The following is a 144,179-nucleotide window of genomic DNA, read 5'->3' on the forward strand; positions in this document are numbered from 1 at the left end:
GATAATTTTAATGATATAAACATTTTTGAGATATTTATTTATATGAACGTGCATTATTCTAAAACTGAATAACAGATATGGGTACTAATATATAACAATTTTCTATAAAATTGTTTAATAATGAAATTTCAACAGTTTTGGTCTAATAATCAGTTTTAAAACTAGTACAATATTGCAAAATCGATTTAAAATGTTTGTAACCTTGTCATTACATGTTATGAAAGTAGTAACATCTGGTGGTATGTAACATAACTTTATACTGTATGTATGATTTCTAATCATGCAATGTTGATATTGTGGTATTGGTTCTAACCTCAGCACTGAGTTGATACGCACATAATTAAGTTTCTTTTTATCTTTCACTGATAGATGTGCCAATTTGTGTCCCCGCTGTGACTCGTGTCATTTTATTACAAAGTAATAGATGTTTTCTCACAGAAGTACACGTTGAGTCCAAGCTGTCAGGAAAGTTATGTAAGAAAGATAATATTTCTTTATTAGTCACACGTACATCAAAACACAGTGAAAAACATCTTTTGCGTAGAGTGTTCTGAGGGCAGCCCGCAAGTGTCGCCACACTTCCGGCGCCAACATAGCATGCCCACAACTTCCTAACCTGTACGCCTTTGGAATGTGGGAGGAAACCGGAGCACCCGGAGGAAACCCATGCAGATGGGGAGAACGTACAAACTCCTTACAGACAGTGGCCGGAATTGAACCCAGGTCGCTGGCGCTGTAATAGCGTCACGCTAACCCCTATGCTACCGTGTGTCGTGTGCTTATTCCTGAACTGGGTTACTTTGCATGTTTCCACAATGACTGGCATTTATATAGCAGACTTAAACCTGTAAAATGTCCCATATGCTTCCCTGGAGCATTATCAAATAACATTTGACAAAGATCCACAGAAGAAGATTAAAGGAAAAGTTACAAAACACTAGCATTTGATAAACTTTTCTTTAATGAAGTGGGAGGTTTAGGGTGGGAATTCCAGAGGTAGAATCAAGCAGCTGGGGACACTCAGGCAGGGGTTAATAGGTGACAAATGACAGTCTCCAACAAGAAATATCCAGTCATCTTCCCTTGACATTCAAAGGCATTACCATTACTGAACCCCCACAACCAACAACTTAGTTGTTACCACTGGTCAGAAACCTAACTGGATCACCCATGCAAATACAATGGTAACGAGAGCAAAGGAAAGGTGGGCTTCACTGAAGTGTGGTTGAATACTGTCCGCTTGCCTGGATGTTGCTCTACCTCATCCAGGACAATGTGACCCACTTGAGTGACATCCTATCCACCACCGTGAATATTCACAGCCCCCCCCCATAGGTGCATATGGGTGCAGCATTCACCATCAACAAAAGGCAGTGCAATAGCTCACCAAGGCATCATTGACCTCCCTAACCCGCAACCTGTAGAAGGAGAAGGCATTAAAGGAACGAGACACCTGCAAGGGCATGAGGAGACCACAGCTGCAGGTTGTACTCCAAGCCATGCACCATCCTGACTAGTCAGCACGGCTTTTACATCTTAGGACTGCCTACCTGACACCATTGTGGGAGTACCTTCACCAATAGTACTGAAATAGCTTATTACCACCTTCTCGAGGACAATTTGGGACATGATGGTCAACAAATACTAGCCTTGCCATCAACCCTAACATCCTAGGGAGGAAACAAAAGACTTACTAGGTGTTCCAAATGATTACCCCACCCCAAAATTCCACTCTACAATGTCACCATGGCAGAAAACTATATAAAGGCAAAATATCACTTCAAATTTCAGTCAAATAATACAAAATAGGAATACAAAAATGAATACTCTATAAGCAGAATGCCTAATAAATTACTTCTGATTGAGGACGTGCTCTTATTTAGTAAAATGTGGTGTCCAGCTTGGGTCCTCATGAGCACTGAGGATGCAGACAAGTTAATTCATTTATAGCAGTGTTGACTAATGCTTGGCTTGTGGTGAGAGGTGCCCTCCCAGTCAGAGCTTTCCTCTACAGATGACATATCATCCCCAATGTACACTGTCCTCGAGACAGCTGCGGTGGGGAAGAAACGGTCACCCACCTCTTTGCAGACTGTGGACTTGCTAAGAGGGCGTGGAGACGAAGGCAAGGGTCCGTGTCCCGGTTCATCCCCAGCAGCTGCGTAACAGAGGACTCTCTGATCTACAGGCTATTCGCAGAGACATACACAGAGACAGACATCGTGTTGTTGGAAGGTCATCAACTCGGTGAACGACACCCTTTGGTCTGCCCGAAACTTGTTGGTCTCCCAGCACAGTGAGATGTCCGTAGGGGAATGCTGCCGACTGGCACTGTTAGGGTTGATGTTAGGGTTGATGGCAAGGCTAGTATTTGTTGACCATCATGTCCCAAATTGTCCTCGAGAAGGTGGTAATAAGCTATTTCAGTACTATTGGTGAAGGTACTCCCACAATGCTGTCAGGTAGGCAGTCCCGAGATGTAGAAGCAGGAGTACATGCTGAGGGACGCACTGAAGCTTGGTGCAGCCAATGCTAAGGCTCTGTGGGGAAGGACCAAAGTCTGGGCTCCTTCCACTACTGCACATGGAAGGGCTGAGTAGGGTGGGGAAGCCCCTTGAACAATGAAAGGAGTATCACCTCAGGGAGCCACATAAGTGGCAATGGTGCAATGTTTGTGTGTTTTTTATCTCTCCTTACATTTTACACTGAATGTAACAACCATGAATGTTAAGCTTTCGTATTTTGCACTATTTCTTCCTTTGTATATATATTTTTATTATGAATAAAGTTTATTTTTGAAATTAAAAAAGGACTATAAACAGACTTTTAGATCTGAAGAATGAACTCTTTTTCTCTCTCCACAGATGCTATCTGACTTGCTGAGTATTTATACCACTTTCAGTTTTTAGTTTGGATTTCCAGTATCTGCAGTAATTTTTTGATTTTCAGGTGGATGTTCTTGTTTCTCTTTGGGTTTATTTGATCTTTCAAGAGTGCTTGAACAGATAAATGGGCTTTGGTTTAATATCTTTGTACAAGGATGCAACCTCCAACAAACATCTCTCCCTTAGTACTGTACTGGTGGTGGTAAGTATGTATGCATTATGTGTTCCTTCGGAATAGACCTTGAACAATATGACTGTGTTGGGAGTAAACCACGCTGGTACCAGTGAACACGTTGTGTAGAATGTTCTGAGGCTGTATTTCAGAAATCACATGTCCTGTGAGTTTCAGAGGATAGAAAATGTTAGCCAATGCTGGCATTTTTTCAACATGCATTGGCTCTAATGAGAGGTGCCACTAGTGAAACCCCATCTTACTTAAATTAAAATTTGCAAATTTATTGAGAAGATGCCTCATCCTGACTTTTGTTGGTTGTATCTAGAGGAAGCAGAGGATGAAATTTGGGTTTTATCTATCAGAATTTGTCTTTATAAATCACATTTGCATGTTCTAATTTAACCAATTGACCAACAGATTGCTGATGGTGCCCTCCAGTGGTACAGCTCAACAACGTTGACACCTGCAAACTGTATTACAGAAACACTCCAGGGTGACAACAAATTGCATTTACATCGCACCTTTGTAGCAAAACTGTCCTAGACCACTTCAGGAATTGTCGTCAAAAGAAGCTAGTGTTGAGGCACATAGCGAGATATTCAGGCGCGTGACCAAAGTCTTGGTCAAAGGTAGGTTTTAAGCGGCATCTTAAAGAGAAGTGGGGAGGTAGAAAGGCTTTGCAAGGCAATTGCAGAATTTAGGATTTTAGCAGCTGAAGGTATGGCCACCAATGTCATGGCAATGAGCAAGACTCCAGTACTGGAGTAGTACAGATATCTCCTGGGGCTATGGGGCTGGGGAAAGTAAGAAATTATACAGTGAATATAAAATAGGGGCAGGAACCTGTTGATGGTTGTTACATCCAGTAGTGTAAAACATAAGGAGAGAAAAACAAACAGCACCATTGCCACTGACGTGGCTCCATGAGGTGATACACCTTTCATTGTTCACTCAGCCCCTCAAGCCTACCCAACCATTCAATATGATCATGGCTTATGTGCCTCAGGCCTTAACTCCTCTTCTGTGCCAGCTCCTCATAGTTACTACCATCGGCGGGGGAGGTACAGGAGCCTGAAAACCCACACTCAACGTTTCAGGAGCAGCTTCTTCCCCGCCGCCATCAAATTTCTGAATGATCCATGAACACTACCTCATCATTCTTCTTTAGCAGTATTTATTTATTTTTGCAACTTACAGTAATTTTATGTCTTGCACTGTACTGCTACCACAAAACAACAAGTTTCATGACATATGTCAGTGATAATAAATCTGATTCTGATCCTTCAAAAATGTATCTCCTATCTCTTATTGCCAGTGATCCAGCCTCTTGAACCCTCCATAGCAGAGACATCAAAAAGGCAGATGAGAGAAAGAAAATATCATTATATAGGGGTGATACAGTAGAGCTGCTGCCTCCCAACTCCAGTGACACGGGTTCAATCCTGACCCCCAGCGCTGACTGCATGGAGTTTGCACGTTCTTCCTGTAACCCTGTGGGTTTCCCTGGTGCACCAGCTTCCTCCTGCATCCCAGATATGTGGGTTGGTAGGTTAACTGCCCACTCCAGCGTGTAGTTAAGTGATATAATCGGGGGGGGGGGGGTGTTGATGGGAATGTAGGGAGAATAAAATGGGATTAATGTAAATGGGGGTTTAATGGTCAGTGCTGTGATATGACCTCTGAGGACTTCATCTCCTCTGAACTACACGAAAAGCTTGACAACTGGAAAAGCAGCAATTGTTACAGAACAGGAATTTGGCAACAGCACGAATACTGTTCATGAGATTGTTCTGGTCAATGTGTCTAGACTAAGGTAAATGTATTTGAAATGAAGTGTTCACTGCAGAGACGTTCCAGGATGTTGCCTGGATTGGAGAGCGTTAGCTACAAGGAGAGGTTGGATAAACTTGGATTGTTTTCTCCAGAGCTTCAGAGGCTGAGGGGGGTGACCTGATAGAAGTTTATAAAATTATGAGAGACATAGATAGGTAGATGGTCGCCCAGGGTGGAAATGTCAAATACTACAGGACAGAGGTTCAAGGTGGGAGGGGGAAAGTTTAAAGGAGATGTGCAGGGCAACATTTTTACACAGAGAGTGGTGGGTACCGGGAAAGCGCTGCCAGGGGAAGTGGCGGAAGCAGATAAGATAGTAACATGAAAGAAGCATTTAGACAGACACGGACGCGAACAGGCAGGGAATGAAGGGGTATCGTGGTCGGCACGGACGTGGTGGGCCGAAGGGCCTGTTCCTGTGCTGTACTGTGTTCCCATGCTGGGGGCCGCTCCCTTTCAGACACACACACACTGCTCCGGGGCTGACAGAAGCCGCTGACTCCGCCTCGGGTGGTTCAGCCACACGGAGCCCTCCGCCCTTCTGTTCCCGCTTCAGTTCTTCCGGAGGCCGCACGCTGCACAGGTCTGGATCCGGCCGGAGGTGAGGAGGTCCCGCAGCGGGGAGGGCGGCCCAGGACACCCCGTCCCACCGAGCGGTGCCGGGACCCGGGTGGACTGGGGAAGGCTCGACTGTCCTGGGACTTGTGTTCAGCGAGGCGGACCCGGTCCCTACACTAGCGTTTGGACCCTTCCCAACCTGCAGAGAGAGGGGCGGCTGCTCCCCACCCTGGGTCACTGAACGGTCAGCACCACAGTGCAACCCACTGCCCCGTCCCACGGGATGGGGAGCAGGCGCCGATACAGGGGTATTGCCCCGCCCCTGCATTCACCGCCCCGTGTTAATTGGCCGCTCACACCCCGCCCTGGCCTTGGAGCGACCGCCAAGGTCACCGAGCCTTGTGCAAACGGACGGGGAAGCGAGGACAGACCCGCACCCAGGAGTCCAACTGCGTGAGTGACTTCCATGGATACCGCCCGAGGGGTGCAGAGTGCTGCGCTACATTGTCCCGGACACCCGTGAGCTGCAGGCGGGGATCTCACCAAGGGAAGTGAATTGAGGATTCTGTCCTGAAAATGGGGCTGAAAAGAACTGGGATGAACCAAATGTTTTGTGTGTGTCTTCCTAAAGGAAGACACACACAAAAACTCCCAGAGATGCAGGTGACCCAGGGTCCAGTGCTAATGAGAAATTGGTACTGATGAATGCGTAGAGAGCAGTTGGGCATGCAAATGCTGTGTTGGGTTTGATTGAGATATGATTTGAGTACAAGAGAAAATAAGTTCTTTTTTTGGACTTTGGTGAGATCATAATTTTGATCTCCCTAAATCTCAAGAAACTTATTTTAAGGGAATGCAGCACAGATTCACCAAACTGGCTGTTGTATTGGTGGGTTTGTTCAAAGAGCAGGGATTGGGTAGGTTAGTCTTTTGTTCTCTAAACTTTGTAAGAAGTACCATTCACAACTTCATGGCATTGCAAAGCACTTCACTGGCTCTGAACTACTTCAGAATATATTCCAGGGAAGATGTTACCCTTGTCTAAAGATTGTAGAACTTGGAGCCACAGCCTCAAAATAGGCTATTTAAGACTGAAATAAGGAGAAACCTTCACTTGCAGGTTGGTGAATCTGGCATTCTCTAACCCAGAATGCTGTGAAGGTTCAGTCATTGATTGCATTAAAAAAAGTTTGTTTCTGATGTTAAAGGAATCTGGGAATGTGGTCATATGATAGAAAACTGATGTTGAGGTCAAAGATAAGCAATGATCTTGTTGAATGGCAGAGAAAGCCCGATAGGCCTCTAATAGCACACTCCTGCACTTTTTTCATGTGCCGTTATAACACAAGGATTTATGTTCATGTGGAAGGTATTTGCCAACTTGGGCTGCTTGGCGGAATGACCCTTCCTGTGTTGTAAGAACTGCAAAGTTGTGCCAATCAGGAAGTATTGAAAGAGTTGCTTTTCCCTCTTTTGGAGATGACTGGGTGCTGATCTATTAGTAGTTAGCGAAAGAACCAAAAGTGGCATGAGGAATTTTTTGTTAACCAAGCAAATGGTTGGCATCTGGAATGCATTGCCTAACAGTTGGTGGATGCTAACTCAGTCATGGCTTTCAAAAAGCAATTGAAGGAATGGGATCAATACTTAAAAGAACCTAAGTAACAGGGCAATGAAGAAAGGGTGAAGGAGTAGAACCAGCTGTGTTGGTTATGTAGGGGCTGAGTGGCCATTTCATGTACTGTTACCATTTTATTCTGTGTCAGTGGCTGACAAGGCCAGTGTAAAGAAGAGAAAGATTCAGAGTCAGGTTTATTATCACTGGCTTATATGACATGAAATTTGTGCAAAGACATAAAAATTACTACAAATTACAAAAATAAATAAATTGTGCAAAAAGAAAGGAATAACGAAGTAGTGTTCATGGGACGTTCAGAAATCTGACAGCGGAGGGGAAGAACCTATTCCTAAACCATTGAGTATGGGTCTTCAGGCTCCTGAACCTCCTCCCTGATGGTAGTAATGAGAAGAGGGCATGTCCCAGATGGTGAGGATTTTTAGTAATGGATGCTGTCTTCTTGAGGCAACACCTCTTGAAGATGGCCTCGATGGTGGGGAAGGTTGTGCCCGTGATGGAGCAACTTTCTCAAACTGAGGTTGAAAATATAAGAGAGTCAATAAATCCAGAAGGGACATTAGCCAATATGGTTACAATGTAAAATGTGTTATTGTCAGGAGTGTTTGGGAGAACCACACATATGTTTTGAAGAAGAAATAAAACAAGAACATGCGGGAGAAGGGATTAACAGGATGTATGGTTATAGTAAATTCAATTTTAACAGCAAGTATAATTTTTAAGATTTAAGGACCGGATTATATAGTTCACAAAGGAATTTTACTGTTACTAGAGCAAAGTAAAGCCACAGCTGAAAACTAATTCACTGTAGGTGGAAGGAAGTTGGAACTTGGAATACTCCAGTGGCTATTCAAAAGCTGGAGCTTCCAAATATCAACTTCCTTCCACCCACAGTGAGTTACTTTTCAACTGTGGTAGTTGAGCTGAGCTTTACTTTGCTGTGGTAACAGTTTAATTATAGCATATTAATTTCATTGTCCAGTTAGCTGTAAGCTTGGGTCAGTGACACTTCTTCCTCTGAGTCATAAGGTCATGTGGAAGAATGTTGGAAGTATTTTTTTGGATGAGATATTAAATCCAACCCTTTCTGCTATCAGGTAGGTGCTGAATACCTTGTGGTTTGGATACCTGGGTTAGTGTTTATCCTTCAGCTATCATGAAGCAATATTACTTGATCATTATTTCAGTCTCTTTGTCAGTGCTTGCTATCCAAAATTGGTTGGCACACTTTCCTACAAACATGCTTTGCACTTGCCATATAAATGCAAGATAATCTTTAACTTCAACTTTTTCCTTAGCAAAGTTTGAGAAAAGTATGCTTTCACTCTTTTCATTTGCTGACTCCCTTGAACTGGTGTAACATGGGTGTTAGTGTAACTTGACAATAATTTGAAATGCAGCACTGGAATGGACTACTTTATTTACTGACTTGGGAAACTGAAAATGTGCTGTTTTTGGTGACTTTGCAGAGCATGGCACCTGTCTGGGCTCAGATTGCTGGATTTGCCACATTTCCTCATGTTGGAGGATTTTTTGGATGGTACTTGACAAGATCACAAGTCTCTACGTGGTATGAGAGCCTGAAGAACCATCATGGCGCCCACCTAATAAGATGTTCCCTGTAGTATGGACTGCATTGTAACAGGAATGGGGTGAGTACAGTTCTTAATAAATTCATTGTAAAAATGAGAGCAATGTAAAATATTGTACACTATACTGGTAAATGGATTTGGTTGCTGCTTTGAAATCTCTGTGAGCCCAGAATCCTCCTAATTTGTGGGTTAACATTGGTAATGGTACTACCTAGTCTAGCAGAGTGGGGCAAGTTTAACCTCACCAGTTCAGAGTCTAGGAAGGGAGCATAAGAAAAGGCAAGTGATGTAAATAGGATGAACATGATTAGATTTAGCTTTCCTGTACCTGATGCTGGAGTTGTATGTTATGTGTGCTAATGGAAAATCGATTAACTCATCTCCAGACTTAACTGAAATTATAACGTGTTGGTTGATCTAAAATCTGGGTAAGGGTAAGAAAATAGGAAAAATGGAGAGAAAGAGAAAATGTGGAGTGAATTAAGGAGAATATACAAATAAGGCAGAAGAAATAGGATAAATTGGTCACATTAAGGTAAATTTATGAGGAAAGGATTTAGTGTGGGATTGTGCTTGATGTATGCCAGTTGAGGATTGTGAAGCTTTTTCCTTGTCTGTCGCAAGAAGTGTGGAGTTGCTGGTAAGATAGGCTTTGTGGTTTATTTGCAAGGTACTATCTCAAGCTGATGCTTTCTATATTCAAAGTTGCAGCCTATGTGCAAGACATGGTACAGAGAAAGCAAGCATCAATGAATTAAGTAAATTCAACACTCACCAGCATTAAAGCAAGGAGATGTGTCAGGGATGTAGTCTTGCATGTATAAATGTTTATAGTTTTAAATAAAATCCTAGCTGCAGGTATGAGTGCTGATGGATGGTTTAATCTACACATTGATTACTGGAATGCCCCTTTTCTTCTCACGGAAGTGTTTTTGGCACGAGGCTACTAAATTGTGCTCTTTGTTTTTCACAGTTATGCATCCTACCTGGTGTGGAAAGACCAAGGAGGTTTCACACGTGAAGCACTTGTCCACTTGGCCTTATGGGACTCAGCTGGCTTTAAACTGGACCTTGACTCCAATATTTTTTGGTGCACACAAACTAAAACTGTATGCATTAGTGTCTTGTCTTGTAAACACACTTTATTTCACTTTTAGATATCTTTTGTTACAGTGTCTACTTACATCCAACATGTTCACATTCTGTTATCATTGCCACAGTGCAACCAATTCCTAGCCCAGTACTACTGCTAGGTGATCCAAATGTCACTTTTGGTCAATATTGCATCAGCCATAGCCTTCAGCAGATGTGCTGCCCATGGTTTTTCTGTGACCTAATTTTGCTTTACTCAGAATTTGGAGAAAGGGTATGTTAGGATTGGTCATAAAGAGAAATAGTGAGGTTATGAGTTAGGGTTAGACAGCAGGTGATGAGCCATAGAGCCTGATACCCTTTGTGTTTTTTGACATCTTCCCCAATCACGTCCCAGAACATCCTGGGCACTAGATCTAATTTTAAGATTATACTTTGCTCTAGACACTATCACTGGGGGGAAATAGTTTCTAGTCTCGTACCAGATCCTTCAGTTATCTTAAATACCTCAATTAGATCATCCCTCCATCTTCTATGTTCAAGGGAATGCAAGCCTGGGTTATACAACCTGCCTGCATAATTTTTTAGCCCTGGCATCATTCTACCCAGCATTCACTTCAAAAGTAAGCTTCAGTAGCAAGTTCAATGTGTTGCGTCAGCAGAAGCAGCAAACTATTGCAAATGATATTAGTTAAAGGCATAATGTTGGCCAAGATATTGGGAAATTTTCTTTAGTTTCATCAATGTTACTGGAACCACAAAGGCAGGGTATACTTCCCGTTAATGGAACACTCTCTCAGTTCTGCATCAGAAAATTAGCCTGAAGTGGAGCTTAGAGCCATAATGTTCCTAAGAAAAAAATGCAAGTAGCAGTTTAAAATCGGCTGGTGCAAGTTTGGGATCTTGTCTGGAGCACTATCACTTCTACTTTATTGAATGTTTAGGCAAGATATTTCTCAAAAGACTGGGTGTGTAGTGTTAATTGATTGCTACAAAGTGTGTGGGGAAACGATATCAAACATTACTTAATTTGTATCTTAACCAACTATCACTGGGTTAGAGAGAGAGTCATAGAATTGTACAGCACAGAAACAGCCCATCAGGCCACCATGCCCATGCTGAATTTTATAGGAAAAAGCATTGTCCCCTGAAAGACTTGTGGCATCTGTCAACCACATCAATTCAGTTTAATGTAATGTGAATATCATTTTATGAAATATCTGTTTTGGAGATGTATAAAACTTATAAACATTAGCTTTAACTATACTCAGTTGATTTCCATTCCCTCAACTACCCTCGTGTTACTTTCTTCAATGTTAATGATTAACATTTCATTTTTCTTCTGCTTCTATTGGCATAGAAAATTGCTCAGGTATGCCCTGTTCACAAACAGTGGGACAAACCCAGTCTCTGGCTAGTTATTGCCCAATCAGTCTACTCTCAATCATCAGCAGAGTGATTGAACGTGTCATTGACAATGCTGTCAAATGGCACTTATGTATTACTCCTGGTACAGTTGACCAGCTGGTGTTTCACCAAGGCCCTTAATATCGAGGTTGCATTTGACTGTGTGTGGCATCAAGGAGTCCTGATAAATTGGACCTCAATAGGCATCAAGGGATAATACTCCAGTGGTTGCAGTCAGGACTCGCACAAAGGAAAATGGTTGCGGTTAGTGGAGTTGATGATCCCAGCCCCTGGATATCATTGCAGAAGTTCCTCAGGGCATTGTCCTGAGCTCAACCATCTCCAGATGCTCTATCAATCACCTTCCTTCCATCATGAGGACAGAAGTGGAAGTGTTCACTGATAATTACTTAATGTTCAATTCCATTAACAATTCCTCAACAGAAGAAATAGTCTGTGCTTGCCTGCAGCAAGACCCAGAAAGTACTCGGACATGGGCTGATAAATGGCTAGTAACGTTGTTGTCACAGAAGTACCGGGCAGTGACCATCTCCAACAAGATAGAGTCTAACTACCTACCTTGACATTCAAGTAAGGTTGTCATGATATCACAGTGAGGCATGTTTGATGTTGCATTGCTGAGTTGCCCATCACTAACATCCTGTGGGTCAGCATTGACCAGAAATTCAACTGGATTAGCCATATATATAACGTGACCGCAAAAGCAGCTCAGGCTGGGTACACTGCTGTGAGTAACTCACCTCCCCTGACACTTTAAGGCCTTTCCGCCATCTACAAGGCACAAATCACGAATGTGATGGAATATTCCTCAGTACCCTACGTTCTAGGTCAGTGTAGTTCCAATAACTGTCAAAGGTTGACACCATCCAGAATAAAGTAGAATTCTGGCACCCCATCAACTACTCTAAACACGCATTCCCTTCACCACTGGCGCACATTGTCTGCAGTGTGTAACATCTTTAATAAGCACTGCAGTTATTCGCCTTGGCTATTCCAAAAGCACCTCTCACACTTGCAAGCTCTACTGCCAAGAAGGACAAAGGCAGCAGGCACATGGGAACCTCACATTCCCATTTTCCCTGCAAGTTGGACACCAGACTGATTTCGAAGTATAGCACTGTTCCTTCATTTTAACTGGGTGTAAATCCTGGAACTCCCTGCCCAAACAGCACTGTGGGAGTACCCTAACCAGAGGGACTGCACAAGTTCAAGAAGGCAGCTTACCACCACCTTCTCAAGAGCAATTAGGATGGACAATAAATGCTGACCATGCCAGCAATGCCCAGATCCTGAGGAATGAATAAATAAAAATAGAACATGTATGTATCCTTGCATGTAGGAACTGGGACTTATATCGTGTAAAATTGGTCTTTAATTCCAAGAGCCATTATTTAACTCCCAGGGACAAAGGAATCATATTTGACCATATCTCATTGATTTGGTTACTTTTTAAATCTTTTTAATATGTTTATTTTACTTTGGTTGCTTCCTTGAACCCAATAGGATATGCTGATGGCAAAAACCATAGCAGGAGTAGCTCTTGATGGCCTTCAAAGGCTTTAGTTGACAACTTGAACTAAATAATGTCTCATTGACCTCTCAGTTCTCTTTAAAATTGGAAGCACTGATGGGTAGCTGGACAGCAGTGTAATCACCTTGGTTATATAAACTTTCCTGAGAGTAATTTCTACACCATTGAAAGGGAACTGAATCTTGGTCCAACTCTAGATTTGTTTCTTTTTAGAAGATAAAATTCTTTTAATGTTCGGAGTACACTGTCTTCCACTTCTAGTATCTTAGGGATGTATTTAAAGTTTCTGAATCTGTGACAAATGCTGCCTCTTGTTATCCAAAGCTTTGTCTAAATGCATATTCACAGTTTTCTGTTGGCTCATCTCGCGATTTGGGAGTAGTAGCAATGAGTCTCATTAAGGAACCAGATTGTGTCAGAGGTTTTAATATCCCCCAAATGTTCAATGGATGCAGTAGCTGCATCATTGTTGACATCTCAAGTCAATGGTCAAAGACTTGAGAAGCAGTGCTTCCATTGTTCCTGTAAAGTTATTGGGCTACATGCACCGTCATCAAACACTGTAGAAGATATTAGATTGGAGGATATTAATTTCAATCTCTGTATTAGTGTCCAAGGTTCTCTGCTGTAAGTGCTGGACAAGCCCAGTATATGTTATGTTTTCTCTGAGTACTTTTGGTAAATGCTGAGTAATTCTGAGTCTTCCTCATTCATTTTGTTTTCCTTTGATTTCTTAGGCCTTGGTCAATATTATTTGTCTCTACGGAACTGTGGTAGCAACAATGGTTTCCTGGTACCCTATCAACAGGACGGCCACATTACTGATGGCACCGTATCTTGCTTGGCTTACTCTAGCCACATCTCTTACCTATTATGTCTGGAGGGACAACCCAGATAAGAAGGTGGAGTGAGAGGTCGTTACGGTGGGTGGAATACCTGCCTTTGGTTGTCCTTCCAACCTAGTCTGCCATCCACAAAGGACAAATCGCAGGGGAAATATGATTGCTGTGCTTTTTTTTCTTGCTTGTAATACTAACAGAATACAGACTTGAAATTGATGAATGTTTTTACCAGGTTAATGTGTGAATGTACAAAATGTAGACTTAATAACTAGAAAAAGCCACTTGGAACATTTGAAGCTTGCACCTTTAATCCTTCTCGTACATTATTGGAGAGAGAGAGATTCGGAGGGACAAACTTGAAATTGGCTAAATGGCTTTTTGGGTCAGTAATTTAAATGGGCCATTTTCCTCACTGCAGTAGTCAACTCAATGACACAAGTGCCTCTGTCTGAATTTAAATAATGTTGCTGTTAGTATCATCTTGCATCAATTGAACTGTAAATTCTGCTGAACCTACTACAAGAACACCATAATTATTTGAACAAGTAAGGTTGTCATGATATCACAGTGAGGCATGTTTGATATCAATGCCCATGTGCGTAATGTTAGAGGAGCTTAAAGATCAGACTTCCCACCAATTGTCAGAGCAAGTTATAGATATTGCACTCATAACTCAACCATTCATTTGCTGTTATCAGTGCAGTACAGCCTTCAATCCAGTGACCTTTGTATTCCATTTCTCACCATGAAAGTGAAACAATCTGGGAATTCAGAAGATCCTGCCAGATTAATTCTTTAGCATAACTTTGAATATTATTGGCATAGACTTGTGTTTTGGGTGTAGCAACCCACTGGAATGTTGCTACTCAAGCAAACTTAATGAATATCTGGTATATTCTTCCCAGAAAAAGTCAATATTCCACTGCTACCTATATCTAATAAACATTTTCTCGTATTAGCACTGAATAGCATTCAACATCAACATGGATAAATTAATCACATAAAGATGCTACTGTTGATATATGGTCACTGTTCAATCCTCCACCTCCCATCAACTCAATTTTTAAATCTTCTTCCACCATTCTGATTGAATCCCACATGCCTATAACCTCTGACCTTTCTGATCTTCATTGGCTTTGATTTCCTGCAATATCTTAAACATGAGGATGAAAGTATTAAATTTAAATACCTCCACGATGTCACTCTCTCGAGCTCTTTAGCTCCTTAACTTGAACTCTCTTTCTTTATCTCTAACTTCTTGCACAAGTCCCATTTCTCCAGCTGTGCCTGCAGCTATTGACCTCATGGTGTGGAATTCTTTTTCTAACCATCCTTTCTCCAACCCCCTCTCCTTCCGAGACCTTCCATGAAGCTCTGTCTTTTTGCCACTCAACCAACATCCTCTGTGGTTTGTTGCCCATGTTGTTCTGGCTCTGACACTGCATGGGTCATTTTGCTTTGTTGAAGATGCTACTTTGGTTGACAAAAGCACTTGACCTTGTAGCAAAAAGTTTGAAGTTTGGAAATAGGGAGGTTTTGATACAATTGCAAAAGGTGTTGGTGAGGCCACACCTGGAGTACTGTGCAGAGTTTGGGTCAACTTGCATAAAAAAGGATATCATAACCTTGGAGGAAGTCCAAAGGAGATTGACCAGGCTAATTCCTGGGACAAGATTGTCCTATCAAGTGAGGCTAACAGTTCAGGTTTGAATTCTTTGGAGTTTAGAAAAATGAGGGGTGATTTTATCCTAGGGGGCATGACAGGGTAGATGTTGAGATGTTTCCACTAACGGGGAGTCTCAAACAGGGAGACATAGGTTCAAACTAAAAGGCGTGTTATTTAAAACCAAAGTACATAGAAATTTCCTCTTGCAGCGGATCATGAATTCTGGAATTCTTTACCCTACAGAATTATGGAGGATAGATCATTAGAGGTATTTAAAGTGCAGGTAAATTCATTTTTGAAAGATCAGAAAGTTGAGGACTGTGAGGATCTGCAACAGAGGGGGAGTTGAGACCTGGGGTAGATCAGTCATGACCATATAGAATGGCAGGTAGAGATGAGGGGCCAGGTGTACTCCTGCTCCTATTTCCATGTGCTCTTCTAGTAGTCTAGTGCTTCACACAACAACTGAAGATTTCAGATCCCTTTACAGCCAATGAAGTAATGCTGTAATGATTGCTGATATTTAGGAAATGATACGGTCACTTTACACACACCAAGCTGCACAATGAGCATTGGGATAACAACCAGGGATCGTGTTTTTAGAGTAGGTTGAAAGACCAGATGTGGTTCTGATTCATGGAATATAATTGCTTGCTCCTCTATTTGAGGAGACAGCATTGTCCCACCTCCTGGATCTGGACCCATGAACCTGACCTTCAGCTGGTGCATGAGCCTGACCTGAGGCACATTGTCCCAAGTTTAGCTGTTTTCTGTCAGCATGTTGCTTGTTTGGAGGATGTCAGGGAATCAGTTTGGAGAAAAACAGGAGATCAGGAAGGAAAGACGAAAATATGATCTGGAAAGGAGAACCAATTACCTCCACTTTGACATTACAAAGTGAGAAGTGACAGTGACTTTTGTATTATTCTAGCTCAATGTTGTCACTTGCTGCATGAGAGCAAAAGTGAGTTGATATGTCGGAAATGCTGGGTCATGTGCGATTAAAACAATGATTTTGCTCTTTCTTGCCACAGATACAAGTTGATCTGCTGAGCATTTTGAACATCTTAATGTTGTTTTACTCATCTGATGATCGGGAGGTGGGTGGATTGTCCACAGTCATGCATGAGGGATCCACCATGTGAGCAGGGTGCATGGCACTGCTGTGCTTGCAATGGAGCAGGTTGGTTTGGGAGCAGTGGGCTCTGATGAGTTGATACCATGTTGGTTATTGCTGTCTCCAGAGCAATGGACCACTTCCTTGATGCATGTGGATGGAATCAGTGGAACTAATGCTTCACACTTTTTCCTTAGAAAAAAGAGCAGTAAACCCAAGAATTAAAGACCAGAGAGTTCAGTACTTGAGGGGAAGCCTTTGGAGCCAATTATCTTGAACTGCCAATTGGAAAAGTGTCAAGAGTAAGAAACAGCACAGAAACAGGCCCTTCAGCCCATCAGGTCTATGCCAACTATCAACCATCCATTTACATTAATCCCACTTCTTATTCTCCCCACTTTCTTGTGGGGCGATAATTGAAAATTAGAGCAGATGTGTAAAAGGTACATCATACGTAAGTAACTTGATTGAGTCCTTTGAAGTAACAGAGTTGATGAAATATGTGTATATGGACTTTCAAAAGGTGTTAAAATACATTTGGATGGCTGCTAACTGGTTCTGGGACAGAAACAGATGAATAGTTATTTTTCAGACTAAGTGTGGAGTGTTGCCCCCTGGGGTTCATAGTTAGAACTACTGACTTATTTCTATTAATGGCCTGATCTTGGTATCAAAGACATAATTTCAAAGTCTCCCACTAATGTGAAAACTGGGAAAAGTAGCAAAAATAATGGAAGGAAAACGGGCGAGGGAATTAAGGAAACCCATAACAGATGAAATTTAATTTGGTTTGGAACTTGTTATGTGTTCATTCAACCTTGACTGATATCTGGAATTCCAATAAAGGCTGGCATATCATTGGTCTTCCAAATTGTGTGATATATTTATATGTTGTCTTTCTGTGATTCATGTACCCGATATCAGATTCTGCTAAGTATCAAAATGTACTAGTTTCTCACATATATTCTGTTTTCTTCTATTCCCACTGAAATGAAATCCTATTCTCTGTGTGGGCATCTCTGTCCTATTTTGAACAGTACATCCCTTATTTCAATGAGAAATGCAAGATCATTGCAGGATGTGTTATTTCCCCACATGATTTTCTTGACCTGAGCACCCGAGTTACAAAGGACAAGAGTCAGACCATGAAAGACCCAAATATCAAGGTTTTGTGAACAGCAGAGAGAACTGTCAGATCTCCCTCGTGTACAAAAGTGAACAGAAGCTGAACTTGCGGGCACCCTGTGATCCTACCATCTTCCACTGGGCAAATCCTTCATGGTGAGATATTTGCTCCATCCTCTACAAGCACTGACCATGACAACTTTGCAACCACAGCACCAGCCAGCAAGTAAGTAAGGGAGGGAGAAGAGGAGGAGCTGAGGTTGAGTTATGGCGGGGAGGAAAGTAGGATGAAGAACAAGATTGACTATAGTTGTATATTGAACTGGGTGCTTTATATAGAACTAGAACAGGGCAGCACAGGAAGAGGCCCCTTGGCCCATGAAGTCTGCACTGAACACGATGCCAATCTAACTAATCCCATCTGCCTGTACATGGTCTCTATCTCTCCATTCCCTGCCTGTTCATGTGTCTACTGAAATGCCTCTTAAATGTTGCAGCACTTTCCAAGCACCTACCAATCAAAAAAAACTTGCCTCGCACATCTCCTTTAAACTTTCCCCCTCTCACCTTAAACCTATGAACTCTAGTATTTGACGTTTCCACCCTGGGAAAAGACTCTTCCCAACTACCCTCTCATAATTTTATATACCTCTATCAGGTTGCCCTTCAGCCTCTGGTGCTCCAGAGAAAATGATCCAAGTTTGTCCAACCTCCTTACAGCTACTGCACTAATGCAGGCAACATCCTGGTGAACCTTTTCTGCACCCTTTGCCAAAGCCTCGACATCCTTCCTGTGATGCAGTGACTAGAACTGCACACAAAACTCCAAAGTTTTATACAGCTGTGACATGACTTCCTGACTTTTATACTCAACATCCCCACCGATGAAGACAAGTACGCTGTACGCCTTTACCACCCTATCATAATTCTAATGCCCACCCTTCTGGAAAGCTGCTATATTTTTTCCACATGTTTTAAAAAAAAATCAGCTGTGGACTACTACTTTCTGTGTTCTGTCCCTTGTTTCATCTATGCTGCCATTGTTCATTAATCCCTTAGCTTTATGTGTTTATCAAGTGCCTTTTGGAAGCTGATACAAATGATATCACTGGAATTGCCCTCACCAATCATTTATGTAAAAAAAAGGGTTAGCTTGTTTATGTTTACAAGACCTTTGTATTCCCAGTTACTTTAATTGCTAATTTGTTCTCACATTCTCGAGTGGGAATCCGAGTGACAGGTCAGAGGTTGGTGCATTTAGTGTACAAGTAGATGCAGCGTGTAGAAAGACTGTAAGGAAGGATAGGCAGTTGAAAGAGCAAAATTGTAGTTAGTTGGATGGACTGAAAAGTGTCTAATGCAAGAAGTATCAGGAACAAGGGTGATGAACTTTGAGCATGGGTAAGTACATGAAACTACGATGTTGTGGCCATTCCAGAGACTTAGCTGTCACAAGGGCAGGAATGGCCGTTGGATATTCCGGGGTTTAGATGTTTCAAAAGGGACAGGGACAGAGGTAAAAGAGGTGGGGGAGAGGTTTTGCTGATCAGGGACAGCGTCACAGCTGTAGAAAGGGAGGACGTCCTGGAGGGATCGTCTACTGAGTCAGTGTGGGTGGAAGTCAGAAACAGGAGGGGAGTGGTCACTCTATTGGGAGTATTCTACAGACCCCCCAGTTGCAGCAGAGACGCTGAGGAACAGATCAGGAGGCAGATTTTGGGGAGGTGCAAAAATAACAGGGTTGTTGTCATGGGTGATTTCAACTTCACAAGGGAGCAGAAGCAGGCCATTCGGCCCATCGAGTCTGCTCCAAGGAAAAGGGAAAAAAGAAATGGGGAATGGGGGAGGAAAAAAACCTATTCTAATCCCAATTTCCGGCCTTATCCCCATATCCCTTGATATCCTGACTATTTAGATATGTATCTATCTCCTCCTTGAACGCCTCCACTGATCTGGCCTCCACTGCTGTACATGGCAAGGAGTCCCACAAATTCACCACCCTCTGGCTAAAGAAATTTCTCCTCATCTCTGTTTTGAAACTGTACCCTCTAATTCTAAGATTGTGCCCTCTGGTCCTCGACTCACCCACCAAGGGAAACAGCCTAGCCACATCTACTCTGTCCTTTCCTATCAACATTTTAAATGTCGCTATGAGGTCCCCTCTCATTCTTCTGTACTCCAGTGAGTACAGTCCAAGAGCCAACAAACGCTCATCATACGTAAGCCCTTTCATTCCTGGAATCATCCTCGTAAATCTCCTCTGAACCCTCTCCAATGTCAGCACATCCTTCCTAAGATGTGGGGCCCAAAGCTGCGCACCATATTCCAAATGAGGCCTCACTAGTGCCCCATAGAGCCTCATCAACACTTCCTTATTTTTATACACTATACCTCTCGAAATGAATGCCAACATAGCATTCGCTTTCTTTACCACCGATCCGACCTGGTGGTTAACCTTGAAGGTATCCTGCACGATTACCCCCAAGTCCCTTTGTACTTCTGTACTTTGAATTTTCTCTTCCCTAATATTCCCTAATATTGATTGGCACCGATCAGGGATAAAAGAGAAAATGTGCCTAGTGTGTCCAGGAAGGATTCCTGACACAGTATGTGGACAAGCCAACTAGAGGAGAGGCCATACTGGACCTGGTACTAGGCAATCAGGCTGATCAGGTTCCAGATCTCTCGGTGGGAGAGCATTTTGGAGACAGTGACCATAACTCCTTGATCTTTACCATAGCCTTGGAGAGGGATAGGAGCAGATGAGATATATATATTTAGATATTTATTTATTAGTCACATGTACATCGAAACACACATTGAAATGCATCTTCTTGTGTTACTGAGAGTGTTCTGGGGGCAGCCGCAAGTGTCGCCACGCTTCTAGCGCCAACATAGCATGCTCACAACTTCCTAACCCGTACGTCTTTGGAATGTGGGAGGAAACCGGAGCACCCGGAGGAAACCCACACAGACATGGGGAGAATGTACAAACTCCTTACAGACAGCGATAGGAATTGAACCCGGGTCGATGGCACTGTAACAGCATTACGCTAACCGCTACACTACCGTGCTGCGGTAAGTATGTAATTGGGGGAGTGGGAATTATGATGCAAAAACTTGGGAGTGTAAATTGGGAACAGATGTTCTTGGGGAAGTGCACAATGGAAATGTGGAGGTTTTTTAGGGAATACTTGCATGGGGTTCTGGATAGGTTTGTCCCATTGAGGCAGGGTAAGGACGGTAGAGTAAAGGAACCGTGGTTGACAAGAGATGTAGAATATCTTGTCAAGAGAAAGAAAGAAGCTTACCTAAGTTTAGAAAGCAAGGATCAGACAGGGTCCTGGAGAGTTAGAAGGTTGCCAGGAGAGAGCTTAAGAATGGACTTAGGAGAGCTAGACGGGGACATGAGAAGGCCTTGGCGAGTAGGATTAAGGAAAACACTAAGATGTTCTACATGTATGTGAGAATAAGAGGATGACTAGAGTGAGGGTGGGACCGATCAGGGATAAAAGAGGAAACACGTGCCTGGAGTTGGAAGAGGTAGGGGAAGTCCTTAATGAATACTTTGCTTCAGTATTCACCAGTGAGAGAGATCTTGACATTTGCGAGAATGGCGTACGACAGGCTGATACACTAGGGCATGGCAACATGAGGAAAGGGGATGTGCTGGAACTTTTGAAAATCATTATGATAGATAATTCACCGGGGCCAGACAGGATATATCCAAGGTTATTACAGGAAGCAAGGGAAGAGATTGCTGTGCCTTTGGCGATGATCTTTGCGGCCTCACTGACCATAGGAGTAGTGCCAGATGATTGGAGGGTGACAAATATTGTTCTTTTGTTCAAGAAAGCGAGTAGGGATAACCCTGGGAACTATAGACCAGTGAGTCCTACTTCAGTGGTGGGTAAATTACCGGAGAAGATTCTTAGAGACAGGATTTATGAGCATTTGGAGAAACATAGGCTGATTAGGTACAGTCAGCATGGCTTTGTGAGGGGCAGGTCGTGCCTCACCAGCCTGATTGAATTCTTTGAGAATGTGACAAAGCACATTGATGAAGGTAGAGCAGTGGAGGTGGTGTACATGGATTTTAGTAAGGCGTTTGATGAGGTTCCTCATGGAAGGCTCATTCAGAAAGTCAGGAGGCATGGGATCCAGGGAAACTTGGCTGTGTGAATTCAGAATTGGCTCACTACCCTTAGAAGACAGAGGGTGGTGGTAGATGGAGAGTATCCTGACTGGAGGTCAGTGACCAGTGGTGTTCCACAGGGATCTGTTCTGGGACCCCTGCTCTTTGTGATTTTTATAAGTGACTTAGATGAGGATGTGGAAGGGTGGGTTGGTAAGTTTGAAGATGACACAAAGGTTGGTGGTGTTGTGGATAGTGTAGAAGGTTGCTGTAGGTTACAACAGGACATTGATAGGATGCAGAGCTGGGCTGAGAAGTGGCAGATGGAGTTCAACCCGGATAAGTGTGAAGTGATGCACTTTGGAAGATTGAATTTGAAGGCAGAATACAAGGTTAATGTCAGGATTTGTAGCAGTGTGGAGGAACAGAGAGATCTTGGGGTCCACGTCCATAGATCCTTCAAGGTTGCCGTGCAGGTTGATAGGGTTGTTAAGAAGGTGTATGGTGTGTTGGCCTTCATTAGTTGGGGTATTGAGTTTAAGAGCCACGAGGCGATGTTGCAGCTCTATAAAACTCTGGTTAGACCACACTTGGAGTATTGTGTTCAGTTCTGGTCGCCTCATTATAGGAAGAATGTGGAAGCTTTAAAGAGCGTGCAGAGCAGATTTACCAGGATACTGCCTGGATTGGAGAGCATGCCTTATGAGGATGGGTTGAATGAGCTAGGGCTTTTCTTTTTGGAGAGAAGGAGGATGAGAGGTGACCTGATCATCCTATACACCTCTATAAGAGGCATAGATCGAGTGGACAGTCAGAGACTTTTTCCCAGGGCAAAAATGGCTAACACGAGGGGCCATAATTTTAAGGTGATTAGAAGAAGGTATAGGAGGGATGTCAGAGGTAAGTTTTTTTACACAGAGAGAGGTGGGTGCATGGAACACACTGCCGGCAGAGGTTGTGGGGGCAGATACATTAGGGACATTTAAAAGACTCTTAGATAGGCACATGAATGATAGAAAAATGAAGGGCTCCATGGGAAGGAAAGGTTAGATAGATCTTAGAGCAGGATAAAATGTTGGCACAACATCGTGGGCCAAAGGGCCTGTACTGTGCTGTAGTGTTCTATGTTCATTCTCCTTTTGTCTCTTATTCTTTATTTAGATTCTATGTCTATTTATTATATAATGTGCATGTTAGTGACCTTTTCTTCACAAAGAGGATGGCAGAATCCAGAACCCAATGCCTGAAAGAGTGGTAGAATTAGAAACTCTCACTTTGAATACTTGGATGACCTCTCAGTGGGTTCTAACCCATTAGGCCATGGACCAAAAGTGGGATTTGGCTGAACAGGAAAAATTCAATGGGCTAAAAGTCCTCCTGTTGCTTCACTAACTTCTAGTATTCTGTAGGTTGGCCAAAAATGATTTGACTTCAAGCAATCGATGCTCACTTATTAGGCCATACATTTCTAAAGATAAATTAATTCTTTTCCAGATTGCGGTTGCTGAAAGTTTCCCTGATATCAAGCAGGATGACCTCGAGTCACTAAGATTCGTTCCTCACTTTTCTTAAACACTGTTATAGGCAGAGGATTATAATCAGATCCAAGGAAGTTTGGAAGGTTTAGTGTTGCCACCTTCCCTACTTCCCTCGGTAGCGCTGGGGGTGACCCATCCAGACTACTGTACGTAACTGAATTATGAAGAAAATTAAAGAACAAGTACAAAATCAAAGATTAAATACAAAATACTCTCTTCAACTTTGAGAACTGTCAATGCCTCAAATGCCGCATCTTTATTTATTTTTACTAAAGCACTAGCATTATGCTCTTCATGAGTAAGGACAAATATAAAGGTACATGTTTTTAATACTGCCTTCACAATGTTTCCTTTTTGGTCCCTAATTGCCCCACCGTTCCTGGAACTGTGTTTACTGTTTGCAGATTTAGAAAATACTTTTAAATTCCCTTTTATGTTACATGTACTCTTTCTGTGTCCCCCTCACTCCCACTTTTAGTTTTCCTCTGCATTTTCTCAAGTGAATTATGAACCTCAACCATTGCCATAAATCTTTTTTGGGTATTTTTTAAACCTATTTATCTTTAGTCATCCAGGAAGTTCCAGCTTTGGACGATCCCCTTTAGCCCTGTGTCTAATCCATTCTTGAAGCATCTCCTCTTTAGAGGCCTTCCCTTGCTCAATTACTTCAATTTTTGAGTACAATCAACCTTGCCCGGATCCTTTTTCAATTCACCAAAGCTGGCCTTCTTCCTGTTAAATATCTTCACTTCTGCTTGCGCCTGATGTCAAACATGAACGGTTGCAAAGGTGCTGGCTATCGCCTGGGAAGTCCTGTGTCCTCAGAAGTGGTGCTGGTTCGCTGTTGCAAGAGAAGATCCCAGGTTTGTGCTGAGTTGGCAGATTTCAGTTCACGTAAGGAAATGCATGCACTGTAACACTGAACGAGAACATAAATTTCTCTGTGATTCCAAGTGTTGCCAGAAAATATGGAACAGGTTACTGGGCAGAGTGCTAGCTTTGCTTTGCCAGGAAGGATTCCAGCAGTTCCTGGAGGTTTCACTATAAATTTTGATTTATTGCCGAGGTGAGCTTCTGCAGAATCCTGTGCACCATGTCCATTGGTTACTCCCAAATAGATGATGTCTCAGCTTCCAGGACACACTCGTTGTAGATCAGGTACCCAGGTCAAGAAAGTTATAAGGCAATGAGGACATCCTGTACTGATATCATACAGAGCAACTCAGGAAGGAGTGGAGGCTTTGGAGAGGGTGCAGAAAAGGTTCACCAAGATGGTGCCCGGCTTGGCGAGTATTGCCCATAAGGAGAAGTTGGACAAATTTGAATTGTATTTTCTGGAATGTTGGAGGCTGAGTGGTGACATGATAGAAATTTATAAAATTATAAGAGGCATAAATAGGGTATATAGTCAGAGTTCTTAACTGCACTGGATTTTTAGCACATCCTAATGACTCACCCTTGGACATACAGAATTTCAATGTTGGCAGATGAATGGAAAATCTGAACTCAGGAATAACGAGGCAGATAGTATCAGACTTCAGGAGGGCAGGAAGAATGCTAAAATGGGCAGACACTGGGCAAATGAAATTTAATGTTAAGAACTGTGAAGTGATACTTTGGGGGAGGAAGAATTGGGGGAGGCAATGTAAACTCAATGTTGCAGTTATAAAATGAGTGGAAGAAGGGGCTGGGTGTGTGGGGACTAAAACTGGTGGGACTAATTGAAAAACTGTTTAAAAAAAAATATCTTTATTCCCCATTGGCACTATTAGAAACATGAAGTCCAACAACCATCCATGTCTAACTGAACACAATATTAGATGCACCTCAGCTAGACTATTGTGTTCAGTTGTGGACACTATACCTCAGGAAGGGGGTAAAGTCCCTGCAGAGCTGACATAAAGGAACAGAAGCAGGGATGAAATGGCTGGGAAGGAAGGCTGGGATTGTTCTCATAAAGATAGTGAATATTTAATGAAAAAATTCAAAAACGTGAAGGGTTTTGTAGAGTAAATGAAGACAAACAGGTTCCAGTGCCAGAAGAAGAGACAGATAAAAGGTGATTAGTAAAAGAATGAGAGATGTCATGAGGGGAGTTTTTTTAAGCTTATATTGATTGAGAATTCACTGGTAGAAAGGGTGGTTGAAGCAGTTTCGTTATTATCCTTTGACAGAGAATTGAATAACTACTTGAGAATAAGTAAGTTTAAGAGATATGGGGAAAGATTGGGGGACTGGGTCTTGCCCTTAGACTTCTGTTTGTATCCAATTTTAAAATAAGAGTAGGATTCCTCAGTTACAGTCTCTTAAGTACCAAAGAAGCTCAGGTCTATCACTTGCAGGGAATGGTAGGCAGCAGTTTTGAGATGGTGGCAGTAGGGTCAGGGTCCAACATTATTCTTGGAAGAGGGAGAGAAAGTAAAGGAGTCAATACTTGTGCATGGAAAAGATGACAGCAGCATAGTTTAGACTGAAAACGGAGAGTGAGATAGATTGTAAGAAACTTTTCTCCGCAACAGAGATGTCTAAGACCAGAGGGCGTGGGTTTACGATAAACAGTAGGAGGTTTAGAGGGGATCTGAGAAAGAATTCTTTTCACCCAGAGGGTGATTGAAATCTGGAACTCACTTCCTGAGGGGTTGGTGAAGGCAGAGACTCTTAACAGATTTAAGAAATATCTAGACAAGCTTTTGAATTGCCAAAACACAGAAGGATACAGACCAAGTGCTAGAAAGTGGGATTAGTGTAGATGAGTAGTTGATGGTCAGCATGGATATGATGGACCAAAGGGCCTGTTCCTGTCCCGTATGATGCTATGACTCTATGAGAAATCGGAAGCTGGAATCTGAGGGGAAGGCAAGGTTGGAGCATTGTTTTAAGGGGTTGGGAAGGATTGAGCAAGACTGGAAGCAATGTTTTAGTGAATGGGTGGAAGAGAGACCGAGTGCCTTGATTTGGAGGTGGGGAGTTGAAAACACAAATTCCGGTAATCCGCTATCTTTCTGTTCAGAAATCCTGACGGTTCAGCACCAGGCTCACCACGTGCTGATTCCCACACTCCCTTCAAACACATGGAACCCATTCCTATGTTCCCTTTAAATTCACCAGGGCCCTGTTCCCATGCTCCCTTTAAACTGTGTTGGGATATCAATAGGAGTAATATCCAATGGTCTGCGATATCTGCCGACAGATTTAAAATTTTGATCAAATGATACAAGGGGGATATGAGGAAAGTCCCAAGAATGCTGGATTTTCAGAGTATTACTGCATCAACCTTTCAAGATTACACTCATACTAATGTGTGTCCTGAAAGTATTCAGCAGCCTGCACACTACTTGTTAAAATTCATATGTTTTCCAAGAAACATCCCTTCATATCCCATCCCCTTGACAGTTGTGCCACCATAGAGATAAAGATGGAATCACTCAAGAAGTGTATTTAAGCAGACAGGCCACTGACAGCCACTGCCTTGTTTCAGGATAATGAAATGGACCTGTAAGTATTGATAACACAATCACTTTGACTGCAGGGACAAGTTGAGTCACAGCTTCAAGGTGGGGCAGACTCATCGTCCGCCTAAAGTCCACTGAATCGTCACAAGCTGCCTGCTGAGAAGGAGGAGGGACATAATCAGAATATGACAGCAGTTGGACCCATTTGGGTCAGAGACTGGAGGGTGTCTGCAATTCCAGGAGCTGCGTCACAGTGAAAGGAATAGAGGGCACAAAGAATAAGGAAATGGGCTGAGTTCTGTAAAAGGGAAAGTAAAACACAGATTGTGCCAGGAGTGTGCTTAGTTTACAAGCAGTTTCAGTCAACTGTTCCAGGCTGTACAAGTTTCTGCATGTTTTAGCAACAACATTCTTTCAATTATACATAAACTTCAGAACATACCAGGCTGTGCCAGGCAGGTAACTGATTTTTTGTTTGTGTGGAGAGGAGCTGTAATTTGCACAGAGGACTGCTGTTTGATGCATTGATTGTTTATAACTGCTCAGCATTCACTGTCAGACCAGGCCCTATGACTGTGACTAAGTCACTGGAGACACTGGTGGATGTGAATGTCTTTATTCATTACAACAGGCAGATATTCTCTCGGAGACCCTCGCAATAGAGTCCCCCAAACTCAAAATCCACCAAGTTTTTAAACTATTAAGGACAATGCTAACAGCAGATGATTCAATACAATTTCAACAACTACATGACATCATTTACTTCAATATTTTGAGTCTGACAAATGGTTCCATTGAAGTACGTATTTACAATGGGAGCGCATTGTAACTGATAAGACACCTTTGAAGGTTCAGACATCTTTGTTGGGACAAACTAATTCACATGGAAGGTCTAAAAGCTTTTGAGGACAGAGAACCAGACACCCAAGATTAGTGCTGTGAGGGCTGACTGAGTACACCAATATCCCAGTTATCGATAGAGCAAATATGCCTATGACCGTGTTTGATTATGCTAAGTGACAAAACTTAGTCTGGTCTCCCTGCCCTCCTTGATCTCTGGAAGAAGGATGCAAACTAACTTAGTTGGAGGAGCCTTGTTTGATGTCGGGCAATTAACATAGCCCATTGTATTACGTTTGGCTGATGCAGACGAGAACGTCTCATGGCCATATCACTTTACAAGCCATATCTTGAGCAGCCAGCCCCCTGCTGTGGGCCAACAGCCTGTGCTCTGTAGACATGTTAATTTCAAAACTGATTATTGGTATTTGTTTATTATTGTCACTTGTGCCAAGGTACAGTGAAAAACTCGTCTTGCATACTGATCGTACAGGTCAATTCATTACACAGTGCAGTTACATTGAGTTAGTACAAAATGCATTGACGTAGTACAGGTATAAACAATAACAGTACAGAGTAAAGTGTCACAGCTACAGAGAAAGTGCAGTGCAATAAGGTGCAAGGTCATGACAAGGTAGATCATGAGGTCAGAGTTTTATTTGAAGATTTGTTGGTTCTTGTTTGTATTAATGCCTGCTATCCCTATTCCGTAACCCCTAAAAGATGTCCCATGTCTGACAAATCCCTAACACCCTGTACTCCCGAGAGGTTACTGTGTGTGTAAAATGTTTTAATTAATTATAAAGGTGCTGCATAAATGTCAATCTCTCCTTTGTTTCAGTTTTACAGTACAGTGATTGTCTGTAGTCAACAAGAACGGTACCGTAGCGGTTAGCGCAACACTATTACAGCGCCAGCAATCGGGGTTCGATTCCCGTCGCTGTCTGTAAGGAGTTTGTATGTTCTCCCGTGTCTGTGTGGGTTTCCTCCACACATTCTAAAGACGTACGGGTAGGTTAATTTGGGGGTTTAAAATGGGTGCTGCGGACTCATTGTGCCGGAAGGGCCTGTTACTACGCTGTAAATAAAATTTAATTTAAAAGAGAATATTGACTAAATGACACAGTTTTGAAGGGTGTGCTTGTTCAGAGCGAGCCTGGGCGGACATGTTCTTAAATCTTTGACAGTGGAAAGGTTTCTTGAGATAGTAAATAGCAAAGCACATGAGAAGTACAAAAGGCAGGGAAGCTTTGTTGAATCAGTACAAAACACTGGTTAGGCCACAATTGGAGTATTGCTTCTAGTTCTGGTCACCGAACTTTGGGAAGGATGTGAAGGTGCAGAGGGTTCAAAAAAATCTGCTAAAGTGGTTTGAACATCAAGGGATTTCAGCTGTAAGGTTAAACTGAGAAGCTGGAGTTGTTCTCTTTGGAACAAAGAAGGTAGAGAGGAGATTTGATAGACGTGTACAAAACCGTGGCCAATTTAGATTGGTTACATAGAGGGAAGCTGTTCCCATGCATGGATGATCCAAGGACTAATGGACACAAAATTAAAATTGTCAGCAAATGATACAAGGGGGAGATATGAGGGGAAGAAACACATTCCACAGAGGATCTGGAATTCACTGCTGAAAAGGCAGTAGATACATAAGATAAGATAAATATTTATTTATTAGTGTAGTGGTTGGCGTAACGCTCTTACAGCGCCAGTGACCCAGGTTCAGTTCCGGCTGCTGTCTGTAAGGAGTTTGTACGTTCTCCCCGTGTCTGCGTGGCTTTCCTCCGGGTGCTCCGGTTTCCTCCCACATTCCAAAGACGTACGGGTTAGGAGCTGTGGGCATGCTATGTTGGTGGCAGAAGAGTGGCGACACTTGTGGGCTGCCCCCAGCACATTCTCAGTAATGCAAAAAGACACATTTCACTGTGTGTTTCGATGTACATGTGACTAATAAATAAATATCTTATCTACCTAAAGAGGCATGAACGGCATAGATGAGAGAAGGAGGCCACCATGTTGATTTCTAGTTTGTTACTGGATGACACCTTGAGATGGGTGTCACTGCAAAAGACATTTTAAATATAACTCAACGTGTCTCTCCAACAATTCATTCTTCTGCTGTCGTACCGAGAGGGGAAAGTTCCACCTTCATGTGGTCTTTTTCCTCAACCTGCTCCAGCCTTCCTTGGACTCTGTCTTCAAGTCAAGAAAGAGGTTAGCAGCAAACAGTCACCACAGGCCCACTTCTTCCTTCCTATCCACATAACACTGTTCTTCCTGTTTATTGCAAAGAAGTTATTCCATTCTCCTACTTTCTTCTCTCGTCTCACATCAGTGCTGATGATACCAGTGTTGTTGTGCCTTCCTTTGCTCTTTCCAAAGGTTCCTCTTCACCAGAGTTGACAGCACCCTCGACCGTGTCCACTCCACCTTCCGCATTCCTGTTCTCATCACTTCTCCCTCCCAGAATCAGCCTCCACCTTCGGTGCCCATTTACAGCACTTCCAACCTAATGCCATGACCAGACACAACTTCCCTCTTCTTTCAGGGTTCTGATGGCTCCATTCAATCCAGTGAACTTCACTCCTGCATCTCCATCAACATCTACCCCCCTTCCCATGGTAGCTTTCTGTGCAACTGCCAGACATGTGACCTCTTGGCCCTTTACCTCTTCCCTTACCATTATACATGATGTCAAATCTTCTTTGCGGGTGAGGTAGTGATCTACTAGTACATCTTCCAATTTACTATACAGTACTCCCTGTTCACAATGTGGCCTCCTGTCTGTTGGGCCGACCAAACGATGATTGGGTGACCACTTTTAGAAGCAGCTGTGGCTGCTCTTTAGGTGTAACCCTGAGCTTCTGGCTCCCTATCACCAATTCTCTGACTCTGACCTCTCTTTTCTACACTCTTGCAACAAAGCTCAACATCTCTTCTTCTGACTAGACACATTACACCCTTCCAGACTCAACATGCAGTTCAACAGTTTCAGATAATGAGTATCTTTCGGCATGCTTTTGGGATTTCAGGAATAAGCCATGCACATCCCATCATCCCTGGAGAGCGGGACTGGGATTGCTATTTACCACTATCTTCATTAATGCTACTAAGCGTTGTATTTTGTTACTGGACAGAAGTGCTGCAACTCCCCATGATAATGCACTAATAGAATTTAACGAACATTTACATTAGGTGTCACAAGGACAGGTAACGTTACATTCACCAGCACGTATCAAACTTTCATATTCTGATTCCACTGACCTGTTCCCTCTCATTTGCTTGCAGTTTCTTGAAAGAGACCTTTATTTCGCTCGTCATCATTTTAAACCTGGGCATCAGTCTGTAGACTGCAAGTGCATGTATGATTGATTATGCAGACACTGCTGAGCACAGTGTAAAGCAATTTCTGGTTTGTTTAATGCCACCATAAGATACTGGGCATGTTCAGAACTGTACAGAGTCTTACAGAGGAAATATGCAGAGTATTCTTTAAAAAAACCACGCCATTTACCTCCCCATGTTAGTTAAAAGAAACATTTTAATTTTCTTCATCTTTGTATTACTTGGTTGCAAAGCTACATTGTAGGTTTCCGCTTGTGCAATGGATAACTAATTTCCGGATGTGAGAACATTGGTGGTAGAGTGAAATGGGTTTGCTCAGTTTCTGAAATGAAAACAAAGTTCTGAGTTCTTCAGTGCTGAGTTTATTGAGTTTTTGATTCACTGACAGTAGATGGTATCTTGAGTGCTTTGATGACACATTCAGCGAGATCCTTGGTGAACCAATCCATGCTATGATCATGCCACTTGTGGTGGTGGTGACTTCAGGTGGCTGCAGCTCACATCGAGATGCTTGCTTTCCTATGTGGTTATCATATTCTGCAGAACCGTATCCCCAGGCTGCATTGCTACAAATCTGCATTTCATGTTTCTCTGCATTTGGATTTGTGCTGCTTCTTTGGCTTGTAGGTGTTGGTAATCTATCTTGCAAGGTACCTCTGTACACATGGGTTGTACAATAATGAGTGGAGCTGGTGGTATTCCTTAAGTATGGAGTCTCTCTGTCACTGAGTATGGAGTTGAGGAAGTAAAGGGTTAAAAACTGTAACCATACCTATAGCTGATAGAAAAAAATACTTCGCAAGCAAGAGAACGCAAGCCGCTGACTCAATGGATAAGGTGTTAATTGCTGTGTCCGGGACCTTGGTGCTAGGCCAATATACTTGACGATAAGGGTGGTGGGTGTAATAAACAGACTGGAGGAAGCTTGTTTTAAACAATGAGGGTGATACCTGTCTTTGATTCTCTAGATCATAACTCAATTATGTTGGACAATAGGTGCAATGTCTGTCTTTGGTTCTCTGAGGTCTGAACGAAACTCGTGGAGCCGAATTCATTAAGTGTGTGTGACAATATCTGTATAAATCACTGTCTGCTGCTTTGGACTGCGGAGAGCTCCAATAAAGACTCTGCATGAGAGTTTGAGGAGAATTCTCCTGCAGTATACTGCTAATAAACGTGCTTTATTGAATCAACCTTGTGGCACTGTGTTACTTTGCAGCGGACAGAAGTGGGAACTCAAAATCGGGACAACAGAGTCACTCCGTCATTCTGTAAGAAGCATTAAAGTTCTTGGTTCCATGATTTTCTTTGACATGAGTTCTTTAACTTTCATGTAAATCTCCACTTCACCATTGGCAGGTAGCCATTGATGTGGATTTTGTGATGTGTGAAACCTAAACATGTTGCAGACTGTTGAAGAACTCACTGTTTTCTGTCCCCAATGTTTGCAAATCACCTAACAGTGCAATGGCATAGAGCTTTGGGATTGTACCTTTTGTAGATGGAGAACTGACATTTGCTACAATGGGGAATCTGATATAGTCATCATCAATGACAAGCAAATGGTCACTATATCAACACTAATGTTACCCCATGCACCTTTGGGTAATTCCAATATCTTGAAATTTGACATTGTGGTTGCTTGGCATATCAAACATTTGTTGTTCCATTCCTGGGTCCATAACTTTTCCCTTACAGTTGTTTCTCGATGTCCTTTTTGAACAATGTCCATCTTGCATTCCTGTAGTGACTCTGGAATGACAATGCAATTATCTAGGAACGAAAGGTCTATGGTAGGTTCAATCTGGAATTTGTCGTGAACTATGTGTTCATCTTGCAGTGTATGTGTTGAATCACAAGAGGGTGCTGTTCCCATGAAGTGTTTCCATTTTTGTGACTGATTTGCTGTTATCCACAGTGAAGAGCAATATTTTGCTTCATGGCAACTTTGATTTCACTCGGTATCATTGGTTTGGGCATGGTGTTAATGCTTACATGACTTTTCTACAACCTTTCCTTTGTATCTAGTGGGTTAGTTGTAGGCCAATGGAGACACGAGACTGCTGATGCAATCTGCTAGAAGAACTCAGTGGATCAAAGCATCTGTGGGAGGAAAGGAATTGTCGAAGCTGAAGGTCATGCATTAGTAGTCAGTACAATGTGAAGAACTGATACGGCAGTGAAAGAGTTTCACAGTCACCTGAGGTTACATGTCACTTCTGCATTGATGCTCATGGAGTTATAGAGAGATACAGCTCAGAAACAGGCCCTTCAGCCCACTGAATTCGTGCTGATCATCACCACCTATTTACACTAATCTAACATCAATTCCATTTTTTATTCTTCCCACATTCTCTTCAACCCGCCCCCCCTTCCCTCCAGATTACACCCATCACCTCCACACTAGGGGCAATTTAGAGCAGCCAATTAATCTATCACACCTGCATGTCTTTGTGATTGGGCGGGGGGGAGGGGAGGGGAGGGGTAAACCAGAGCACCCAGAGGAAACCTACACAGTCACAGAACCTGCAAACTCCACACAGACAGCACCTAAGGTCAGGATTGAACCCGGGTCACTGAAACTGTGAAGCAGCTGTACCACTGCTCTTGGATTTGAAAGTCATTTGCAATGAAAAGTTCCCAGAACTGTCAGAGGTGTAGTACCATTATAAGAAAATATCTTGCCTTGGCTTTACTGAGTTAGAGTTGGGCAGAATTGTTGCATCAGTCACTATTGAATGTTGTCCCCCTTTCAATAGAGAATGCTTGGCGAGAATCTCCATTCTTGTTACTTGCCTTGCTGCTAGTGACATAGTAGACCCTACACTGATGATGAACTCTGAGGCAGTAATAAGGCGATGAACCTTAAGGTTGATGACCTGATAGATGTATATAAGATTATGAGAAGTATAGATAGAGGAGATAGTCAAAATCTTTTTCCCATGGTAGGGGTATCAAAAACAAGAGGGCATAGGTTTTAAGGTGAGAGGAAACAGGTTTAAAAGGGATTTGTACACAGAATGGTTGGTTTCTAGGACACACTGCCAGAGGAGGAGGTGGACTCGGATACTATCACCATGTTTAAGGGGCATTTATACAGACACTTAAGGAGGCAAGGCATGGAAGGAGCAACAAACAATCTGCAGGAGGAACTCAGCGAGTCTCCAAGGCATGGAAGGGTTTGGTCCTAATGTGGGGAAATGGGCTGTGTAGATGGGCAAAAGGGTTAGGATGGACATGGTGGGCCAAAGGGTCATTTCTGTGCTGTATAACTATTACTCTATGACTTTAGGGTGGGAATCAAGTACAAGGGAAAAGAGAACAGGATAAAGCAGTAACGCTGGCAGATGGTGGATATGTCAATCTTGTTGGTGAACTGGAAAAGATGAGAGTTGCTGCCAGTTCTTGTGTACTTGGCATAGGTCAAGATGTTCCTGACAGCAAACGATATTATTGAGGGTCTCAGAGAGGACAGAGTGGAGAAGAACGGTCATGTGTAAAAAGGAGAAGTGATACTGCTGCTGGCAGTAAGGCTGAGAGAAATTAAATGCTTGTGAGTTTATTAGGGCCACGAACCAGGGATGAGGACTCTTGTGGGTATGTTGTAAAAACTTTGAAGAATCATTTAATCTGGCACCTTCAGAGATGTTCACAGTTAAATATTTAGCATGTGCAGCCAGGTACCAGAAGAAATGCTTGGTGACAGTTAAAGACAGCAGCAAAAAGCTGCAGCTTTCAGACCTTCTTAAATTGGGATGGTTTGGTGTGTTGGCCAGCAAGCAAGAGACTTCAAGGCAAACTGCTTGGCATATCCAAGGGAGAGAGCAGAATAGCCATGGTATGGGAAAGCTATTGAAGAACGTTAAACGGTTTTTCTCTGGATACAACCATCAGCTGCAGGCAGAGAGCAAGTCCACAGTACTGGCAATGGCTACACAGTTTTCTTTGCAGCTGAGTCCAATGGGTGCTCCAAGTGCTTTCTGTCACACAAGAAGCAGAGGTGGGAAGTTTGTGAGTCATGTGGGAACAAAAGGTGGGAGGCCTTGCTATGGCTATTGTGTCCTGAATGCCTGTTCAGAATGCCTCTGTGTTTTAATTGTTACTGAACAGGGCACATTGCACATATGTGCAGGTCCCCAAAGAAGGCAGCTGTAGGTACAGAAGGTGGTCTCCACCTGTCTTAGATACAGGGGAGAAGGGGTGTAGAACAGATTGTCCCCTTTGACTCTCACCAACTTTTACCAATGCATCATTGAAAGCATCCTATCTGGATGTATCACGGCTTGGTATGGCAACTGCTCTGCCCAGGACCGCAAGAAACTGCAGAGTTGTGGACACAGCCCAGCGCATCATGGACACCAGCCTCCCCTCCTTGGACTCTGTCTTTACCTCTTGTTGACTTGGTGAAGCAGCCAGCATAATCAAAGACCCCACCCACCCGGGTCATTCTCTCTTCTCTCCTCTACCATCAGGTGGAAGGTACAGGAGCCTGAGGGCACGTACCACCAGACTTAAGGACAGCTTCTACCCCACTCTAATAAGACTATTGAACGGTTCCCTTATATAATGAGATGGACTATGACCTCATGATCTACCTTGTTGTGACCTTGCACCTTATTGCACTGCACTTTCTCTGTAGCTGTGACACTTTACTCTGTACTGTTATTGTTTTTACCTGTACTACCTCAATGCACTCTGTACTAACTCAATGTAACTGCACTGTGTAATGAATTGACCTGTACGATCGGTATGCAAGACAAGTTTTTCACTGTACCTCAGTACAAGTGACAATAATAAACCAATACCACTACCCTTTAGTGCACCATCCGTACACTGAAACTGAAAAGCAAAGAAATGGAGCCGGGTGTGTTAAGTGGAATTTACCGCACTCCTGCAGAGGAAGTTATCAGCAATATAGTGATAGCCTTCTTATCAACTGAAGGCACCATGATCAGTGGTTGTATTGTTACTGCTGCAAACCAGTCATAGGTCAAGATGTGTACCATAGATACCTCATTTTTATTAAGAGAGTGTAAGGTAACTCTGCTGGGAAGGTCTCCCCAGGTTATGGGGGAGATAAATTGTTGGTAACAGATGGGTCCAGTTACTCGTTATGGTGATGAGCCAGATCCGTGTACGTGCAATCATGAGCATCGATTGAATTGAATCACCTGAGTTGGCGGGCTCCTTCTCTCAGCCTGGTTCCACTCAAGCTGTGGTGTGTACAGGCCATGCCCAAGAAAAGCACTGTCAGCTGTGCTCAATAAATGGCAAGAAATTTAGAGCTCACACATATAGCCACCTGCCATAACTCCAACCAGGTGATCTGAAAGAAGGAAAAATTGTTAACCTATCTTGCAGTATTTGCGAAGGTATGCCTGGGGAAGAATATGTGGTGACGGAAGGCATGTGAAGAGGAGAGCATGCACAAAGGTCGTGTGCACACAGTAGGACAAAGATCCCATTGTGTGGAACCAAGGCTGTTGTGAAATTGTACAACTGTACACAGGAAGGTGATTCACCCAACTGGGAAGTTGTGATGTGAGTTGGAAACATCAAGGAGGAAGATACCATCCGAGAGAGGAAAGTTAAGAATGTTTTTCAAAATCCAGGGATCTGTAGTGCGAACTGTCCAATAGCAAGATGTGTGTGTGTGTGTGTGTGTGTGTGTTTACCTGCTGCAGGCCTGGACTGACTGGCAGTGGTTCAGACATTTCGAAGCCAAGGTGGAGGAAGACAGGCTGGGATCCACGGTGGTGAGTGACAGGCACTGGAAACACTTCCAAGAGAACAGAGAAAGGCCAGTTCAGATCTTGGGTTTAAATCCAGTTTGTTGCCCCATACATCTAGCTCCCTCTTCCTTTATTTTCTCGTGTCCCTTTTTATCCATGAAACCTCCTAGTCTGGACTTAAAGGCCTCAAACAGTAACTGATTTCTGTTTTTCCAGAAAATCTGGTAAGTGTTCCCGGCTTACTTTCGGCTTTGTTGTCAGATTTCCAGCTGTGTTCGTTTCTGGCCCAATGTGCTGGCCCTGCTAGTAAAGTCAGGTTTGCCTAGACTCTGTACCCTTTGAGATCCCTGCTGCTGCATTCTCAGCTGTTGCATGAAAATTCTTAGACACAGAGCAACTGTAGGCCAATAAAACCACAATATATCCCGGCGTCTAGCAACCAGCTAAAAAGAAACATGGAAGTGACAGAGGAGATGGATATTTATAGGAGGGGAGATTGATGATAAATAGTTTAACATAGTGCATCCCTGCTGTTCTCCATTTCAATGTAAAGAGATAACCTGTTCTGTTCTATTGATCCCTGAGCCAAACACGGAGTATGGAACAACTTGTAGGATCTGATACTTGGCAACAGGATGATTCACCACACTGAGACTTAGCAAAAGGTCAGAGTAAGGATATGTGGAAAGGAGTCATGGAACATCTTGTCTGCCGGTATAAGCAAATGCCACAGTGTTGATGCAGGTATCTCAAAAGTAGAGAGAACCAGCTGCTTTGTCGGTTGGAAGTTATTTGTAACCACAAACAAAGTGGATTGTCTGTGCATGGGGTGTGGGAAATTGTTAGACTTAGTCCAATTGAAGGTGTAGAGAATCTAATAAACACAATTCATTTGCATCTGGTGGTTGTTTCAGCAGAAATAAGGGAGTCTGATGTCATTAGGAGTCGCTTTGGAGTTGAGGAGAAGAGATGGTTGCCAATGGCCAGAATTGTCTTGCTGCACAATATGGCCATTTGTAGCTCATTCTGCCAGTTGTGTACATGTATCTGTTGGAAGTCCATTTGCTTGCTCAGCGAGTTTTGCTTTGGGCCATCGGAAGCAATTGCAATGCCCAGCTAAAGAAGGGATTGAACCTGGGATGGGCCTGGTCTGGGTTGTTCATTTAAATATTAGACTAGCAGGGAAGTATTAAGCATTGGACTAACTGTGCTGTCCTGCTTCCATGTTGGTGAGTCCACACAGTTATTGGGAGACAATAGTCCTTCTACCTCCTGCATGCTGGCAGCCATCTCTCAGTGAAGGCCTACCTTGATGATGAAATCCTCCACTGCTTTCTATGTGCCGACCCTGCCTTTGGTCAACTGAGTTATTTGAAGATCAAGACCACAGACCTGGCATATGCTCCATGGGGCAGCAGTGATCCCTGCCTTGCTATGTGCTTCTTAGCCCTGAACTACATGGCTGGTACCTCAAGGCACTGGAAAGATACCAGCAACTGTCTGCAAAATCCTCCAAATTCATTGGAAGGATAAATGAACCGATGTCAGTGACCTCTCTCAGACCAACATCCACAGGCCAGCCTCTCTCGCTATTTCCACTCCTCCCTCCCCCATCTGCCTATCAGCTCTCCTCACCTGGATCCACCTATCGCTTGGCACCTCTCGCCCCACCTCTTCCCCTCATCTCTTTACCATGGCTATCCTCCCTTCTATCTTTCAGTCTAGATGAAGGGTCTCGAACTGAAACATCGACTGTCCACCCCCCTCCACAGATGCTGCCTGACCCACCGAGTTCCTCCAGCAGTTGGTTTTTTGCTCCAGATCCCAGAATCTGTGGTCTCTTGTGTTGCCCAGTTACATCAGGTGGCTACGTTTTGCAGGCCATGTCGCTCGCATGTCCAACACCAGATTTTCAAAACAGACACCCCATATCAGGCTCTGCTATAGGAAGAAATTCTCAGGGAGACAGAGGAAGAGGTTCAAGGATATACTTAAAATCTCCCTGAAGAAATGTAAACATCTTCACTGATTCCTGGGAATGCAAAGTGGAAAAGGTGCATTCGGGATGGTGTTGAGAACCTTGAGGCCATGCACTGGGAGCACCCAGAAGCCCTGTGTTAGCAGCTGAAGGGGTGCACCAATCTCACTAACTACCCACCCACCTGTCCCCTCAGTCGCTTCCTGCCCCATCTGTGGAAGTGTCTCCAGTTCCACAGCTTCCTCAGAACCAGAGTGGAAGCAAGTCACCCTCAATCCTGAGTGACTGCCTGAGAAGATTGTCCTTCCATGCTCTCTTCGCCCAGCCAGACTTTGGGTTACATTTTCAACCACTAAAATGTTCTTTCTTCTCCATCTGACCTGCAATAAAATGATCCATGACCTTGTAAAATAACTTCTAAGGCAAACTACAATGACCATCCTTTATAAACAATAATAATGGTTGACTTTTAACTAATGCACACAATGTTATCTCACAGTTCTCATGCCAACTTAATGTCATCGAAACAGATGTCCAGGAAGAATCCAAGGTTTTGTAGAGACGTGAATCTTGTTTTGGAGGTAATTTTATTTAAGGAACGTTGATAGCATGTATTTGTAGAGCTTGAAGAGAGCTATGGATCATTTGGAAACTGGCTGAGGTTTAGTTGACATTTAGCATACTTGGGACAGGTATGGTGCCTGCATCTATGTCACTGCCTCATGGGCTGTTGACATTTTTGTTAAATAGTTCACCCTTGCGCTTCAAGAGAGTGTGCCCAGCCTAGTAAACTCTGCAGTGTACTATCAGTAACCAGTGGGTTAATGCACCTATGTGAAATTCCTCTTTCCATTAAAATTAAGCCACTGTCCCTGAGATTCCTGAGGCCAGAGTGGTTCATAGGTAAGACTTCCACTCTGAGAGCCAGGTTTTCATGTTGGTACCTGAGGGGCTTCCTTGCCTTTTCACTCAAGGAAAGGGCTTCTTCTGCAAACTCTGCCCTTTAAACTCTTTGTGGGCTTCAATGGAATGCACAGCAATGGAAGGACTTGAAGCTCGGGGACTCAATCCAGGCAGTGGTGCAAGCCTCTCCAGCTTCATTCCCATCTCTGCTGACAGGGAAGAATCCTGGGGAGATGATAATCCACAACTGCCTCACACAAGCAAGCACTGGAGGGTTATTTGACCATGATGGCGGAGATGAGGTTAGGGGGATGTAGGCACCAGGATAAAGATTTACCTTATTCTATATAAAGAATTGTGTAGATTTTCACAGACCATTCCAGCCCACCAGTCCAATGCTATTTTTATGCCCCAAGCAACTTTCCTCCTACTCTACTTCACCTGACTGTAAAGTATTCCTCTCTCCCTTTTGTATGTAAGTGGCCTCCCCTTAAATTTCTACTATTTCCACCAGTTACTCAATGTGGTGGAGAGTTCCAAAATCTAACCCTGTTGAGGAAAGTATCTCCTGAATTATATTTTGGTTTCGGTAGTCATTCCCCAAGAAATGCTGTTGCATAATCCAACATTATGGTAGTGTAGCGGTTAGCATAACACTATTACAGCACCAGTGACCCGGGTTCAATTCTGGGCGCTGTCTGTAAGGAGCTTGTGCGTTCTCCCTGTGTCTGCGTAGGTTTTCTCTGGGTGCTCCGGTTTCCTCCCACATTCCAAAGGCGTACGGGTTAGGAAGTTGTGGGCATGCTATGTTGGTGCCGGAAGCGTGGCGACACTTGCGGGCTGCCCCCAGAACACTCTAAGCAAAAAGATGCATTTCACTGTGTGTTTCGATGTACATGTGACATTTAACAAAAATATACATGTAAGATAGCTTAACACTTACGTGTGATACGTAATAAAGGTTAATTGGGAAACTGATCTTACTGCGAGCACTCGGGACTGTTGTTTGGCAGATGGTGAGGGCCCTATCCCTACTGTGAAGTTAAAGCTTGCCTCAGGATCCTTCCTGTGGCGCCTCGGCTATTGAAACTGGCTGCATTTAAGTTCAAAGTTTATGTCTCGGCGGGTCTTTCTGACAGGACCCCACTCTGCATATTGTGACCTCCAACTCCATTCCCCCATCCTATCGTGATCATGGTGCCACCACCCCTCCGGCACCTGATCAAGATTCCCCTACCCATTCTACCCTTTCTCCCGGCTTTCATAAGCAACCACTCTACAAAAGAGGTTAAAGGATTAGAAGTTGGATTGCTGGTTAGCTTTTCTCCTTCCTAATTCAGGAGACTCTCAGGACCATTGTGCTAATTGGATGCTTCATCAGCACAGAGCCAGTGTTAAAACTGAGACCTTGTGTTACCAAATAGATGAGGTTCAATGGTTATTACATGGGGTTAGTCCAAATCTTTGCCCTAGATGGAATCCTGGGTTAGACTTGCCAAAGTGAACTCGCATTTCAGTGATGAAGCAGATCAGAGACGATCCTTGATAGAGTTTCACTGGCAATGAACATTTACAGCACTTGTCTGTCACTGCTGCGATGGCTGTGGACAGGGTTTCTAAAATTGGAATTGGGTCATTAGCCTAAAATAGGAAAGGAGAGCATAATTTGGTATTTAGTGCAGAAAAATGCTCGCTGACAGGTCAGGTCAGGTCACCATTATCAAAGTTAATGTGCGGTGTTGCGATATCTCCTTTACATTTTAAAAACTCAGTGAACCAATGTAGAAGCTTTTATTTCACCCCTGCAATCTCTGCGACCCCCCCCCCCCCCCCCCCCCCACATATTAATCTGATCTGGATGCGGACAGCCCATCTCATTGGCCCTTCACACTCTGAAGTCCAGCAACATGGTCTGGATGGAGACTGGACCCACTAGTACAATGAGAAGACCCCCATCACTGAAACACCCTCACAGCCCCCTGACCAAAGGCAGGGCTGGGGGTGGGGGAGCTTTGCTGACTGTGAAATTTAATGGCCTGGATCTTCTGCTTGGATAGCTTTCCAGTTGTTTGACCACATTGCTTGTTCCCACCTGGCCCAGGTGCCACCTTATTCCAGGAGGACTGCTCCTAGTGGATTGGAGAGGCACTGCCAGGACCTTTCTGAACTCGAGGCTGGCTGCACTCCCAAACAGCCAACAATGCCCTGCGCCACCAGCTACAAATCCCCCCTCCCACCCCCACCCCACAGCTCATTGGCTGTCAAAGCTGTCACTTATATTGAATGTTTGCAATGTCTGACACATTCGCAAACTTCGCAAACTTTCAAAAATGCCCAGGAAAGCATTAAAACACTTGATATAGATATATATATCTATATAGATATATAGATATATATATACATTATATATTATATATACATTATATATTATATGTATGTATATATATATATACATACATATATAATATATAATGTATATAATATATATATACATACACACACACACATCGAATTAACTGTATAAAATCAAACAAAGAGGTCTATTCACCATTATCCTAAGAGCACAATTTCTTCTCATTCATTTCAATGGATCCAGAGTATTTTTCCTAGGATGACCTGGTGCAGGGTCAGCTGAGGAAGTCTGTGGCACTGCAAGTATCCCGGGAGCAGCACTTAACTGGAACAGAAGGTCATATGTCAGCCTGCTCTGAGGAATCCCAAGCTTTTGCTCAGTAAATAGATTACAAGCTGGCAAATTCAGCTGGATCTGGCATATGTATTATATAGAAATATATCACAGTCTGATATTAAAGACCTGCTAAAGTATATGAACACAGTACAACAAGATGAGAATAAGGCCTTGGGCAAAAAGATTTGCTTGTACAACTTCCGTAAACAGTGCTGTGTGGTTGAAAATTGGGTTAACCCAGTGCAGAACAATTTTGTGCCTTAGCTCCTGTTGGGAAATTCACTTCATCAATTTTTGGCTGCAATTTTTTTCTGTTCAGTACTATTTTCCTGGCATCAAGGTCTCCTAAGTGATAACCAATTGTAGTACAACATGGAAAATTCACCAGTAGTGAGATTGCCAATCTTGCTTATCTGAAAAACAAGAGTTCTTGTTTGGTCACAGAATAACCAGTTCCATTTCCCCAGCTGCTTAATGATCAACACTCAAACTGCATTCTTTATCCTCCCTGAGATCGGTGACCCCAGTGATCTCAAATACAACCTGATATGTGTGTCTGGACCACTTTGTTTGTGGTGATCAGGCACATGTTCACAATTCCTTCCAACACCCTCACCTCAGGACCATTCCAGGCTGTTGCTGCTCACCTACACCACGGCGCACTGTTTGCTGCTCACTGCTGCACTGAGGGGTAGAGTCACCCACCGTCCATAATCAAGGAGAAGAGATTTTATCCACTTTCCCTTCAGACTACTGGAGTGGAGAATCAACCAGAATTGCCCAAAGTTCATGCTTTCAGAGCTTATGTTCTTTCAGAGATCTCTCTCCTGACTGTAGCCCTGCTGGGTCTGAATGGTCCCCATTGTAGAAAGAGTATGTCTCCTCTGGGCACTGTTCTACACCAGCATGTCCAAGTCCTTCTGATCCCCTAGAAGCACTCTTCCCTCCCTCCCTCCCTCCTTCCTTCCCTCCTTCCCTCCTTCCCTCCCTCCTCATTGCGGTTTGCATTGCATCATGGCATATGCCTTTATGAGCTTCCTGTAGAGATCGCACCTGCTGGGCCCCATGCTGACCACCGCAAGAAACTGCCGCACGTCAATAGGGAATGGCAGGCTGGAATTGACAGTGTTGTTCTGTGAACCTCACAACTGTAGCTCCATTTTGTTAACTACTTTCACTAACAGCATCAGAATGAGCCATGTGGCATGGAACATCTCGATGGCTGGGATGCAGTACTGGATGTACTGCTGTGAAGTTAAACTGAAAGCCAGGTTTAATTAATCATTGCCTGAAATGCCCATCTTGATGTACCATTTGGGTTTTGTACACAGTTTGCAGCTGTTGGTGGATTAAAAATGCAATGAGTAAGTGTTTGTTCAGCTGTAACTAAGGAGACATGGGAGCATGGAGATAACAGAGGGGGAAAAGAGCAGAACTATGGATGGTATCTACAGAGTATAGATACAAAGGCTTCCAGAATAATTCAGGGACTAATATAGCAGTCAAATTACTTGACTCACACCCAGAGTTCTGGACCATTCATACAGGGTCATGAGTTCATGGCAGCTGGGGAATTTAAACTCAAGTCATTAAATAAATCTGGATTCATTTTTTAAAGCAATGCCAAACCATGAAGTTATCATTTTGTCGATAAGACCCATTCGGTTCACTAATGTCCTTCAGGGAAGGAAATCTGGCGTTCTTCTCTGGTCAGGGTTATGGGTGACTCCAGACCCACCCCATCTGGCTGACTCTTAGTTCTTCAGTTCAGGGGCATTAGCGATGGGCAATAAATGTTGGTGTTGCCACTGATGTCCACATCATGTGGATGAATAAGCAAACAATGTTGCTCAATGTGGCAGTGAACCAGTGAGGCCACATTCAGGGCCAATCCACAGCCCACACTGGTTTACAAGTAAGGCAGAAACAGTCCACATTTGTCATTGTCATTGGAACCTTTTGGCTAGGGAGGGGGAATCAGGTGTCTAGGGAAGCAAGGAGTCAGGGAGTCAGTTTGTGATTGCTGAGTGGCCCCTGTTGGAACATGAGAACATTGACAAGGTGATGAATTTTGGTTCAACTGCCTGATGATGGAGTAATCTCATTGTCAGAGTGTTCTGCTGGAAGGCCGCATCTGAAACACTGGGGCTGAGTTTCAAGGAGAAAGTCTGGTAGGTCTGTACAAAACAGTCAGTTTTTCCTGGTAAGTGAACCACTATGTTCAGGGTTCCCGGGATAAATCAGTGGTCCCGAACTCCCTGGCTGCTCTTCACCAGCAATTTCCCAATGGTTCTCTGATGCTGGAGTCCATGTGGAGTTCAACAACAGTTGCAATTCTCAGTGTTTTTTAAGGCTCTTTGAACCTGCACCAGGTTAGAGCAACTCCATTCATTTACATGAGGAACAACAACGTGAGAGAACAAGGTAAGGATCGGGTATTTTCTAAACTATTTGTATCTAGTTAATTAGTTTTAATTGTTTTACAATGATTTAAATGTTTTAGTTCCTGTTCATTTTTTAAAATGAATGTTTTTTAAAATCATTTTAAGAGTCTTTTAATGTTTCTGAATGACAGAAATATTTATAAACATTTTGAAGTTTTTAACAGGGTCAACAGCCGCCTAAGTTGGGGGATTGCCTTCATTTTTGTCAGCTGTTTAGTGGGCAGGAGCTTGTTCTGGCTATTCCAGATGACAGGGTTAACACACACCACATCTTGCCAGTGCACTGGGCCTCATCATTAAGGATAGGGGTTGTCACTTATCAACAATGGCTACACAAGATAGCTTTCCCGTATATCAGCAGTGAATGTGGATGGCTTGCTGACGGCAGGAATTTCTGCCACAACCTTGAGATGCTGCCTGTTGAATGTTTACAGACTTTCCTGTCAGGTTTGCTCCCTTTCACGGTGGATCCCAAGAATGAAACTCCCTCTTTAACACAGCTGCAGGAGAATAAGCTTTCCTTTAACAGTGAGTCCTGTTACTTTTTATAAGGGATTTCCACAGATTGGAAACACAGAAAGGGAAGGGCCGAGAAACTAGATCAAGTTTTTGTGCACAAGTCAGCTAAATTTTGAAGAAAAATAATGCAGAAAGGAAAACAGCGGACTGTAAGTTCCACAAGGTCTTTGATTGGCTTTCTGTGAACCTGTGAGTCTGATGGTCTAATAAACAGAGGGGTGTGCGATGCACACTTGGATGTCACTTCAGGGATTTTCACTGTGACCCACCGTAGGTTTCCACCACATTCCAAAGATGTGTGGGTTGGTAGGTTAATTTTCCACTGTAAATTTGCCCCCGGTGTGTAGGTGAGTGGTAGTATCGGGGGTGGGGGGGAAATTAATGTGCATGTGGGGAGAGTAAATAAACATGTAGGATTGGTGTAAATGGGTGGTTGATGTCTGGCATGGGCCCAGTGGATCTAAAAAACTTTACTTCAGTATTACACAGTTGAATATGGAGCAAAATGTGATAATGTTCATTTCTGGGTTGCTTTGACTCCCTCCAGAACTTCAGCCAAGTACTTTTTAGTGACGGTCACAATTGCATGTCAGATACAACTTCCTCATCACATGTGCCATTTCCTGTTTTACACTACCTTGAGAGCATTGCTGAAGAAATTGGAGAAAACTGACAGGAGTGACCATTATTGGGACCTCCTGAGACAATTGGTTTTTGTCGTAGAAACAGGAGGCCCTAATTATGGTTGTCCCTAATTATGGTTATCCCTATCAATTTTGTTCAAATTCCTCAGATATGATGACTGCAAATTGCCCCTAGTGTGAGTGGTAGAATCTGGGGGGCGTTGATGGGAATGTGGAGAGGATAAAATGGGCTGGGGTAGGTTTAGTGTAAAAATGAGTGCTTGATGGTTGGCATGGACTTGGTGGGCTGAAGGTCCTGTTTCTGTGCTGTCTTTCTCTCTGACTCTATAACACCTGAAGATGGCTGTTGATAAACCAGCTAAGAGGAAGAGTTTATCAGTGCAAGGTGATTAGCATGTGCAGTCTGCCTCAGAATCTGAAGAAAAGAATGGATAAAATCACCAGGTCTCCTGCTCCTGATACTCCTCTGAGTAAGTGCAAGACCTGGTGCAGGGATGTGGTTCCTTTTGTGAGGCAAGGATCGTATTCTGCCTGTTGGCCCTCATCATCAGAACTTGGTGAGCTACCAGCTATGTCTCACACCTCAAACACACAATCAATAGCTTTAGGAAAGCAGGTGGGGGGGGGGGGGGGGGGGGGAGAAATTAAAGCAAAGATTCATTGTGAAGAAAGTAGTTTGTTTAAGAAACAAATCTTATATTAGCCCCTTTTTCCAAAAGTTTTCTTTCTTTTTTTCTATTTAAATGAAGAGATATATGTGTGGGGAAGAAGGATAATGTGAGGGTTAAGGAGAGCCATCTATGATTGGTGGGACTAATGGGGATGACCTAGCTACAGTTTATTTTGAGCTGGAAGTCCTCTCCTCCCTTGCTCCCTTATTTGGTGTGCGAGGCATTTTACTGTGGCAGGGACTTCTCCCTTGCTCAGTGCAGAGCTGCCGTCAGACTGTGCACATCACGCTGACCTTGTCAAACAATGGCTGAAAAGACTGAAGGAGCAAACAAGGAAGTTGACAGTGAGGACAAAGTAGAGGGCACAGAAAATGCTGACATCACGGACCTGGGGCCTTTTGAAATAGTCGTCGGGTGAGTGTCAAACTGCTTTCCACAAAGTGATGGCATGTTGGGAAGAAGGAAAACGTAGCTATAAATTTGACAAAAATAGTTATTTATTTTTATTATTATTTTTTCTCATTATTACTGATAAAAGGAAATTATTAATATTTATTACAGTCATAGATCCACACAGGACAACGAAAAGCCCTATGGTCCACTGAATCCATGCTAATCATCAACACCCATTTATACAAATCCCATTTTATCCTCTCCACATTCCCATCGACTCCCCCTAGATTCGATCACTCATCTACATGCTAGGAGCAATCTACAGCGGCAAGTTAATCTGCTGACCTGCATGTATTAGGGCTGTAGGAGGAAACCAAAGCACTCTCAGGAAACCCACAGAGCCATAGGGAGAACATGCAAGCTCCATATAGACAGCACCAGAAGTCAGGATTGAACCTGTGTCACTGGAGCTGTGAGACAGCAACTTTACCAGCTGGGCTACTGTGTCATTCCATCTATGTTCTATAGTACACAAAAAAAACCCACTGATCTAAGATGAAGAAGCTGCAGGGAAAGTTAATCAGTCATAAGCAGAAAAAATACTTATTACAGAGAGCGAGTGATACATGTACTTAAATTGGAGTATTATAAGCCCAAGTTATAAACATTGACAGTTACTGTTTTTAAGTGATCCCGGTGAGTAAATTTTAGCCACAGTCCAATTTGCCTTCTATTTCAGTATGGATAGTAACTGAATTAAAACAACCACAACACATACATTCACTAATGGTAGCGACCTCAAAGTATCTTCATATGTCTGTGTGTTCGAACTGCTGAACATATTATTTATTGTCAAAGTAAGGCGTAGGTTGGTTTGTTGAACATGCACAGCTAGCACACAGCTTTGCCTGCCAAAAGCTCTTATAAGGAAATTTCAGATATGCTACCTCAGAATTCAGCAGTCCGTGATGGACATCACATCTGCAGTGCTCTGATAGATGCTGCCAATTAGAAAATCTCATGGCAGGAGCACATATTTAGGAAAAAATGGCCTCATAGAATATATCAAATAACTATGTAGTGCTGCATAAGTGCTGGGTGTATACAAACATAAGCATACTTGAGGATATATACAGTGTGCAATATGTTTTCTATGAAGTAATTAATCCTATCTTAAGTACTTTAAGGTATTTCTGAGAAATGTGATCATTAAAATATAAACATGAAAAGGCTATCTATGTGCAATGCAATACATGTTTGACTAGGTATAAATATGTGTAGCAAGGGGGAGTTTCAGTCCCAGCCTTTGATAAACTTGATAATGCTCGATAATCAGCAATACACTCTTTAACCCTTTCACTGACTAGCAGATTCTGAGCAAGGTTCTTCATTGTGTGTTTAAGAGTTCGTATGGATGTGTGTGTGTGTAAGAGAGTGTGTGTGTGCCCGTGTGCATGTGTGTGTGCGCGTGTGTGGGGAGGGGGAGCAGGTGGGGTTCAGATGTTCAAATAAACTGTGCACACTAAACAGGCCTGTTTTTGACTTGTTCCTAAGGCAAAATAAAATGCAGATGCTGGGAATTTGAAATGAAAGGTCTTTTATAGCTCACAGTGTCAGCAACGTGTTTTTCCCTCCTTCATCTGTTGTCATTCGCCTCCTTCTATTCACACTCCTCCAGACAGACCAACTACATCAGCGAGCCTTTACCACCCTCGCTCAGCCTGCACCATCACCGGCTGTGCATTCATTCTCGCTTCTTCTCTGCCCTATCACAGACATTCCCTTTTCTTGTTCTCCCCTCCCCTTTCCAACCCTTTAAAACATTTCCAACTTTTCCAAGCTTTGATGAAAGGTTCATTGCCTGAAACATTAACTTTATTTCTCTCTCCACAAAGGCTGCCTAACCTGTTGTGCACTTTTCAAAAATTTCTCCTTTAATTAGCCTTTTTCCCTGTTATTTAGCAGGATTATTGTTTCCTTTATCTTACCCCAACAGGGATAGAGACAAAGTGTCTACAGTCTGTAGATAGATGCATAGATTCAGCTGCTAGGGGTTGGGATGAAAGTGCTGGGAGTTCTATGAATTTGCTGAATGCACTGGAAGTTTAAAAGGCATTTAGTGAAATCATGATTGAATCATGACTGAGTTAAAGGATTGTTTCCATGTGTTTATAATAAGGTGGGATGTTTAATGAGTACTGTGGAAATTTTGGTTATCTGATGAGTTAAGAAGGCTGAGTTACTTATGTTAAGTGAACTGATTTATGTCACATGGGTCTTATTGTTAATGAACTAAACACAGAATATTACTCCAGAAAGAATAATCTTTAGATGCATTAGTGGGTATTAGCTTTTTCTTTTATAACAATGAACATATTTTGTCAAGAGAGATCTTACAAAACAGATTTCATAGAGTCAACTACAGATCAGTGAAAATTGACTCTTCAGGTTTGGACCCTCAACTAGTCCAGAGTGTGATTTTTCTGCAGATTTTGATGTTGTTATTTCAACTGTTTAACTCTTGTCATTCAGCACTGGCCCCAGTTCCACCATGAGCTGTGTGAGTGAATGCCAGTATTGCCGGACTGAAAAGGCAAACCAAGAGCACTTTACCCGTTCCATATGAATGCGTTAAAGATAAATGGAAATATAAAATAAAACTGCTGTTGCTGGAAATCTGAAACAAAACAGAAAATGCTGGAAACAATCAGCGGGTCAGGCAGCATCTGTGGAAATTGGTTTTGTTTATGTTAAAGACAAATCTTATTGGTTAAATTGATTGAATTCTTTGACAAGGAGGTAAAGAATGTTAATTAAGGTAGTGAGATTGATGTTTATTACTATTGGAAGGCACTTGATAAAATGTCACACAGGAGGCTAAAGAAGGTGGAAGCCTGCAGATTTAAGGGGAAGGTGACAGAATGGATTCAGAATTGGTCTAGATGGTCAAAAGTAGAATGGGAAGCCTGGTAGTGGCACAGCAGTCAAAATACTAGCCAAGTAATCCAGAGGCTTGGACTAACCATTCAGAGATCACCATGGCAGCTGTGGATTTACTTCAGTTAATAATCTTGAATTTGCAACAATAAATTTGTCTTAATAATGATGATCACAAAATAAAGCCCTATTGGACTTTGTAAAACCCATCTGGGTCACTAATGCCACTTTATGACTCTAAGCACAGCCTATGTAGTTGACTCTTTTAAAAGGCCCAGTAAGCCACTTATTTCAAGGACAATTAGGATGGACAATAAATGTTGAGCTTAGTTATGAATTTCAGAACGACATTGGCAGGATGGTGAAATGGACAGAACACGCAAAGGGATTCAGCGGTGTAAAGTGATGAAGTTTGGACACACTGGTACAAGATGTCTGTATACTCTACATGGCACTACTTTGGAAAGGGCAGATGAACAGAGATCTTGGTGCCTACATACATAAGGGTGGCAGAGCATGTGAATAAGGTGGTTTATAAAACATATTGATTATTTGGATTTATCAGGTGATGCATAGAATGTAAAAACTGAAATCATGCTCAATCTTTACAAATCTTTGCACGGGCCAAAGTATAGGCTTGAGTATTGTGGACAATTCTAAGCCTCACAATTCAGGAAATATGTCAAGGCCTTAGAAAAAATATAGACAAACTTAACCAGATTTTACCAGGGTTGAGGGGCCACACTGGTGAGGAATGAATGGAACTGTCAAGACTATTCCCATTGACACAGAACCAGCAAAATGGTGACGCAACAGAGGTTTTCAGGATAATGAGAAGTTTGGTAGAGGAAATAAAGAAAACCATCCCCTCTGGGGGTTGAGGCCATAGATTTTAAAACCTCAAGTAGGAGAATGAGGAATTTTACTTTTTATCTCAGTGCAGCACAGTGGTACAGCTGGTAGAACGGCTGCCTCAGAGCTCCAGAGACCGCCATTTGGTCCTAACCTTGGGTACTGTCTGTGTGGAGTTTGCAGGTTCTGCCTGTGACCACGCGGGTTTCTCCCAGGTGCTCTGGATTCCCCCTATGTCCAAAAGACTTGCGGGTTGGTAGGTTAATTGGCCACTGTAAATTGTCCCTAGTGTGTAGGTGAATGGCGAGGGAACTCATGGGAATACATGGAGAATACAATGGGACTAGTGTAGGATGGGTGTAAATCAATGGTTGGCATGGATCTGTTGGGCTGAAGGGCCTGTTTCCATGCTGCGTAGCTCCGTAACTCTATCTGTAAAGGGACTGGAAGGCAACTTCATTAATTGTTCTAAAGGTGCAATGAAAACGCTGTTGAGAATGAGGAGCTTACAGGTCAAAGGGATAAAGTGGAGATGCTGGACTAAACATGACTGCTTTTTAAAGAGCCAACATGGGCATTATGGGCTGAAAAATCTCCTCCTGTGGGATTCTTGGGGTTTGTGTCTTCCAGTGTTGCTCGATGTAAATGCTATGAAAGCATGAGTGTACAGATATTAGATTGTGAAGTGCTATGTTTCTATGTGCTCTTCAATTCAACAAATGAAGAACAAAACATAATTGAAAGTTGGGGATTTACCAAGTGATTTGCAACACAGTGATTTCCATGCATCTGATGCACTAATGCAAGGAGGAATGTGGATATGCGTAGTGGCATTCAGTGAGATGCACCCTATCCTTGCATATCATTCCCATAATTTCCTTTGGAGTATGCATGGCCTGCACCATCCATGGTCACTCCTGAAATAGCAAGACTTCACCCGGGCTGTGACGTTTCTCTAGAGCTGTGAGGTTGCTCGGGTCTATTACTCTGCTCCAGGTCTGTGAGGTTATCCAATGCACATCCCAGGTTCCTGCTGGAAAGTGGCTCTTCTAAACAATTTACTTTCCTGGATGTCCCTCAGACCTCCACCCATTGCCCACAGCTCCATAATGTACCCTACTCACTCCCAGCTTCCCCACCCATGAATCTGATAACCTGGCCAAACCCGACACACCTTCAATCCCAACTCTTACCCCCCACCCCATCAATTTGCCCACTATTGACCCTTCCACTTACCAATCTCCAGCTAAGCCCTTCTTACTTATGGATTCGGGCCCCTACCTTCCAATCCATGATCCTTTCCCTTACCCCAGGTTCCTCTCCTCCTTGACTGCCTGGGCCCAGAGCTGACCTCAGATTTTCTTGGTCCACTGCAGTGTGTGCAAGGGGAAGTTCTTTATCATGCAAGATTCATTCAGATGTGTGCAATTTCTTTGGCCGTCAGTGAGGTATGGGTGAGGGCAGAGGCGGGCCTTTGAACAAAATATCTGCTGGCCCACCAGAACCCAATTGATGTGTCTTTGCAGGTGCCGACCAATATCTATGCAGGGATCAACTGGGCCAAGTGACTTCCTTGCCCTGAACCTGTGTTGTGTGTGGGAGAACAGGCCACGCAGATTTTACCTTTAAATCTGCCTTTCTTCCCCCTGTGGGCCAGATATTGAAGGTCGGTATCAGTCCCAGTTTACTGGTGGCTCCTCCTGCTGAGATAAGGAGAGTTAAAAATATGTCTGGAATTCCACTTCTTTCAGCTGCTGCTGTGAGCACAGAAGAACTGGTCACAAACTTCACTGGAAAATGATGTGGGGGTGTAGAGAGATCTGAAAAAGTACATCACTCTCATGCTGTCAGTGACACCAGAATTGTTGGGCACGTCTCGCGCTGATCTCATCTGAGCTGTGATATTGGAATAAAGCTTCAACCCCACAGCTGCTGCTTATTGTTGATAATTTAATTCCTGCCACAGTACACAGTGTGTCCTCTGACCACACATAAGGGGACGCATTGATGCCTTAAAAAAATCATTTATATCGAATTACTTATCTGTATATCTCAAAATGTGCCATTTATAAATGACATTAAAGTGTACTCACTATTATGTAACCAGATACTTTTGTCATCAGGCATCTATTTTGCAGCTCCACCTCATAATCAACATTTAGATAGACGGCTAATCAGTCTGTGGTGATGCTGGCTGTTGCAGCAATGTTTTCCAGAGCTTGAGCATTATTTAGAACATTTATCCTTGCTGATGTTAGGGACACTTTTTCCTCAGAAGATTTTTAAAGTGAAAATATCACTAAAGAGAAATTACTGGAGAAATCAGGAGGACTTATGGTGGGGACTCAATAGCTGAAGGGCCTGCTTCTGCGTAGTATGACTCTACCTATGACTCCAGAAAAATCCCCTAGGCCTGATAGGACTATATCTCAGAATTCTTAACAGAAGTGGCTGCAGAGTTAACAGATACATCAATAACGATCTTTGAAAAGTCCACAGGTTCTGAAGCAATCCCAGCAGATTGAAGGGTGGCAAACATAACCACTACTTAAAGGAGGAAGGGAAATAAATATAGAACTATGGACAAGTTAGCCTTACACCTGTTCTTGGCAAAATGCTTGAACATATCATTTTGGTCATGTTCAAAGACCATTTAGAAACTCTAAGTGTGATTAGGTAGAATCAGCATGTTTTTGAGAAGGGTAAATCAAGTTTGAAAAATCTAATAGGGATTTTTTTAGGATTTATCTAGCAGGGTAGAGAAGGGAAATCAATGGTACGTCTGGATTTTAGAAAGACATTTGATAAGGTACTGCACATTTGATAAGCTTATTACATAAAATGGGCTCAGGGTTCGGTAGAGATAAGGGTTTGGTTAAAAGATAGAAACTAAAATGTGTCCTTGTGGGCAAGCACTTACTTTCTAAAATGGTTGTATGGTTGAGACAAAAATCCTTTCGTTTTCTTGCCAATAACATTTGCTCCTTTTAAATTCCAGACAGCAAATGCCTTCCATTTTCTTCAAGTTCCAGTTCAAAAATGTAGAATATTCTTCCGGAAGGAATAAAACATTTTTATGCTATTCAGTGGAACAGCAAGGTGCAGAGTGTCAGAAGATGGAAGGATACATGGAGGATGAGCACTCAAGTACGCATGCAGAAGAGGCCTTCTTTACAGAGGTTTTCAAGGAGTGCAATGGCAGTCTGAAGTACTCCATCATTTGGCACGTCTCCTCCAGCCCTTGTGCGGCCTGCGCTTCCAAAATCGCGGAGTACCTGAAGAAGTGTCCCAACGTCCACCTTACCATCTTCATGGCCCGCTTATTCATGTGGGAAGAGCCTGAGATCCAACAAGGTCTGCGGCTACTGAAAGCTGCTGGTTGCCGATTGAGGGTCATGAAGGCACCTGAGTATAACTACTGCTGGAGCACCTATGTCGAAAATGAGGGGGAATCTTTCGTACCTTGGGAAGACCTACAAACCAGCAGCTTGGCTTATGAAGGGATTCTAAATGAAATTCTACAGCGTGCCTAGAAGGGTGAGGCATTCTGACATGTACCCAAATGTGGGGGTCCCCACAGTCTGATGCTTTTTTCCCCCCAGTGTATGTTTGCTGTGAGCATTCTTGTTTGTTTTTATTGATTTACACATGGGAAGGAAAGGTAAGAGCAATGTTGTCAGTATTGGAATCAATATTTATTGATTTATGCCAATAAAGTTAGGGGTTAGAGGGAATGAGCCTTGTGATTACAGTTCTGCCTCTGAATCAGACAGTGAAGGGATTGAAAGCTATTCTAAGCAGTTTCTATGAGTGGAGACCAGAGCTCCAACTGATCGACATCAAGTGCGTGTGGATGATCATCCCATCTCTGTTTACAGTTGGGAGTCCATGACATTCCCTCATCTGGAAGAGTGAAAGCTGGTGCAAAGTTAGTCATAGCTATGGGGTGGTGTTCACTTTGTGGTCTGTCAGACTAGAAGTTGGTCTGCAAATCCTTTCACTGTTCTCTGAAAGACCAATGCAAAGTTACAAAGAGGGAACAACAGAGAGAAAAAAGAATCTTCTTTTGGTTCATGGCAAAAATCAATAAATATTTCACCAAACAGCCAATGTTAAATGGCTAGTGTTAAAAGCAGGTATGACAGAAAACATCCTGCAGTGCTTTTGTTAAATGGTTGGAATAATGTGGCGACGTGCATGTCAAGTTTCACAACCCATGGTCCCAATCATGGTTTGTATCAACACACAGGCAGACCAGGACAACTTTCAGAACCGTACCACAAGGATGATAGACACGTGATCAAACGATAACAACAGGAAATAATGAAAGACAGGAAAGCTTACAGCTGAGTATCTCATATAATTAATTTCCCTAGTGTACAATCTAGTGTACAATTGACAGGTGAGGAATAATTGGAGCAGAGTGAAACAAAATAATCACTATTTTAAGATTATACTCATATTTATTTTCAAATGCAATAATTTTACGTTATTATTCATTATTTAGTTGTAAATTGAGACACTTGAAATAAAAATAGAAACTGGAAATACTCGAGTCAGGCAGCATCTGTGGAAAGAGAAACAGTTAACATCTCATATCAAAGAACATTCTTTTATTTTATTTACTGTTGAGATATTTGAAAAAGTACTGACTGAGATGTAAAACTGAGGTGCTATAGCACTGCCACTGGCGGGAGGGTATAAAATATGTCACGACAAGTTTATGCATGTTGTAACGTGCATGTAAATGGAGAACAGTCAATGCTGAAAGTGTGACAAAAACAGGAAGTGTTACGACTGAAAGTTTGGTGTTTTGGAAAGCAAGTGTGTACGGACTTAAGATTGTTAGCTTACTTTGCGGAGATTTATATATTTATATTGTGAAAATACAGTGGTACAATTACTGTTTTGTCCTGCTCAAATTCAAAGCAGTTTTGAGTTGCATATGCCAGGTTGTAATAATGATGCATGCATTTTTATCACAGGTGCAAATGTGACGGATTAAAGGCATCATTTGCAAGCATACTGAAGAACATTAAAGTGCATTGACTTAAGTGTGATTTTTTTTCTAACAGGCTGAAAATCCCCAGTGTGCATATTTTTGCAGGGGATAATATAATTTTGTAACAGCATCAGAGATGTTCATAACTATATTGAGAACAGCTTCCTGATACTCCGCCATGTGCTCCAGCTCAGTGAGGCAGATGCTGAGTACTTATATGGGCGGGAACTGGGAGAAAGCAGTCCCTCTGCTGAGGTAAATATCCTCTATAAAAAGTTACAGAATATTACAAAGTGGCCATATTTTGCAAACATTTTGCCCTAACCAATTAGGCAGCTGCGACAGTTCTTGAAATTCTGACAAAAAATGTCTTTGGTACAATATTGTCACGTTGGGTTCTTCACGAATAAAAGTTGTTAAACAGAACAAAATGGCACGGTGAGTTTACAATCCAGACATCTTTCTCCACATGCACAATGCTGTTCAAACAGAATTGTACCTTCTAATAACTCAAACTGTATGGATACCATTTTATATTATTACCTCAGCCTAACTAGGGAGAGTCCATGTAAAACTCTCCCTCCATGTTCAACTGCACTTTGAATATTCCATACGTTTTCCTCAAATAATCAGTGTGCTAATTATTTTATATATTTTTTCCTCCTTGGAATATGGAAGTTCTTTTTGATATTTCATTACGTTTTACTCATAAAAATTTACGTTGTCCACTTTACTGGTTTACTAAAGCAATGACCTGAATTTACTTTCAACACCATTTAGTGTTTGACATTTCTCAAAAGACCTCCCATTTTCCTACTGCATATTTTGAATGTATCCAAATATTTTTGCATCTCCTAAACACTTCAGTGTTCACAATAATTTTGGTAAAAATTGAACAATGTGAAAGCTGGTCTGATCCTACCCTCTCCCAATATCTGCAACATCAAACTTCCAGCAAGGACTCTATTTGACTGAGATCACCTACTTGTCCATTCCTAATCATCTGTATTTTTTTCTGTTTTGTTTTGTTGGACTTTATTTAAAGCAAGATTGACCAAAGAAAGGTTATGTAGTTTTATAAAGGGTTGGTCATGAGAGGTGAACCTAATTTTTGTTTTGAAGGTGTGACTAAACTACATAGGAGCATCTACAGTTGTTACTTGTATGGATTTCAGGAAAAGATCACTTGATAAAATCCCTCATTAGCAACCATTATAACAAAACGACAGAATTGAAGGTGAATTATTGACCTAGAGAGACTGCAGATTATGAGCAAAAAAAATTATTTGGGAGAATGCAACCAGTGGTGTCTTTGAGAAGTCTTTATCGTGGTCTCAACTATTAACATATTAACTACAGATAGTAGATTAAATAGCACAAGTGCAAGTTTGCTGATGACATAGATTCTTGCCGTGTAGCTGGAAGCATAAAGTTAAGAAGTGATATTTATAGATAAAATAAATAGGCAAACTGTGGTAAATGGATCTCAATGTAAGTAAATTCAAAGTTATTCACATTAAACATAAAAAATAGAACAAAGTGTGCTCTGAACATTGATTGAGATGCCACTATCTCTACCCTAAGAACCTTTAAATTACAAGTAGATTTTACACCAAGTTTGTATTCCATTGAATTTAAAAGATTCAGGAATGATTTGATTGTACTGTTCATGATATTAAGGGAGACTGACAGGACAGAGACAAATTATTTTTTAATGGTTGTGGTGTCTCAGACCAGGGGCACAGACTGAGTTAAGACCTGGTCTTTCAGACTTCAAAAATGCTGATTTATCTTGGACTTCTCACGGAATTGGTATTTTGCTGCTTTTTCTGCTACTAATTTTAAATCCAGAACTGAGATTTTTAAAATATATAAAGGTATGAAGTAACATGGGTCAATGGAGTTTGTATGAAGTTGGTTTGAAGGTGTCACTAAATAGTGGAACTACCTTGAGAAGGGAAAGAGCTCACTTCTGTTTCTCTGTCCCTAGGACTGAGGAGTTCATTGAAAGCATATTCATTTTTCAATTCTATGGATTGAAGCTTTGTACTCAGGACACTCATCAAACAGAGCAAGGGAAAAGCTTTTAATACTCATGGGTAAAAATACAGAAAATGTTGGAAATACACAAGAGTTATCATTATTTGCAAACAAAAATAAAATGGATAATATTTAGAAGGAAGACAAATTGTGGCCCTGGTGAGTGAGAATTGTGGTGTGTCCTGCAGTATCACAGTCAGATGTGCTGGAACTTGATACAAGTAGCATCAGCTGTTCCTCTCAAGTACAGTTTTCATTCGATCAAACTGTGTCTGGCAACAGCAGCTATTTTTGTTTCATTTTAACTTTGGAAGATTTGCAGTTCTGTTGGATCAAGGTTAGGGCTGTCTGTGTCTGGTGGTTTGAAATTATGTCTGTATATTTCATGAGCCATCTTTTAAGAATTTAAGAAGATTTTAAGAAGCTCAATTCTTTAAGATTTGTTCTGGTAATGCACAGTTAATTTGAGCAGTTGGTAGAACATACATAGACCAGAATTTGGAATCAAATCCAGGCAAAGAGAAATAGCCTGTGATTAGTTACTATATCAAGACCTCCAGTTTGGAAAGCCAGCAATAAAATAAAAATTTCATTCCAAAAAAATAGATTAAGGTAGTTTAATTTTCTACTGTAAATATCAGTTTTTCTTGCTCAGCAATTTTTGCTGAAAATAAAAAAATTGAACCATTGTTAAATTTAATATTTGTACTAACAATGATATTGCATGATAGAGTTTCATAAAATAGATAGGCCTAATATTGGATTTCACCTATTGTTAGTGTACTAAAATATTTTGTATTTAGTGTTAGTACCAAATAAGGTCTCCTTCAAAATTGGTCAAAGTGTTAAGTTGGTTTACACCTAGGATGAAATCCTGGACCAGGACCTGTGTGGTTGCTAATGAGACCAGGCTCAATCTAACATGGATACAAGAGCACCAAAACACAGATGGAAGCAACAAACAATTACAGCTGCCATCAAGAAGAGACACTGCAAGGGGTATAGAGAGAGCTGCTAAATGGAGAATGCTGGACATAGTGAATCAGATGGCTTCCTGTGATTGAGTTATTTGATAATTCCTTAAGTCATAAAACAATGTTATTTGATAATAAGAGTCCTGTATTTCTTAAAAAAAATTCAGCTGTCTCAGTATTTATAGGGTAGACAGTCCAGGAATGATATACCACTCACCGGAGTAATCCAGGCATCACTGCAATGAGGATGGAAACTTTTCTAATTATGCAGTAGGAAAGAGCTGGCTGCAATCGGCACCAATTGTAATCTTTCTAATCCACATGTGGCTGTCTGGCCAGGAATGTTTAGCAAGTGAGTGTGTGGTTCTGCACCTAGAAGTTAATCTGCTAGCAAACAAATGACCAATTTAGCCCTGCAATCCACCATGGGTAATGTTGTACTAAGGCATTACCACACTTGTCTAAGCCTGGAGGTCAAACCTTATTTCAGAAACTTCAGTGCACAATTCCACATTTTTTTTCTTCAGTGTAGCCCTGAGGAAGTTTCTGCACTGTCAAAATTGCTGCCTTTCCAGAGATTTTTAAGGCTATTTGTTCTCTCAGGTGGCCATAAGATAACTTGTGGCAAGTTCAGCAGTGGACTTGAAGTCCTGACCAACATTTGCGACTACACCAATAATCACTAAAACAGACTTAGTCTAAAGGACACATTTAAGCCAAATAAAACCCTGCTAAGCTTTACCAATATTGTTCATTAGCTGTTATATGTAAATAATAATTGTATACTTCTCTTTATTATAGAATATTGGGTGCTGCTAAAGCCAAATACTTCAATAACTCTGCACGGCGCAGTGGGACATCGGGGAAGAAGCTAAACTCATTTATTTTATTATGTCACTTGGACTGAACCAAAAGGATTTTGCTTTCACTTCATCATGCATCCCAAGTTTATTGAACATGTTCTTATTGCCTTCAACTTCAATTCTTGGATAGCAGTGACATGTTCCAATGGAAAAAAAGTTCCAAGCTACTTAATAATGCACTCTAATTATAAATATACTGTAGGACTACCTTAAGCCTGTAAAAAAAAGTTTAGAGTATGGTAATAAAATGCTGTGTGTATAGAATGCCAGTGTCATGTAGCAAGCATCATTGTGCTATATTCAGTATCTAAAATACATCACTGATACTTTGTGCTTTACAATAAAACATTGTGTACCTTTGTGCTGCTCAGTTCTTTCATTTGAAGCAAGTCTGTCAGCATCTCATCTCCAAAATTACACCATTTATAACTGAAATTTTAGGATCCCAACTTCAGGATTCCTGGTAGGATTTTCATTTCTATCCCAAGATTCATCTTTTACAAGTTGTTTAAGCGAGAGATAACTTACTCATCAGAAACAAATCTATTAACTCTAAACTGCTCTTGATATAATTGGAATATTACACAAAGCAATTTACTGAAAGCAATTTATTTTGATAAGTGGCACATACAACATCCATATCCTGATTTATATTGCTTACCACTGTTTACCTCATTATAAAAGGGTCACTCCCACTAAGCATATCGCAATGTAGATTTACTATGGAAAGGTGGCTGTGCAAGTCATTCTCACTTTAGCATGTTTAGAGACAGAGTCATACAATACAGACTTTTCACTCCAAGTGCATGACTACTATCAAGAACCCGTTTATGCTAAGCACATTTTATTCTCTACATCCCCATCAACTCTGCCAAGATTCTACTACTCCCCGACACACTAAGGGTAATTTACAGTGGCCAATTAACCTACTGATCTGCAAGTCTTTGGGATTTGGGAGGAAACCCTGGGGGTCGTAGCAAGAATATGCAAACTCCAGAGACAGCACTGGTTGCTGGAGCTGCGAGGCAGCAGCTTTACCAGCTGTGCTACTCACAGTATTTTCTGAAGGATTGCACAGCACTAACTAATGTAGTGCAGTGCATCCAGTCCTGGAGATTTGTGTACTGTGTATTAATTTTTAGCTGATCTCTGCTGAAGCAGATGTTACATTTGACATCCAGACAACTGGGCTAGCAGGAGGGCCCTGGTGATTTTGGGCAGGGGGAAAAGGGGAAAAACAAATCACCTAGATATTCTGTTGTATAAACAACTACTTCTGTACACAAACCAGTGTTTCTTGCAGCACTGTTGGACAAAGAATTAGTTAGAATGCACATGGATCAAAAAAAAGCTAGTGTTCAAACTGTAAAAATACTTGACCCAAAACAAAATATACATTATACCAGATGTTCAAGTAATCAGCTGTGTGACTATTATCCAAGTGATGAAAGGTCATAAATAAAACCACCTTTGGCATATTCTTGGAAACCAACTGATTCCCAATATATTCAAGTCAAAAATGAATTTCATCAGGTTTTACCACCCCCCCCCCCCCCCCCAGGACTGATATCTCAAAGCAAGGACAATATTATTTCAAAGATATCCAAGAATACAGTAACTAAGTGCTATTTGCACATTTGTTACTCAACATTATAGCCCTGTAGATTTGGAATGGGCAGTTTTGGTTCTGTTAGCTCATTGTTGAGCAAGTTACAAATTTAAAAAGATCTGATTGTATCCTATGGCCTGTTATGTATCCCAGCAACTAGATAAGACAGAAACAACAGCTGCTGCTTGGGAGGTTCACTAGAGTACACACGACTGTCAAAAAGATTTCAATCAACTGAGAGCAAGAAATATTTACATTCAGGACATGCTCATAGTCTGTTTCTTGACCTAGAGAGCAAAGATACAGGATATGTTCTTTGCACAACAAAAGAACAAATCAAGAGATGAATGAGCAAATGTATTAATAACAAGAAACCCGTCAACTCATAAGTACAATGAAGACTAACTTTAGGAAACAAGCTATTAAAAAAGGAAATTTAAACCCGAATTTAAATAGTGATCATTAGTAAAAGTGGGATTTATTTTAAACGGACAATGCACAAATCAGTTATTTTCTGTAAAAATGATTAAAAGATAAATATTACAAAGCTGAGACTGTTATATAATTCAATTTTATTGATGATCAGATTTTGTGGTATACAAGATTATTAATATCAATAGCATTCTTATTGTTGAGAAATTCTGTCATGGCCCCAACAACAAGACAACTCTGAAGATGAAAAGTAAATGTACAGAACTAGATACAATTACTCATACAAAGAAACCTAAATGCTTGGAATCCACTGCCTTGAGAAGCAATCAAAACCAGTCACAAGGACAACAGACTGCAAGTGCTGGAATCTGGAGCAAAGAAACCCCCCAAACTTCTGAAGGAACTGAGTCAGGCAGCACTTGAGGGAAATGGACAGTGGACATTTTGGATCAAGACCCTTCATCTGGACTGAAAGAGGGGAGATAGCCAGTACAAAAGAGGAGAGGGGGAGGGGTGGGGGAAGAGCTGACAAGCAATAGGTGAATTGGCAGATGGGGGAGGGAAGGGTGGAGATAGTGACAGAGTCTAGGAGGTGATAGGTGGAGGCAAAGGACTGCGGATTATGGAATCTGATAATGAAGGGCAGTTGGGAATAGTTGCGGGGAGGGGCCAATGGAGTAGTTGGGAAGGGGAAAGAAACAGATGGGGGACTGGGATGGGTAGCTTGAAAGGAAGGGTATGAATGAGAGGTCCTGGGTAGATCGGAAGAGAGAGAAAAAGAGACAGAAGGGGAGCATGTTACCCAGATTGGAGAATTCAGTGCTCATGCCATTGGGTTGTGAACTACCCAGGCAGAACGTGAAGTGCTGTTCTTCCAGTTTGTTTGACCTTACTTGGCAGTGAAGGTGTCAGACTGGTGTGGGAATGGGGAAGGCATGAAAATGGCAAGCAAGTGGGAGCTCTAGATGGCCACGGCAGATAGAATATAGGTGTGCAGCAAATGATTGCATAGTTTGTACCTGGCCTCACCAATATAAAGGAGGTTACCTAAGAGCAGAGAAGGACAGGCTGCCACAGAGAGTGATCCCTGGTGGATAGCTCTTCCATCAAATCTGTACTAGCTCTGCTGACTGAACAACCTCCCAAGCTGCAAGCATTCAAGTATGGAAAGGAACAACATTTATAGGAAGATACAAAAATAGTTTGATTTTTTTTGCTAAGGCAGATCTTCAGCTACACCATAACAGCATTAAATGTCTGGACAAGTAAGACCACACTAGATTGATAAACCAAACAAAGGCTATTCACAAGCAACAGCAAGAGGAATCGCAGCTCAACCACACACTTTACAGAACAAAAACCCAAGTCCTGATAAATATAAAACCAGCATGATGAAAAAAATTAGACATTTGTAATTAAAGCTTGCTGCAAGATACGTTCTGTATGAATTTGCTGATACCATTTGTTTTCTACAAGACCTATCTTTTGCTTTCCATTATTCCTTTTGTGTTTAATAGCAGGTGTAATTAAATGACATCTCACACTCGTTTCATTTCCCTCCTCCCTTGGTATTACATTGATTGATCATAGTTTTCCTCATTAAATTTCATTTTGATCACAATTCTGCTGTTTCTCCTTGCATACTCCAACTTGTAGTCAGGTTTTGGATGTTTGTTTACCGAGCACTGACGGCAGAAGTGAGTGACCGACTGACTGCAGAGTTAGCAACTTGTAGTGTGCAGACAGCTGAACAAATGCTGAATCATTTCAAGTTTATTAGCAGTATCAGTTTACCAGGAGAATCGCTCGCAACTCCTTCAAGCCAGCACCTATCATCAATATTTTTAAACAGAATTGAAAACCATGAGATTAAAGAGACAGTGTCCTTCAGCCATATAGCTTCCATTAGCCAAAGCAGATATTAGTGGTCAGGAGATGTTTTTTGCACATGGGGAAAATGCACAGTGATGTCTGCCATGGGTCACTATTGGTACTACTGCTGTATTTAATGCATCCTTGACTTCTAAACAGGAGATAATTTCAAATGCAGTACAGTGAGGAGTAGGGTAAAGGTCTTCAGACTGATGAAATGGTGGGTGTGGGGAGGGGAGGGATTGATGTTTCACATAAATGTGTAGTAATTCATTATATAGTTGAAATAGATGAGGCAATACAAAACAAAAGGTACATCTCCTTCAAAATTGTAGGAATAGAGACCTTGGATACAGAAAGTCTTTGAAGGTGACAGGCTAACTTCAGTCCACTGGAAAAACAGACAGAATCCTGCCGTAGTAAAAGATGCATGCCATATGGAAACAGATATTTTAAAGTCATACATTACAGATTAGACCTCTACTGGAGCCTTGTCCAATTCTTTAGACCATAGTTTAGGAAGGGTATAAAGGACAGTTACCAAATGAGGGCTGAAATACTTGGTGCAAAGAGAAAATGGGCTGTTTACGTTATCAAATATTAAAAAGATTGATAGGGTTAAAATCAAGTGGCTTTGAAAGAACTTGTGAGAGATGTTTCTAGTTGCAGAAGGGTTGATATTTAAGGCAGTGCTTTTGGATATGTTCAAGTATATTAGTAAAAACAAAATAGGTAGAAAACTTAATACAGAATTTTGATTTCATGCATTAGATGGAAAAGTCCAAGCAGATTTAATAAAACATTCAGAAGTATATTAGAATAGACTCACGATCTGCCTTGTTGTAACCTCACACCTTATTGCACTGCACTTTCTCTGTAGCTGTGACACTTTACTCTGTACTGTTATTGTTTTTACCTGTACTACATCAATGCACTCTGTACTGACTCAATGTACCTGCACTTTGTAATGAATTGACCTGTACGATCGGTTTGTAAGACAAGCTTCTCATGGTACCTCGGTACAAATTACAATAATAAACCAATACCCTACTTCTGCCACTCAGTGAAATTATGGCCAATCTTTCACATCAACGCCATCCTGCTCCAATCCAATTTACCTCATTCAAGGACTCAGTACAAGATTCTCTGGGTGTAGAATTCTCAAGACTTACAACACTATGTGAAGAAACTTCTTATACTGAGATAATGATTCTAGCTCTAGGATTGCTGGTCAGGGGAACATCCTCCCAGCATCTCACCTCAAACAGAACTTTAAATATTTCATTGAGATTATCTCAATCCTCCAAATGCTAGAGAAATTTAGAGATAGTTGATAATTGAAGGGGAAATATTTAGCTAGGTTAAGAACTAACTATGTGACAGACACATTGGACCAAATTGCTACCTTCTTGTGTAGCACCATTTTTGTGTTCCATAAATCAAGGATTAATAGCAATCAGTCCTTTTAATTTGGATAAGTTTAGATACAAACAGTGGAACTCCATAACTATTTCTTACATGAAGTTTCTCATACAAGGTGTGGCAGACTAGGCATGATGAAATTTGAATGGTTTAGGTTTGAATTCAAATTACATTTTCAGTAGTGAATGTCATCTGAAGTCCTGAAGCACATTCAAACTGAATTGTCAAGATCACACCACTAATGATAACAAATTAAAATTCAGTTATACCAACATAGTGTTCTTTTCCCCAAGTACCTAAATCACCATGTTAGACTCCATACTGATAGATTTTGGGCTGAGACAAGCAGCAAAATTTGGTGGAGGGAATCGTACAATGGTACTGGAACCTACTGAATTTTCATATCATTTTCAGAGAGCCTTTGGTTGGATTTATTTCTGGCACAAAAATCACTCCTGCCAGTGCTTCAATTGCATATTTCACCCAAACAATTCTTAATACCCAAGAGCCTATGGATAAGCAAACTTCTACACAGGACCAGATGGATAACTCTACAGAACCAGGATAGATTTAATGGGCCAAAAGACTTTTGTATTGATCAATTCCAAGATTCCACCACTCCTGCTCTGATGAAAGGTCATTGACTCAATGGTTTCTCTCTGCAGTTGCTAGCTGGCCTGCTGAATATATCCAGCCTTTTGCTTTTGATCTCAAATATATTAATTTTCAGGACAATGTTTTGTTGTTAAAGCTGCTCATGATGCAACAACCAATTCACAATCAAATGTTGCCCACCTCACTAGCAGGATGTAAAACAGCTGTTGTGCCTTAGAATTATTACAGCAGAGGCTACCATTCAGCCCATCAAATCCATGTCAGTTATCTGTAGATCCATTCAGTCAATTACATTTCCTGGTGCCCCTATATGCCTACTAGTTTATTTCCCTCAAGTGCTATTCCAATTTCCTTTTGAAATCATTGATTGCCTATGCTTGTAGGCAGCAGATTATTATCACTTGCTAAACAAAGTTCTACCTCACATTACAAACTATACCACCCCACCCCCCACACACACATATCCCTCATCTAAAATCTTAAATGTGTTCCTTAGTCCTTTTACCATAAGCTAATTGAGATGGGGTTGGAAGATGTAGACAGAGGAAACCTAGCATGAACATGTCCATTTCCATCAAAACACCATTCAACCTCCTTTTCAGTGAAACAACCCCAGCTTCTCTAACAGAAGCTTGTCGCTCCATTCCTGGAAGCATTTTCACAAATCTGCTCATATGAAGGGCCTCAATTTCTTAAGTGTGGTGACCAGAATAGTATGCATACTTTACACAAGATTCAGCACAAGTTCCCTGGTTTTGCACTTTATACATGAAGTCTAAGATCCTTGTGCTTTACTATCTACTCTTAATATACTCAAAGATCTACACAAATGAACCTCCGGGTTCCTCAGTTCGAGTGCACTTTTGAGCTGCGTCATCAAGTCCATGTCGCCTCTCCCCATCCATTGTGCCAAGAAGACAGACTTCGTATTTTCTCCTGTGTTGAAGTCCATCTGCCACTTAATTGCTAAGTTGATGTCCTTTTGAAGATGACTGGTATTATCAGTTTAACATACCTTCAAGTTTCATACCAGGACAAAATTGATATTTCACAATATTCCAATATCCATCCATATATTAAAAAAATTAGTGGAGGCCCAAACGTTGACCTTGGGGAAACACCACTGTCCACCACCTCCAGTCTGAGATGCCCAACTTACTGTAGGCCATATTTAATCTAATGCTTTCACCCAAACTAATAGACCCCCTATTGCAGGAATCTCAAAAAATTACTAGTGGTACTTTGTCCATATACACAACATTCCCAACATCAATATTCTGTTACTTTAAAACAAAATTCAGTTGACCAAATATTAACTCCATGCTGGCTCCAGTCAACTCAAACCTCTGTGAGTGCTGTTATTGTTTTCCTCCCAAGACCTTACCCACCACTGATTAACCCATCTGGCCAGATCTGCACCAGTGTAGTCCAAACCATGGTATCAATCGGCATTAGACTGCATGGGGGAGTTGGGGGCAGGAAAAGTACAAAGCTTAAAAATGTAGTTATAGGAGATACCTTGATTAAGAGGACAGATATACATTTCTGTAACAGTCACCACAATTCCCATCTGGTGAGCTGCCACCCAAGTATTAGGTTCACTTCCTAGAATATGGAATCCAGGAAACACTCAACACCCCCTCCCTACACCAGCAACCCAAGCTGTCCCTTAAGCACAGAATCCAAGCTGAAGTGATTTATTATGATACCAGTGTCCTGAAATTCCCACAGGATGCAGGAATCACAGGCAACAGGTTTCAATTACCCCAGAAACTATTTGCACTTTTAGAACCTGGTTCATGTATTCAACTATTACAAGGCCTAAATTTGACTTCTGGCTGCTTCCCATTCCCTTGAACCACATCATCTTCAAAAAACTGTACATTTCCCCTCACTTCACTGAATTCCTTCACTCAATTCTCAAATTCCTTATTTAGTATTGTACAAGTAACTCATTACAGGCTTAGTTTGTAATGGAATTAAATTTTGCTTCATTTAATAGTGATACTGTGCTCTCATCATTGATAGCATACATCTCTATTACATAGGATTGCTTTAGGGGTGGGGGCGAAGGGGTGACATTTCATACAATCACCATCACCTATGAGTAGAAACTGGAACCTTGAGCTTGCAACTCATTTCCCCTAAATGTGGTTCACTAGTCTACAGGATAAATTGACTTTCACTATGTTTTGTTCACCCATTTCACTGTCCTGACTGTGGAAGGATAGTTTTTAGCTGGACCCAAGCAAGGCTAGAGCACTATCACCTCCACCCCATTCCTACCCAAGACCTGATATAGACACTGATGTGCATACTTTCATCATATTACAACAACATTAGAGTCTCACACCAAAGTCAGTTTACTCAGTGCTGATGTGCAAAAGTAGCTTGTTTTATTTATACAGCCTTTAATTCACCATTCAAAAACATTTTACCAATAAAAAAAAAGACACCTACTCATCTACAAGAAGTTATTATTTACAACAGCTTTGGTTTGTAGGAGAAAACCTACAAAGCATTAGATTTAAGGGTTAAAGCAGGGGACAATAATGTGTCCTGTGTTGATTAACATGCAGGTAGAAATGCTATTGTCAATGTACATAGAGGTTGGCAGCTCAGGATTTCCTGCTTTACATTTAAAACTGAATACTGCTCTTCAGATATCTACTGTCATATATTGAGACAATGTTTCAGGATCTGTTAACAGAAATACTACTTAGCAGTTATGGCTTTTGATAGCAAGACAAAATATTTATTCGACTGACCATGTTTGTACCCATCTGAAGTAGACTTGCGCTTCTTACAGGGTTGAGGAAACCCAACCGCAGGATTCCCCAGAGAGTACACAGTGATAACAATATTTGTGTTCTTAAAGACCTCCTGAATTCTCACAGCAACTTCATTCCAACTGAGTTTGTCCAACCCACATCCAATCCTGTAGAGAAAGTGTTTGTTAGAAATGTAGTCCATACCAGGTCAGCAGTGATAGAGAATATTTTTGCTTCAGATGATAGTTTGTATACCACTGTAACTCCAAACTTGCAAGGGCTAGGTACTATAATATAGACTACATGTATGCAAATCCCCACAGCATCCAGCGACCTTGTGATCTGTCTCAGAGGCCAATGTCAGAATATCCTCAAGAGGGTGAACCCTCGCAAGGTGTCAGGCCCCGAAAGTGTACCTGGCCTGGTACTGAAAACCTGTGCTGACCAACTGGCTGAAGTGTTCAAGGACATCTTCAACCTCTCACTGCTGCAGTAGGAGGTTCCAACCTGCTCCAAAAGGGCATCAATCATACAGCTGCCCAAGAAGACCAGAGAGAGCTGCCTCAACGACTATCACCTAGTAGCACTCACATCTACTGTGATGAAGTGCTTCAAGAGGTTGGTCACGGCTAGAACTAACACCTGCCAGAGCAAGGACCTGGACCCGCTGCAATTTGCCTACCGCCACAACACGTCTACAATGGACATAATCTCACTGGCTCTCCACTCATCTTTGGAGCACCTAGACAACAGCATAATATACGTCAGGCTGCTGTTTACTGATTACAGCTCAGTGTTCAATACAATCATCCCCTCAGTATTAATCACCAAGCTTCTAAACCTGGACCTCTGTACCTCCCTCTGCAACTGGATTCTCGACTTCCTTACCAAGAGACCACAGTCAGTATGTATTGCTGGCTATCAACACAGGCACACCTCAAAGATGCGTGCTTAGTCCACTGCTCTACTCTCTCCACACATGACTGTGTGGCTAAGCACAGCTCAAATGGCATTTATACAGTTGCAGAAGACACCACTGTTGTTGGTAAAATCTCAGATAGCAACGAGGTGGTGTACAGAAGTGAAATAGATCAGCTGGTTGAGTGGTGTTGCAACAACCTTGCACCCAATGTCAGCAAGACCAAGGAATTGATTGTGGACTTCAGGAAGGGAAAGTTGGGAGAACACACACCAGTCCTCATTGAGCAATCAGTGGTGAAAAGGGTGAGCAGCTTTGAGTTCCCGGGTGTCAACATCTCAAAGGACCTGTCCTGGGCCCAACATGTTGATGCAATCATGAAGGTGGTATGCCAGCAGCTCTACTTCTTTGGGAGTTTGAGGAGATTTGGTGTGTCACTAAAGACTTGCAAATTTTTGGATGCATTCTGACTGGTTGCATCACAGCCTGGTTTGGAGGCTCCAAAGCACAGGATCGCAAGAGGCTGCAGAAGGTTGTAGACTCAGCTAGCTCTATCACAGGCACAACCCTCCCCACATTCAAGGATATCTTCAAGAGGTGATGCCTGAAGAAGGTGGCATCCATCATTAAGGACCCTCACTATCCAGGACATGCCCTCTTCTCGTTACTATCATTGGGGAGGAAGTTCAGGAGCCTGAAGATGCACACTCTTCTCCTCCAACATTAGATTTCTGATTGGTACATGAACCCTACCTCATTGTTCCTTTTTTTTTGCACTATTTTGTAATTTATAGCTTATATCTTTGCACTGTACTGCTGCTGCAAAACAACAAATTTCATGTCACATAAGAGTGATAAAGACTGATAATGACCTAATTCTGAAGGGCTGAAACAAAGATCCTGCCTTTGGCCAATTGTGGATGCTATCACCATTTCCAGTTCATGCCTAACTAGTTCACATTAACATGCAACATCCAGCTAAGCATGTTACAACACCCAGCATACGTTCTTATATTCTCCCCCACCCCCCATTATAACCATAGTATATTTTGTTCATTTTTCTAGACTAAGGTTTTCTATTACCTGGGCATTGAGATGCGCATGACTTCATTACTGATGCAGTGCTTCTTCATGGCCTCCAGGCTTCTCTGTAGGCTTTCGTAAGTTGGTTTATGAAAGGCTCTCTTTTTAGTAATCTGTGCAAGAATAAGGCCACTTAATATTAACTGATACCCTTGTGACTGATAGGAAGTGAAGCATTAAAGAGACGTGGACATTTGTTCAAGGTAAAGGCGTGGCACTGTCTCAATAAGGTACTATATAATTAGTTTGCAAATTTAATAACAGCATCAAAAGTCAAGCTGATTACTTAAGCACATTACAACATTGAAGTTTTTAAAATATTTCTCTTGAACTCTTGGAATTGCTCAAATCAGAAATTAAGATCAACTTTGTCCTTGTCCTTCTTGGTGGTAGAAGAAAGATTTGGAAGTGCGTCAGAATGGCCTTGGTGAGTAACTGCTATACATACTGCAGCCAGTGTGCACCAGTGGAGGGAATTAATGTTTTCAGACAACAGATGATGTTGATCTGCAGTACTGTTGGAGGAAGATAGAGTCACTTATTCTGGCAAGAGGACAGTATTCCATCAGGCCCCTAAGTTGTGCCATCTAGATGATAGAAAGGCTTTGGGGTGGTAGAGGCGAGTCATTAACCACAAGATATCCAACCTCTGAACTCTTTAGTCACAGCATTTATGTGGCAGTTGTGTTGGGTCACTGCTCAATGGTGACCTCTAGGACATTGATAGGGAACTTGGTCATGGCAATGCCTTTGAATGTCAAGGGGCCCCAACTACAATGCTGTTAATGTTGCTACTTCATCCGACATCTGAATGTCATCTTGATCATCCTTCACAGACATGGATATCATCAATTTCTTAAGAATTGGAAATGCAATTGAACATTGTGGAATTAACTCCTCCGCACCTGATCCAATGGTGGCATGAAAGTCGTTGATAAAACTAGAGATGGTTGAGTCTAGGACACTGCCCTAAAAAGAATTTCCACAGCAATGTCAATCATAGATCACAGGACAGAAGACCAGCCTACTTAATCAGTGAGCAATCGAGCTAGCTTTTCCACAACCAACCCCTCACTCTCCAGAAACTTATTCAGCTGCATTTTTGGGGAAAAAAATGACCACTTCTTCCCCTCACAGTGCATTCCAGACACTAACCACTTGCTCTATAAAAGTTGCTTTTCACATCACTTTTGGTTCTTCTGCCAATTTTTTCTATGTCTTGTTTGCTGACCCTTCTACCAATGGGAACTGCTTCTCTTGATAACAAACCCATTATCTGACACTATCAAACTCCTTTTGAAAGTTAATAAACCACATTCACCCTGTTACCTTATCCAAAAGACTATCAAAGCAGTTGTCTAAACAAATCCACTCTGGCTTCCTTTAATCAATCCAAACTTGTTTGAGTGACTGCTAATTTTGTCCTAGATTACTCTTGCCAGAACTTTTGCCACTATCCATGTTAAACTGACTGGTCTGTTATCCCTACACTTATTTTTAAACAGGGGTGCAACATTTGCAATCATCCAACCCTCTAGCACCATACTTGAACCCATAATTTGGGCCTCTACTTCCCTTGGAAATCTCAGATGCTTCCCTTGTGGACCTGGATTTATCCACTAAAATGAAGCTAGTCTTTTGAGTATCTCCCCATCAATTTTTAGTCCATCCAGACTCTCCGCATAGTCTTTCTTGGTTAAAAAGAGGTTGGATTGGAATGGTCAATCTTTATTGACTATGACCACCTACTCGTGTAGAAGATTTCAATCAGCATCTCCCCTTTTGATGCTCACTGAGGAACCCACTCAGCAAAACAAAGTGCTGCTTTGATATCCAAGGCAGTCTCTCATCTCAGTTCTGGAATTCAGCTCTGGCCCACATGGGCAGGCACGTAGAGTAGCGATTAGCGTAACGCTATTACAGCACCAGAGACCTGCGTTCAATTCTGGCCACCGTCTGCAAGGACTTTGTATGTTCTGTGTCTGTGTGGGGTTCCTCCGGGTGCTCCGGTTTCCTCCCACATTCCAAAAGACATATGGGTTAGGAAGTTGTGGGCATGCTATGTTGGCGCTGGAAGCGTGGCGACTCTTGCAGGCTGCCCCAGAACACTCTATGCAAAGATGCATTTCACTGTGTGTTTCAATGTACATGTGACTAATAAAGAAATCTTATCAAGTCTGCAGCAAAGTAATTTCAGTGAAAAGATTATTGGTCAGTAAATGCTTCTGATAGCAGTCAACACCTTCCATTACCTTGCTGATGAAAGTACGCCAATTGAATAGCAATTAGTCAGATTAGCTTCAACATTACACATCTTTCAAATAGGATCAATGTGAACTACATTGAATTTAAATATGTTAGCTTTGGTCAATGGTATAAATTGGCCACTCGACATTCAAAGGTACCAGGTTCAATCCTGACCTCTGGTGCCATCTGCATGGAGCTGCACCTTCTCCTAGTGACTGTGTGGGTTTTCCCCAGGTGGTCCCATTTTCTCCCACATCCTAAAGATGTGCTGGATAATTGACCACTAAATTGCTCCTAATGCATAAGTGAATGGTAGAATTGAGAAATTGACAAATCAATTACAAGGCAAATTGGTGAGTGGAGGGAAAGGGATTGCCCTCTGAGTTGGCATAGACTTGATGGACCAAATGACTTTATGGATATGGAAAACTTTCCAAAATACAATCTGGGTGATTTTTGTCCACTACCACCACCATGGCAGGGAAAATAAAAATAAAAAATGCTGTAACATTAAAATTGTTTATATTATATACTGGTACAAATTTCAATGAAGCCCATTATACTATCTTGGATTTGGACAAGTAAATTGGAACTAAGATTTGTCATAAAAAAAACACAGATCACAATTGTCTCATTACTGAAAAATGAAACATTACCATCAACCACTGAGCTTCAGTCGCTTGAGTTTAGCCATAAGCAGTTTATGATAGGGGTGCATTGTCCACGGAATTTTGTTAAACCAGAAAACAATGCAACAAATTACATGTCTAATACAATGCACTGTATTTTGAAGAACAACTTATTCTCCATCTAGTAAAATTTAAATCATTCAAATAGTGAGCAATTTTAGTACTGAAATTACCAGATAGTAAATGTATCCTTGGTTTTTCTTCAGCACTGCCACTTCTCCAGTTTTCTTTTCTGTGAAGCAATGAAAAACTAGTCATTTTAGTAATAGGTTTAGCAAGGACACAAGAAAAAGCAGAATTAGACCATTTGGCTTTGCTGTCTGGTCTGCCATTCAACAATGTTATGGCTAACCTTTTGTCTCAGTACTTTCATGCACCAATACCATATCCCTTAATTCCATAACATTGGAAAATCTTGTCTTGAATACATTCAGACATTCTTGAAGCATTCATGGTCCTCTTGGGTAGTGAATTCCAAGATTTGTTATGCTCTGGCTATTTAGAAGAAAGTTCTTCACCCAATCTCTTACTGTATGAATCTGACGTCCCATGAAGTAGAGATATCAACTCTGCATAAAACCCCATCTGGAATGACCTCCCATTGTTCTAAACAAGGAGAGGCTTAATCTTTGGTCAGCTTAATCTTTCCTCATGTCAAACCTGCCATCACGGGGGAATAAATTCTGGTGTACCTTTATTGCACTCTTGTACCCTACTCATCTGACTCAGGAAAAAGATGGCCAAGCCAGAAACAACCCATAATCGATTTAAGAATTTCAGTATTACTGCAATCAGGAAATAATCAGAACAAGTGGAAGTAGGTCATTTACCCCTTTGAGCACTTCAAGGAAGCTGTATGCAACACGAGTGGGCTTTTAGTTCCCTCAAGCATTCAATGTAATGGCTGGTCTTCTACCTCAACACCATTTTAATACCCTATTTCCACATCCTTCAATTTCTCTAACATCCAAAAATCAAAATTGATACGGTTTGAATGAAAACAATGACAGAGCGTATTCTGCCACCAGAAGAGAATTTCAATGATTCACCACCCTATGAGTGAAGAAATTTCTCCTTGCACCCCTTGAGACTATCATTCCTACTCCTACACTACCCAGCTAGGGGAGACATCCTACATCTATCCTTTGTCCTTTAATTTTGAATACTTCAATAAGGTCACTCAACAGGCATAGCCTACATAATCCCATCTCACGAGAGACTCATAATCCTGAGACCCTTGTTTGGCAAATCTTTGTTGCTCTACAGTAAGTGCCCTTCTTTGGGCAATAAAACCAAAATTGTACACTATATCCCAAGCCCTATAGAATTGTAGGTACTGTCTCAAATTTTTACCTTCTCACACCATCCCTCTTATCCTGATTCACTTTATCCAAAGGATTTATTGATCTCCATAAATGGAATACCCACAGATCTCAGAAGCAGAGAATTCTAAAGGCACACATTTAGTGGCAATTTCATTATAATAATCAGTGCAGAGATGTGGCAATAGGTTCAGCAATAATCAGATTAAGAACTATCATCAACCCCGAATCAATCCTGGACAACCAACCCCTTATGCTGAAAGGGACCTCTAGTACAAGACTCCATAACCAGGAGACATAACCACCTGAAATCTGTGGAACCTCAAAACATTTTTAAAAACAGATTTTAATCTATGACAAAATGTTTTCCTGGAGCATAGGTCTTTTTTTTCTCATAAAGATTTCTGAAGGGGTTAGCATAACATCTTTTACAAATTGACGTCTCTGCTTATTTTTCTTGGGATGAAATTATACATACACACAAACACTGGAGAATGGAGCAGAGGCCCACACTGAAAAGAACATTACCAAATATTTCTTCTTCAGACACAAGAATTTTGGTTGTAGTTAAATGCCAAACCATTAGGGTTTCAAAACCAATAATGGTTTTGAGGTACATGGAAGCACACTATAAAATAGGCAGAAGTCAGCATGGTTTCCTTAAGGGGAGATCTTGCCTGACAAATCTGTTGGAATTCTTTAAGGAAGTAAAGAAGCAGGACAAAGGAGAGTCAGTGGATGTTGCTTACTTAGATTTTCAGAAGGCCTTTGATAAGGTACCACACAAGGCAGCTAAAAAAGACAGGAGCCCATGGTATTACAGGAAAGGTACTAGCATGGATAGAAGATTGGCTGACTGGCAGAAGGCAAAGAATGGGAATAAAGGCAGCCTTTTCTGGCTGGCTGCCAGTGACTAGTGGTGTTCCTCAGGGGTTGATGTTGGGTCCGCTACTTTTCACGTTACATGTTAATGATCTGGATGATGGAATTGATGGCTTTGTGGCGGAATTGATGGCTTTAATGAGGATGATGCAAAGATAGGTAGTGTTGAGGAAGCAAGGAGTCTGCAGAAGGACTTGGACAAGTCGGGAGATTGGGCAAAGAAATGGCAGATAGAATATAGCATAAGAAAGTATGTGGTCACGCACTTTGGTAGAAGGAATAAAGGCATAGACTATTTTCTAAATGGGCAACAAATTCAGAAATTGGAGGTGCAAAGGGACTTGGGAGTCCTAGTGCAGGATTCCCTAAAGGTTAACTTGCAGGTTGAGTCTGCAGTAAGGAAGGCAAATGCATTGTTAGCATACATTTCAAGAGGACTAGAATATACAAGCAAGAATGTAATACTGAGGTTAGTCAGACCACATTTGGAGTATAGTGAGCAGTTTTGGGCCCCATATCCAAGGAAGGATGTGCCAGAGATGGTCCAGAGGAGGTTTAGGAGAATGATCCCAGGGATGAAAGAGTTAACGCACAAGGAGCATTGATGGCTCTGGGCCTGTACTTGCTGGAATTTAGGGATAAGGGGGGAATCTCATTGAAACCTACTGAATAGTGAAAGGCCTGGATAGATTGGATGCAGAGAGGATGTTTCCAGTAGTAGGAGTCTAGGACCAGAGGGCACAGCCTCAGAATAAAAGGATGTCCCTTTAGAGCTGAGAATGAGGAGGAATTTCTTTAGCCAGAGGGTGGTAAATCAGTGGAATTCTTCGCCACAGACAACTGTGGAGACCAAGTCATTGGGTATATTTAAAGTGAAGGTTGCTATCTATCAAACTCCGCTTTCTTGATTATTAAGAGTATCAAAGGTTCCAGGGAGAAGGCAGGAGAATGGGGTTGAGCAGGAAAAATAAATCAGCCATGATTGAATGGTGGAGCAGACTCGATGGGCCAAATGGCCTAATTCTGGCCCTGTGTCTTATGGTCTAACATGCACATTCCAGTAATGAAAAATAATTTCACAGCAATGCCTTACTCTGGTCCAGTAGCTGCTTAACACATCCAAACCGCTCCTTGAATGCAACTGCTATCCCTGCCCCCATACGGCAGTCTTCACTGATGCAGTGTGCCAGTGATTCTTCTGGTGGACATTTGAACAAATCACCAGTCACGTAACGGATAGCAAAGCCCTACAGTGGCAAAGAAAATTATGTATTTACAGCAATTCAACACCTGGTTCACCATCCTCAGAATCTTATTCCTCCCTTGCTCAGAAGTCAGTTATTTTCACCATCGAAAATTTTACCTAATTTGCAAGTTGGTTAAAAAGGGCAATTTCCAAAGGAAAGTAAACAACGAGAAAGGTGTTTCCAATTACCATGTTTAAGCAACTTTTTACACTTAGATTGTTTAACATAAATGTTAGATTCTTTACAGGACCTTAAAGAATTATGCACTGAAGCACATGGAAACATGGCACAGTGGTGCAGCTAGTACAGCTACTGCCTCACAGCTCCAGCAACCCAGGTTCAGTTGGTCAGAGACAGGTTTTAAGGGCCCTCTTTTTAAAAAAAAGGAAATTTCCAGAAAGTTCAAGGCCTGAACAACTGAAGGTATGGCCAAAGTGAAGATAATGGCCCAGAACTGGAGAAGTAAAAAAATCTTGATGCTCATTATATCATGCAAACTTTATTGGTCTTGCATTATTATAAATCTATTTTGGCTCCTTAATAAAGGAAAATGGAGTTCTGTAGGCATCTTATATGCTCCAAATGGGCAGTGCACAATGACATTCATATACTCACATTCCGTTCTGGTGGTTTCTCAGTACAATTCATCATTTTGTTCATCCAACCTGCTGAAGATAATACAAATGTATGTTTAACTACAAAATTTTCCTGCTCCTACCTAGTACTGGTGTAATGATCCACAGCTAGTAGAAGGGGTGAAATAAACTATTCTCCAGCACAGGCCTTTTAGCTGCTTAGGCTCTCAACTTCCTTCCTGAGAACTCTCTCCTCCCCCACTTCAGAATATTAAGAAAAATCTATTTCTTTAATGTTCTTTTAAGCTTCTAATACTTTGCTCTATGACACTCTCAAATTTCATGCACTATACTCCTGCAAACCCCTTTGGTACATTTTAGGATATTAAATACACTGTAAATAGTTGTGGAATATTATTGAAACCAACTTACCTTTATCCAATGTGGGAAAGCCCATTTTGTTTTTAAAAAAAGGGATCCCTTAGGAACATTCTTACAAATACAAAATCCTATACAAAATTGTATTACAAATCAAGCTATTGTTACAGCACTCTTAACATAGATTTTGGACAGACAAATGCCAATAGAGAATTTGGCTGATAAATGAGCCAAATTCTCTTTTCATCGCTGCAATTGGTGGATAGCAAATCTTGGTTGCTTTGTTTATGCTTTATGGTGGTAAAAAGGAGAGTTTTGCGACGCGGAGAGGGAAAAGAACGCCAGCCACAAACTAATATTATTAAATCAAGGGAACCAACATCTTTCACAGCAGGACAAACTAGCTTTGTTAAGGAAAATACAGCACCATAATGATTGGGACAGGGTGGGATGGTGGAAGGGCAAGCGAGTCGTGAAAAAAAAAGACAGGACGCAAAACTTGGCGAACAGAGGTTGATCCAGCATTTCTTGTCAGGGAAGTTATGAAAATCCAACGATTAGTTTTCCTTGAGTATAACTATTAACATGAACACACTGAAATTTAAGTAAGGTTTCAGTTAAGGACATTCCATTGAATCCCACCCCGTATTCACCAATTTATTCCTGCAAATTTCCAACGGACTTTCCCCACGCCCAGCAAGTGTACCTGGACAGCTCAAGTTACAGAGCCAGCTCCAGGAGTATCAGCATAGGACATTTATTGACTTGGGTGGTCCGACCTGCAGGAAGAAATGCCGCTGAGCACGTTAAAGAGGTAATAATATGCTTTTGATTACAAGTGAGATTGCATCAACAATGTTTGTGGGGTGCTACACAAAGCAAAAACTCTTTTTAAAGGAAGCGTGCCCAGCAAATGAACCGAATAATTTTCCAGGACGGTCACTAAGAACGATTTCACCGCAGGGCCGAAACGTCGCCACAACGCGCTTGGATTTAATGTCGGCGGACAATTAATAACGCCGCACCGTTCACAGGCGCGGAATGTGGGCGGGCTGACTCCAGGCCTCCTGCCTCACAGAGACGGGGACAGGTCTCCCCAGTCCCATCGCGGCCGGGCCTCACAGTGCACACCAGAGACGGCCGGGCTCCCCGAGTCTCGGCCAGAGAGGTACCGTGAACCCAACCTGGTATTTTTCCAAGGTTTACTGCGTAGTTCCGCGTCGCCATTTCTTCAGCGATTTAGGCCCTTGGTGACGGCGTTGCTGCAGCGGCTGATTTGGGCGGCGACCGTGATGAAACCAGCCCTTCCTGCTGCAGGCTGGTCCCCTGTAGAAAGCGGGAAACGAAACGAAACCAAACACCATAGACGGCAGAGTCAAACTGTAAATCAAGCAAAACTAAAGTGCTGAAAAGGCCCAGTTGGCCGGGCAACGTCTGGAAAAAGATCTCATAGATGCTGCCTGACCCACTCGGTCTCCCTCCCCCAGCACGTTTTGTTTTATATAAGATTTCTTTATTAGTCACATGTACATCGAAACACACAGTGAAATGCGTCTTTTGTGTAGCGTGTTCTGGGGCAGCCCGCAAGTGTCGCCATGCTTGTGGCGCCAACATAGCATGCCCACAACTTCCTAACCCGTACGTCTTTGGAATGTGGGAGGAAACCGGAGCACCTGGAGGAAACCCATGCAGTTTTGTTTCAAGAGAAGGCAGATGCTGGAAATGGTCAAGTCAGGTCCAAGCTGTTCAGAGATGCTTCAGCAGAACCACTGCCTTTCAGCAGTGAAGGATATGCTGGAGGAACTCAGTGGGTGGAGCAGCAACTAATGCAGGGTTTCGTCCCCCCTCCCTGATGCTGGTCAACCCACTGAGCCCCTCCAGTGGATTGTTGTTCCAATCTTGTATCTGCTGCCTCTTTTAGTTGGAACCAAGGGGGATACATCAGCTTAGAGGCCAGTGCTAAGAAATATTCAAGTCATTTTAAAAGTGGAAGGAAATTTATCAAATACACCAGCTTTGCCTACTGCACACTCTAGTGACTCAATCTTTTTGCTGTTACAATAACTTTTGATCATTTTTTACAACCAGCATAGCTGCAGAGGAACAAATCTGCCAGACATTACCTTTGCTTCCACGCAGAACCTTTCACAAAGGTGTCATTTTCCTTGCTTTTCTTTAAATAAACATTGGGATTGCTGTGAAAACAGTTAACTACCACTATCTCCTCTTGAAGTCATTGTCTCAAAAAGATAACAGACTTCCTGAAATTGGGCCTTTCATTCTCGGGCTTAAAGTATCTACTACAATGAATTTTCCCACAAGATCATCCTGGGACTCAATTAGCGTGAGATGAGTGTCAGTTTTATGCAAATAAAAGTGGGTTATTCTCAGGGTGAGACTTGAATATGCTACAGTTATAGCAATGGTTTCAAATCTGAACAGTGTGGAAAAGTTCCACTTTTTAGCTCTAAATGTTTTGTGGACTTTGGGGAATAAAAAGATTTGTAAACAATTAGAAGTAAATACTTCTTAAAAACAAAGTTGCAGTGTCTCTTGAGTGTCTGTATGCATTTAAGATTGTGATATTACATTTGATGCATTGCATCACCTCCATTGGTGGCTGTTTGCTTTTGATAACGAATGTTTGGTGAAAAGTTGTATCTTTGCTATTTGCCTTATTACACAGAGTAACCCATGGAAACCACAAAAGCAAAAATAAATTGTGTATAATGTAATCGTAGAAACACACAGCACAGAAACTGTCTCTTTTGGCCCACATGCCGATTGTGATGCCACTCTACATTAATCCCATTTGCCTGCATTCAGCCCATATCCTTCTATACCTTTTCTATCCATGTACCTGTCCAAATGCCTTTTAAACATTTACACACTGCCTCCACCACCTCCTTTGGCAGCTCATTCTAGATATTATTCATCTTCTGTGTGAAAAACTTACCCCTCAGATCTCTTATAAATTTCTCCTCTCTCATCCTAAACCTCTGCCCTCTAGTTCTAGACTCCCCTGCCCTGGGAAAAAAAGATTCCGGCTATCGATCCCATCTATGCCCCTCATAATTTTATAAACCTCTATAAGATCGCCCCTCTGCCTCCTACATTCCAGTGAGAATAAACCCAGCTATCCAATCTCTCCTTAGGGCTTTAAACTAAATAGTAGGGTGGTGGGTTCAACAGATTGGAAAAGTATGGATAAAGTAAAAGGGAAGGAGAGCACAGGAGAGGTTACTGAAGTGTCCAGAATAAAAAAAGACAGAAAGTTTAGAAAGGGATAAGAATTTAACTTTAGGCAACATGGAGACAAATTTGAGAGGAAAGGTGGTGAATACAGTGTTATGTTTGAATGCACACCATATATGAAACAAGGTAGATGAGCTTATAGCACAGTTAGAAATTGGCAGGTACGATGTTGTGGGCATCACAGAGTCATGGCCAAAAGATCACAGCTGGGAGCTAAACATCCAAGGATACACGTCCTATCGAAAAGACAGGCAGGTGGACAGAGGGGGTGGGGTGGCTCTGTTGGTTTAAAAAATGAAATCAAATCCTTAGCAAGAAGTGACATGGGATCAGAAGATGTAGAATCCTTGTGGGTAGAGTTAAGAAACTGCAAGGGTAAAAAGACCCTGATGGGGGTTATATACAGGCCTCCGAATAGTAGCCAGGATGTGGGTTACAAATTACAACAGGAGATAGAAAAGGCATGTAAGGAAAGCAATGTCATGGTGGTCATGGGGGACTTCAATATGCAGGTAGACTGGGAAAATCAGGTTGGCACTGGATCCCAAGAGAAGGAATTTGTAGAATGCCTACGAGATAGCTTTTTAGAGCAGCTTGTGGTCAAGCGCAGTAGGAAAAAGGCAATATTGGATTTGGTGTCATGAAATGAACCAGATATGATTAGGGAACTTAAGGTAAAGGAACCCTTAGGAGGCTGTGATCATAATGTGATAGAATTCACCCTGCAGTTTGAGAGGGAGAAGCTAAAATTGGATATATTAGTACTACAGTTGAGTAAAGTTAACTACAGAGGCATGAGAGAGGAGCTAGCCAAAGCTGATTGGAAGGGGACCCTAGCAGGGATGACGGTAGAGCAGCAATGGCAGGAGTTTCTGGGAGTAATTCGGAAGACACAGGATCATTTCATCCCAAAGAAGGAGAAGCATTCTAAAGGGAAAAAGAAGTAACTGTGGCTGACAAGGGAAGTCAAAGACAGCGTAAAAGCAAAAGAGAGGGCATACAATATTGCAAAAATTAGTGGGAAGCTAGAGGATTGGGAAGCTTTTAAAAACCAGCAGAGGGCAACTAAAAAAGCAATAAGGGGAGAAAAGATGAAATATGAAGGTAAGCTAGCCAATAATATAAAAGAGGATACCGACATTTTTTCAGATATATAAAGAGTAAATGAGAGGCAAGAGTGGACATGAGACCACTGGAGAAGTAGTAATGAGGAACAAAGAAATGACGGATGAACTGAATAAGTATTTTGCGTCAGTCTTCACTCTGGAAGACACCAGTAACACGCCAGAAATTTGAGAGATTCAGGGGGCAGAAGTGAGTGTAGTCACTATTACTAAGGAGAAGGTGCTTGGGAAGCTGAAAGGTCTGAAGGTGGATAAGTCACCTGGATCAGGTGGACTACGCCCCAGGGTTCCGAAAGAGGTAGCTGAAGAGATTGTGGAGGCATAAGTAGTGATCTTTCAAGAATCACTGGAGTCAGGAATGGTTCCAGAGGACTGGAAAATAGCAAATATCACACCACTCTTTAAGAAGGGAGGAAGGCAAAAGACAGGAAATTGTAGGCCAGTTAGCCTGACTTCAGTGGTTGGTAAGATTTTAGAGTCCATTATTAAGGATGAGGTTTTGGGGTACTTGGAAGCACATGATAAAATAGGCAGAAGTCAGCATGGTTTCCTTAAGGGGAGATCTTGCCTGACAAATGTGTTGGAATTCTTTGAGGAAGTAACAGGCAGGATAGACTTGGATTTTCAGAAGGCCTTTGACAAGGTGCTGCACATGAGGCTGCTAAACAAGATAGGAGCCCATGGTATTACAGAAAAGTTACTAGCATGGATAGAAGGTTGGCTGACTGGCAGAAGGCAAAGAGTGGGAATAAAAGAGGCCTTCTCTGGTTGGCTGCCGGTGACTAGTGGTGTTCCTCAGGGGTCGGTGTTGAGTCTGGTACTTTTCACGTTATATGTTAATGATCTGGATGATGGAATTGATGGCTTTGTGGCCAAGTTTGATAATGTTACAAAGATTCGTGGAGGGGCAGGAAGTGTTGAGGAAGCAGGGATTCTGCAGAAGGACTTGGACAGGTTGGGAGAATGGGCAAAGAAATGGCAGATGGAATACAGCGTAGGGAAGTGTATGGGCATGCACTTTGGTAGAAGAAATAGAAGTGTAGACTGTTTTCTAAATGGGGAGCGAATTCAGAAATCAGAGGCGCAAAGGGACTTGGAAGTCCTAGTGCAGGATTCCCTAAAGGTTAACTTGCAGTTTGAGTCAGTGGTAAGCTAGTTAAATGCAATGTTAGCATTCATTTCAAGAGGAGTAGAATATAAAAGCAAGAATGTAATGCTGAGGTTGGTCAGGTGTTGGTCAGACCACATTTGGAGTATTGTGAGCAGTTTTGGGCCCATATCTAGGAAAGGATGTGTTGGCATTGAAGAGGGTCCAGAAGAGGTTTACACAAATGATCCCAGGGATGAAAGGGTTAACGTATGAGGAGCATTTGATGGCTCTGGTCCTGTACTTGCTGGAGTTCAGAAGGATGAGGGCGGAAATCTCATTGAAACCTACCAAATAGTGAAAGACCTGGATAGAGAGGACATGGCGAGGATGTTTCCAGTAGTGGGAGAGTCTAGGACCAGAGGGCACAGCCTCAGAATGAAAGGACATCCCTTTAGAACTGAGGTGAGGAAGAATTTCTTTAGCCAGAGGGTGGTGAATCTGTGGAATTCATTGCCACAGACGACTGTGGAGGCCAAGTGCAGTCTAACAAATGTTTTTTACAGATGCAACATGACATCCGAACTCTTATTGTACTCAATGTCTCGGCCTCTGAAGGCAAGCATACGAAATGCCTTTTCACTACTCCACCTACTGGCAACTTCAATTGCTAATAATGTCTGCTATTATATTTTGCTGAACTCTGTGTTTTGTTTCCAAAAAATGCTAGGTCCTCTTACAGGCCTCCCATATATGTTGTTCCCTTGGTCCATTTAAGTAATTTACTTCCAGCAATGTCTGTTGTACTGGCAAAATGATGTTTTAGAATGAACTGTTTTAAACCAAGCAGTGGATAGAAATCTAAAGTACTGATTTGGGGAATTTCTACACGCCAGTCACCACCCCCTGAGGATTTTAATCCTTATGCTAGAGGATGATGAGATAAGTCTTGGAAGACTTTGGATTCTTAGTAAAGAGCAGGAAAATACAATCTAAAAGCTACAAAATGTTTTCTTGAGTGCACTAGAATTTCTAGGTCTCTGTTGTTTGATTGCACTTGGAAGCTTGGCATTATAAAAATAGTTTGCCCACAGGATTGCTTTAGGCTGCATGAGACACAGACTCATTATAGCACAAAGGGATAGCATTGCAGAGCAATCCAGGCTCATTCCCTGTAGCCTTGCAAATTAATTCGTTCAAATGCCAATCCAATTCCTTTCTAAAAAAAAACTGATTCTGATTCCACCAACTTGACTGCAGCAGGCTCCAGATCATTATCATTCTCTGCCTAAAAAAGGGGTTCTTACATCCCCATGCACCTTATCCCTATTACTTTTGAGAAAGAAATGGCATTCTCTGTTATTTTTAAGCCTCTTGTAATCTAGCAACCTCTATCAAATCTATAAGTCCAAAGGTTGCCGCAAAAAATTCCGTCTCCTCCTCACGCAGCTCCCTTATGCTTTCAGCAGGTTATTAACTTACAAAACTAGTACAAAAACAATTTTTGAAAGAGTCATTTTTGTTCTATGGCTGCATTTTGTCACCTTGGAGAGATCAATTACAAAAGTTTCCAAAGAATTTTAATCAGTAGGAACACAAACATAAAAATTGCCTCCTTGGTTTTCCCCTCCTTTGTCTGTCCAATTTTGAACTTGGCAGGTGATGTAATAATCTCTGAAAGCACCTGAAAACACTTTAATACATAGTATTCACTGATGGGCTCAGATTCACGTACATAAAGGGAGAAAATTTAACTATCAGTGCAGGTAATTCATCAGCACTTGAGAGATGGAACAGCCAGTTAAATATGCTACTTTCAGATTTTGACAAATTTAGATTTAACAACAATGGGCTAGGGGTCTCCAACTCGAGAAACCTGGCACCTGAGAGAGCCAAGGTAAGCTAAATCCAGAAAGTTATAGCCCAGGGTTTCCCATTCTCTGGTCCTCACAACATGAACCCAACCCAGTCCAGCCTCCAATCTTGACACAATACACCTCTGATCTCTGAAGTGCTTCAATTTTGTCCTACTAGACTCTTTCTCTTCTTCACTCTCCTTTGAAAGTAACTCTTCCCGTTCAGCCAGGAATCTCTAAATCTGTTTGGCTGCTGGCCAGGAAATGGAGAACAATTTTATCTCTGCAATCATCCCCAGGTTCCATTTCTGTACCTATAGCTCCTGAAACTGTCCAAAAATTGTCCAAATTGATGAAATGTAGATCTAAAGATTAATTAATGAAAGTTCTCCTATTTCCTGGTGTGAGAGGAAAGCTGTTAATATGAGGTGTCCATCACCACCAAAACAGTGCAACAGATGTCTTTTATGGTTTCAACATCCAGCTGAGCATTGATGGCAATGTGATAATTCAGTACCTGTCTGCCAAGTACTTGGCCTAAACCCCTATATGACCGCCAAACTAATTATACTGTGGAAGAGTTTACAAATAACAGTTTCAGAACCAGGGAAAATATAGGTGTTCTCAATGGGAAGTCACTTTCAAATACCAATATTAAATATTACTCCATGAGTTGTATTTCCATATTCATTGTTCCTTCGCTGTCTGAAGAGGAATCCACAGACCAAAATGAAATATGGTCCACAACATGATTCAATTTGTGCATTCTGTGAGGAGAATTGATATTAATTAGTGATTAATGCATTTCTTCTATTCCACAGCATAGATTATTACAAGAAAATTACATAAAATATTTAATTAACGGAGTTTACTTGTAAAAATATTGCTTAACATTTTGGAGTTGTAGCTACCGTGATAATTAGAAAAGTGAAAGCATGCTTTAGTATTTGCAGTCCATTTCTATTTATAATGTTCCTGAATTAAGTCGGTAGTATGGACAAGGTAGCTTGCATCCTTACAGGAGATGTTTATTGCACAGTTATTAACACTTAAGTCCATTTTATAGAGAAAAATATATATACTGCATTATTTTTATCTAGTGAAGCTTTTCCGAGTTCCTTGGATATTATATCCTCTGAGCTATATCAACAATGCAGAGTGTAATTCTGGTTTATACCCATAAGGAATTTGGGGAGTTATAGTAAGTTGGGGAGGGTGTGGGTGTTTGGTATTTGCAGGGTAGTCGGTTGGGATGCAAATGGCAGGAATATCTGAAACAGGGTGAGGTCAGGGTTGCCGTGGTGATAAGTTGCAGAGGTCCTCCAGTCAGTGGGTTAATGGAGGCAGTTAGAAGGTCACAATATAAATAAAGAAATGTTGTGAAATGCATGCCTGTGGGATATGCCCAGTAAGTCAGTTTGTGCCAATGGAGAGAGAAAAACTGAGCCAATATCACACATTGATAGACTCTGTATCAATTTTCACAACTTGCTTTCTCTGTCTGCATCAGAACTGACCACTTCTGCTATACATTATCCCTATAATATTGACTCACTTTTACTCTCTCCATTAACACAATTTGACCACATCTAGCTGCCAGATTAACTCATTGATTGGAGAACCCCTGTGAATAATCCCCATAGCAACCCTGGCCTCGCTCTGTCACAGATGTTCCCTTTGACCTATCCACCCTCTACCACCATTTCTGCAACATAAAACTATCTCGTTTTCTTCCCAGTTCTGATGCAGGGTCTTCGATCTGAAACATTCACTCTACTTCTCTTTCCACAGATGCTGCCTGATCTGGTGCCTGTTTGAAGCATATTTTGTTTTTGTTTAGGGTTGAAAGAAGAGCTGTGTTTTGAGCTGGATTTCTTTACAAATAGCACCATGCAGACCAAAAAACTTGGCAGAAGATTTTGTTTACACCCCTGATCTTCTTTCAGATTTTGTGAAGTATCTGGATGGTTTCAGGTCTTTTTTATATTTCAAAATTAAACTTGATTCATAATAAAAAATATACAAAGGAAGAAACAGTGCAAAACTTTTACATTCATGGTCAGTACATTCAGTAGCGTCACCTTGTTTGAAGATTTTTTTAATTTATTACCTTGTTTGAGGTGGAAATTACTCCCATTTGAAGCAAAAGGATTGCGTAATCCTGAAAACAATAACCTTCTCATGAAATATTGTCACAATCACTTGAGAGTGCACAGAAGTACTAATATGAATTGTGCATTTTGTCCTAGAAATTGGACCTACTTTTATGTCTAAATTGCAGAACAGTATTGTTTTGTGTCTGTTTTGAAACGTTTGCAACCATTTCCTTTTGAAGTCTTGTCAATCGGGGAATTGATCTGGTCTTGATTTGCATTAGCATGTGTATCATTTGTCTGCCAGTATCACAGATGTGATGATGTCACCAACACCTAGGGTGCTCATTACTACCTTCCCAGCATAAATTTGATCAAAACGTCATCTTACTCTTATGCTCATTGTAAAAAGAGCAGCAGCACACACAGTATGGAGTGCACAAGTGAATTACAGGGTGCCAGCTGGGACATTTTTATATGCAATGACACCCTCACATTAATTTCCTTTGCTGATCTTTTCACCACATGCAACACCGACTCCGATCACAGCAGCTCTGCGCTGCGCACAAGATGTTGTGCAGTGTGGCCCTGATGATCGCTTCTCGGCCTTTTGGCTAAGATCAAGTGTAGTATCTTACCTGGCAGGGGACCATCGGTGATCAGGAGGGCCAAGATCCCAGGACGGTAATCACGGAGGTGGATTCGCGGGTGAACTCGAACATTGACGTTGAAGAAGAAGGAAGATTACAGTGACTTTTCACGATCAAGTGGCTGCCTGATGAGGGGGTAGATCCTAATGCTGATTGGGAAACCAATCTAACCCTTTTCCAGCAAAGTACCTGCTATAACCAATCAGCTACATCAGGATGGCTGCAGTAACGGGTACCTCAGGAGGAGGACATGGGATCTGAAACACTGTCAGGGTGGCAGTGAAGTACCTCAGCGAGGGGAACCCTTTCACGAGGGACCTCTTCATCAAGAAGGTCCTACTGGAGTGTTGCAAGTTCAAGGTGAGGGACATCTACTGCCTCCAGGACTTCCTAGGTAATGGGTAGTTTGACATTACCTTCAAGTACCCGGCAGGTTGGTAGAAGATGCTATAGAACTTTCAGGAGAGGGGGAATGAGGCTCCGCTGTGATTGCTGAAGGCACAGCTACTCTTCACCCTCCCCACCAAGAAGGAGTGTGAGATAACTGTGCACATGTTCAATCCACATATGCCCGTTGTGGATGTGCTCGCCTTCCTGGCTCGTTATGTCAATAACTAGGAAGAACTTGGTCATCAGGTGCAATGTGCTCTCAGGGCTGCTGTACCTGGCGCAGGTGTGGCCTGTTCCCCGCTCCTCTACCTCGGCATCACCAGTGATGTCTTCCAGTTTATCTGGGGGTCCGAGATGGAGCGAGTACGTTGGGTCGCGCTGCATGTCCCCTGAGAATGGGGGCAAAAGTGTACCCAACGTTGCCCTCATCCTGATGACCATCTTTGTGTGTGGCTGTATCAGTCGATGTGTGGATCCAAAGTACCTGGGCACCAAGTGTCACTACGTGCTGAGGTTCTACCTGTCCCCGATGTTGTGGAAGATAGGCCTGGTCCCTCCACCGCGCAATACCCCAGTCAGCTGGATGTTGCCGCACTCCCTGTCCTTTGTGGAAGAGTTCTTCCAAGTAAACACCTTTGATCACAAGTCCATCAGACAGTGGTCAGCGTGGAATATACTTCAGACACTACGGGACAAGGACACTATAGATTCTGTGGGTTTGTTCCCAGTGTAAATGGTCCAAACCATAAGGCAGAATGCCTCATCACTAGATCTGACCAAGAAGCACCAAGACCTCGCTTGGCTTGCGGTGAGAAGGGCCCTCACATTCAGAATTTTCCTCTACAGATGACATATCACCTCCAATGTACACTGCTCTCGGGACGGCTGTGATGGGGAAGAAACGGTCACCCACCTCTTTGCCGATTGTGGATCTGCTAAGAGGGTGTGGAGAAGGATGCAAGGGTCGTGGTCCTGGTTCATCCCCAGCAGCTGCGTGACAGAGGAATCTCTGATCTATGGGTTGTTGCCGGGGTCACACACCGAGACAGACATCAAGTGCTGCTGAAAGGTCATCAACTCGGTGAAGAACCAACCAGTGATTTGGAACTTCTCAATCTGTGACCTCATCTGCTCACATTGGTGCTGTCCTTTCTAGACTCCACTCTATCCCCACATCTCAATGAGTTTTTTAAAAAAATTGTGATAGCAGTGGTGTAACAAAGGGAGTTTTTCAGGGAGTTCCAAAGGGCATAATGGAAACCAGGTATGAATGGTGTATACTTGACAAATAGTACAGGTGGGGACAAAGAGGTTGAGGGTGTATGAGTACGGTGGAACTAAATGCCTGGAGTTTGACAAGGGTGAAGTGATGTAGGGTGAGGGAATGTGTATAGGTTGAATACTGAAAAATGAGTGAGAGTGGTGTCCCAGCTGTGTGGTGAGGGAGGATGAAAGTGTCAGTTTGGCATTGAAGAGGGACTGAATTCAAAACCTCTTTTGTGTTGTTTAATTCCAAACTGGGCAGTGAAATCAGTATTTACCCAACAGGGGGAGCTCTGATACTAATGTTCGTAACAACCTAACTCTAGAGCAGCTGAACAAAATCAGCCATTAAAAGTTCACAACTACAAGTAAGGGGATCTTTCATTTTACCTTTGCATCTGACTGAATCTAATTGAATTTTTTTAATGATTCTTATGCTTCTAATGCAATGTGCCTGTAATGCAAGTAAGTGTTACATTGCACCCGTGCGTACATGTGTTTGTGACAATAAACTTGACTGGATTTGACTTGAATCAAATCAGGGAATCAAAAGCCTTGGAGCTGTAGAGTTCCTCAGGGCTTTCTGGGATGTCTTAGGGGAGTGACTAAGCATGGGTCCTGGAGGAAAGCCTAGCGACCGGGCAGATGACCTCTTGATGCGCACTTAGTGGCCCGGATCCGACTTGTGAAAGTCAGAATCAGGTTTATTATCACTGACATATGATGTGAAATTTGATGTTTTGCAGCAATGGTACAGTGCAAAGACATAAAAATCTATAAATTACAAAAATAAATAAATATTGCAAAAGAAAGGAATAATGAGGTAGTGATCATGGGTTCATGGACTGTTCAGAAATCTGATGGCAGAGGAGAAGAAGGTGCTCCTGAATCATTGAGTTTGGGTGTGATGGTAGTAACAAGAAGAGGGCATGTCCCAGATGGTGAGGATCCTGGAGGCACCGCTTCTTGAAGACGTCCTTGGTGGTGGGGAGGGTTGTGTCTGTGATGGAGCTGGCTGAGTCTACAACTCTCTGCAGCCTCTTTTGATCCTGTGCATTGGGCCTCCATACCAGGCTGTGATGTAACTAGTCAGAATGCTCTTCACCATACATCTGTAGAAATTTGCAAGAGTCTTTGGTGACATACCAAATCTCTTCAAACTCTTAATGAAGTAGAGCCGCTGGTGTGCTTTCTTCGTGATTGCATCAATGTGTTGGGTCCAGGACAGATCCTCTGAAACGTTGACGCCCAGGAACTTGAACCTGCTCACCCTTTCCACCGCTGACCCCTCAATAAGGACCAGTGTGTCCTGATTGGGTCCTTGATGGCACCCCTTTGCTTTGGGAGAGGAGTACGTCGGGGATGGCCCTTGTTCAGCCAGTTGTATTCCATGTCTGTGGAGCCACTCCTGTGTCTTCTCCAGAGGTTGACAGATCTGGCCCTGTGTGGGCGGGGTGTGGACATGGACCTCTTGGCTTATGCAACGATGTGCTCCTCATGGTCACAGATCCCGTTGACCTGCAGAGGATGTGCGAGTGCCAGCAAGTCTTTCCAGTCGCGTCCTCAACATGGGTCAATTGGGAGAAATGTTCAGGACCCTTGGTAGGTCAGTGGCAGGTAGACTCCCTGCCAGAGGAGATGAGACCATTTGCGTGGAGTACCACGCACCTCCTCTATCTGGGAGTCTGCCTGAGCCCTGCTGAGTCAGCCTGGCCTGCAAACTGACAGGAGAAAGTCACCTGGCTAGGGCGATGGACAGGGCTACTCCAAGTGCTTTCCTACAGGGGTTGGACCCTGGATATAAATAACTGGTGACCTCTTTGCTGTGGTACCAGTTGGTCACTTTGGTCCTGCCCTCTGCTTTTTGCCTTAAGATCCAGAAGAAGCTGGTGAATTTCTTCTGGGGCAACAGGAAACACTGGGTCTCTGTTGCCATATTGAGTCTCCTGATTGAGGAGGGCAATCAGTTGATGGTCTCCATCCATACCCAGTTAACAACTCTCCACCTTTGGACCCTGCAGAGATACCTGTACGTTGAGCATCCTCTTAGATGGTGTGTGCTAGTGGTCTGCCTTTTCTGTTAGTGTCACAGCCTTCAGAACGACACGTAGCTCCCAGTGGCAAGCATCAGTTACGCTGTTCTGTGAGAGTTGCCTGTCTTTTATTGGGACCTTCTCAGATTCTGGGACATGGTTACCTCCAGTCAGGGAGTTCCCCTGCCAGTGGAGGAAGCTGCTTTGGTTGTGAGGGTGGCTAGGCAAAAGGATGGACTGGATGGTGAAGGAGTGAGCTGCTCGCCACTTGTGCTTATAGCTGAAGTCTCCAGCCATCCTGTCACAGTGGGTGTTGAGGGGGCTCATAAGCGTGGGGTGATTCCAACCAGGTCGACCCAGTCTGTTGGAATTGCTTATCGGACCTAGGCCCTGAAACCCTCCTCAGGAGTTCATGCCACACAACATGAGCCATTGCTCAGAAAATTTCCTCCATGCAATTCCACGCTGCATAGAGGCATTTCCTGTGAGGGCTACTCCTGCACACTCTCCATTTCCTTGTCCTTGTCTGTCTTCCAGACACACCATGGCAGTCAATTCTTCCATCAGGCAGCGAGGTGGGGGGGTACCCTAGTAAGGCCCTTCTTCGCAGGCAATGTCCCCCTTTATATCAGGGACCTGTGTGGAGGATGTTGCTGTGCAACAGATCTTTAACCTGCTTCATGGACTCCTAGGCTGCCTGCCACTTCTGCGGCCTGGAGGAGCCCGTATATGGATATGGAGTGAGAGAGATTATAGACCCTGTTTCCATATTTGAAGGGATTGCTCCTCAAGTTCTGGTTGCACTTCAGCCTCGCTCTCTGGATCTTTGGGTACCTGGTGCTGGGGTGGGTGGGGTGGGGTTGGGGGGGAAGTCAGTCAGGGGACCTCTTTTTTGGTCTGCTCCAGGGCCTGGCCAAGAGGTCCAGGCAGCTGACTGCCCACCTCTCTTCTAAGGATATGTCTGTGCCCAAGTATCCCTGGAGAAGGAGCATGCAGTGTCCACCTGGCTCCTTGAAGGGTTTCTGGGTCCAGTGGGCACCACAGGGTCCGGAGTGCATCCTGGACAAGGAGGATAATGTTTTAATTTGATACTTTAATTGCATATCTATTTGTAAAGAATAAGCAGAGAATAATGTGAATATTGTAAATATGTAAATAAACCTCTTTATGAAAAAAAATGCCTTCCTGTGGATGGAGCAAGGAGTGCCAGTGTTCCACAGAGCCAGATTAGTCAAGTAAAAACTTGCCACCACTAATGGCAATTGCTACCTTACATTCACTTTGTGACATTCAAAGAGACAGAGAACTTCTCATGGTTAAAGCAAAAGGGCAAATGGTTGGTGATAGCTCATGAGGGATCTTGACTATGTTGTGGAAATTTAGCCAGCTATATTCAGAGTTCAAAATATTGGGTATGCAAATAGTTAAATATTGTTGTTTGGAAAAATACAACCTTACCAGCTAGTTAAAAGGTGTTTTCACAAAACAATTACATCACAATTAAAAACTTTTGATGTTTTGTCCTTGGTTTTATAGCCCCAGTCTTGGGTGAATGATTTCCAATAGCACCGGACTACCTTTAACATTTGGGTATTTTCAACTATATGAGCAAAATAAATGTTGGATTTGACTGTAGTTTAAGTCATGACAAATCCATATTGACAAGCACATGTCAATGTGCTGTAAGTAGTTCTATTTTTATGTATCAGCCTTTCAAAACAATGCTTTCAGTGCTCTTGTATATGTTAGTAAGTGATGCCATTAGTTTCCCGCAGTTACATCAGGATTTTAGTCCATGGTGGGAGAAGTACTATCCTGAATTCAGCTGCACTCCTTCAACATGAAAACATGTTTCCCACTGGGGAATCAGAGTTCACCTCTGGAAGTGTTTACTTTGTGTGAATTTGCATAATATTTGCTTATGTACTTTTGACATTGATGTGCTCAAACCACACCTACCTCTAGAAACAATGCAGCAGGTATCTGATTGCCTCCACGTCCAACTGGTTCTGCACATTTATTTTCTATAGTACATGTCCTGCTTCACAGTCTCCGCAGTTAAGGCAGTTTGGATAAGAAAGCATATGCCATTTCCCTGTTTTAAGTCATGCAGCAGCTTATAATGTCATTACCCTAAGTATTGGGTGTAATTTTGGGCTTGGCACTCTGGCAAGTGATCCATTATCATCTGTTGAATCTTGGCCTTATGTCTGCCACATGCCACCTGCTCCTTTGACATTGTTTATTGTGCCACAATGTTCAGTCTTTGAATATTTCTAAGGCTGAGGGAGATGGATTTTTGATAAGCAAGGGGTTGAAAGGTAAGGAGTGTGGAGCTCAGCTTACAGTCAGATCAGCCGTGACTTTATTGAATTGCAGAGCATGCTAAGTGGAGCTTGATCCACTTACTCCTAATTTATATGTTTTTACGCTCATATATCTTTTAGAACTTTTCTTTTTTCTCTATTTGATGATGAAAACTGACATCTTTCAGTAAGTGAAAATTATTCATGTTTCCTTGTGTGGAGGCCATTCAGCCCATCTATCCCATGTTAGTTCCAAAACAATTCCATTCCCCTATTCTTTCCCTGTAACCTACTCTCCTCCACATGCCCATCAGCTCTACCTGATTCTGCTACTACTCACCAATGCTATGGGTAATTTACAGTGTTCTATTAACCTACTCACCAGGATATCTTTCGATGTGAGTGGAAACTGGAGCACCCAGGGTAAACTCATTTGGTCACAGAGAGAATCTGAAAATTCCATACAGACACTACCAGAGATCAGGATTGAACCTGGGTCGCCAGAGCTGTGAGGCAGCAACACTGCCTGCTGCTGAACTGAAATGTATCTTGTTCTATTAACCTATGATATTCACACCACTCAATTGAAAACATTTCAAGATTGTGACTACAAGTTCACTTCTACCTATAAATCTCACAATTCAGTCCTTTCATTGCTAAGATAAATACTACTTTTTACACAATAGCACCTAGTGCCATTAGAAGCATCAAACTTTACAGCATAGAAGGAGGCCATTTGCAACATTGTGATGTGATGAAAAACACGATGATGCTGGAGGAACTCAGCAGGCCAGGCAGCGTCCGTGGAGAAAAGCAGACGGTCAATGTTTCGGGTCAGGACCCTTCATCAGGACTGAAGATAGGAAAAGGGGAAGCCCAATATATAGGAGGGAAAAGCAGAGCAGTGATAGGTGGACAAAAGAGGGGAGGCGGTTGGGGGGTGGGGTGGTAACAAGGTGGTGATAGGTAGATGCAGGTAAGAGATAGTGATAGGCAGGAGGAGGGGAGAGCAGATCCACTGGGGGATGGGTCAAAGGTAAGGAGAGAGGGGAAGAAAAAGGTAGAAAAAAAGAGGCTAGGAAAGGGAAGAAGAGAAGAAGCATGGTGACGTGATGGCTTTTTGAATGAATTTTCCAATTAGTTTCTCTTCTGCCTTTTCCTCACAGACATTTTTTCCTTGCAAATTATTATACATTTTTTTCCAAAAATAGTTATTGAATCTTCCATTAGCATTTCAGGCACTGTATTCAATTTATGCTAGTTCCCTGTGCAAAGCATCTCTTTGCATCACCAGTCCAGTCATTTTGGTAGTTACCTTAAATCTGTGTTCTCTGGTTAGCAATGCTCTTGTCAGGGAAGTAAATTGTCCCTACCTATTCTTCAAGAAATAGATACCTCTACTAAATCTCTCTTTAACTTTTATCGTACCACAGGGAATCAAGATTCTCTTGATTCTTCATGTAACCAAAGTCTGTCACCTGTGAATTCATTCTAGCAAAACTCTTCAGAACTTTTTCTAGAAAAACATCATTCTTATTAAGTTGTTTGACCAAAGTTAGACACTAAATTCTAGTAATTTATGGCTGCTTTTAGTTATAATGTTCAGAATCCACATTCCATTTTGAAACAGCCTTATCAATGTCTTGCTACTTTAGAAGATTTGTCTCTATGAACCTGCACCCTTCTTAAAATTGTACCATTTAGTTGACCTTCCTCACTTTTCCTTCTAAAATGCATCACTTCATACTTCTCTTGATATCCACTGCATGTCTCCCCATTTCTACTATCTACATCCTTCTGAAATCTGTTACTCTCATCATTATTAACAACATATTCAAAATTTGTGTCAACTGCAAATGAAATTTAAGCCTCCTACGCCTATTTTCAGTCAATTTCATCAAAAATCAGCCATTATTCTAATATTGACCAGCAGAGGACAACACTCTATACTTCTCTGAAGAAGAGTCTTTGCTCTGAAACGTTACTTCTGTTTCTCTTTCCATGGTTGCTGCCTGCCCTGCGGCACGTTTCCAGCATATTCTGTTTTTACTTTATACTCATTCATAATTATCCTCTGCATTCTGTCCCTTGGTCAATTTTATATCCGGAGCTCCTTTGATAAAGGGACTTCAGGTTTATATTCAGTTAAACATTATATAAATATCATAATGTTCACTTAGAGATAGTTCTTCTTAAAGCAAAAGAGGACAGAGTTATATGTTGGGTTTCATCCTCATCAAATTAGCTGCTCTCTGTTTTGCTTCTAGAATTGGCTGGTCTTATATATTGTGTTATGATGTACATTTACGCTTCTGATCCAGTCTGAATAAAGCACCTCACAATTTCAGCATTACCCTTGGAGATGCAAACTCAGGAACAACAACTTGTGTGTGTGTGTATATAGTGCCTCTGATCTCCTAAAAATAATCAATACATTTCACAGGAACATTATCATTAAATTTAAGTTGACACCACATAAAGAGGTATGATGAAAGGTGACCAGAAGTTTGATTAAACAGATAGGTGTTAAGAAGCAACATAAAGGAAGAGATAAAAGTGTGAAGAAACTCCATGGTTTATTAGGGATTAGACAATTGAATGCCCAACTCCAAGAACAGAACCATGAAAAACAGGGATGGGGAAAAGGCCAGAAATGGAACACGACAAATATCATGAAGGGGTGTAAGATAGAAAATGTTACTGAGACTGAGACTTCAAAGCTTTTGAGTACAAAAATGACAACTTTAAGATTGTATCATTGCCTGATTGGGAATCAACATGACAGTGTGAGTTTGGACAGCAGAGCTTTAGTTGAGCTCAGGTTTGCAGAAGGTAGAAACTGTGAGGCCAGCCAAAAATAGTTGGGAGGTTACAAAACAAACTAATTTGGCAATGTAACTTGGTGCCTTGTTTACTTCAGTTATTACAGCTCAATCATTACCATTGGGATGGTCAATGGCCCTTATTCTGCATTTCAGCATAAATCAAAAAAGATATGGAGACTTCAACAAAGCAGAACATTTCAGTGACTCTCCTCAGGTGGTGCTCTTGAGCAGCCATAATACATTAAGTTCAAAAGTTGGCTGAAAGTACCGTGCATAAATAAGTGGATTGTTGTTCCATCTGGTATTGTTAGAAAGTTAGAGATTTTCTGAGGAATAAGTAGATTATTCCTGTGTTCTTCCAGACATCTATGAAAGAGTATATCAATATATAAATGTTAGAAAACACCGTGTAATGAATTGACCTGTACGATCGGTATGCAAGACAAGTTTCTCATTGCATCTCGGTGCAAGTGACAATAAATAAACCAATACCAATACCAAAATGGTACTTTTTCTGCACTTATTGTGTTAAAAGTGTGCTGATACAGTTGTTTGCACTGTGTTGTTTACTTGTTAACTGAGGGAAAATTACATGTAGTTCCTTGGTTTCTGTAAGATGGTGCCAGTTCACTTTAGCTTAATTCTGCTGGGATATTTGATGAAGCTGTCCCTTCACAATAAACGTACGTGCAGCTCAAATCAGAACTCAGCCCTTTCCCAACTGAAACAAAATGAAACCACAGTGTGGATTCTGTGCATCTAGAGGTCTAATGCACATGAACTTCATTATGTGACAGTTACGAGAGAATTACAGGAATTAACATCATTCACTACACATGGTCTTTCTTGACCACACCGTAGACTTGACTAACAATAGAGAGGGACCGTGGTGAATCTGTCTCACATTTGGCTGCCTAAAGAAATTCATCACCAACATATGTTTTCATCATATTATGCACCTTCCATAATTTTAAGCCACGGGTCCTAAACAGGTTGACTTCAGTGCAAACTGATGTTAAACAAGGCTGCATGAGTGCCCTACAATTTTCTCAATCTTTCTTGCCACAGTGCTGCAATTCAAGATGCCTGCTGGAATGCAGTTAATCTACAGGACAAATGGGAAACTGTAAACCTACATTGTCTCTATTGCAGAACCATGGTCATCCTAACTTCAATTAATGAGCTGCAGACGATGCTTGCATATGCACATGTTCAGGAGCTGAGCTCCAAGTCATCTTTGACTCATTTTGTGAAGCCAGCAAGGGAACGGACCTAACATTTAGCATCCTCAAAACCCAAGGTCCTTACCAACCTGGCCCTGTGGTGTAATACTGTTCTCTGACAGTAAAGATCTATGACAAGACCCTAGTAAATGTGGACCACATGGCATGTTTTGGGAGTTACGTCTGCAAAGGGAGTTATTGATGATGAAATTCATCAATTACCATCTGTGAATCAGCTGGCACAGAGCACATTGTCTACATCTATTTTAAACCCCCAAGATATGGATTACCTTCAATGGACACCTCAGAGCACTGGAGACATACCACCAAATATGCCTTTACAAAATCTCCAATATCTAAAGGCAGGGTAGATGAACCAACATCAGTATCTTCTTGCAGGGCAATATCCCCAGCACTGAGAAAGTGTCTGCTTAGAAGCCTGGTGTTAGGTATGCCCATCAGAATGGACTACTTACAGTCAGTTTATTCCAAGACCTGTCACAGGAAGTGATCACTAGGTGGACAGAGGAAAAGATTCAAGGATACTTCCTTGAAAAAGTCAAAAATGTTGGGACGTTGGGAACTCTTGAGGAACTCATAGAAGCCTTGAGTAAATAATTGGAAGGAACAGACCTAAACCATTCACTCGCCCATCCCTTTCAATACCCCCAGCACCACATGTGGCAGTCTTTGGGTTCCACGTTGATCTCATGAGCCCCCTTGGAAGCCACAGGATTGTTGTTGAAGCAAGCCATTCTTGATCCGAAGGGAATGCCTAAGAAGAAAAAGAAGATAAACATGTATTGAATAAGCTGAGGTTGATGGAGTTTACAGCTAAGTGCAACAGTTGGCAGATTATCAGCAATTATGTTTGCAAAGCAAATAATATGAGGATTTGTACAATGGAATATTTTGCTTTAGTTGCATTCAGGCATGAAAGCAATCCTGTTTTTTTTTCCTTTTAGAGTTTATTCTTTTATCAATTTTCTTCCCTTTTTTTCTTATCCAAGTTCTTGGTAAGTTGTGATTACAAGGGCACTGTTGATACTCTGACAACGGGTCAAAGTCGCCATTATTCACAAAGTGAGAGCTTGCATTATTTGATTATAGAAAACCACAATCTTGCCTTAGCACTAGTCTGAATGTCAATCAGTTGCAGGCCTGGATAAATGCATAGTAGGATAACATGCAATGTAAAGTGTAAAATAGTGACGAGTGCCGTTTTTCTCCACAGTACTGCCATCTAGTGTAACTGAGGACAAAATTCAGCCTTCTCTGAAAAACATGAGGATGATAATGCAATTTCGTCGGGAAAGACTCAACGTTTTTTCTAAAGACATTTCAGTACCAATTACCATGGTGCAGTGTTGCAAGGGGAGAGTGGGCCAGAACTAGAGCTGACCTTTTGAACTCAGTATCTATTAAATCTCTACATACAAGGATGATATTGTTGATTTTCAAGAGAAAGGAAAAAAGAACAATAAATTAGGAATGTTAATGCGCTGGCCAAATGTTGTCAATCTGCTTTGCCTATCTGGCTTTGTGTAGGTTGGGGATTGTGTATATTAGGTTTCCACATCCTGGGAGGTACCACTTACCCTGTGCATTGTAGCCATATCTGCAGGAAAAACGTGACTAACTTAATCTACATGAACAGGATTGGGTGGCAGTACAGTAAAAGCAGTTTGTGGCCCAATTTACTAGAAATTGACCAAAACGCTATCTTCCAGCTTTCTATGAGAAACCAAGAGGGCTCTGTAGCTATATAAGCTGAGAGAGAAGTAAACATCTCTTGCCGGAAGTAAATATCTCTTTTCCAAACCCCTTTGTTTTTTTGGAAACACTCTGCGCTCTTAAATTCACTAATCCTCTGAAGAAGGGTCTCACAACTGAAGCTCTAATCCTGTTTCTTGTTCCGCTGATGCTGCCTGATTTACTGAGCGTTTCCAGCATATTTTTATTTCCGATTTCCAGTATCTGCAGTTTTTTTGTTTTTACACTGAAATTCATTGGATAGTTATAACCTGGGCTCCAAAAAATTTGGATTAATCCCCAGACTCTTTGAAAGTGCTAACGATCACACTGTTCTTGAGAGGAAACCCATTAAACTGCTCTTGAAAATGCAATCCAGTTCAGAACTATTGCAATCAAAACATCACTGCAGGATTAGAATTGGTTTGTTTACAGAATGACATTTCATTAGAAACAAAAGAGCAATTGACTCACTCTATTGCTAAAAACAAGCCAGACAGTGTAGTCAAAGGAGGGAGGTGAGGTAGGGAAGATAGTAAAATAATATTTTCCACTCTAAGATGCATTTCCATTATAACCATCCATAGGATTGAAATTTTATTTTCCTACTTGAAGCAATAACCCCTTTGTAACTACACATATTGAAATTGCATTTTGCCATGTAAATTGCAACTCAATTGTCTATTTAATCTATTGAAATTATATCAAAGAATTATACAAAATACCAGAGTGACAAAAACGACTGGCTTTGGGAGAGGGAGCAGCAGAGGGAAAAGTCTAGCCGAGCGCTAGTGGCGTAGAATTTAGGAATAAGAGAGGAACAATTAGGTTGCTGGGGTTATACTATAGGCTTCCCAATAGCCAGCAGGATTTAGAGGAACAGATATGTAAGCAGATTGCAGAAAGGTGTAAGAGCAACAAGGTTATAGCAATGGAGGATTTCAACTTCCCCAATATTGTCTGGGATTGCCTTAGTGCAAGGGGCTTAAGTGGGGCAGAATTATTAAATGCATCCAAGAAAGTTTTTTGAGACAAGATGTAGAGAGCCCCACCAGAGACACGGCAGTATTTGACCTTACCTTAGGAAGTGAAGCTGGGCAGGTGGCGGAAGTGTTGGTGGGGGAACACTTTGGAAACAGTGACCACAATTCCTTAAGTTTCAAGGTAGTTATGGAAAAGGATATGGTTAGTCCTCAAGCTAAGGTCTTGAATTGGGGGAAGGCTGATTTCAATAGCATAAGAGAAGACCTGGTGATAGCAGATTAGGAGCAGATGCTTGCAGGTAAAAAAACAGCTGACAAGTGGGAGTCTTAAAAGAGAGTAGTAAGCATGAACGGTAAAGATGTCAAGATAGGGAAACTTGGATGATAAAGGATTTTGATGGCTTGATCAGGAAAAAAAGGATGACTGGGATCGAGAGAGTCTCTTGAGGAATATAGATTTTGTAGGAGAAAATTTAAGAAATAAATTGTGGGGGCAAAAAGGGGCTATGAAATGTTCTTGGCAATAAGATTAAGGAGAATCTCTAGACGGACTGGAAGTATATCAGGAGCAAAAGAGTAGCCAGCAAAAGAGTAGCTAGCAAAAGAATGGGTCTCTGTAAGGGCCAAAGGGGTAATCTTTGTGTGGAGTCAGCGGATGTGGGTGAGGTCCTAAATGAATACTTCTCATCTGTATTTCCCAGAATCTTATAGGAAGCAAGGAAGGAGGTGGCCGAGGCCTTGATGGCCATTTTTTTAAAATCTTCATTAGCCAGATGAAGTGCTAGAAGACTGGTGGATAACAAATGTTGTTCTTTATTTAAGAAGGGCAGCAGGGATAACCAGGTACCTACAGGCTGGTCAGTGGTATGGAAATTATTGGAGAATATCCGAAGGCATGGGATTTATGTACACTTGGAAAGGCAGTGGCTGATTAAGGATAGTCAGCGTGGCTTTGTGCAAGAGGAATCCTGCCTCACTTATTTGGGTGAGGTTTTTGAGGAGATAATGAAGAAGATTGATAAAGGCAGGGCAGTGGATGTTTTCTATATGGACTTTAGTAAAGCATTTGACAAAGTCCTGCATGGTAGGCTGGTCCAGAGGCACATGGGATCCAAGGTGAGTTGGCTAACTGGATCCAAAATTGAAAAATGATAGTAGATGGAAGGTAGTGGTGGAAGGATGCTTTTCTGATTGCAAGTCTGTGACAGGTGGTGTACCACCAGGATTGTTGTTGTTTGTGATATATATTAACAACTTGGATGTTATAGCAGTTAGCGTAACGCTTTACAGCACCAGCGACCTGGGTTCAAATCCTGCTGCTGTCTGCAAGGAGTTTGTACATTCTCCCCATGTCTGCTTGGGTTTCCTCCTAGTGCTCCAGTTTCCTCCTAGTGCTCCGGTTTCCTCCCACATTCCAAAAGACGTACGGGTTAGGAAGTTGTGGGCATGCTATTGTTGGCGTCGGAAGTGTGGCAACACTTGCGGGCTTCCCCCAGAACACTACACAAAAAGATGTATTTTTAGGCAGGCATGGTAGTGTAGTGTTTAGCGTAATGCTATTACAGCGCCAGCAACCTGGGTTCAATTTCCACTGCTGTCTGTAAGGAGTTTGTACATTCTCCTCGTGTCCGCGTGGGTTTCCTCTGGGTGCTCCGGTTTCCTCCCACATTCCAAAGATGTACAGGTTAGGAAGTTGTGGGCATGCTATGTTGATGCTGGAAGTGTGGTGACACTTGCAGGCTGCCCCCAGAACAGTCTATGCAAAAGATGCATTTCATTGTTTCGATGTATATGTCACTAAAAGATATCTTATCAAGACGTATGATAAGTAAGTTTGCAGATGAAACAAAAACCTGTGGTTTTGTGGATAGCATCAAAGGTTGTCTAATGCTACAGCAGGGTATAGATCAGATGGAAAGTTGGGCGTATTGTTGGCAGATGGAATTTAATCTCAGCAAGTGCAAGATGATGCACTTTGGGGAAGTCAAATAGGGGTCAGACGCACACAGGAAATGGCTGGGCACTAAGGAATAGAACCATAGAATACAGCACAATACAGGCCCTTCGGCCCACCATGTTGTGCCGACCTTCAAACCACTCCTAAGACTATCTAACCCCTACCTCCCACATATCCCTCTATCTTAAATTCCTCCATACGCTTATCTAACAATCTCTTGAACTTGACCAACGTATCAGCCTCCACCACCACCCCAGGCAGCGCATTCCATGCACCAACCACTCTGGGTGAAAAACCTCCCTCTGACATCTCCCTTTAACTTCCCACCCATTATCTTAAAGCCATGCCCTCTTGTATTGAGCATTGGTGCCCTGAGAAAGAGGCGCTGGCAGTCCACTCTATCTATTCCTCAATATTTTGTATACCTCTATCACGTCTCCCCTCATCCTCCTTCTCTCCAATGAGTAAAGCCCTAGCTCCTTTAGTCTCTCCTCATAATCCATACTCTCTAATCCAGGCAGTGTCCTGGTAAATCTCCTCTGCACCCTTTCCAATGCCTCCACATCCTTCCTATAATGAGGTGACCAGAACTGGACACAGTACTCTAAGTGTGGTCTAAGCAGAGTTTTGTAAAGCTGCATCATTACTTTGCGAATGTTGATGAACAGAGGGACCTTGAGGTTCAAGTCCATAGTTCCCTGAAAATGGCAACACAAGTAGTAAGGGTGGTGAAGGCAGCATATGGCATGCTTGCCTTCATAAATCAGGGCATAGAATATAAAAATTAGGATATTATGTTGCAACTTTACAAAGCATTGGTTGGACCACACTTGGAAGTATTGTGTCCGGTTGTGGTCCCCACAGTATGGGAAGGATGTGATTACACTGGAGATAGTGCAGAGGAGATTCACCGGGATATTGTCAGGATTGGAGGACTCCAGTTATGGGTAGAGATTGGTTAGGCTGGGTTTGTTTTCCCTGGAGTGAAGGACACTGAGCAGTGACCTGATAGAAGTCTATAAAATTATAAAAGGCATAAATGGGGTAGATAGTCAGAAGCTTTTTCACATTGCTACGAGTATCAAAAACAAAACGGCAGGGGTTTAAGGTTAGAGGAAGTAGTTTTAAAGTGGATTTGAGGGGAAGGTTTTGGTTTACACAGAGAGTGGTTGATAACTGAAAGTTGCTGCCAGAGGAAATGGTGGAATCAGATCCAGTCACTATGTTTAAGAGACGTTTAGACAGGCACTTAAATAAGCAAGGCACAGAAGGATGTGGACCTAATGCAGGCAATTGGGACTATTGTAGGTGGGCAAAAGGGTTGGCATGGATGTTGTGGGCCAAAGGGCCTCTTCTGTGCTGTACAACTCTGACCCTATGACCATGACTCTCTGCTTGTCGGAATCAAATTTCTGATCTCTGGCTTTTGAATCGTGGATCCTTAGAACCTAAGTTTCAAAGAAAAGTCATGTTTCCACTCCAGAAATTAATCTTATAATAATCTTAAATCATAAATTCATGATATGCCACAAATAACTTCTCTAAAAGTTAGAAAAGTTTATCACTTAACTAATTAAAATGTTATGCTACTGATGCCATTTGCCAATGTATAAACACTTGGCACTTAATATAATGCTGTACATCTCAATCCTGCAACAGAGTTCACCTGCATTCCTTTTGCACAATGTCATATTCGTCACAAGAACAGGTATGGCCAGTTTCTCTGGGCCCAGTGAGTCAGGTAAAGGCAGAGGAATGTCCTTGCCAGTAAATAGAGAGCTTGTTTAACTAGTTGAGGATCATCGCTATATCACAGCTTCCACTTTTGTGGTTCAATGTATTTCTGGAGATTTTGTCACAACCTTTTGCCCCACAACCAACCCAGACAATTAAACTGTCATTTTTGCTTTTAACTAATAAGTAAAAGCATTCACCAAAAATTGAAAAATATGTTCACGTTTTTAATGTCATCAGGATTTTCTCTGTGGCTGCTCACATCAATATCCAAGAAACTGGATTTTAACTCCCAGAGAGTCCCGGAAGGTTGGCAATTCTATTTCTAAGTTACAATTAAAGTGGATATCAGGGTACTGGATGATTTAAAACAGTTGGGCTGCATTGATTTCTATGAAAAGTATAAGGATGCCATCCACTACTTCATATGCATGAATAACAAAACTCTGCATTGCATAAAATGATGTAATGTTTAAAGCAGGTCATTTGGCCCATCACATGAAGCTTGTTTTTATGCTGTAAATCAGCATCTTCACACCCCCACCTCATCTCACTTTATCAACACACCCTTCTATTCCTTTTACCCTCATCTACTTATCCGGCTTCTTCTTAAATGAATGTATGTAATTCACTTTAGCTACTCCCTGTGGTAGTGATTTCTACATTTTCACCACCCTCTTAATAAAGAAGCACCTCCTGAATTCCTTAATATTTTAATGATTAACTTGCATGTATGGCCCTTAGTTTCAACAAGTCCAAACCTCTTATGTTTTCTCTGCTGAAGCCCTTCACCATTTTGAAGACCTCAGTCCCATCACTTCTTAGTTGGAGTGAAGAAAGAACTCCAGTCCATTCAGTCTTCCCAATAGTTGTACTATCCCAATTGCACTATAATGTAACCAATCAATTTTTGAACTTTTCTTATCCAATTTTGTAATATGGAACCAGAACTGTGTGCAATGACCCAAGTGCAGTCTAGTCTACTACTTTGCATGCATCTTTATAACCTTGTAGTCATAATGAGGACTATTGATTGGTTTGATAGGCCCTGAGCATTACAATTTTCAATTTGCCTTCCTCCAGGCAAAGAAAAAGTAGGAAATTGATAACTTTCTCAGACTTGGTGTGGTCCTAACAATACCAATTCTATGGCTGTACTCTTTCCCTGGAATGGGAAGGGGCAAAATTCAGAGGAAGCAGGTCTTTTCCTGATCACATGTTGATCCTGTCTTTACACTGACATGTAGCTGTAAAATGGAACTTAAATTTTGTGTGAACTTACTTTGGTGGTCTGGAGGAATTATTGAAAGGTCTGATGAATGATTGGGGCAAACCAGCAGAAGAAATTAATATCACAAAGGTTCCACATCACTTGCTGTTAGTGGTATATCCTGACTTATTCTAACTCCCATTCAAAAAGCCCTAATAAGTGTGATAATTATGTTCAAAACTAAGGACACTTCAGTCATTGTTGTGAGTGAGGAAATAGGTTCAGGGTCTCAAAAGCAAGGACTCTGAACACAGTCTGGCAGTAAATGATCTATTTACAAAAGGCAAGCATAGGAAAATGGTAACAGGAATAACACACACACAACAAACTAGGTACATATAATCAAGGAAAAACAATACGATACCCGCCACCCCTTGACTTAATGCAGGCACGGCTCTATGCTACTGGGGACACTAACTAAAACGCTCCCAACCCTAGAACAGCACACACCTCACCAATGATTTTCTCCAGTACTGTTCCACAGTACTCAGCCTGGAGTGAAGCAGGGTGATCCCTTGAAGCTAACAAAGAGAAAAAACCAAGCACATATGGCACCCTTTATAGTGCTGGAGGGCTAGGGGGTCCAGCCCAGGTAATTTACAAGGGCCAATGGCTCGGTGCCAGCAAGGACTAATTGATTACAAAGGCTAATGGCCCAAAGCCAAGTGCAAAAGTACTTAAAGGGACCAATGGTCAGGTATGCACTGATGGGTGGGGCTAGGCCAAACCTTGATTGGCAGTGGTGTCACGTGACAGCCACAGCCCTCCATAATACAGTCACACAAAAGAATATTGGGTTCAACAACTGGAAACTCATTGTCACCTTTACTGAATGGAGGTGTTCTCCAATGTAGAGAAGACCACACTGTGAACACTGAATGCAGTGCATGTAATAGGAAACAACAGGGGGCCACATGAGTGGCAATGGTGCAATGGTTTAAAAAAAAGTACTGAATATACTTAAAAAAACCAAAACTAATATATTGACCATGAATGTAAAAAGTTCTGCACTGCATTGTCTTTTGTATTTTTTTTAAAAAGCTACTTTGGATGTCAAGTGCTGCTGGAAGATCATCAACTTGATGAAAGATGCCCTTTGGTCTGCCTAAACTTGTTGGTCTTCCAGCACAGCGAGATATTTGTAAAGGAATGCTGCCGGCTAGCACAGTCCAGGCTGCAGGAGTACGTGCTGAGGGATGCCCTGAAGCTTGGGGCAGCCAATGTAAAGGCTCTGTGGTGAAGGATCACAGTCTAGGGTGCTTCTTCTACAGGACATGGTGGGGCTGAGTCTGGTGGAGAAGCCCCTCGAACAGTGAAAGAATGGATCACCCCAGGGGGCCATGTGAGTGGCAGAGATGCTATGGTTTAAAAACAAAAGTGTTAACACTACTGAATCTATTGACCAAATGACACTAAAAACTAAAGCCTTTTGTACAGTGTTTTTCTTTTTGTATATATATAGTATTTTATGAATAAAGTTTAGTTTTGAAATAAAACTAAAATCTGCTTCACTAGAAGTGCTTGGGTCCCTACATGGTGTAAAGGGGAGAGGTTAAATGAGCAACTGCTGTGTAGTGTATCTCACAGTTCCAGCAAGTTTTAAAAAATTTTTGTTTCTTTCTGTTCTCCCTTTGTTTGCATCTCCTCCAGACAGATTAACAAACCTTTCCATCCTCTGTTAGTCAACATCAACCTGTGTCATCCATTTTCTATTGATCTCCTATCTCAGACAGTCACATTGTTCTCCACACCCTTTCCCTGTAACTTGAACTCATTTCTGATGTAAGGTCAACAAACTAAAATATTAACTCTGCTTAACTGCTGAGAGTTTCTGTTTTTTTCTGTTTTTATTTCAGTTTTAAATCACCTACAATTTGTTTGATTTTCAAGCAGTAGGATACTGAGTCTCCTGGACAACATTTCTCCCTCAAGAAAGGCTTGCACAGAACAGATGATCTGGTTGTTTACCATACCCCTGCTGCTCCTGAAGCCACTTTGTGTGTGAACTAGCACACACGACTCAAAAACATTGGGGCTATATTCCATGTTTCATATGACAGAGAAGAAGGCCATTCAGCCCATTGGGTCGATGCTGGCTCACTGAGCAATCCCATTTCCTTACAAGTTTTCCCTGCAATGAATTCTCCCATCTATTCCTCCACTCACCTACACACTAATGGGTAATTTACAATTGCCAATTAACCAACCAACCAGCACATTTTGGACTGGGAAGAAATGTGAGCACCCAGCCATAGGAAGAATGTGCAAATTGCACACAGACAGCACCATAACTCAGGATTGAACCCAGGTCACTGGAGCTATAGCACATAGAACATAGAACAGTACAGCACGGAAACAGGCCCTTTGGCCTATGATGTCTGTGCAGACCATGATGCCAATCCAAGCCAATCCAAACCAATCCTATCTGTTTGCATAGATATCCTTCCATTCCCTGTGTTCATGTACCTGTCTAAATGCCTCTTAAACTTCCACCACTTTCCATGGCAGTGTGTTCCAGCCACCTACCAATCCCTGTGTAAAACAAACTTGCCTCGAGCATTTTAGTTTACTTTCCCCCTCTCACCTTAAACCTAGACCATCCAATATTTGACATTTCCATCCTGGAAAAAAGATTCTGACTATCTGCCCCGTCTATGCCTCTCACAATCTTACGTACTTCTATCAGGTCTCTCTTCAACCTCTAATGCTCCAGAGAAAACAATCCAAGTTTGTTCAACTCTCCTTATAACTAATATCTTCTCATCCAGGCAACGTGCTGGTGAACCTCTCCTGTACCCTGTCCAGAGCCTCCACATCCTTCCTATAGTATGGTGGTGAGAACTGCAAGCAAAACTCCAAATGAGGCCTAGCCAAAGTTTTATACAGCTGCAACATGACTTCCCAACTTTTATACTCAACACCCTGACCAATGAAGGCAAGTATGCCCTATGCCGTCTTTACCTCCCTACCTACTTGTGTTGCACTTTCAGGGAGTAATGGACTTGCATCCCAAGATCCCCCTGTACTTCAATGCCCCTAAGGGTCCTGCCATTTACTGTATACTTTCCCCTCACATTTGACCTCCCAAAGTGCAACACCTCACATTTGTCCGGATTAAACTCCATCTGCCATTTTTCTGCCCACATTTCCAACTAGTCTGTATCCGGCAGAATCCTTTGACGTTCTCCCTCACTATCTATAACTCCGCCAATTGTTGTGTCGTCTGCAAACTTACTAATCAGCCCACCTACATTTTCTTCCAAGTCATATATATGTGTGTGTGTGTGTATATATATATATATATATATATATGTGTGTGTGTGTGTGTGTGTGTGTGTGTGTGTGTGTATATATGTGTGTGTGTGTGTGTGTATATATATATGTGTGTGTGTGTGTGTGTGTATATATATGTGTGTGTGTGTGTGTGTGTGTATATATATGTGTGTGTGTGTGTATATATATGTGTGTGTGTGTATATATATATGTGTGTGTGTATATATATGTGTGTGTATGTATGTGTATATATATATATATATATATATATATCACTATGTGGCAGCAGCTCGACCAGCTGCACCACTGTGCTGTGTGGTTGAAAATCAGGTTAACCAGACGAAAGCAATCTTGCACACATTGAAGTTCTAGCTCTTTATGCTACATTCATAAACAGCATTAGGATGACCCACAACAGTTTTAATGCCAACAAGAAGGAATAGAGCAATTTCTAAGCCCTTGCATCTCTGCACTGAACTCAGGGTGACCATTGTTTATCCTTGAACAAGAACTGCTTTGGGATGCTCCTGAGAGATCTGATAAGATGCCAAGATTCTCCCCTTCTTTAACAATGTGCTGCAGTTGATGACAATATACTTGTTTAGAAAGTGAAGTTAAATATCAAAACCGGGCCCATCTATAATTGTTATTCATTGATGTCTGCTAGAAAGAGACTGCTGAACATAGGAGACCAGATTCTAAATGGATCACTACTTGAAGGAAAGAAGTGGGAAAAAACAAATGAATGGAAGAAAACACCACGGATTGTAAACTGTCTTCCCTAATAACATGCTGTACCCATTACTCATCTTCTATTTCTCAATACAATCTGACAAAAATACTTATGGTGGATTGCATAATTTAGAACAACCTTGTCATGTTTGTTATCTTGAAGACAAGAGCCCACTTCAAAGTTTTAGGTTTTACACTCATGGGTCACGTTCCACATGTATCACAATGGATTTGGTCTATAAGGGTGTGGAAGGACAGAACTTGCTGTTATTGTTGCATTAACATCCTTTGTTTTCAAAAGGAAAGAACGGGCCCCAGCTATTGAACAATTTCCCATAGCTCAATTTTAGTTAATATACCAGTTTCCGATAATGCATTAACCCATAGTGGCTGGGCTGAGGTGAGAAGAGAGGTTTTATTAGTCTCTAATCCCACCTATAAGGCTTTATTGGTGTTAATTAATGATACCTCAGCCTTAAGGGAAACCTGTTTACCTAAATTAAAAACCTGCCACATGAATCAATCTTCTCAACATGTGACACCACCCCAAGATTTCTGACCCTCCCCATACCTTTGACTACCGATCACATCCCCAGCTATATATTCCCAGACCACAACACTTGATTGCAACTCCCAACTCTCAGTTCTCCAGCCATTTACCTACCAGCCCAACCCTCGACTCTCTCCCCCTTTGCTAGTGCTAAGGTTTTACCTCACATAGAGCTAGGTGGGTAGCAGCACGGTTTTTGGCACTAATCAAATTCTAGGCCAATATCTGTAAACTCTGTTTGGAAGATCTTTTTCAACCTGCTGGCTTTATAAGAAATAAATGAGTAAAATATATTTTTTCTTCCCATGACTCTGCACACAAGAGGATTTGTTCTCCACACTGTACTTCACTTTCTCAGTCCCCATTGCAGGCCTTAACACTTTAGCTCTTTCATGGCACCACTTCCTCTTACAAAACCTGATGGTTTGAAGTTGGGACTGAAGAAGATTTGAGGTGGACAAATTAAGTGTGAAGATGAAAGGGCAAGGGACTGTAGGCCTCATGACACTGTTTGTTTCAAATAAAAATAAGTACATATTTTTGGTTCATTAGTGGTCAGAACATGGAAAATGAGACAGAGAAATAAAGATGCTAATCGAGAAACAGAAGCACACAGTAGAGAAAAGGTCATTAAGAGCAGCAAAGGTTGGCACCTTCAACCCTTCCTGTCCCAGTTCCTAATCACACTACGTTTAACAATGTCAGCCTGTATTTTTCCTCTCTCCTTGAGATTGTTGTCACCTCCCTCTGAGGAAATCCATTCCTAATAACTCTACTTTCTCCACCTTCAGTTTTTCCTTTCTAAAAATTTCGAACAACTTGATATTAGCTGAGATTATATCATCTGGGTTCCACCTTGCTGAGAGCATGGTTCAAGGTCACAGAAGGCACTTATGTGACAATTGTTGTGGCAATGTTGTTTTCTCATTCTTGTTGATCATGTATTTAGGACAATTGAATTGCACAGCACACAAAAATGCAGCCTAATGCCAAGTTTCAGCTTCAGGCCATTATCTATGTGCCTTTCTTCCAAACTCTGCCACTGCATTATTTCCACCTGATTGAAGTAAACTGCTTCCAATTTTGGCAACATAATCACAAACCAAACATCTAATCCATAATCCATATTAACGCCTGCCTGAGCCTTCTCGCCACTCCCTCCTTAATTCTGTGACATCCTCCAGTTCCATGGGTAGCGCACCCACCAGAACTTTTATGGACCCCACCAGAGGTGGCAGTGCCAATGGCCTATGTTTTGAAATTATCTGAACTGCTCCAATACATTCAACTACTTTACAGACAACTGTACATTTGGTCATTCATCCTAATATTTTTGGCTTAGTGTCTTTTTCCTTTTTGCTTTTTTGAAGACCCTCAAGAGGTTTCTGTGTTAAAGTTGCAATTTAAATGCCATTATTTTTATTACTGCCCAGCAGGACCATGGATACTGTTAGCTCTTTATAATATTCCACGCACTAATGGTGGGCACAAAACACAGTTGGTCTGAAGTTATGAGCTAGAAATCCATTTAGACATCTTCAAATAAATGGCCCTGTTGAGCTGTTGAAAATTGCTTTAACACAGAGTGAAGCAGTTTTGCACACAATTCTTGGTGCCTGTTATTAACATTCTCTGCTTATTTTTGGGTGAGATTTTCATGTTCACTGGAACATTTTCTCTGAAATGATGTCAACAACAGTGCACAGCCCAAAATTCCTCATCGGTGAGATATTATCAGTCAGATAGCTCAGAAAAGCTATCAATGTTCACTCACAGAACACCTAGCTTTTGCTAATACTAATTGCTCAGAAACCACACTATTAACAGGGCCTATCACACTCAACCTGTATTCATAGCCAAGCTGCTGCTCACCACTCCACTTGATCACAGTTCACACTGACCACTACGCCCACCGAAGACTGACCCATCCTTGCATCTTCAAACACTTCACTGCAACCAATACCGACTTCCAACGGGCAGTTGTCTAGACCTAACTCTCCACCTCATGGGTGATATGGGCCAGCAACAGACACCTCTCAGGCACCCATGAAGGAGGAACTCAGCATCTAAGGCCTTACCCACTCAGACTTCACAGGGAGTGAGCCACACTCTTATATGGACTTCTCAAAAGAGCAATGTCTACAAAGGCCGGTCTTCCAAAAGGCAGTCCTCAGTGAGATCTGTGATTTCAAAAATATCATATACACACTCACCCAAGGACATGCACTGCTCTCACAATCAAAGTCAATCTCAATTCCTCGATTCAGGATCATTCCAGCCTAAAGCTGCTGATGTTGGCTACCTGTCACAGCTTCTGCATGCTGCTACATTAAGGAGGTTGTGGGGGCTCTGAACTTCACAGGACAAGACTTCTTCCTCAGCCCACTGGAGCACACAGACCAGGCACAAGCATTTGCTGCCATTTTCAGATTCCCCAAAGAACATGCATATAAGGGCTGCACACATGTGGCTATTCATCTCCCATTTAAAAAGTGCAAATATCCTTTAACGGGAAGGGAGTATTATTGCTAAGTGCCCACTTAGAGTTTAACCATCACAAGTCCTTCCTAATGGTCAATTCCAGGTGTGCTGGCAGCTTGAAGACGTCATTCATTCTTCGCCAGTCACAGCGGTCTCTCATCATTCAGAGGCCACACTGACTGGAAGGACAGACTTTGGGGCACAAGGGCTACCTCTGGGTGGAATTGCTGTTCGTTCCACTCCAAGATACAAGCACTCCAGTCGAGCAATGCCTCGATCAAAGCCACTCCACTGCCAGGAGCTAAACAGAAATTACAAAACAATTGCTCAACATAAGAAGATTAGAAATAGTAGCTGAAGTGGCCCATTCAGCTCTCAAACCTGTTCTGCCAGTAAAAGATCATGGTTGATCTATTACCTAAACAACATTTTTTGACTCTGTCTCCATATTTCCAGATTCCTTCATATCCAGAAATGAATTGATACCCATTCTAAATGCAATTATTGACTGATGCTTCCACAGTATTCAAAGGCAGAGAATTCCAAAAATTCACCACTTTCTGAGAGAGATAATATCTCCTCATTTCAGTCCTAGATTGCCTACCCCTTATTTTGAGACATGACCTTTAGGAAATAACCTCCCATAATCCATCTTGTTGAACTCTTTAAGAATCTTGTATCTTTCAATGACGTCAGCTATCATTCTTCGATCTCAAGAGAATAATGGCCTTGATCTTGCCTTATATGTCAGTTCTGCCATTAGAACAGCTAGCCTGGTGAATTTTCATTGCAGTACCTCTGTAGCAAGTTAATCTTTCCTCAAGAAAGGAGACCAAAGTTGCATATAATACTCCGGGTCTGGTTTCATTGAGGCCCTACATAATTGTTTTAAGACATACTTTCTCTTGCAATTAAATCCCCTTGCAATAAAGGCCAACATTCAGCTTCTTAACTGCCTGCTGCACCTGCATTTTAGCATTCAGTAACTTATGCAAGGACACCCAACTTGCTTTGAACATCAACATTATTTAGTCACTTACTGCTTAAAAAATACACAATAGTTCTGTTTTTACCACTGAAGTGAAACATGTTTCCATATTATACTCCATCTGTCATGTTGTTGGCCACTCACCTAGTTTGACTATATCCTCCGGGACCTTCTTTATATGCTCTTCTCTAATCATGATTCCATTTAGTTTTATATCATCGGTAAACTTGGAAAAATGACATTTGGTCCCCTTAGTCAAATTGTTAATAGATTGTGAATAGCTTGGCCCAAGCACCGATCCCTGCGGTACCCCATTACTTGAAGCCTGCCCACTTGAGAAGGACCCATTCTAGAGTGGCTTGGCAATATTCAGAAGCTGGCGTGTCATTCTTTGTACTGGTCTGCTATGCATTGCATATTTTGGCTTACAGATGAACTCAACCATAGAAAGCATCCTATCCAGATGCATTACAGCTTGGTATGGCAACTGTTCTGCCCATGACCACAAGAAACTGCAATGAGTTGTGGACACAGCTCCACACATCATGGAAACCAGCCTCCCTCCATGGATTCTGTGGACACTTCTTGCTGCTTCGGTAAAGCAGCCAGCAAAATCAAGGATCCCACCCAACCCGGACATCCTCTCTTCTCCCCTCTCCCGTCGGGCAGAAGATACAAAAGCCTGAAAGCGCGTACCACCAGGCTCAAGAACAGCTTCTATCCCACTGTTATAAGACAATTGAATGGTTCCCTAGTATGATAAGATAGACTCAACCTCACAATCTACCTCGTTGTGAACTTGCACCTTACTGTTTAACTGTTTACGTGCACTGCACTTTCTCTGTAACTGTAACAATTTATTCTGCATTCTGTTATTTTACCTTGCACTACCTCAATGCACTGTTGTAATGAATTGATCTGTATGGATGGTATGCAAGACAAGTTTTTCACTGTACCTCGGCACATGTGACAATAATAAACCAATATACCAACTTACCACTTTCTGCCCAGATGGAACAAGAGGAGGACACCGCCAGAAGCTGCAGCAAGAGGGTGAAGGCGAAGGTGGAGAGGCATAAAGTTCACACCCTCAGCAATACAAGCCCCATGTGGAAAATTTTCTGGATGTGCTATGAAGAAGAGTTTGATCCCCATGAGCCTCATAACATCCATCCCTTCCTGGACACTCATTCTCAAAACACTTGAAGGGCTATTGAAGCCATTAGTTATTTTAGTAGTACTCTGCAGTCAGTATGATACAATCAACTACTGTCTCTGTTACCCTGCAGTCACACTGCCACTGATAATGACTTACAGAAAGTTACTTGGGTCAAAATGGACAGAGTCTGTCTTTTCCATTAACAGCAAGATGAAGCTCACAATTCAGTTCTCAGTTTCAGTCAAACATCGTAACAAGGGTTACTCAGAACCAAAGATATAATTGAATGAGTCTATATTGACCTCACGAGAAGCTTGCAAAATAAAAGAATACCATTCCTTATTGTCCTGACAATACCTGCACACTTTAAGCTTAACATCTTTTGCATTTTGAATGAATCTCATCAGAAGTTGCATACCATCATGTAAAAGCTCTTCCTATTTATAATCCTTACAGATATGCATCATGTGGCCCAATTAGTAACACTTGCAGGGAAGTATAATACAAGATATTTAGGATCAGAGCAATATAAAATACCAGGACTACTCAATGAGGGGATAATCTCCTCTTGATTCAATGGAATACTTAGGCAGCATCTGCAAATGTTATACTTGTTCACAAAATACACTCAGTAACATTATGGTGTAATTTGAATTTGCAGCCAAACTTTAACACTGTGCATCATTTCACTTATCAAGCTATACAACTGCAGATTGAAGAAATACAGCCAGGTCCTAGTGCTCCCACAAAGCCTCTGTGACAGAAACTGGAGATGAGAGCCATGAGCAATCTCTACCATCCTGAGATTCTTTTCCCAACAAAGACTTCTGAATGACTGACAAACTACAAGGCATGAATCATAGACTGTTCTTCTGATATTTGGGATCTAGTGGGGTCATTGCAAAGTGATCATTCTTATATTTCTAAAGGCATCTCAACTCATTGGCTATTGGCTCTGCCCATGGGATCGGTCTCATTATGGCTTCACTCTGGACTACTGCTGGATTTATGAGAATACCATGCCTTGATGGAGACACAAGAGACTACAAATGTTGGAATTTGGAGCAACACACAAAAGGCTGGAGGAACTCAGCAGGCCAGGCAGCATCTGTGGAGGGAAATGGACAGTCGACCCATCACAATGAAGGGTCTCAACCTGAAACATCAACTATCCATTTCCCTCCAGAGATGCTGCCTGAACCGCTGAGGTCCTCCAGCTTTTTGCTTGTTGTGCCTTGATAGTAAGTTGCCACTATCATCCTATGAACCATCTGCCTGAAACCACTATTACTGCTAACATTAAATCATCATGGTGTAAGAAAGCCCAACAGTAGCAGGTTGTCTCTGGCAGCACTGATTAGTCTTTGATACCAGACTCCACAAAGTATCTGACTAACTCAATGTGGCTCATAACATGGCACCCTAGGTTGCTCTGATGCAGTCAGTCTCACTGTGCTCTCTTTTGAATGATCCTGTGAAGTCAAATTCAAAGTTAAAGTTGAGTTTATTGTCATATGCACAAGTACATGTATGCACAAGTACAATGAAAAACTTACTTGCAGCAGCATCACAGACACATAACATCAGATACCTAACATTCAGAAGATATAAATTATGCAGAAATTATACAAGGAGTGGACAAGCATCCCACAAGAGTATGGCCTTATTTTCTCTTGCAACACATGATGTCAGAGTACAAGTTCCACTGAAATAGGTGTGCATTTTGTGCTTTATAATGATAGCTGCACAAGCACTCCAATGGGCAAACATGGTAGTGTAGAGGTTAGTGTAATGCTATTACAGCGCCAGCGACCCGGGTTCAATTCCTGCTGCTGTCTGTAAGGGGTTTGTACGTTCTCCCCATGTCTGCGTGGGTTTCCTCTGGGTGCTCTGGTTTCCTCCCACATTCCAAAGACGTACAGGTTGGAAGTTGTGGGCATGCTATGTTGGCGCCGGAAGCGTGGCAACACTTGCGGGCTGCCCCCAGAACAGTCTGTGCAAAAGATACATTTCACTGTGTGTTTTGATGTACATGTGACTAATAAAGATATCTTACTCAATCAGTTGTTAAATGGCATCACTCAGAGTGCTCCACAAGTCACAGCAACTTCATTGGAAACTTACTAAAACAATGAATTAAAATCTACTCATTCCTGTCATCCTCTTAGCTTTTGCCTTCATGTTTCCTCTGTGGCTTCCACCTGGCTGCTGGAAGGCCAGATCTCATCTTTCCCATGAGATCCAGGTGTTCTCTCGGAAGGCCCACACTGAGCTTGTGACTCCGATGAACCAACTCCAGACTCCCTGGTATCAACTGGTGAGTCTGCAGGCTTGGAAAGTGATCCCTTGGCAACGGAAGTGACTGTGAGCCAGAGGACACAGAATCGATTTAGATGTCTAGAGAAAAGATGGGAGTCTCTGTTCCCACATTCTCATGGTAGCAGGCAGAGGATGGTATCTGTATTTGCTGTTATCCAAATTGCACGGCTGTAGTCATGGCCTCCAGAGCCCTGCCAAAGCCAGCAGACAGACTTGGAAGACAGTTCTCTGTTCCCTGATATCAGCATCAATGCACCTGGAAATTAGCCTGCTACTGATTCAGGGTTATCTGAGCTCTGTGACTGAGCCTCAACAGAGGCAGAAACCTGTTCCCTCCACCACTCTCTTTTCTTAACATTGTCATTGACTGACAAATCACTTCCAAAGCATTTTAGAGTGCCTACTTATGGATCTTCAAAATGTTTCCCAATCCAAGGGCTCATCTGACCCCTCTTAGCCATTACTACTGACAGGACTCAAATTCCCTGGAACCAGGACAGTGGATTCCCTCTAAAATTCAAAATGCATTATTCGCACCACTGTAACAGGACAAGCCAAAAGAAAGTTATTTAATCTAAATCACTTCCCAGCTTTGGATCCAAAGTTTACTGCAATTCAATGCTCGTCCAGGTAGTTTAAAAATGATTTGTGTTTCTGCATCCATCACTCTCTAGACTGTGGGGTTTTGGATGAAGAACATTTGCCTCAACTCCTCTGTTATCCTTCTACCAATTCTGTTAAATCCACGTTCCCCAGAGTTTTTCTCTCTGCTCACAGAATATAAGCTCAGTGGGTTACTTTTTAAAATGTTGACATGCTTTCTAATCAATTGCTTTTGATGTTAAACCCATTACAATGAGGTAGAAATTCAGATGGTGATGGGGCAGATCAGATGTTACTGTGGAGAGGCTGCAATGCTGGAATCTGGAGCAAAAACAAAAAGGCCAACCAGTCCAGATGAAGGGTCTCAACCCGAAATGCCAACTGTCCACTTCCCTTCACAGATGCTGCCTCGTGCTGAGTTCCTCCCGCATTTTGTATTTTTGCCTTAGATGTTACTGTGTCTGCTCCCCATCAACCTCACTATCTAATGTTTTGTTGCATTGCTGTTAATGAGTCTGAATATTAGGTGGGGTGTCAAACTTCTTCAAAGAAGTGAACTTTAGAGGTGACCAATTGCTGCCATTTATAAGTTAGTAAATTTCTAACCCAATGAGTATGGGCAATTCCTTCAATAGACAATCATCACACACGGTATTCACATACTATATTATACAAAATGTATTGTCAGGTGTGCTTTTGAAGATGTGACTTCAGCCTTATTGCACAGTGAAGATCAAACTGGAAGTACGTAATTGGAATAATTAGCCCTTCAGTGTAACCACATTCCAATTGTAAGTGGGGTGGAGATGAACTCATTAGAACTCTGAATAAAGACAGGGTACTGATTAATTCTGTTTCAAGACATTCAAAGGTTGTTTTTTTAACAGTAATTCAGGTTATACACTTAGCTTGTAATCTGATCTACTAGGAGACATGCGATGATGGATCACAGCGATAAAGAGGCTTCATTGAATTTGGAAAAGCTTTCATGCAACAAGCTAATGTGTCATGGTTTCTGAAGAATGTGCTTTATTAAAATTCAAATGCTGAAGTTTCCATTTCCTGTCACTGAACAAAGACAGTAAGCAGGTTACTCTTCATTCCGGTCTCACTCTTTAGGTAAACATTACTAGGATCAATTAACCCCAAAGCCTTATTAGGAAAAAGAAATTTTTATAAATTATGACAGCGAATGGAAAGTTAAAAAACTATTACACTTAGAGATTAGCATAAAATGCTGCTGGATTCTTCAAAAACAGTCCTGTCAAGGGGCTTGTAGGGTCTTTGTTGGATCTATTCAGAGAGTGGAAGTTGGAAAGTCCCCTGTCTGCACACTGCTACTTCATTGTTTCTCTCAGTTCAATTATAGTTAAGCAAACCTTACGGCCTGGGCGTGTGGCTGGGGGTGTTCAGGGGGAGGGAGATGGAATTTCCACTGACTCAAGTCTGTCATCGGTCCCCAAGCTGTTTCAAATTATTGAACAAACAGCTTCTTCAAGGCCTCTTTGCTGAATTAGACTTCGTTGATATCCAAAGAAACAAAGCAAGATCTTTGAAAACATGGGTAGATCTGTACTATCACTAGGCCTGTCTATTTCTTTCCCTGCTCTATGCCCTGATTCCTGTCTCCGATGATCTCCAGTTGATCCCCAGCTGAACTATCACCTAACTGACTGGCTGGCTCCCACCTAAACTTGAGATCATTCAAGACTCTCTTACCCATTGTACTTCAGATCAAATCATATATGTTGACCTTCATCGGCTTTCATTTAAGCTACATGCAAAATTTAAAATTTCAGATCTCTCCACAGCTTTGCTGTTCCTTTTCACTGTAATTTCTTCCAACCGTATAACCATCTACTCTCCTTCAAATGTCCTCCAATTCTGTTCCCCTGTGCATCACCAGTCTTAATTGTTCCACCTTTGTGGGTCATGTTTTCATCACCTGGTGATGCACAGGAGAACAGAATTGGAACTTCCTCTCAAAATTTCTTCTCCCTCTATATCCTCCTAACAGTTCATACAGCCTACATAATAAGAAAATGCAGGAAACACTCAGAAGGTCAGGCTGTATCTGTGGAAAGAGAAACAGAGTTAACATTTCAACTTGAAGAAAACGAGTTACCTGGAGTTGTGGAAGCTGAATGCAGAATTATCCAATCTAGTGTATGACAGTCAGTGTTTATAATGTGGCCTCCTCTACACTGGAGAAACCAAACACAGATTCGGTGACTGCTTTGTAGAGCACCTGCACCCCGTCCTCAGGAGTAACGCTGAGCTTCCAATTTCCTGTAACTTTAATTCTCATCCCACTCCCAGTCTGACCACACTTGTGGCTTGCTGCACTGTCCTAATAAGACCCAATGTACACTTAAGGAACAGCACTTCATCTTTGGTCTGGTAATGTCTGGACTCAATGGCAAAATCTACAATTTCAGGTAACTTGTTTTCTTTTCTGGCCAGTCTGCTGTAAGCCTTCCATCTTTGAAATTGGGTCAGAGATTTTCTCTCCATTAGTACTGCCTGACCTGCTGCAAACGCCCCACAATTCGGGACTTTTGCATTCTTTGTGCTCTCAGTCTCCAACCGCCATTATTTCGTAGCTTTTATTCATTTTCTCTCTCTCTAATTGCCTCCATTAAAACATTGATTGGATGACCCAACTTATCCCCATAGCAACCTTAGCCTCAAGAGATATTCCCTTGTCCTATCTATTTGTCCCAGAGCCTTGCAGTTTAAAACCAACTTGTTTTCTCTTGTTCCCAGTTCTGATAATGGGTCCTTGACCTGAGATGTTAACTCAGGTCCTCTTTCTATGCAGACTGCCTAACCTGCTGAGTGCATCTTTCTTTCTTTAAACAAGCCTATGGTTAATGAAAAAAAAAGAAAGGAAGATGATAATTAAATAAAAATATCTCTCCTTATATTCTTTTATGATGTTTTATTTTACACAGCATTCCCATGAATTACCTTAACCAGTTTCACTATATTAAAGGATTTTAATAGAGGTATTAAAATGGGTTTGTTGATGTAGAGCCAAAAGGATACCTGTAGAGTCAAAAATTGGACATCTACCTCATCTTCAACAGAGTCATTGCTGGGAATGTTTGGTCTTGCACAACATAAAGTTTAATGAGTTGAACTCCGTGAGCAAATGAACTGGTTCCACTCAGTCTGGCAAGGAGTATAGCATGGATAGACCTAATTAAAAATATAGTAACTCTCTCACACCCATGCTACCTTGCCAGTCTCCTTGAAATTCACTGGCACTATGGCGCAGCTAGTAGAGCTGTTCACAGCTCCTGCGACTGGGATTCAATCCTGATCTTTGATGCTGTCCGGATAGAATTTGCATGATGTCACTGTGACAGCATGGGTTTCTTCCCAGTGCTCCAGTTTCCTCCCGCATCCCAAAGATGTGTGGATAGGTAGGGTAATTGGCCACAGTAAATTGTCCTTAATATGCAGGTGAGAGGTAGAATTGGAAGTGGGCGTTGATAGTAATGTGGGGAGAATAAAAGTGGGATTAGTGCAGGATTAGTGGCAGTGGGTTGGTAGGGACTTGTTGGGCTGAAGGTCCTGTTTCTATGATGTATGACTTTATGGCTCTAATTGCACAACACTCTTTCATTCTTTTTAATTTCATGCCGAGAACCATTATGAATATACTTATGGATTATGTCCAAAATTGAAAAGTTTATATGACTGAGACAAATGCTGTGTGGTAACAGGGCAGGGATTGACTGCCAATTCTAAACTGATACCACTTTAACCACTGACTAAAGAAGTAATAGCCCAAATCCAGGAGATCTGAAGCAATATCAGAAAATGTTAGAACATGACATTTTACTATAGAAGAATGCCTAGAAACTGGAATTGGTCAATGCTTGATTCCTGGGATGGGGGGATTGTCGCATGAGGAGAATAAACAGACGGGACGTGTACAGGTCCTCACCTGGTTACGGCAGAGCTCTGTTCCTGTGAACTGTTCGTAACCCGGACTGTTCACAAGTCGGAAACGCGACTGCAAACTGAGTTCCCAGGTGGCAGAAGATGTCTGCAGCCCTGCAGCAGCTGGCAAATCCAACACCCTGGTCTCCCAAATGGTCATCTGTATGTACTGGCTATACATAAGTCAGGCGTTGATAAGCTGGGGATGACCTGTACTCACTTGAGCTTGGAACGTAAGAGGTGAATTTCAATTCTTACAGGGCTAGACAGGGCAGATGAAGAGACGATGTTTCTCCTGGTTAGCGTGTCTAATAGGAGTTGGCCATTCAGGTCAGAGATGAGGAGAAATTTCTTCACCCAGAGGGTAGTGAATCTTTGTAATTCTTAACCCAAGAGGGCTGTGGAGGCTGAGATGCTGAATATATTCAAGGAAGAGTCAGAAACTTATGGATGTTAAGGGAACCAAGGAATATGGGGGTTATTGTAGGAAATGACATGGAGAGGAAAGATCATTCTTGATCCTATTGAATGATCAGGGCTCTATGAATGACTTACTTCTGCTTCAATATTTTTTAAGTTCTTGCATGCTGGAAATTGTCAGCAGATCAGGCAGGATCTATAGAGAGAGAACCAGAGTCAATGCTTCATGTTCTGGTCTTCCATCAGAACTAAGAAAAGTTCTCATTGAGTCCTCAAATGTCCATCTAAACTCCTCATCGCCTCTATTTCAAGCTCCCCTTAATCTCCCTAAATGATGCAATTACTGAAATATCGGATTAGCTATTTTCTCAACAGTGGGTGTGTTAGTGGCTTGATCATTCAAAATGCTGTCTCACTTCTTTGAGCCATATAAACCATTTCACGTTGTATTGTTTTATATAATTATGTCATGTCTGAGACCTGCTCTTCAGTGTTAATTCACTTGCTAGTAGCTGTGCAGATAGCCAATCATGTTTGCACACAAATAAAAGCAGAAAATATTGGAAACACTCATTAGGTCAGGCAGCACCTGTGAAAAGAGAAACAGCTAATGCTTTAGGTCAAAGATCCATCATTAGAGCTGGGAAAGAAAGAAAACAAGTTAGTTTTCAGTTGGAGACACAGTGAGGGAGAGATGGATAGGACACAGGGAATTTCTTTGATTGGGTGAGGTTAGGTTTGCCATAGTGATAAGCAGTGCTGCAGTGAGATGAGGACAGTGAGAGAAAGAAAACACAAAGGAATGTTAGAGCTGCAGAATGCAGAGCTGTAGGGAATGCTAAGAAGGTCAGTCAATGTCAATGGAGAGAGAAGAACTAAGCTAATAATACTGCCTTAGGTCATTCATCTACGTGCCCTCATCTCCTGGTTTTGTTTGTTGATGTTGGTTCCTTTTTCCTGCCCTGATTAACCCATCAATTGGATTACTTCAGGCAACACGGTAGTTGGTGAGGTTGAAGATGACATGAAAGTTGGTGGAGTTGCAGATAGCAAGGAAGGTTGTCAAAGGATAAAGCAGGATATAAATCAGTTGTAAATATGGAAAAATGGCAGACAAGTGTGAGGTGATGCATTCTGAGAGCTCAAATGCAAGAAGAAAGTATACAATAAATGGCAGGACTCTTAGGAGCTTTGATGTGCAGAAGGATCTTGGGGTGCAAGTCCATAGCTCCCTGAAACTGGCACCACTAGTGGGCAGGGTGGTAATAAAAGCAAATGGCATGCTTGCCTTTGTGGGTTGTGGCACTGAGTATAAAAGTTGGCAAGTCATGTTGCAGCTGTATAAAAATTTGGTTAGGCCACATTTGGAGTATCATGTGCAGTTCTGGTTGCCACACTATAGGAAGGTTGTGGAGACTTTCGAGGGGGTGCAGAAGAGGTTCACCAGCATGTTGCCTGGATTAGAGGATATTAGCTATAAGGAGAGTTGGACAAGCTTGGATTGTTTCCTCTGGCATGTTGGAGGCTGAGGGGAGACCAGATAGAAGTACATAAAATAATGAGAGGCAGAGATAGGGTGGATAGTCGGAGTCTTTTCCCAGGGTGGAAATGTCAAATACTGGAGGTCGTAGGTTTAAGGTGAGAGGGAGAAAGTTTAAAGGAGATGCGCAAGGCAAGTTTTTTTACGCAGGGAGTGGCAGAAGCAAATACAATAGCAACATTTAAGAGGCATTTAGGCAGAGACATGAACAGGCAGGGAAAAGGACCATGTGCAGGCAGATGGGATTAGTTGGATTGGCATCACGATCGGCACAGACATGGTGGGCTGAAGGTCCTCTTCCTGTGATGTACTGTTTGATGTTCTGTTTTCTTAACTATCACTTCGGCAATCTGACATGATATCAGAGGTATTCATAATTCCTCGGAGACAATCAGAGATATTCTCCTTGTCCTACCTATAACCCCATCTTCTCTGCTAACTAACTTGTTTTCTCTCTTTCCCAGTTCTGACAAGGGTCATTAACCTGAAACATTGCCCATTTCTCTTTCCACAGATGCTGCCTAACCTGCTGAGTGTTTCCAGCATTTTATATTTTTATTTCAGATTTCCAGCATCTGTCAGTACTTTGATTTTCATATTTGCACACACACTGGTATCCTAGCATCAGGTTAATGGTGTATCTGACACAGGCCAATCTTCAGTTTCTAGATGATCTTACTAAAAGCACAGAGTCTTATAAGGGTTCTGCATTAATGAAAAGCTGTTGGACAAACCACTTTCTGTTGATTGATGAATATATACAAACTAATGATATAACTTGAATGCATAGCTGTCACCAGGATTCTTTTTATTCTTCATTCATGATCAGGTCAATCACACTTTGTTCTTTGTGGGAGCTTCCTGTGTGCACATTGGCTGCCACGTTGCCTACATCATACAGTAATAGCTCTGCAATCCAACACATACTTGACTTGACAGATGCTGGTTAATCATGTGTGCCTGTTAACTTCATGGCAGCCTATGAGCTACTAATAATACCAACTGGTCTATTATCATGCTTACCAATCATACTTAATGTAATTGTCTTCTTGTTGCTTTATCATGCTTCAGTAACTCACCCTCCCACTCAATCAAACACATTTTAATGGGGATGTGGATACCAACTCCTGGTCTGACAGTGTCGACCCATTGATCCAGGGCTACATTCAGTGCTGCCCTGACCCTGGCTCAGATACTCCCTCAATGTTGTCCTGAAGTTGGTGCAGATCCTCCTGCAGTGCTGTCCCAATCTCACCCTGGAAATCCTTAAGCATGGCCCAGAACCTGACACAGTTTTTCCCTCATCCCTGTCCCAATCCTGACCCAGATTCTCCCCCAATACTACCCTAAACCTGACCCAGGTTCTCCCTCAGCCCTGTCCCAATCCTGGCCCAGGTTCTCCCCCAGTACTGCCCTAAACCTGGACCAGGTTCTCCCTCAGCCCTGTCCCAGTCCTGGCCTAGGTTCTCCCCCCAATACTGCACTAAACCTGGACCAGGTTCTCCCTCAGCACTGTCTCCTTCTTGGCCTGGGCCCTCCCAGTGCTGTCTTGATGCCAGTTTCAAAGAGCCAGTTTCCACAGCAGGTCATTCGGTGAAGTGCCAGGTAACCAGACCCTGCGACAGTGATTACACTTCAAAAGTACTCCTTTTGAATACTTTAGGGATGTTGTTCTTTGGGGAAAATGAAGCCATGCCAGGCAGTAACTTCTGAATAAGACACTCGAGAGTGGAAATTCATCTCAGACAGTATTGTTGGTGTCTAATCAACGATCAATGGTACATCTGTTCTATCTCAGTCAGTAAATCGAAATATCTGTACCTGCAATGAACTCCCTTATATTAATGTTACACATCGACCAAGGAGAATTCATACCACTGCTCTTTAAAGGGTTATGACTTGCAATTCTAAATGGCTTCACTTAAAAAATCCATTTTATTGTTTTTCATAATTATCCGCCCATTAAAGTTCACCTCATCAGAGTTAATGGTTGTTCAAGTAACTATTTGTATAAACTGGGAAGAGAGTTAGTCACCAGGAGTCTGAATCATGTGGTTGGAGTGAGTTGTGTTTGGGTCAAAGCATTTCTTTGTTTTTTTAGTTGTTGTTATTTTAAACAGAATATCATGGTGATTGCGTTAGGGTAATGGACTAAAGGTGAAACTCTCCAAGGGACTGTTTTCAAAGAAAGAGCTACAACCTGCAGAAATGCTCCCATGCTGTCTGTGTTGAGTTTGCATGTTCCCCTGTGACTGTGTGGATTTCCTCCGGGTGCTCTGGTTTCCTCCCACATCCCAATTGTGCAGCCTGGGAGGCTAATTGGCCGCTGTAAGTTGCCCCTAGTATGCAGATGAGTGGTGGAATCATGTGGGGAGTTGATGGAAAAAATGGGTCAGGATAGGATTGGTGTCAAAATAGGTGATTGATAGTTGCCTTGGACTCAAAGAGTCTGTTTCAAAAGTCAAACGTCAAGTTAAAAAACACAATTAGAACAGAAAAAGGCCAAAGTCCATTTTAGTGCAAAGCTCTCTCTCTCTCCCTCTCGCCTCCTTCCCCAACCAACCGCACCCCCCCACCCCTCCCCCCCCCCCGGGTCGGGAAGTAGCATTTCCAAACCTTTGAGACAATGGGGGAGAGAGAGATATAAAACATGTTGTCCAGGAACTAACACCATATTGAATGTTAAAGACTATTAAAGACTATTAAGACTAAGAATGTTATAAGACTATTGAATGATCCCTAACTACAATAAGATGGACTCTTGACCTCACAGTCCACCTCATCATGGCCTTGCACCTATTGTCTGCCTGCACTGCACTTTCTCTGCAACTGTAACACTTTATTTTTGCTCCTTAAATTTCAGCTCATCTGAAACTCTTCTGTCTGTTTTCTTTATGCACCTTGTTCATTCATCTTCTCATCCTGTCTATACAAAAAATTTCCCATCTATACAAAAAACAAATTGGCACAATAATTGTAGGGGTTAGCATCATGTTCACCACCATTCCAATTTAAACAACTCATGCTCCAATTCTAAGTCCAAAGAACTGAAGGGATTTGCATGTGTTATGTACATTCAGACAAGCAAGAATAAATCCTTTATAGGCCATTCTACTGGCACTTTATATTCTACATATATCATGCTACTGTACTGTATGAATTCATGCAGAAAGACATAACTGATACTCCTGCTTCATAAGTCTTTGGATTTTCAGGACAGCTTGTCCTGCTTTCAGTTATCATCTCCTTTGTTGTAGTGGGACACAATGACCCACCTTACAATAGAAATAATCACAAGCAATTGGCACTCAATGCAGAAAGTCCTGAGCATTCACAATGCACAATCTATAGAGAGGGTTAGCATTATTACGCTTTGATTATTTTGTTTGACTCATGATTTTTGTTCTTACATTCATTGGGTTTAGCATCTTTGAACACCCATCTAATTGTCCCTTCACTCCCCTTAGGTTAGTGACAGTTTGAAGTTAGCTCTTTTATTGAGGTAAATCAATAGTGTGTCCAAAAGGGTCCTCTTCATTTAAAGGGTGTCATGTGATCTGGTTTGACATTGAAATACATGAAAATTATACCTGACTGTTGCTTCAACTTTAACTGCCAAACAAGCCAACAAATCAATAAATGAACAATAGCAATGATATAATACGAATATTACAATAGTTATTAGAGGTTACTTCCAGTATTTTCAACTGCCGATTCAAACCATTTAGACTTGCATGGCAATTATCTTCCATCTCTCACCATTGACAGAAGATATTTTACCCAGCTATCAAAGTTACAGCAATAACTTGCATTCATTCAGCACCATCAATCTGTGTTGAAACATGATGCAGGAATTTAATAAATTGAAAACCAACTGAACCAAAGGAGGAGATATTACAACAGGTAAATAAAAGCTTGTTTGAAGAGTTATATTTTAATGAAAATTGTAAAGAAGGGGAGGGAGATGGAGTAAGGCAGAGGTTCAGGAAAGGGATTCCAAACTGTTACAAAAAGACAGCTGTCAAGAATGGGCCTAAGACAGCAGGTCTACTTAAGGGACCCAAGTATTTTGCAGGTGTATAAGATCTTTCACAATCTTAGGACATCCTAACATACTTTCCAAATAATTAAGTGCTTTTAAATTGCATTCACTCTTGCAATATAGGAAATGCAGCGGTTAATTTGAGCACAACCAGATCCCATATAAACAAGATAATAACCAGGTAATAAATATGTTCTGCTGATGTTTCCTGACAAGTCTTACCCAAGACACTGGAGGGAATCTTCCAGTTTACTTCTGAACACATGCATACAAAATCCATACACCCACCTGGAGGTTAAATGGGGACTTCTTTCTATTATCCCCCCCAAAGGCATCTATGACTGTGCAGTATTGGAATGTCAAGCGAGATTATGTGCTGACAGCTCTGGAAGGGGGCTCGAATCTTTGACATCAGAAGGTAGAATGCGACCGAGTGAGTCACTGCTGACACCGTCCGTGAAAATGCAACCAATTCTGATCACAGAAAAATAAAAAACCGCAGACACTGAAAATCTGAAATAAAACAGAAATGCTGGAAATAACCAATAGGCCAGGCAGAATCTGCAGAGAGAGAAATAGAGTTAACTTTTCAGAGAGATGACCTTTCATCTTGATAAGCAAAGTTAGAAGTTCCAAAAATATAAATATAAGAAGGGGGAGGAGAGAACAAAAAGCTTGTGATAGGTTGAAGGGCAGGGGAGATCAAACGATAAAAGGGATGATGGAGAATGTGAGATACAAAGACTGCAATTGCTAATTATCTGAAACCGTTGAACTCCATAAGACCATAAGACATGGGAGCAGAATTAGGCCATTCGGCCCATCGAGTCTGCTCCGCCATTCGATCATGACTGATTTATTTTCCCTCTCAACCCCATTCTCCTGCCTTCTCCCTTTGATGCCCTTACTAATCAAGAACCTATCAACCTCCGCTTTAAACACACTCAATGACTTGGCCTCCACAGCCGTCTGTGGCAATGAATTCCACAGATTCACCACCCTCTGGCTAAAGAAATTCCTCCTCATCTCTGTTTTAGAGGGATGTCCTTTTCTTCTGAGGCTGTGCCCTCTGGTCCTAGACTCTCTCACTACTGGAAACATCCTCGCCACATCCACTCTATCCAGGCCTTTCAATATTTGGTAGGTTTCAATGAGATTCCACCCCCTCCCCCCCCAGCCTTCTAAACTTCAGTGAGTACAGGCCCAGAGCCATCAAATGCTCCTCGCAGGTTAACCCTTTCACCCCCAGGATTATCCTCTTCTGGACCCCCTCCAACGCCAGCACATCCTTCCCTAGATATGGGCCCAAAACTGCTCACAATATTCCAAATGTGGTCTGACCAATGCCTGACAACCTCTGTATCACATCCTTGTTATTATATTCTAGTCCTTTTGAAATGAATGCTAATATTGCAGTTGCCTACCTTACTATCGACTCAACCTGCAAGTTAACCTTAAGGGAATCCTGCACTAGGACTCCCAAGTCCCTTTGCACCTCCGATTTCTGAATTTGCTCCCCATTTAGAAAATAATCTACACCTTTATTCCTTCTACCAAAGTCCATCACCATACACTTCCCTACACTGTATTCCATCTGCCACTCCTTTGCCCATTCGCCCAACCTGTCCAAGTCCTTCTGCAGACTCCTTGCTTCTTCAACACTACCTACCCCTCCACCAATCTTTGTATCATCTGCAAACTTGGCCACAAAGCCATCGGTTTAATTATCCAGATCATTAATATATAACGTGAAAAGTAGCGGACCCAACACCGACCCCTGAGGAACACCACTAGTCACCGGCAGCCAGCCAGAGAAGGCCTTCTTTATTCCAACACTTTACCTTCTGCCAGTCAGCCAACCTTCTATCCATGCTAGTAACTTTCCTATGATACCATTGGTCCTATTCTGTTTAGCAGCCTCGTGAGCAGCACCTTGTCAAAGGCCTTCTGAAAATCCAAGTTAACATCCACTGTGTCTATGTTGCCTGTTACTTCCTCAAAGAATTCCAACAGATTTGTCAGACAAGATATCCCCTTAAGGAAACCATGCTGACTTCGGCCTATTTTATCATGTGCTTCCAAGTACCCCGAAACCTCATCCTTAATAATGGACTGTAAAATCTTACCAACCACTGAAGTCAGGCTAACTGGCCTATAATTTCCTGTTTTTTGCCTCCCTCCCTTCTTAAAGAGTGGTGTGACATTTGCTATTTTCTGGGACCATTCCTGACTCTAGTGATTCTTGAAAGATCACCACTAATGCCTCTACAATCTCTTCAGCTACCTCTTTCAGAACCCTCAGGTGTAGTCCACCTGGTCCAGGTGACTTATCTACCTTCAGACCTTTCAGCTTCCCAAGCACGTTCTCCTTAGTAATAGTGACTACACTCACTTCTGCCCCCTGAATCTCTCAAATTTCTGGCACGTTGCTGGTGTCTTCCACAGTGAAGACTGATGCAAAATACTTAATCAGTTCATCTGCCATTTCTTTGTTCCCCATTACTGCTTCTCCATTGTCATTTTCCAGTGGTCCAATGTCCATTCTTGCCTCTCTTTTACTCTTTATATATCTGAGAAAATTTTTGGTATCCTCTTTTATATTATTGGCTAGCTTACCTTCATATTTCATCTTTTCTCCCCTTATTGCTTTTTCAGTTGCCCTCTGTCGGTTTTAAAAGCTTCCCAATCCTCTAGCTTCCCACTAATTTTTGCAATATTGTATGCCCTCTCTTTTGTTCTTATGCTGTCTTTGACTTCCCTTGTCAGCCACAGTTACTTCATTCTCCCTTTAGAATGCTTCTCCTTCTTTGGGATGAAATGATCCTGTGTCTTCCGAATTACTCTCAGAAACTCCTGCCATTGCTGCTCTACTGTCATCCCTGCTAGGGTCTCCTTCCAATCAGCTTTGGCTAGCTCCTCTCATGCCTCTGTATTTAACTTTACTCAACTATACTACTGATACGTCCAATTTTAGCTTCTTCCTCTCAAATTGCAGGGTGAATTTTATCATATTATGATCACTGCCTCCTAAGGGTTCCTTTACCTTGAGCTCCCTAATCAAATCTGGTTCATTGCACAACACCAAATCCAGAATTGCCCTTTCCAAAGTGGGGTTGACCACAAGCTGCTCTGAAAAGCCATCTTGTAGGCATTCTTCAAATTCCTTCTCTTGGGATCCAGTGCCAACCTGATTTTCCCAGTCCCAATCCTGAGGGCTGCAATGTGAGAAGATGAGATGATCTTCCTTGATCTTTGTTGGTTCAATAGAGGAGGCTGAAGACAAAGGTCAGAGTTGGAGTAGAATAGAGAGTTAAAGTGACTGGGAACAGGAAGCTTGTGGTATGCCTTGTGGGCTGAACAGAGGTGTTCGCTAAAGCAACCACCTTATCTTTGTTTGGTTTCCCTGATGTGGAGGAGACCACACTACTTATGGGGAATGCTGTAATTTGTAAGGCATACAAATAACTTGCTCTTTCACCTGGAATGACTGAGTTTCTGGATGGTGGGAAGAGTTGAGCTGAAAGAGCAAGTGTTCCATTTTTTGGAGTTGTGTGGGTAGGAAAGTGGGTATTGCTGGAGATGGAGGAGAACACTAGAGTGTCCTAGAAGGAACAGTACCTTAGGAATACTGATAAGATAAAAGATAAGATATCTTTACTAGTCACATGTACATCGAAACACACAGTGAAATGCATCTTTTTGCGTAGATTCTGGGGGCAGCCCGCAAATGTCGCCACGCTTCCGGCGCCAACATAGCGTGCCCACAACTTCCTGACCTGTACGTCCTTGGAATGTGGGAGGAAACCAGAGCACTTGGAGGAAACCCACGCAGTCATGGGGAAAACATACAAGCTCCTTACAGGTAGCGGCGGGAATTGAACCCGGGTCAAGAAGAAGAGAGGAGGGGAAGATATGTCTTGTGGTATCATTATGTTGAAGGGGTTGAAAACTCTGTTGAATGTGGCAGCTGATGGAGTGGAAGGTGAGGAAAGGGAAACCCTATCTATTTTCTGAATCAGTGCAGAAGTGATGAGAGCAGCAATGCGGGAAATAGAATAGACATGTTCATGAGCCCGTCGACAATGGTGGAGGGGATCCCATGGCTGAGGATAAGAAGACTTATATTGGCGGCATTGGTGTGGAAGGTGGGAGCACCAGAACAGATGCGATGGAGATAGGGAAACTCGAAGCACAGACTGCAGTCCTACTGGGAAATAGGATTGGAGAAGGAGTAGTCAGTATAGCTGTGGGAATATATTGACAGATTGTTAACTTAGATGGTAAGATAGAGAGAGAGAAATCTTCCCTTCCCTACTTTGACTTCAGGGAATAGATTATCAACCTGTGTTGACCACAAGGCCATGGAATCGCACCACCACTTTGACCACACTTCCTCCCACTCAGCTTCCTGTAAGGAATTCATTTCATGCACTCACTTTCTCCATCTCCAGCACATCAGCTCTGATGATGCCAACTTTTACATCAATGCTTCTGACGTGTCTTCCTTTTTCCTCTACGTGGACCCCCCCCCCCCCAACGTCGTTGGCAGTGCCTTTGCCAATTCCTGCTCTTCCCTCTCAGAAGAAGGACATGGTTCTTCCACCTTACCAGTCTTCACATTCAATGGGTCATCTCTGTAACTTCTGACATCACCAACGATCTTGTGTCCCCTCTGCTTTGGTTCGTGGAATGGTCCCATCACTCCCATTCCCCTTCACCTTCCTGTGGTATCCTCCAAAGTCATTGCACCTGTCCTTTTAATTCTTCCCTTTCTCCTGTCCAAGCTTTCAAACACTGTTTCCAGGTGAGCAGTGATTTACTTGTACTTCTGACATGTGACAAGATGGCTCACATTTGGTGCTCACAATATGGTCTCCTCCACACCGGGGAACCAAACACAGTTTGGGTCACCACTTCACACAGCACCTCTGTTCAGTCCACAAGGGTGACCCTGAGCTGTTACTTTAATCCTCCAATCCACTCCCACTCTGACCACTTTGTTCTCACACCCCCCACCGTTCCAAAAAAGCCCAATACAAGGTCAAACAACACCAGCTCACCCTATACATGTTAACCTTCTTGACCTAAGAGTCACTTTTGACCTAAGAGTCTATCGATCCACCATAGAAAGCATCTTATCTGGATGCATCATGGCTTGGTACGGCAACTGCTTTGCCCAGGACCGCAAGAAACTGCAGAGAGTTGTGGACACAGCCCAGCGTGTCACGGAAACCAGCCTCCCCTCCTTGGACTCTGTCTTTACCTCTCGCTGTCTTGGTGAAGCAGCCAGCATAATCAAAGACCCCACCCACCTGGGTCATTCTCTCTTCTCTCCTCTTCCATCAGGCAGAAGATACAGGAGCCTGAGGGCACATACCACCAGGCTCACGAACAGCTTCTATCCCACTGTGATAAGACTATTGAATGGTTCCCTTATACGATGAAATGGAATCTGACCTCACAATCTACCTTGTTGTGACCTTGCACCTTATTGTCTACCTGCACTGCACTTTTTCCGCAGCTGTGACACTTTACTCTGTACTGTTATTGTTTTTACCCTGTACTACCTTAATGCACTCTGTACTAACTCAATGTAACTGCACTGTGTAATGAATTGACCTGTATGATCGGTAGGCAAGACAAGTTTTTCACTGTATCTTGGTACAAGTGATAATAATAAACCAATACCAATTTCAACAATTTCAGATAATCAAGAATTCTAGTCTTTTTATTTTACATTCCCTGTTCATGGTCACTTTCCTCTTTTCCTTCCCATTAATAATTTCACACATTTATTCACCTCTACTACTTTATGCCAATTCCAGACATCTTTTTTGTTCTGCACTCATGGCTTTACCACCTTCGTCCACCTGGCCCAATAATCCCTTTTGTCATTTAATTTCTTGTAGTTTCTAACCCATCCTAAGAAATTGGAGCAGAAATAGGCCATCTGACCCTTAGAGCCTGCTCCACTGTGTCACAGCCCTTCCCGATTATTCTCTCCTCCCATTTCACTCCCTTTATTGAAGACTACAACTTGTATTCAAATTTTACCCTAGTTCTGACGAAGGATCATTATCTGAAACAGCAATTCTTTTATTCTCACTCCAGAGATGAGAATCAGAAGCAGATGTATTATCACTGACTTAAATGCTGTGAAATTTGTTGTTTTGCAGCAAAGACGTAAAATTATGTCTTAATTGCAAAAGGAATAAGGAGGAAGTGTTTATGGGTTCATGGACCATTCAGAAATCTGATGGCAGAGGGCAAGAAGCTCCTGTACCTCCTCTACAATAGTAGTAACAAGAAGAGGGCATATCCTGGATGGTGAGACTCCTTAGTGATGGATGCTGCCTTCATGAGGCACCGCCTCTTGAAGATGTCCTCAGTGGTGGAGAGGGTTGTGCCTGTGATGGAGCTGGCTGAGTCTACAGTGCTGACTGTCCTGAGGAGTATTTCTGGAATGTTATGTTTTGTCTTTAATTATCTTCCCTGTGATGAGCGGCCTGTTTTGTGAATTTACTTATCTGCATTACACCTCCAGAACAAAAGTGTCACTGAGAAATGTCTGCACAAAGATTTATTAGGCTCTAATGTGCCAATTACCTCTACTCTGAAGTGGCCTTGAAGTTGCCACCTTCTACAGGAGATATGTGGTGTAACACAACAATTTAGCATCAGCCTAATCACCAATCAGGTTTAATTCACTGATTTGGTATTGGGTGAATCTGCAGAGATGGCAAAAGGTCACACTGTGGAGGTGTGTGCCATGCTGCAGTCTCTGCAGATTCATTTAACTCCAGGGCATGTCAGGCACCAATTCCTATTCTTGCATTTAACTACACAAGTGCCAGTGCCATAGATTGCTGTTAGTGTACGGAGTAAAAAATGCCAAGCATTGTCTGAGTGGAAGAGTTACAAGACCTCAAATATCAAGAGCTGTTGTGTACAGTAACATCCAGTTTGATTCTTTTTAAATATTTAGTCCAATGTCTGATAATGAAATAACTTCACACACATATCAGAAGGACTTTGTAAGCACACAAAACATATCCTTGAGTTTTATGGTCACATGATGTCAGTGGAGATGGATTGAATGTTTGGTTTAGCTTTTGAAGTGTGAACAACTGTCAATTATTGAACAAACATTTCAAAAGTTTGGGAATTTCCTCTCTGCATGGTGTTTCATTTATAAGTGACTACAACATTATTGATTGCATCCCTAAATAGGACTGGTAGGTTAATGGATGTCAGCTGTGGGTCAACTGTAACACGTATCTATAATATAGAAGACAAAGGCCTACTCCAGATATCAGAGCACATAATCAGGATCGATACAAATGCTGTCCTGAGACAGTGCTTCCTTCTGGTGAGTGGGGTGCATCCTTCAGGTGTTCAGCTGAGCCTCCCTCCACTCTATCAGATAGTTGTGAAAGATCCCATGGCAAAAGAGTTGTCTCACTATCTTTCACTCAACAGCACCAAAAGAGATATTCCTCAAAGTTCGTGCCTAGAAACCCACAATATAGTGGTGGCAGTCCAGTGTACTCTGCCTCCAAACTTTCCTTCCATGGCATACTATTTCTTCAACTACACAGTGCAGTTAACACTAATGAATTTTAGATGATTATCTAATTATTATCCCATTACTGTTTGTAGGATTTATCTGTTTATAAGTTAACTGCCACCTTCCCTACATTAGGAAAATATTCCACTGGTTATAAATAGTGCTGAGATGGCCTCTGCTTGAGGCAGGTGCTTTATCGAGGCAAGGCTTTCTTATCGTTTGCCAGGACACCAACAATACAGATGGCTGATCATATAAAGTGCACTATAAAATGAGTTCAAAATGATTTTATGAATCACTATAAAATGATTCATAAAAGATCTTATTTGACAAATATAGTGTCATAGATTGTACAGCAGAGAAACAGGCCCTTCAGCCTATCGTGTCTATGCCGACCATTATGTCTATCTATACTAATCCCACTTGCCTGCATTAATTGTATATCCCTCTATGCTCTGCTCATTTAAGTACCTGTCAAGATGCCTCTTAAATGTTGTTGTTCCTGCCTCCACCACCTCCTCTGGCAGCTCACTCCAGATACCAATTACACTTTGTGTGAAAAATTTACCCCACACTTTGTGTGAAAAATTTACCCCTCAGATCTCCTTTAAACCTCCCCCCTCTCACCTTAAACCTATGCCCTCGAGTTTTAGGCACCCCTATCATGGGAAACAGATGATGGCTATCTAACCTATCTATGCCTCTCACAATTTTATGTACCTCTGTCATGTCACCTCTCAACCTCCTTCACCTCTCAACCAGGGAAAACAGTCCCAGCCTATCTAATCTCCTTATAAATCTAACCTTCCAAACCAAGTAACATCTTCATGAACCTTTTCTGTATAATCTCTGGCTTAACCACATCCTTTCTATTATGGGTAGGGTAGCAAAATGGGTGGAGCATTGGCTGGTTGGCAGGAAGCAAAGGGTGGAAATAAAAGGATCTCGTTCTGGTTGGTTACCGGTTACTAGTGGTGTGCCGCAGGGGTCGGTGTTGGGGCCGCTCCTTTTTACCTTGTACATCAATGATTTGGATGATGGAATAAATGGTTGTGTGGCTAAGTTTGCGGATGACACCAAGATAAGTGGAGGAGTAGGGAGCATAGAGGAAATAGAAAGAATGCAGAGGGACCTAGACAGTTTAGGAGAATGGGCAAGGAAATGGCAGATGAAATTCAATGTTGAGAAATGTGCAGTTGTACACTTTGGAAGCAGAAATAAGCGGGTAGATTATTATCTAGAAGGAGAGAAGATTGATAGTGCGGTAGTACAAAGGGACTTGGGGGTACTCGTACAAGATACCTTAAAAGTTAACCACCAGGTTGGATCGGTGGTTAAGAAAGCGAATGCTATGTTGGCATTCATCTCGAGAGGTATAGTGTATAAAAGTAAGGAGGTGTTGATGAGGCTCTACGGGGCGCTAGTGAGGCCTCATTTGGAATACTGTGCGCAGTTTTGGGCCTCACATCTTAGGAAGGATGTGCTGACGTTGGAGAGGGTTCAGAGGAGATTTACGAGAATGATTCCGGGAATGAAAGGGCTTAAGTATGATGTGCGTTTGTCGGCTCTTGGACTGTACTCACTGGAGTACAGAAGGATGAGAGGGGACCTCGTAGCAACATTTAAAATGTTGACAGGTAAGGATAGAGTAGATGTGGCTAGGCTGTTTCCCTTGGTGGGCAAGTCCAGGACCAGAGGGCACAATCTTAGAATTAGAGGGTACAGTTTCAAGACAGAGATGAGGAGAAATTTCTTTACCCAGAGGGTGGTGAAATTGTGGAACTCCTTGCCACGCACAGCAGTGGAGGCCAGATCAGTGGGGGTGTTCAAGGAGGAGATAGACAGATATCTAAATAGTCAGGGTATCAAGGGATATGGGGATAAGGCTGGAAAATGGGATTAGAATAGTTTTTTTTTCTTTTTTTTTTCTTTTTCTTTTCTTTTCTTTTTTTTTTCCTTTTCTTTTCTTTTTTTTCTTTTTTTCCCACCCCATTTCTTTTTCCCTTTTCCTTGGAGCAGACTCGATGGGCCGAATGGCCTGCTTCTGCTCCCTTGTCTTGTGATCTTGTGATCTTGTGATAACGTGGTGACCAGAACTGCTCTCATTACTCCAAGTATATACAATGATTGGACAATGCACAGTATATGAAAAATATATGAATGAATGAACATTAGATAAAATGATTTTCTGTGCTCTGAAAATGCTGTCAGATTCTACAAGGTTAACCCGCGTTAACTCTGAGCAGAAAACACTTTGCACTGACACTAAACTTGGAGAGTTAATCAGGTACAGAGACCTCTGATAATGAAATGTGACCTCCTCTTTCCAGAAGTGTCACTTTGTTTTATTCATCTGCTGAGCCTAGGAAGTGAAGTTCAAGTTACATTTAAATGATGACTCCAGGTGTTATACATGCGCAGTGCAATTGCAGCCTAGGGTATTAAAACTGAACTGATCAAAATAGTAAATCTGAGATATATTGCACCAAAGATTGACTGGAATGATACTGAAGTTTTCAGATGTAAACTAGGAAGGAAGGTGACATAACTTGACTTGGGTTCTGTCAGGTATAAAAAAATTGAGGTTGTGATCTGTTTGTGAATTTGATATCCATTAAGAATTCAACAGAATGGATATGGGGAAACCATTTCCAGCAATGGAAATCAAAAACTGCAGATGCTAGAAATCTGAAATAAATACAGAAAATGCTGGAAGTGCTCAGCAGGTCAGGCAGCATCTGTGGAAAGAGAAACTGAATTTATGTTTCTGGTCAAATGTCCTTTGTCAGAACTGGGAAAGTGAGAAAACAAGTTAGTTTTAAGTTTCAGCGATGGTGGGAGGGATGGATAGGACAAAGGAAATATCCTTGATATGGTGAGGCCAGGGTTGTGGCAGTGATAAGTTGGTGAAGCCATCTGGTTGAGAGAATAATGAGGGTGGTTAGAGAGAGAAAGAGAAAACAAATGTAGGAACATGGGGCAGGTCAGGGCTGTGGACAATAGACAGCAGATCAGTCTGTGTTCATGGAGAGAGAGCCACTGAGTTAATAATGGCGATGGATAACATAGCAGAACTGGCCACATCTACTGCAAACAGAGGGCCAATTACCTGAGATTGTTGAATTCGATAATGACTCGAAGAGGCTGCAGTGTGCTCAGCCAGAAGACAAAGTGCTGTACCTCAGGCTTACATTGAGCCTCGTTTTAACATCGCAGGAGGTTGCAGACAGATCAGAGTGGGAGTGGCATGGAGAATAAAATGACAGGTTAGGGTCACCCTTAAGGAATGAACACAGGTGCTCCTCTACTAAGTAGTTAACCAATCTGTTTTTTTCTTTCTCCAGTGTAGAGGAGACAACTTTGTGAGCACTAAATATAATTCACTAGGTTGGAAGAAGAGCAAGTGAATCACTGCTTCACCTGAAAGAACTGTTTGAGTTGTTGGATGGTGGGAAGGGAATAAATGGTAAAGGGGCAGGTGTTGCACCTCCTGCAGTTGCATGGGAAAGTGCCTTAGGAAGGGGAGTGGTTGGTGCAGAAAGAAGTCTGGATTCAGTTCTGAAGGGAACAATTCCTTCAGAGTGTTGAAAGGGGAGGAGAACGTGTGTCTGCTGGTGGCATTGGAAGTCGGGAAGGATGATCCATTGAGCAGAAAAGCTGATGGGGTGGAAAATGAGGACGGGGGGAGCTCTATCCTTGCTCTATATGGGATGAGAAGGGTTGAGAGCAGAGGCGTGGGAAATCGATGAGATACAAAGACTCTGTCACCTATAATAGAGGGGAAGCCACCATTCAGGAAATAGGAAAACATCTGAAAGGCATCTGTCTGGAAAGTCCCATCACTGGATCCCATACGGAGAATCTGGAAGAATGGAATGCCTTCAGCAGGCAGGGTGGGGAGAATTATAGTCAAGGTGGCTGTGGGAGTGTGTGTGCTTGTGATAGATGTTTGTCTCCTGAGACAGAGAGTTTCAGAAAAGCAAGGGTAGTGTTTAAGGTGACCCAGGTGAGAACAGGGTGGAATTTTTTGCCTTCTGTTTGAGTGTAGGAGTTTGCGCCAACACAGACCTTAATTATATCTTCTCGCGCCACAGATGCTGTCTGAACTGCTGGGTATTTACAGTGTTTTCTGTTTTTATTAGTTAATTGGGGCAGAACATTTTGTGCAAAATTACTCCCCATTCTCCCTCCCAAAATACCAAAATACCAAAATGTTCTTGCACACAAAATAATTGTGGACGCTAAAGCCGATAGGAATCTGGAGTCCTCTCCCATGAAAGCTTGTGGCAGTTGAGACAACTGGAACTCCCAAGAACTGCGACCGATTAACATTAGGATAAGTCGCGATTCAACTGACTGGAGAAACATGCTGGCTGCCCAAGTCCAACGCAGGCCACGGAGGCGTTTCGCGCCAGACCAGCCGTACGAGGGCAGCAGAGAGCAGCGTGAAGGTCCATGCACCTGTTCAGCGGGGCTGCAGCAGGTGCAGCGAGAAATTGGCAGAGTCGCATAGAAAGCAAGGTGGAATGTCCTCACTGAGTCAGTCGCTCACACACACACACACACAAGCATCCAAGGAACTGCGTGAGTGGGAGGAGGGGCGACTCCCAAACGCCACTGCCGTTGCCAAATCACGCCGTGAAGTCGATCAGAGCAACAAATGCAAAGAGACACGATTTACAATTTCGCAGACGTTTTATTGCAGAGCAATGCAAAAAAGAGTACCCATTAAACTTGAGTTTAATCACAACACTAACTTTTCCTGTGAATGAAGGCACGCTATTTCTTTTTCTTTCTTAAACGTTACACAATCTGTTGATGTGAGCTTTCTGGCAATGATTAATGGGGGAGGGTTTGATTTCCCGGCACTCGGCAGGCAGCTTGGCCCGTGTCCAGGTGCGCTGTGCTCTCAGTCTCTCCCTCCTCTCCCTTTTTTTATGCAAATCCTTGCTGGGTGCTCATGGCGCTGCATCGAGTAGGAATTCCCCTGGAGGTGGGGGTTATGGTCAAAGACCAGCACGTGACTCCGAAAGGCTGTAATATAAAGGGGAGTAGAAAGTGGTACCTCGCAGTTGCAGCCCCACAAGTTCACGTTTTTGTGTGTGTTTGAGGGACAACCTTGTGTACGGATTACAGTCCGGCTTCTGCTAAACCACAACCACCTTTTGCAGGTAGATTATATTTTTCACAAGCTGACATCGCAGCGATTAGTGTAGCAATCTTTACTTATTAACTTGGCATCTATTTAAATGGAAGGGTTTGACTGTGTTTGTGATTTGCTGCGGTGTTGTGGGAAAATGTGGAAAGATGTGTTGATTTGTACGGAACTTGTCTCCTCTCTGCAGGCGTTATGATGGCATCAATTTACGGCATTGGCAGCATCCTGACTGATGTTATGCGCTCCGTGTATCAGACTGAGGAGAATCAGTCTCTCCCCGCGGGCGCCAGGGAACAGCAGCTTGGCCCTATGCTTCACATGGATATACCCGGTAAGACAGAGAGACAACCGGCGGAGCAGGGTAGGAAGGTGGGCGGAAGAGTGCGGGAGGGTAGGGAGAATGAGGTAGACTGGTGCCAGGTATCCAGCTGACAATAAACTCGACTTTGACTCTGAAACTAAAATGTAGAAGCTGGAAATCCTCAGTGGGTCGGGCAGCAGCTATGGAGAGAGAGGTGAGAGGGTGAGCTTGTGCCTTTTCAGGTCAGTAGAATGTCCTATCCTGTTGCTCAATATCTTGCCTGTCACAACACAGTTGTTGAAAATAATATTTTTTTGTATCGTGGTATCTGGCAGTACTTTGAGGTGAACCTGACTGAGTGAGATTTTTCTTAAAGGTAGGTGCAGTTTGACTAGATAACCCACACCTGTTGGCTCCTGCCCTTATGCTTACCTATTGTTCCAAAGGCAGAACAAACATCCAGTGACCAATGTCAAAAAGTATGACATTTTAGTAGGAATGGGCAATTTGCTTTATGGGAGCAATTAGAGTTCCTTCATTGTTTAGCTTTCTATTGCTATTCACGTTTGTGACTGTAGACCTAACAAAACACCTGGCAGTTACTTCATATAAAGTTATCATTGTGCAGCTGTTGTACTGTTGACACCCAGTAAACAAAATATTCATTGTTCATATTTGTTTAGATGTTGCTGCGAATGTAAATGTGGACTGTAAATTTATGTCGACTCTAGAGTAGGGTTGGGCAGTTTTATAAGGGATGCACCTGTTAAAACCATGAGACACTTCACTCCCTTTACTGGATTGTTTTACTTTGTCCAGATTCCACCTCTTGGTTTCAAATTGACCCTCAGTTATGGAGCAAGCAGCACGTTTTGGAATGGATCAGTTACCATGTCGAGAAGCACAAGTACGATGCCAACAATATCGACCTGTCCTTCTGCGATATGGATGGCGCCACACTCCGTACACTGACAAAGAACCAACTTGTGGCTATATTTGGACCACTGGGGGAAGAACTCTACAAGAGTCATCAGGATTTAAGTAAAAACAGTAAGGAAATTAGGAGCTTCTTGCAAATCACCAACTTTATAAAGTACTTATTTATCCACTGGTATCCGGTGGAAAGTTTGAAATGCCCATTCATTGCATAAATCTCAAGAATAAATTGCTAATCTTAATCTAGTATGCAATGGTTAGTACTGGTGTTGGTTAAATACATTGATGGGGAACCAACAGTTTATCAGTTAGATCGACAATGACCACAACAACCAATAACCATGACAACAAGTCTTAAACAGACAAGAAAGCTAATTTTTGCATTGAATTACAATTACTTGGAAATGCCTGTGAATTCTGTGGCCATTCAAAAGATCATTGCCCAGTAAGAAAATGTTCTGTAAATAATAATGGATTTTAATGTCAGACACAATGCAAGAAAAAGGATTAATTTTGCTTTCTGTTGGTACTAGGTTTTGATCTGATACCTGATGACTTCAGTGACATCTTCTTGCAAAACATTCTCCCAGATGATTGCAATGAGTACAAGTTCCTGGACACTGTAATTAGTAAGTCTTTTAAGAAAACTTTCAAATGAAGGCCAAATTGATGGCATTTCATGTGTATTAATGACTGCACTGAACTTTAAGCTGATCCAAATGGACTTGGTGCAAACTGTCTTCATAAAGGTGATATCAGATACCAAGCCCTTTGGTGTGTAATGTGCAGGTCCCGAGGAACCAACGTTCATGTCATGGATCATCAGGAGAACAGACAAGCTCAGAAATATGCTTATTACATCTTTTATTGCTTAGCAAAAATTGGGCATTAGCCTGGAAGCCCACTTAATCTCTTGACTCTTTTTTGCGGGTAGACACTTCATGGCTAAGTGTTCAGACTGAGATTTAAAAGTGAATTGAAAGTTGCGAGAAGAGAAGGATAATCTCCAGCAATCTTGGAACTAAATATCTATTGATTTATAAACTGCATTTTTATGAAAGATGTACTAGGGATCTGCAGGTACAATATCTATGTGTTCAAAATATGTTGAACAAATATTCAGGACAGGCAAGAAAAGAAAAATGATTAGTTGATGAACCTGAGTTACCGTAAACTTAGGAGATGTGAATTGTAATCACCTTTGGCACTGGAGATGGTGCCAAGTGCTTTCCTTCATGACAGTTGGAGTTTGACTTCATTTATGTGCCAGCTGCCATATTCTTTTGCCTTTGTCCTTGGTAAAATAAAAGTAGAGCAATTTTCCTGTAAGTTTTTATCTTGAGATGATTGTGTTTGAATAGACTGTTATTTTCAATATTCTTTCTTTTGCTCCAAGCCTGGAATGAACTGGACAATGAAGAGTCACCCGATCACTGGAAAACCTTGCCTGATTTCCAACCCAGTGATCCTGGGTACGAATCTGCCCCCACATCTCCATATAGTATTGATGACTCCAATACAGGTAAATTAGCCTTTGTTAATGAATACCCTATGTGATGTTTTCAACACACAGTACATAGGACTAATCTCCTATCAATAGAAAGCATAGCTGATATTGGTATTGGTTTATTATTGTCACTTGTACTGAGGTATACCGGCATTTGATGAGTGGATTGAGATAACCAAGGTTAAAATAAAACATTTTTTAATAATAATCTTTGCTATCACCATCAATCAAGCAATGTTAGACAATCCAGCTAATTTACTGAAAATTCACGTGAATACAATGGACTCTGTTACATTTTTATTTGTCGGGTTTTTTGTTCTAGTTCAGAAGTTGCCAGACATTCTGTTAATGTGACTGGGGGGTGTTCTGAACTGTGTGTTTATCATAGTCATCCACATGCTAGTTCACAGGTGGCCCTGTATGTTTCACCTTCAGCAAACCAGTTCCACACATGCCATTTATTTCACCTCTGTTGAGCTGGAACAATTCCTTTACCCAATGAGCTCAAATACTGGCTCCTACCATGTTGAGCAGACAGGAGAAAGGGGAGTTCTTTTGGGCCGTGAGGTCAGGCCTTTGTGGGCAGTTGTGGAAAATGGGAATGAAGAGCCAAATGCTTGTTCAGTTTTGCTATGCCTCTTTTTTTTTTTGGAACCATTTTTATTTATATTGTGGTAAAAATTTCTCTGGGATGCTCAAACTAGTTAATCAAAACATCATTTTATAGTTGATTTCATTCGATACTGCTCAGTAAATAGTGTTTAATTAAGTGAAGTAAGCTATGAACATCAGCTGACTGAATTTGAATGATACAATTAATATAACATTTGACATTCTGGATGTATTACAGGATCCCAATCTCCTAATTCTCCAGACTCCGGTGGAAGTGAATCAGATTTTGATCACCCAATAACAAATGGGCAATATGGAATTCAAAATGGTAAAGATTTCAATTTGTCGTAAGGGGAAGCACCAACATTAACATTTTATGTTTACTTTCTTTTTTTTGTTTGTGGGTGTATTTTTTTTCTCAGTCGGAACATTGAAACTATTTTCTATGCAGTGGATCATGCACTCCCAAATCAGGTTTGGTCATCCTGTAAACGAACCCTCGAACCACCACCGACAGTCTTGCATAGGCATCTCTCCATTTATATGTGTTATGGGCAATGCTAGTAAGACCTCAATCACACTAACTCTTGACGTCTGTGAAGACACACTGAGCCCTTAAAATAGTAAGGTGAAAGTTATTTACCACTACTGGCCTTGAATCCAGGGCTTAGAGGTTAAAGGACTTTGTGCTTACCTGTTGCTTCATTCAACACTTTTTTTTATATGAATTTCTTATAGGATTGAA

General features: G+C 42.1%; 4 protein-coding genes, 1 long non-coding RNA gene and 1 pseudogene across 8 annotated transcripts in view; 5 read left to right on the forward strand and 1 right to left on the reverse strand.

Annotated features, from left to right (window-relative positions):
- The first annotated feature begins 5,916 nt into the window (after positions 1–5,916).
- On the forward strand, positions 5,917–17,213 carry LOC127580780 (translocator protein-like). The gene is given in 7 exon segments (XM_052034650.1): positions 5,917–6,114; positions 8,557–8,668; positions 8,671–8,724; positions 8,727–8,739; positions 9,653–9,718; positions 9,720–9,788; positions 13,467–17,213. Coding segments are annotated over 7 exon segments (576 nt in total). The 5' UTR covers positions 5,917–6,027; the 3' UTR covers positions 13,642–17,213.
- Positions 17,214–46,662: 29,449 nt separating this feature from the next.
- On the forward strand, positions 46,663–59,771 carry apobec2a (apolipoprotein B mRNA editing enzyme, catalytic polypeptide-like 2a). Its single transcript, XM_052034685.1, has 3 exons — positions 46,663–46,784; positions 53,551–54,089; positions 59,370–59,771. The coding sequence occupies exons 1-2, from the start codon at positions 46,675–46,677 to the stop codon at positions 54,083–54,085; spliced, it is 645 nt and encodes a 214-aa protein (XP_051890645.1). The 5' UTR covers positions 46,663–46,674; the 3' UTR covers positions 54,086–54,089; positions 59,370–59,771.
- Positions 59,772–67,755: 7,984 nt separating this feature from the next.
- LOC127580939 (ADP-ribose glycohydrolase OARD1-like) lies at positions 67,756–78,991 on the reverse strand. 3 transcript variants are annotated; one of them, XM_052034925.1, is made up of 6 exons: positions 78,679–78,991; positions 77,157–77,206; positions 76,388–76,541; positions 73,264–73,322; positions 70,155–70,267; positions 67,756–68,319 (listed from the first exon to the last, which is right to left on the reverse strand). In XM_052034925.1, the coding sequence occupies exons 1-6, from the start codon at positions 78,719–78,721 to the stop codon at positions 68,097–68,099; spliced, it is 642 nt and encodes a 213-aa protein (XP_051890885.1). In that variant the 5' UTR covers positions 78,722–78,991; the 3' UTR covers positions 67,756–68,096. The 3 variants fall into 3 exon arrangements, with proteins under 3 accessions (XP_051890885.1, XP_051890884.1, XP_051890886.1); XM_052034924.1 differs by having other exon boundaries at positions 77,157–77,209; positions 78,679–78,990; XM_052034926.1 differs by lacking the exon at positions 78,679–78,991 and adding an exon at positions 78,201–78,458 and having other exon boundaries at positions 77,157–77,209.
- LOC127580941 (uncharacterized) lies at positions 78,522–109,395 on the forward strand. The gene is made up of 3 exons (XR_007957909.1): positions 78,522–78,662; positions 108,064–108,234; positions 109,240–109,395. It is a non-coding gene; the product is annotated as an uncharacterized LOC127580941 (long non-coding RNA).
- Positions 87,504–87,750, forward strand: LOC127581077 (uncharacterized; annotated as a pseudogene).
- Positions 109,396–139,935: 30,540 nt separating the features above from the next.
- LOC127580995 (ETS-related transcription factor Elf-3-like) overlaps positions 139,936–144,179 on the forward strand; it is a 6,910-nt gene continuing 2,666 nt past the window's right edge. For both annotated transcript variants that reach the window (XM_052035036.1, XM_052035037.1), the window contains exons 1-6: positions 139,936–140,091; positions 140,266–140,409; positions 141,199–141,429; positions 141,849–141,944; positions 142,712–142,837; positions 143,673–143,762. In XM_052035036.1, the coding sequence (XP_051890996.1) occupies positions 140,271–140,409; positions 141,199–141,429; positions 141,849–141,944; positions 142,712–142,837; positions 143,673–143,762 (682 nt within the window). In that variant the 5' untranslated portion in view covers positions 139,936–140,091; positions 140,266–140,270. The remainder of the gene's footprint in view (positions 140,092–140,265; positions 140,410–141,198; positions 141,430–141,848; positions 141,945–142,711; positions 142,838–143,672; positions 143,763–144,179) is intronic.

Source organism: Pristis pectinata, chromosome 20 (assembly GCF_009764475.1).
Source record: "Pristis pectinata isolate sPriPec2 chromosome 20, sPriPec2.1.pri, whole genome shotgun sequence".
NCBI classification, from domain to species: domain Eukaryota; kingdom Metazoa; phylum Chordata; class Chondrichthyes; order Rhinopristiformes; family Pristidae; genus Pristis; species Pristis pectinata.

Coding starts and splice junctions, on each gene's coding strand:
- apobec2a (XM_052034685.1), top strand. CDS start 46,675: ATGGCTGAAAAGACTGAAGGAGCAAACAAGGAAGTTGACAGTGAGGAC. Junction 46,785..53,550: donor CCTTTTGAAATAGTCGTCGG/GTGAGTGTCAAA, acceptor TTTAAATTCCAG/ACAGCAAATGCCTTCCATTT.
- LOC127580939 (XM_052034924.1), bottom strand. CDS start 78,721: ATGGCGACGCGGAACTACGCAGTAAACCTTGGAAAAATACCAG. Junction 76,542..77,156: donor AGAAACCACCAGAACGGAAT/GTGAGTATATGA, acceptor TTGCCACTGTAG/GGCTTTGCTATCCGTTACGT. Junction 73,323..76,387: donor TAAGCAGCTACTGGACCAGA/GTAAGGCATTGC, acceptor ATTGCTTCACAG/AAAAGAAAACTGGAGAAGTG.